Source organism: Amblyomma maculatum, chromosome 10 (genome assembly GCF_055883805.1).
Source record: "Amblyomma maculatum isolate TAMU_Amacu chromosome 10, ASM5588380v1, whole genome shotgun sequence".
NCBI classification, from domain to species: Eukaryota; Metazoa; Arthropoda; class Arachnida; order Ixodida; family Ixodidae; genus Amblyomma; species Amblyomma maculatum.
Genome location: NC_139353.1, coordinates 106,433,192 through 106,577,370, shown reverse-complemented (window position 1 = coordinate 106,577,370; position 144,179 = coordinate 106,433,192). Strand labels below are relative to the sequence as shown.

The window sequence follows — 144,179 nt, the reverse complement described above, 5'->3', positions numbered from 1 at the left end:
ATTTTCTCTTTGGTCTTTATTTTGCGCACCAGTTCTTGCGTAACCCACGGCTTCTTATGATTGCGTTTGCGCGGATGGACTAGTGCAATGCATTTATCATAGACAGTTTTAACCTTGAACAGAAAAGCATTATACGCCTCATTCACGTCTTTTAAAGACAGCACATCGTCCCAACTAGTTTCATATAACATTGTACGAAAACGGTCAAGTGTGGGGATATCAACGCGTCAAAAATGTGGAGAGGGCGCTGCAGGGATTCGATTAGGGCTTTAGGCTCGGACGAAGGCAAAAACAGGGAGATGGTCACTTAAATCGGCCAGTACAGTGCCAGCTATTGTTTCGCATTTTTCGGTGTTCATGATTCCAATATCGATAGCGGAAGATGTGGAGCACGTGATGCGTGTAGGTACTTCGATAAGATTGAGAAAACCATAGGCATCTAGTAGGCTCATGAATTCTCGCTGTTCTGCTGAATCACATCGCGTGTCAGTATTCAAATCACCCGATAAAAATAATACTTGCTGTTTTGTCGTTACATAATCAAGAAGGCTTTCGAGAACGCCCAGGCACCCCTCAAATTTCCATTACTAGGATGGTACAGAACAGCGAATACGTCATTCCCACTTTCAACTGTCAGGATTTCAATATTTACGGTAGAAACTGTGAATTTTATTTTTTTTTTTGCAGATAGTGTGTTCAATATCTGTAACGACATACCGCCACCCCAGCGCCCAGGTCTACTTAGAACAAAGTGTGTATAGTTACTTAGAACTAAATAGTTTGCGTCATCTTGATACCAGGTCGCGGTGAAAATAATTACATCAAAAGAAAATTGAAAAGCAGATAACAAGCCTTATATTTTATCAGCTTTGTTATTTATTGAACGGCAATTCAAGTGAAAAAGGTTTAAGGCATTTGAGCTAACTAGCTAATTTAACTGTGCAGGAGCAAGCAGGTGATAGGAATTCATGATGAAAGATAACTTCCTAAGTCATCTTGGCCACGTCACCGCTATTCTTTTAGCTTTTTCAGCGTGTTATTCTCAGATTTCCGTACATAGATCTGGCCTCCGCGCACCCAAACAAACTTTCAATTTGATTCACGCTTCTTATTGACAGCAAGCCCCAGCAAGCGCTTGCGATGTGGGCACAAGTGCTCGTTCTCGTACACAGAGTCCGTTTCCTGGAAACCAAGGTCTGTACATGTCAGCCTCGTTTTTCGTGCCTTTTCAAGAAAAGCGTCTCGTTTCCTTCGATGCACAAATTGTGCGACTATGTATATTTCTGTTTTGCCTCCATGAACGGCTACCCTATGACATACGTCAATGTCAGAAAGCGCAACACTTTCGCCCAATTTTTTACCAAGTCTTTCCAGATTGTCAAGGAAATTTTCTGTGCTCACAGGTATCACTTTGATTTCTACATTTGCATTCCGCGAATACTGTTCACAGTGTACCAGCCTTGCCTCACACTATTTGACCCGGTCAGCGAGAGAAACACAGCAATCGCTTAAAATTTCATTTTGTTCGCGCAATTCCTTATTTTCCTCGACTGTGCTCTTCAGGTCCTCCTTCATCTCGTCATATTTCTCACTGATGAATGACATACTGGTTTTTATTTCTCGGAGCTCATTGCGAACATCGCGTTCAAGGGATGCCCTGAAGACCTTAAATTCAGCCCTGATTTCTTTCTTCATTTCATCTATTGCTATCGCTAGCTCTTTGCTGATTTTGGACATGATAGTGCAAGGCAATCTGCAGCATTATCCCAACGGTAGCAGTTTACAAATGGCAGCAGTGGCGGCGCAGCTGGCAACCTACTGAAATATGTAAAGCAAAATGATCAACCTGCAGCAAAACCAAGTAGTCGGGTTAGCCTCTGTGTTGGTCGTTCCGCTCACGCCACTGCTTCCATGTAAAGAGCGGTCCACGTACGTCCTTCCCGAGCTTTTATAGCCGAAGCCCGCCGACGTCACAGTGCTTGGTCCAATCGGCGGCACGTAGATATCCTCAGGTACGATGCTCAGTTGCGGCTTCTCCGGAAAGATATGGGCGTCTGTCTGCGCGTGGATGGTACCGTCGTGGCAGCAGCAAAAGCAAATAGTCGGGTTAGCCTCTGTGTCGGTCGTGCCGCTCACGCCACTGCTTTCATGTGAAGAAGTTATTATTTCTGGTTTTTATTATGTGTTGGAGAGCATCCCTGTTTGTGAAGCATGCATTTGAACAGTATGTATTTTACAGACAAGCTTGACTCCGTTAATATGTTTGTGTACATTCAGTTTGAAATAAATTTTTCTTCGTTGCTATCGCCGCCGACGAGTTGCTTAGCTCTTTTCGGGCGCAAGTCAGCCCAATAAATATTTAATTTCAGTGCCATCAAGCCTGCGTGTTCTTTTGATGTCAACGGCCTTGTCATCACTGCCGTGACAACACTTTGTATACGCTGTTTCATTTCTAGAGGACACGGTGGTAGAGGATAATATTTATCATGACTATCGAATCTAATCGAACATAAGTTTACTTTTAAAATTGAGCACGCATTATCGTGTCACTTTCCTCAGTGGCTTAAGCATGATGTCCTGTTGTGGTCAATGTCTACGCCTCATTTGGTTTCGTTCCTTCCACTGTGATATCGAAATTGGTGATTGTGTACTTTTCTCCCACAAGCACAGCCTCCTGGCTCTCCAGTCTTCCTGTTTAGTCTACAAAAATGATATCAAGATACGAAGCAACCTGGAAAACTAATTTCTCACGTACACCCGTAATTGAAAAAGAATGAAAGATCTGTGTGAAAATGGATTCAATTTGAAAATTAGAGGTTAGCTTTCTGTGCAGAAGATTCCATCAGTAATACCACGGATAGCAGAGTTTTCAAAATCCACACTTCTTGTTTTCCAAAAAGACCGAATAAGAAGGCTCAGAAGAAAGACAGTACCCCCATAAGAAGTGCGTTCTCCTCACAAAGTGCCAGGGGATGAATACATGTGTAATCCTAGCAGGTTCTGCAACTGGATTGGACAGCGCAATTAAGTGTTTTCCAGCTTACTTTAGATAGCCTTCGCCCATGTCTAGGTAATTTTCAGGACATACTCGATTTTAGGATTCTTAATTTGATACTGCTGCACTCAAGGCTTTTGTTTGAGTACAATGTCATTATGGTTCTCATTCCTAAGTATTCTTGACCGGCTGCATACTGTTTCTTTAGGCGGTACATTACACGGGAGCACGTTCAGATAAATGCTGGGCGTATAGTTGTGTCACGTGGGAACTGTGTTTAGTCAGTAACGGGAATAAGTTCTTTTTTTTTTCGTTATTGAAACGTATTGAAAGCTCCAGTCTGCAGACAAGCAGGAAAGATAACTTATGCTCAAACTGTTTTTGGTTATATTTGCTACTGTTTGCCTTCCATCTTTTAAGAGCTGACGTAAATAATCACTTCAGATGATCTCTATCTACCGTAAAATAGCACTATCGCAAACACCCTATATAAAAGTTCATTTAAACCCTTCGTAGCCAGTTGTAATATATACTTGTTGCTGCTGACAACCACCGTCATGCGACCTTATCGCTCCGCCTGCACCGCATAGAATTAGTTTGCGCTCTTTCTGCGGCTTTACTATTTTAGCGGTCGCGCAAGATCCGCCGAGATGTACCACGAATTACTGTAGAATTCCGCCCGCCTATCGAAATCGGCGGCTGGCCGCACTTCATTATCTCACTGAAACCTAAGCCCAGTTACACACCCCAAAGACGGTGTACCCCTTTCTCCTAACCTCCGCTCTAATCTCATTGTATACCTCCAATCCCTAAAACCATGCACCCTGAGCGAGACCAGGGCCGCAGAATAGCCAGGGCTCATGCCCTTTACAGACAATATAGCGAGGACCAAGAAGAGGTGGTCTACGTGGACGCAGCAGAATATACGTCCGGCTCCCGTATGGTCCTGGCTGTAGCCGAAAATCACGCAAAGCTTCTTCAAGCTCTATAATCACCAATTCTACCGCAGAGGCTGTAGCCGACAATCACGCAAAGCTTCTTACTTCCAGCTCTATAATCACCAATTCTGCCACAGAGGCTGAGGAAGCAGCCATCGCGCTTGCTCTCATCTCTACATCTGCCACAAAAATTATCTCTGACTTCAAATCTGCGATTCTAAATTATGCCACTGGCTATATATCCCGCACCGCTGCTCGCATATTACGCTTCTGGCAGCCCCGGCACACTATAAGCCTCATTTGGACGCCAGCACATGCCGGCCTCCCTGGCAACGAAGAGGGTAATTCCCTAGCCCAAGGTCTTACATTCCGGGCTAGTGAAACGGAGCCCTCTCTACAGGCCGGGGAGCGCCTTCTCTCTTTCCGTGATATCCTCTTGTACTACCGGGACAAACGAAGGGAATATACACCCCCAGCCCCCTCTCTCACCATAGCGCAGGCCGTACGCTGGCGAAGCTTGCAGACTCGGACGGCTCCACACCCTACACTTCTACATGACCGACACCCAAACCAGTTTTCCTCATCATGCAGACTCTGTGACAAACCAGGGCAATTCATACACATCCTTCTTACATGCCCCACCTTTCCACATCCCCCATCACCGAACGTCGCAGAATCTTACAGGGAGTCTCTCATTAAAAGAACTTCAAGACAAGAAGAACGGAATATTATCTCCAGTGCTATGCGGAGGATTGCTCTTCAGGGACTTTCTTTTGCTTTATAAGGGTGTCTACCACATAGTAAGGGAGCACCCAAGTGCCATGCAGGGGGCTTCGCCCCACCGTCTGTTCAATGGCAATAAAATGTTTCGAACGACGAGCACGCTTGCTCCTATCTCTGCGACCGATTTCTTAATTTCTTTGTGGGCGAAAGCCGCCTCATTAAGAGTTTATGGCAGTACGCTCCACACTTTTGATTTGTTGCCATGGGCCTGGGCACCACCATATAACATATCTTCTTAGCTTACAACTCCCCTTCTCCCCGCATGCAGACCATGACAAACTAAAACTTCTGCCGATCGTGCGTACGTTCCTGGCGCTGTAACGCCCTTGGGTGTAGAAACTAATCTTTACGCTACTGCATACTAAAATGTCTAATTGCTTTCTGGTGAGAGAAATTTCGTTAGTCTTCGGTATATCAATTTTGTGCGGACGAGAAATAGTCTTCGCGGTCGCTACTCATAGTTTTTAGTATCGGGCTATATAAAATTGTGCGCATGCACAGATCGAAAAATTCTCAATAAAATTTTTCTGCAGCATTTCTGGCAAACCTGCTATGGAGTCGACCACTCAAGGTACTTTAATTAGTTCATAATTCGATGCAATAAAAAGCTGCGCTAACGAGACAAGGAGGAAGGAAAGGCTGAACGCACACAAACGCAGACTGACTTTATTTCGTGGCGAAAACAAAGACATCTATACGTGATCTCCGCTACTATCTAGTCATCAAAAGAAACTAGGACACGAACAAGTGGCATTCACTAATTCATCACAAAAGAGCAAATTTCTTCCTCAAAGAAGATAAAATTAACCAGGGCCGGCCCTCTAAATAAGATAAAACCATAAAGTCATCGAATCTGAAGCATGATCAGAAACAACCATCAAGATTGGAATGCTGTTAAGTACGATTACAAATCAGTAACGCAAGCAAGACCCTAAAAGTGACCAAAGTAAAAACAGAACATCTCCGGTTGCGTCAAGGAAAAAGAATAAAAAAATCATGTCACAGAAGCACAACCCCGTGCAGCTCAGACAAGCCTCGTCAGAAACAATAAATACAGTAAAAAAGGCATGCCACAATGAAATCAATGTTCAACAACAAAATCAGCAGCAAAAACAAACAAAAACGAAAAAATAACAAGACGCGAAGCTATGACATTCGACCGTATTTGAACCAAAGCAAAGCCGGAGCTAAAGGGCAGCTGACATCATATCAGCTCAAAAAACAAATGACGCATTTCCCATTCAAGGAAGGACCAAAAGCTTATGCAGACACATTATGCAAGACGACCAAAGCAGAACCTATACATGTCCTTCCAAAGACATACATTCTTTATCCAGCAAGGAAATATAAGGCTTGCTAACGCAAAAGCTTGTGGTGGCTATGTAAAAGGTTTCAATGAAGACGCGGTCCCATTTGTCTTTCGAACTTGCAAGAAACTTAGTCTCCTCAATGTAAGGTACGCTTTCCCGTTTGTTATCTTTCTGATAGTCAGCACAGTGCTAGGCCAAGAACCCTCTTTCATTTTTCTCCACATCATCCAACTGTGATCACTTGCTATTTCACTGAAGCATCTGCCGGTTACGCATATGTGAACTTTACCACAGCATAGACGAATGTGGTACACTACTCTATTAACACATTCTGTCATCTTCCTTTCATGTTTGATGATGCAGGGAAGCTTACTATTGCAATTCGTCATCACTCAGACCTTTGCCAGTTTGCAGAGGGCGCAGAAAACCATCTTGACGCCACATATCTTTGCAATTCTCTTGGAATTTCGTGACACCTTATGCATATATCGGGTGGGCCTTCTTTGTCTGCTCCTCTTTTTTACCTGTGCTGCATGTCTTCATTTTCTGCAACATTTTCTCACACGCGCTCGAAATTACATACGGAAGATATCCAGCAGCTGTGACGCGGATATCGGAAGCTTTTTTCAAACATATGGTCGCATGACTTATCCAGGGCCGACGTGAGGCACAACGAAATGATGCCTCTCTTGATTAACTTCGAGTGGGCGCTGCTATATGGAAACAGCGCTTTTTTCGACTTTGGTTTGAAGGAGGAACACAGACATTTTTCACCAAAATGCAAAACAAAGTCCAGGAACTGAGGCTGTCGCTCTAAAGGAAACTCATTGTTGAACCGGAGCCCACCGGAAGCACAAGAAAAGGTGGACAGGACCGTCACCGTCAAATCTTGAATGTTGCCGAACCCACTGCATTTCTGTGCGTTCAGCCTTTTCTTCGTACTTGTCTAGTTAACACAGCTTTTTTTATTCCAGTCTGGCTGATTAGCACCTACAAAAGAAAACGAACGGCTTCGCTGTGTAACTTGGTTGCTTACCATTGCGCAACTCTGGCAAAGCCTATATACTAACTCTCAAAAGCAGCGTTACAATCAGGGACCGGTGCGGTAATTTTCGGACTCAGCGCAGACAGAAATTAACCAACAGCCGCTGTGTTACGGGCTCAGTGCTTAATGAATGGCCTACTTACCTTGAGCACGCCTCGATCTCAATTCCCGCTCGTTCATAAGCGGTTACATTGTTGTCCGTAAAACGCATCAGCAGATTCAATTTTTTTCTTTTCTTTCGCAGCGCATCTTTCCACTGTTACTGTTAAGCATGCCCATGGCAGTGTATGTCCCACGCATGTGCTGCCGATTTCAGATGTGAACAGGCATCACTAAATAAAATGTTTTCCTTGTTCTGCTTTTTTCAAGCGTATGCTCAAGGTTCTATGTGCCTCTCGCATGTGCGCACGCTATAATGAGCTAGGATGTGGCGGTACATGCGAACTGAACACTCATATGAGTAAGCAGCTGGTCTTCCAAAGAATTCGTCGATTAGAATTCTTGCGTGCGAGTCATCTGCGTGCCTTAAAATTTCATCCATTTTCTTGACTTATAGTAAGACACTAAGAAAATTCCCTGCTGGAAGTTTGCTTCCCGTTACGCATCTCTTCCCATTTAAACGAAGATGGGTCCACAAGGAACGTGCGATTGAAAGTTCTTAAGATGACCTACCAAAGAGATAGTGTTCACAAGATGGAAAAGCGGGAGAAACCAACTCTGCGCGCAACAGGTGCGGTTGAGGGAGCTTCACACAGCGCACACAGAGGTCTGCAGGGCTACATCCTTGCGAATCTTGCAGGGTTAGATCCTTGCGAAGGACGAGTTCAGGCAATGTAGAAAATTCTGCTTGTAGACTCCGTCGATATCCAGGGCCCTATAAATACAGGAAAGCGTAAGAAAGCTTTCGTAAATAACCGCCATGAACAGCATGCTAGCCACACACGGGTAGAGTGGAAAACAAAAGACTTAGACAGACGCAGGATAACCCCGCCTGGGAAGCTGGCGCCATAAGCGAGCGACAAAAGAGCGCTGAATCGGCCGAGAGCGTCGCTCGCACTGCGTAGACGGCAGCAACGACGGCTTCAGTGCGAGAGACAGTAAGCCGAGATACCTCCACCAAGATATTTGAACAAGCAACGTAACATTGCTTGGACGAAATTGTTTCGCGCCTGTCACGAGAGAGAAAGTTCAGTGAGCAATGCTTCTAAATCCACTTTATTTTCAACCTACAAGTTGGGCATCCCCCAGGCAAAAAGCTGTCACACACAGCTTGACTGGGCCCTGGCGGTCTACAAAGAGCATCACCCAGTGGATATCACAACGCAATCAAAAACGGATATGAACATGAGAGCAAAAGCAGTGCCAATACTTCCTAAAAAACTATACACGTAGCAGATATAAAAAATTAATATGAACATGAAGCTTATACAAATAGCAAATGCAGTGTTACACTTCCTGAAGAGTTATACAATAATATTTCAATATAATATATTATATACTTCAAAAAACCCGTGCAAAAATGATGCAAAAAAGTTGAACGAATAAAAACCAATCAGTTGTACTTCGGTTGAGTAGTGGTGTCAGTTCATATTGGTCAGTGCCAATAATTTGCATCGCAGTATTAGTCATTGCCTGATCAAAACATTTGTCAATTTGTGTCTAAAAGCGGGGCAGTAAAGTCAATGTGAGTTTTAAGTTTATTATAAAGTGATGGTATGCGACAGCGAAGCGTGGACAGGCCATAATTTGTGTTATGCGGCACTGGTTTTATTTCCCTACGTAGGTGTAAGCATGCAAGGGACGCTGTGTATATTTGCAAGCTTATGTTTCTGCATATACAGAGTTTGTAATCATATGATTTAGTTGCTTTAAGCATATTATTTTTGGTAAACAAGGGACCGCCAGATAGCTAACTGGAGTTTCCGTAAAGGTTCTCAAGAATCCATAACACATTTTTTGTAGTCGCTCCTGTTTATTGTAGCTATGAATGGCTGTTACTCCCCAAACTAATATGCAATATTAAAGACGAGAATAGGAATAAGCAAAATATAATGATTTTTGAGCCTCCTTAGAAGTATTTCTCTCATCTTATAGAGACAGCCAACTGATTTATTTAATTCTATTGCCAGCTTGCTAAAGCTCATGTTCCACAACATGGTTTCTTCGAACCAGATACCCAAAAATCGCATGCTGCAAACTGTACCTTGAAAATGCAGGACTACCTCAATGTCACAGGATTTTTTATGGATCTTGAAAATAATATATTTAATGTTTTTGACGCCTAAAGTTATTTTTTTTTAGTCAGTCAATCTTCAAGTTAGGTCAAATAACTATATATGACAGTGTTCAATCGGGTTACGGTTTGTGAGGAGAAAAAAATATTTTTTTCATCAACGTACATCACCATTAGCGGTGAAAGAGGCAAGTTGCACATGTTAATATTATACAGAATGAACACCAAAGGTCCCAGGCTTGATTCTTGGCGTACACCATGTTTTACCGTTGTAATCGAAGACGTCATCTCACCGAGGTTTACACACTCTATGCTGTCTGAGAGATAACTTCTTATGAGATCAATAGCAACGCCACGTATGCCGTAATCTTTGAACTTTGAGAGTAATATATTACAGTTTACACAGTAAAATGCTGTGCTGAGGTCAAATAATAAGCTTACAGTGAATTGTTTGCTATCCCTGTCTTTAAGTATTTCGTCTTATACTTGAAGGAAGGCCCTTTCAAATTATTTTCTTTTATGAAAGCCGTACTGCGGATAGCTGATAGCAAGGTATTTAGTAAGCAATTTTGTAAGTTGAGCATTCATAACATTACCGAATATCTTACAAAATATGAGCAAAACGGATATTGGGCGATAGTTTGATACATACTAACACTTTCCAACTTTGTGAACCGGGGTTATACGCGCTTGTTTAAGGTTAGTCATGTCACGATAAGTAGAGCTATAAGTTACTTTCTTTTCGGCAATTGCTGTCGACAAACATGTAAAAACCGAGAGGTGATCACTGCTATCAAGGGAAAGATCACTTGATAAGCACTGGAGGTGCACAACATTCAGTTGCGTCTATTGCTATAGATCAACAACCACGTGTACGTTTCAGGGAGCCGTATATCAAAAATAATTTGTACCGCTATGGCCCATCGTAAACCGTAGAAAAGACACTGAAAAAAACGATGCGTAATCAACCTTTGACACGTGTCGCATGCTGAGGCCTCACGGCATTTTATTCCAAAACAATCCTCATTAAGTCTTTGAAGCGGATTTTGGATGGACGCCTAGGAGACATCTTGTAATAAAAGTTGGCGCCAGCTACAGTTTTGCTGCTGTACCCAGGCATCATTCGATTTTTCTGGCTACTTAGCAAACTGAAGTAAATGCGCAAGCGCATCGTCCCAAACCGCTCTAACAGTCTGTTCATAAGCATTGGGTATTCCGCGCAATCAACTACTGGAATCGGAACGGTTTGTTCGATAAGGCATTTATAGGATTTTACTCGACTCTTCAAATGGAAGATGTCGTTTTGTTCCGATACATTTGCACACGCAATTAAACAATGTCGGGACAGCCGTTGACTAGAGGAGTCACCGTCCATACACTGTTTGCCCTCGAACTGGCGCTGAAATGAGATAGGCGACGAGACAGTCATTTTGCGTATTTTGTAGTGTGCACGCAAATGAATGAAATAATAAAATCATTATGGAAACAATGCGATATTTACAATGTACGATCGCAAAATTTTACGATGAATGCCAAACAAGCGACAGCACTAATTCTGGTGTCAGTCGGTAAAATTTAGATTCACCTAAATTTGGCTTAACCTCATACAAGTTCTTGCGGGGACAAAAGGGTGTGAACATCGCCTCGCGATGCGGAATTAATTATACAGGGAAGGAAAAGCTGCATTCGGGATGAACTTTTGTACTGCGCAAGAACCTCGCTTCCTCACGACCGCTTTCACAAGATGATGCCGCCACACCTTCCAGCTCACGAGAGCAGTTTCTTTGAGACTTGTCGAGCTGCCAATCATATGCTTAAAATGACCTACTTTTCATGAGAACCCAACTTTTTATATTATTGCGAATCTCCAAACCCGTCCGTAAAACTGCTCCTGTGTATAAATAAAAAAAAAACAGCTTCGGAAGACCTGTTATCTCTGTTTCGCCAAATGTTGTAATAGCGATAAACCCACTTGCCAAATTCCAGCGCGACCAACTCACGGGGTGTTTTTTTTTTTTTTTTCTGCAACCAAAATAATTGTTACAAGCTGCGTTTCACTTCCTGATGACATGCCATCCGTTGCTTTCCATTGTATTATTTCCCAAGAAGGAGAGAGGGAATGTAATCTGCGTGAATCTGAAGCCTCGGCGGTTGCCACCAGCTTTCAAGATCGACTGTAAAGAGGAGCGATCGAAAGGGCACAATGGTGCATTCCTTTGACAAATACCAGGCTCGGCCTTCTCCGCATGTTCTTAGTGCGGCTATGACCACAGAAATGCAGATCCTCAACACGAGATATTATTGTGTGACATTACGCGAATGATACTAAAGTCGAGTGTCACTCACTGAAAGTTACTCTAAATTTCCCCGAGTGACTACAACATACCAAACGCAATTGTCCATAAATTTAGTTTACAAGCCCTCATGTACGCTGAAAATTCAAAAATTGCACTTAAAAAACACAGCGCGCTACTCCCGATGCCAGGCAATGCGATGCTTCGACCTGCTTCCGCGTTGAAGAAGGCAGCCCAAAATCTGTTGCGCACAATGCAAGATGGAGAAGCCAAAAGCCGCACAAATTTCGTGATTACAAGCAGATGAGTGAAGCGGCGTGAGATAATGTCATTCCAAACAGAAGTGCGTAACTGTGTTAGACGATTACAAAAATATCTTTTAAAACACTTTCGTATAAACAGATACAGACCGCAAGAAAGACGACACGCGCACATACGCAAGAGCTTGTGTGTGTCATCTTTCTAGTGGTCTGTGTCTGCGCTAGACCTTTTTACACGATTGAAATGTACTTATTCGCTCAAAAGAAATTTTATGGACGCATAAAAGCAGCGCAGGTATTGTGGCTTACTTCGCAGGTCTTCGCGTTGCTATTCGCCGTCCAGTCTTCACGCTTCACTTTCGCGTCCCATACATTTTTCCGTCTCTTATCCCATGGAAAACGAAAACATTTGGCTTCCTTTTTTGGCACACAATGGAACACAACAGCCTGGCATGCTAGTTTTCTTCAATCGCCCAGCACCTAGCGCACAGCGCAACCGCTTCGGACCCTCCGCAGCAACGGCACGAAGCGACTTGCCCCAAGATAGCGAGCGCGACTAAAACGGCGGCGCGGGGCATGCCAAAGGGTGTCACCACCCTGTACGGCGTTCGCTGGTATCGAGGCACCCTACTAGCGGTGACGTCATCGCTTCCCCTAGCGGTTTCTGCGAGATAACCTTTCGGCTCCAGTTCGCGCGTACAAGCGTTCCTTCGCTTACAGTGCGGCTGAGGCGTGCACTGAGAAGGGAGGCTCTGTTTCGAATTCCTACATAGAGCAACTTGCTATACTAATTTTTATTTATTACTCCTTTCGGGACGTAGAAGCGCTACCAGCCACCTTGCTGAAACGCGCAGGCTCAAGTTGCAGTCGTAGTTCATCGGCAACATCGTTGCCGATCCGAGCCGGCGCGATGAAGATCTCGGAGGCCATGCCCTGTCTATCATATTCCGTGCGCCACACGCATGATGGCGCTACGTGCACGGCAAGCGAAGAGGAAGTACAGCGGAAAAGGAATTTGTCACTCGCTTAACAGTGCGTTCTGTAATTCTGTAATTTACGTGCTCATAATTATTATTATTCATCACAATACACTTCTCTTAGGGACATTTTTGAGACAACACCGCAATCAATAGACGCGCCTTTGTCCATTTCAAACCATCTAGATGCGTGACAGATTGTCAGCAGATTTCTGTTCCTGCGTGACGTTCATGATTCATTTTTGTTCACTGTTTACCAAATTAGGCTGGGACGTGCACTGCCAGATTTTGTTGTGCCGACCGAATGTTACACGGGAGGTATTTTTGATTCCTTTAGAGAAGTTGTTCAAAGTGTGCGATTTCTTTCTGCAAGATTTTCAAAAGAATATTTATCAAAGAATATTTGTACAAAGTTTTGTGCGGCGTTGTTCTTCCGGAGCCCATCTATAGGGCCATATAGAGCGGAGGCCCTGGCAGGAATGTACTGAAGAGGGTAAAGAGAATGAGAGAGAGAGAGAAAAAAAAAGTTTTAGTGAGCATATAATCAGTAAATATTCGCAGAGCTGGGTGGTCGGTGCCCCTAGTCCAGGGCTCCGCTGGCAGCAGCTGACTTGCGGACTAGCTGGATAATCCAGGCTTGCTGGTCCAGGTTGTCGCTGGTCAGGGCCGCCTCCCACTGCTCGTGTGTCGGGCATGGCACTATTAACGTTGGGTCAGGTTTGTCCTGGCATTCCCAAGAGATGTGAAAGAGTGTGGGGCTTGCACCGCACCAAGGACAGTAACTCGTGTATTTTGTTGGGCTTATCTTATTTAAAATTTGAAGATTAGGGAATGTGTTTGTATTTTTCTCCAGTCTATAGCGTCCGAGGAAGGAAGGTGTTTGTGTGGTGGTGAGAAAATTCTTTCTAACCGTAGGTGTTCCAGCCTGTCGCCGTAGGGTCCTAGGAGAGGGGTGAGGTAGGGATGGGGATCCGCCCGGTTTGTGAGAGCTCGGGCTAGATCATTCGCTACCTCATTTCCTTCTAGGCCTTCGTGTCCAGGTGTCCATGTAATTGTGTGCGTCTGGGAGATGGAACGTAATATTGTACACGCTCTTTTGTGAGGTTTTCCGGCCAGGTAGTCCCTGCAGGCTGGTTGGGAGTCCGTCACTACGTGTGATGACTTATTTTGGTTGTCTTGTGTTTTTATGGTGATGGCTATTGCCAGTGATTCCGCTTCCGCAGGATCCTTGGCATAGATCGAAGCCTGAATAATTGGCCTCTTCTTGTGGTCAACTGCAGCTATTGTGAACTTGCCAGGTTCGCCGTAAGCCCCTATGTCCACGTAGACAACTTCCGCGTCTTTAGACAATTGTTTTTCCAATGAATTGACTCTGGCTTTCCTTCGACCCTTTTGTAACTCATGGTGCATGTGCTTGGGTATAGGGTTCACATAGATGTTGTTTCTTGTGGATGTCGGAATTTGTGATTTGATCTCAGAAGTTCTTAGTGCCTGCCATAGCCCTAGTTTTGACAGGATTTCCCTACCCGCCTGCGTTGTTGTTAGGCGTTGTTTCTGACTCTCTAGAACCACCTCCTTGAGCTCCTCGAAGTTGTTGTGCACTCCGAGTGCCCAAAGACGTTCCGTTGATGTTGTTGGCGGGAGGTTTAGGGCCGTTTTATAGGCTCCTCTTATGATAGTGTCAATGGCCCTTTTATCAGAGAATCTAATTTCGTGATATGGGAGCCCGTAGGTAATTCTGCTAACGACTAGGGCCTGTACAAGGCGTAGGGTGTCCTCCTCCCTCATCCCTTTCCGGTGCCAGGTCACCCTTCTAATCATTCTGGAAATTTGGTTGACTGTGGTTTTGAGTGTTTTGATTGTATAATCCACTCTCAAATTGCTTTGCAACCACAGCCCCAAAACTCTGATCTTGTCCTTCTCTTGAATTATCTGGTCTCCTAGAGAGAGCTGAATTTTTCCTGGGGACTTGTAATTTCTTCTGTGTAGCCTGATAAGTTCGGATTTTTCTGGGGAGCATTGAAGACCACTCTCCCCGGCAAATTCCTCGACTAGGTCTATAGCGGCTTGCAGAGCTTCTTCTTTTTGCGCCAAGGATCCCTGAATAGCCTAGAGAAGAGAATGAAAGTGCCGGCAGCGGCTGAAAGTTTTTTTTTTTTAAAGTTGCACATTGGATCTTTGCCAGCAAAAGTGTTTTTGCAAGAAAAAGGGTTATTTCTTCCGTGGGGTGCACATTGCTTAATTTGTAAACAGCCAGAAACGATAAATCATGTGTTTCTTCACTTTTGGGAAGGGGTTTATTTTTGGGACGTACTTCAAAGAACCATAAAGAAAGATTTACCTATTAATCTTTACGGAATACGGTACTTACCCACGCAAAATGAGGAGGGGGTTCCATATGATTCAATCATGCTAATGGGCTTCCACAGTATATGGCGTTCATGCATGGCAGGATATAACTGTGATCCTTATGCGCGTCCGGCACGAATTTTTTTCCCCGAGGCTCTCCATTGGTTTATCGAGATTGTGAAGTTTGACGATGATAATCCTGAGTGGTTGCCAAAGGTAGAACCTTTGATGGTTCTAAAAGAATTTTAGAAAAGCCAGCCCCTGGCAGACTTATATTGTCAGGCATGCGAACAGATGAGAACAAGGAAGTGCAAAAAGAGGCTCTCCGGAATAGAAGTGAAAGAAGAGGAAGCTCACTATATCTTGGTTAGCACATCAGGCTAAGGGGCAGAACCACTTTGTAAATAAACCTTAACAGTGTGGTGGAAGGTGCTGCAAAGATCACCACGGATTCCTCTCTATCTCGTTCGAGCCGACGACTCGCTGGGCTCCCCCCTTTGACACCCACAATGATCCAAGACTGCGATGCACGGCAGCCAGGCCCAGCGGCACCCGCATGGCAGCATTACCGTGAGCCGCGGACCTTTTCTGGCAAGGCTGGCGAAAACCTGGACGACTGGCTTACCAGTGACCAGCGGGTGAGCAAGTACAATCGCTGGGATGCCACTGTAATGCTTGCAAATGTTGTTTTTTCTTGGACTCCACAGCCCTGACATGGTTTGAGAACCATGAAGCATCCTTAACGAGCTGGGATTGCTTGGAAGAGGAGATTCGAAATTGTTTCGGGGATACCACGGCAAAACGGAAATGCGCTGAGCAGACTTTATTCCAGCGAGCCCAAGGGCCTGGTAAAACATGCACAATGTACATAGAAGAGGTCCTAAAACTCTGCAAAGCACTGAATCCGAGCATGTCTGAAGGAGGCAGCGTTGGCCACCTCTTAAAGGGCATCGCGGAGGACGTATATAACTTTTTAATTACAAAAGAAAACTTAGATTCTCCCACGGCCGTGATCAAGCACTGTCGTACGTTCGAAACTTTAAAGCTGCGTCGCATAACCCCGAAATTCGGCCGTCTGCCTAACGTGACCACTGTTGCAAGCATGGATTCTCACGAGCATTCACATGAGCCTCCGCATTTGGCCGACATGATTCGCCAAATTGTCCTTGATGAGCTCTCCCGGCATCAAGATGCGAACCCCAGTGCAATCCCCTGTGATAGCTGCTCCCTGCAGGCAGCTCCCATCCAGCGCTCTTCTTGGCGTTCTACCGCTCCTCCTCCCGTCCGTGACCACCGAAACGACTCATATGGCCCTGCTCTCCCAGCTCGTACCCACTACAGGGCGCCACCCGATTAGATAGACACCATACCGTATTTCACATCCAGAACGTAAGATAATTGACGAACAGGTCCGTGATATGATGCAAAGAGGAATCATTCAGGAATCATCTAACCCATGGGCCGTCCCTGTAATTCTCTAGAAAAAGAAAGATGGCACCTGGCGATTTTGTGTCGACTATCGCCGCCTCAATACTGTCGCCAAGAAGGATGTTTACCCGCTCCCGCGTGTTGATGATGCCATTGACTGCCTCCATTCAGTTTCCTACTTTTCTTCTGTTGATTTACGGTCCGGATACTGGCGGATACCGATACATCCGAAAGACAAAGAGAAGACGGCATTCGTGACTCCCGATGGGTTATATGAATTTAACGTGATGCCTTTCGGCCTATGCGACGCTCCGGCTACCTTTGAAAGATTCATGGACACTCTTTTGCGGGGACTGAAGTGGCAAATTTGCATGTGTTACCTAAATGACGTAGTGATTTTCGGGAGGACCTTCGCCGAGCATAACAGCCGTTTAGCTGTTGTCCTTAACTGCATGGAGAAAGCGGGTCTCGTGCTGAACTCTAAGAAGTGCCGCTTCAGTAAACGCGAGATCGTTGTGCTTGGGCATTTGGTTGACAAAGACGGTGTTAGGCCTGACCCACAGAAGATTGAAGCTGTCAGCTGCGTCAAAGAGCCCAAGTCTGTGAAAGAACTCAGGAGCTTCCTGGGACTTTGCTCTTACTTTCGACGCTTCATCCCTAAGTTTGCTAACGTAGCCTACCCCCTCACATGCCTCTTGCAGAAAGATATTCCTCTCAAATGGACTCCTGAATGTGATTCTGCGTTTCGCCAGCTCAAGTTTCTTCTTACCTCGCGGCCCATACTGCGTCATTTCAGCCCGACAGCTCCCACTGAACTCCACACTGACGCAAGTGGCATCGGCGTGGGTGCTGTGCTCATACAACGGCATGATGGAAACCAACACGTTGTCGCTTACGCAAGTCGCACCCTTAGCAAGTCTGAACGGAACTATACCGTGACGGAGCAAGAGTGCCTTGCCGTCGTTTTTGGCGTACAGTGGTTTCGCTCGTACCTTCATAGACGTTCCTTTACAGTCATCACCGATCATCATTCGCTTTGCTGGCTGGTGAATCTACGCGACCCCTGCGGTCGGTTGGCCCGCTGGGCATTACGCCTTCAGGAGTCCAACTTTACAGTGTCGTACAAAAGTGGCCGCCAACACGCTGACGCTGACTGCCTCTCGCGGCTGCCTCTCGCAACTACCCTCTGCGATAACAACTTTGACGACTATCTTGCCGGCGTTTCCGTAAAATTTCCGGATCTTGCCACTTTCCAGCGAGAACAACGAAAAGATCAAGACTTGGTATTCCTTTTTGAAAAAGCTCGTGATCCGGCATCTGCGAACCCTTTCTGCATTCGCGTAGGTTTGCTGTATCGAAACAATTACTCGTCTGGCGGTGCACGCTTTGTGCTAGTCGTTCCGGATAGCCTCTACGCCTCTGTTCTACACTCTATGCACGATGACGTTACAGCTGGGCACTTGGGGTTTGCCAGGACTCTTACGCGCATTAAGGAACGTTTCTACTGGCCAAATATGCGTCGAACGACTCAGCGTTACGTGAACTCCTGCGTGCAGTGCCAGCGGTTCAAGCTCCCCACGACTTCTCCGCTGGGCCACTTACATCCGGTGACAACACCGACCACACCATATGAGCAAATGGGTGTTGACCTCATAGGCCCGTTTCTCCGCTAGTCCAAAGGCAATCGCTGGGTCATCGTGTGCGTTGATCATCTCACGCGTTACTGTGAAACTGCCGTCATCCCTTCCGCCACCGCCGCTGACGTCTCATTATTTCTTCTTCGCGCTGTCGTCCTCCGTCATAGGCCTCCTCGTGTAATTATCAGTGACCGAGGCCGCCAGTTTACGACAGATGTTGTGGAGCAGCTTTTGCGCTATTGTACTTGCCAGTTGCGTCACTCCACGCCGTACCATCCCCAGACAAATGGCCTCGTCGAACGTACAAACCGGACACTGACGAACATGCTTGCAATGTAGGTTGACTCGCGGCACAAGAACTGGGATGACGTGCTTCCTTTCATTACTTACGCCTATAACACCTCGAAGCATGAGACAACTTCCTATAGTCCATTTTTCCTCCTCTACGCCAGTCCGCCTCGACGTTCTCTTGACACCATTTTGCCGTTCTCTCTCGACACCGAGCCGTCTGTTTCGAGCACCCTCTGTCGCGCTGAAGAGGCTCGTCGGATCGCCCGATTACGCACTCTGGCCTCGCAGGACCGCTTTAAGCAGCGCTACGATCGTCGGCATGTCTCCTACCTTCCCGGCGACTTAGTGTGGCTCTGGACTCCTCTCCGCAAGCGTGCTTTCTCCCAGAAGCTGTTGTCGTACTACACAGGCCCATCTATTGTGCTCAAATGCATTAATGAGTTGAACTACGTCGTGTGTCGCCAATGTTCCCAAGCTCGCCCCTCTCGGAAAACACAGGTAGCTCATGTCGCAAGTATGAAGCGGTGCCCACTCTCGCTCGGGACTCTGACTCACAGCCCAGGGGCTTCGTCTGCGAAGGGGGAAATGTCAGGCATGCGAACAGAAGAGAACAAGGAAGTGCAAAAAGAGGCTCTCCGGAATAAAAGTGAAAGAAGAGGAAGCTCACATATCTTGGTTAGCACATCAGGCTAAGGGGCAGAACCACTTTGTAAATAAACCTTAACAATATCAATGTCTTGTGTGTGTCTGTGTTGTCTTGCAAAGATCAGGCAATAACGAAAAAAAAAGCTGGCGTGGTGGAGTGGTTAGCGTGCTCGTCTCGCTCCCCGGAGGCCCAAGTTCGATTCCTCAGCTAGGCGAGTTTTCCTACTCGTTTTTATTTATTAATGCTTCTGGGATTTTTCGCTCGCGGCCAACACCGGACGACGCGGGACGGCGGCAGCCGACGACGACACCGACTTTTCTGCGACACGGGGCTGTTAACGCTACAGCGTTGATACCTCGTATCTGCTGGTCCTGACTCAAGCAGCAAAACGCAGCAGCGGGCATGAATGTCGCCCAAGAATCAGCACCGTCCATCGGGCGTCTGTTGCAATTCTGCACCACGACAGGTAACATGCCTATATAACTTTGGCGATTCGAGGCCTTCGCGAGAGTGAATTAGCTGGACGAGCAAATAAGACCGGCGTGCTTATCACTGTACTGAGTTACGGCGCATATACCACTTTGCCTAACTTGATGTTCCCGGACGCTGTCGAATGGAAGGCTTATCAAGGGATAAAACAGGCGCTTTTAAACCATCACGCGCAGAAACGTTTGGTAGTCACAGAGAGGTATAACTTCCATAAACGCACACAGGGACCCCGGGAGAAAGTTTATGACTTCATCGTAGAACTGAAGCGATTGGCGACAAACTGCTCGTTTGAAACGTTCTTGTCTGATGCATTCAGGGATCAGCTTTCCGTGGGTGTGCGCAGCTAGGCTATTCGGTACAAGCTTCTGGCCACTGAAGACAATGGCTTAACGTGGGATAAAGCGTGCGTCATTGCCACTTCTATGGAAGTCGCTGACAGCCACCAGATGGAGATGCTACCAGGACTCAGCGCGACACGAGAGCCGGATGACGAGGTCTGGTTACAACGTGGTGACAGTGCAGGGACTATGCAGTCGACCAGCCACAATCGGTGACGTGGGACGCCGGCCCAAGTAAAATGTCCGCTGACAAGGACAGGATACCGCCGTGCTTTCGTTGTGGGAGTCACCACCACCACTGGCAGGACTGTCGGCACATGAAGGCAAGGTGCTACAATATCTCTCTGACAAGACATTTAGCTAGCATGTTTGCTACAAGGCAAAGCAATTTCACTGAGGAGGAGGTGTCTGGTTTAGAATTGAACGCGCTAAGAGAAAGAATTCATTCGTACAAAGTTGACATGAACGTAAACGGCGAAACCATTGCTATGGAAATAGATACAACCTCAGCGGTATCTATTATTCCTGAGGTTGAATTTGTCAAACATTTTGGACATCTGCCGTATCAGTGTGTCATTTTGATTACGGACATACAACGCCTCAAATGTGCCATTGAAGGTTAGGGCGCTGTAACTGTAACTCATGACGGCACTGCTTTTAAACTGCCGCTAGTGGTAGCTGCAAATGAGCAAGGGCGCATGGTATAGACATTGCTTGGCCGATACTGGTTGAATCACATTCGCCTAAACTGGTCATAGGTCTTCGGAGTGAACGCAATCACAAAACAGGAAGGACTGCTAGACAAGTACAAGGACGTATTCACAGGTACAAGTAAAACTATGTAAGGTTTTGTGGGCTTTATTGTTTTGAAGCAGATAGCACAACCTGTATTCTGTAAAGCCAGGCAAGTGCCGTACGCCCTGGAAAACAAAGTTGAAAAAGAGTAGAAGGAATTGGATGCGGCAGCTTGTTGTAGAAGTTCTGAAGAGTGACGGAGAAGACGTCAAGCTATGTGGTGACTACCATGTGTCCGTAAACCCCTGTATAGCCGTATCTGATTACCCGCTGCCGTTGCCAGAAGATGTGTTTTCGTCATTGGCAGGGAGGACATGGTTTTGTGCATTGGAATTACCGAAATAGTACTTGCAACTTGAAATGGATAGCCCTTCGCAAGAGTTGCTAACGATAAACGCACACCACACCCTTTTTCGCTTCACGTGTTTACCGTTTGTTGTCGCGAGCGCCCCTGCCATTTTCCAATCGTTAATGGATCGCATATTTGATAGCTTTGTGGGCATAGTGTGCTATCTGGATGACGTTCTCATTACAGGAAAGACCGAACACCAGGACCTGAGATGTACTGAACAGGTGCTGAGAGATTGCGAACGCATGGCATAAGGGCCAACGCCAATAAATGTCAATTTATGAAGCACCGTGTCCGCTACCTAGGTCATGAAATGGACGCAGTGGATATTCATCCCACGAAAGATAAAGTAGAAGCAATATTGATGGCTCCAACCCCGACTAGCGTCCCCGAGCTAAAGGCTTTCCTAGGACTGGCGAATTTTTATGCTAGGTTCCTTTGTCAAAAAGCAACGACCTTAAAACCACTCTACAAGCTGCTCAGAAAAAACTGTTCGTGGGTGTGGACAAAGGAATGTGAGAGTAGCTTTCAGAAATGCAAGTTACTTCTAAGCGAGAAGTAAGTGCTAGCTTTGTACGATGGAAACAACCCGCTCCACCTGACATGTGATGCATCGGTGTATGGATTCGGAGCGGTGCTCGCACATACCGAGGGTCACGTCGAGAGACCAATCGCTTTCGCGTCCAGCACGCTTACAGCGACCGAAAGACGAATGCACGAATTGAGCGCGAATATTTAGCTATGATATTTGGAATTAAAAATTTCACAGGTACTTGCTCGATAGGCAGTTCGAAATAGTGACTGATCATCAGCCGCCGGCGCAGTTGTCTGATCCGAGGAGACACGGCAGTCGAGTAGCAATTCAAAAAGTTCAGCGATGGAAACTTTCTTGTCAGCATGTTGCCAAGTACAACAAGGGTAAACAAGTAGGCCACACAGACGGTTTATCAAGGCTTCCGTTCCTAACAACTGCTGGCGACGAACGAGAAATATAATTTTTCTCTCGCTATCGGAGGTTCCCTTCACAGCCTAGGAAGCAGCTTAAGAAACAAGCACGAATGAGGTTTTGAGAGCACTAGTTGACTTGACATGGCGGGGTTGGCCGCAAGAAACAGAACAGCAATACCACCCTTACTTTAATCGTCGACATGAGCCGTCGATGGAGCAGGGTTGTTTGTTAGGGAGCAATTGGGTTGTTATCTCGACAGCCCTCAGGCCAAGTGTTCTGTCTTTAATGCTTGAGAGCCACCCAGGAATGACAAAAATAAAAATGCTGGCCCGAAGTTGAATTTGTTGGCAAAATCTTGATACAGATTTAGAGGATATAGTAGCAACATGTTAGGTCTGCCAAAGTGTGCGGAATTTTGCGAAGTCAGTACCGATTCAACTTTGGCCAATAGCTTCAAATCCTTGGGAAAGGGTTCAATTGGATTTTGCGCAAGTAGAAGGGAAATCATTCATGCTGCTGGTGGTAGACGCCTATACTCTAAATGGCTCGAACTAAATGTAATACATGGCACATCAGCCTTGGCCATGGTGGAGGCGGTAAGGAGCCGTTTTGCGGCGTATGGCCTATCCAATGTTGTGCTGACAACGGCCCGTAATTAAGATCCAGTGAGTTTCAACACTTCTTAAAGCAATATCGTGTAAAGTCAGTTTTCACGCCACCATATCACCCTCTATCCAACGGTGCAGTGGTAAGACTTTTGCAGACCACAAAGAGGGGTATCTTTAAATTGCAGCTCGAAGAGGAGAGAGAGCCGGCCAAGGCGGTCCTTACAGCGCCGCATTGATAATTTGCTGTTTTCATACAAGACTACGCCTCATTCATTCAAAGAATTGTTTCTCGGACGAACAATTCGAACCAGACTGTCCATTCTGAAACCGTGCAAATTGACTGTGTGGAAAAACAGACATGAGAAAAATAAGCTCATGGCAGATGCGAGAAGTTAAAACAGCCGCGAGTTTACGCCAGGCGAAGAGGTATATGTCCGCACCATTCGCATGAAAGTGTGAACTGGTGGCTTAGAGAAATTGTTAAGAAGGTGTCAAAAGTGACTTTCCTGGTACGGGTAGGCGGAGGTCTCCGGTTTTGTCATGCAGATCACATAAGATGTACGTGGAATCCTCAAGTGTTCCCTGGTCCTAGATACGGCTGTCTGCAAAAGCAGGGCCTCAAAGCGAGACGGTACCCGAAATTTCACCGATTGGATGTACATTCGATACCGACATGCCCATGCAGCCGTCGGTGCAATTGGGAGAGGGACCAGTAAGCGAATAGACTTCAATACAGCAGCCAGTAGGACCAGGGCTCCTGCGGCGATCCACTAGAAGCCGGCGAGTGCCCAGAGGTATTGGTACCAATTATCGCTTGGTAATGATCCAAAATAAGGGGAGGAAAAGTGTTGCATATTATAACCAGCAGGCAGCCACGGTCATCTGTACCTCAGCGTCACCACAATGGTATAAATAGCCTGCCCAGGTAGGGAGACGCGTTCTTGATGCTCCGTGTGTGCACCGACAAGCCGTCGACAATAATCCCGTTCCCACCGGCCGTCTGGACTCTAACAATACTCTGGCATTCTCAGTGCACTATTAGATAATACAGCTTCAAATATATCCCATAGGTCATCGGAGAACATGCACAGAGCGTGCATTTTATTTTAATGCTTACAACACGTAGGTAAAATGTCCTGGCGTGGTGAGAGAGCACATTAAATGCTTTTTTTTTAATTGGGAGGTTCACAACATTTACACTCTGGTGCGATAGTCGTATGGCTCTTAGTGCGAACGTAAGTTTGAAAAAGCATTGCAAGTCCTACTAGTTCAGTTAGTTGAAATCTTATTGGCAGATTATTAATACCATATCTGATGAATCAGTCTTCCTAGGACAAATTTTCCGCCTTTTGTCCATACAAATTTCCATCCTGTCTTTTGTTTCTGTGCTAACACGGCTCCCCAAAGCTGCTTTACCTGCGTAGTCAGATGCTCATTAACAAATACAGAAACATCTGCTTTGAAAGCGATGTCTGTAGTGGAAAAACGTGCCTTCCTGGCTTTAGCAAAAGCATTTCGCTTGTCACGTGGCACAAAGCGTACGACAATGTTGTTTTCATCAGATCTGTCAGTTGGTACTCTCAGGTAAATGTCAACGTCTTCCCGGGTTACCGGCTCTCCTGCCTTCTCACAAACCTTCTGCATGGTGTCAAAAACATCTCGTCTATCAAGCATACCCTAATCTCAAGGTTATTGGCCTGTGAGTACTGTTCCAATACTGTGATTCGCATGTGCAGTTTCAGATTTTCTGCAGCGAGTTCTTCGCTGCAGTAGCGCGTTGCGGCGAGTTCCCCGCGTAGAATCTTTATTCTGCGGAGTGTGTTGACACTGTCGCAAGATTCACTACTATATTCTACACTCTGTTCGAAGAAGCGAAGTTCAGCACGAATGAGTGAGTGAACTTTATTAATTGCTCGGAGATCTTTTTCTTCTCCTCTTCAACCGAGGCTGACGAGCGGTTGGCGCCCCCAGTCCAGGGCACCACTGGCTTTCGCCAGTTTGCGAGCTCTTGTAACCAGGTAGAGCTGAGCCTCCGGGTCAGAGCTGGCCAGCAAAGCCTCCCACTGTCTTTCATTTGAGTTTTCAATTTCTTGCAGTTGATGTGAGCTGCATTTCCATGTTATGTGGTACAGGATAGGGGTCTTTCCGCACCACGGGCACTCGTCTCTGAATGTCGTGGGATGCATCATGTGTTAATGAAGGTGCCCGTCTGTAGCCGCCTCAGATCTATGGCCTCCTCGTTGCTGAGCTTTTTATGCGGCTCCGGATATACTTTCCGCAAGCCTCTGTAGTGTTGTAGTATTGTGGTGTAGTCAGGGTCAAGCGGAATCAGGTCCTCTGTCCCGAGACTGTTGGGCGCACGGTAGGTTGCATGTCCTCGTGCTACCCTGTCTGCGTACAAATTCCCCGTGATCCCTGGATGCCCCGGAATCTACACTAGTGTTTGAGTGTATTGTTTTGTTGGCTCGCTTGTGGAAGAAAGGATTTGGTGCGCTACCTTACATAATTTACCCCGTTGAAAATTTCTGCATGCGGATTGAGAGTCTGACAGTATCGTCAGACTCTCTCCCGTTTCTCTTTCTTGCCTAATGGCCAGTGCGATAGCCACCTCCTCTGCCCCCGTGACTGTACAGTTTTGGATCGAGGCGCTAACTACCTCCCGGCCTTCGCAGTCTGTGACCGTGGCTATCGCCCTCTTTGCGTCGGTTTCGTATAAGGCTGCGTCGGTGAACCTTGACGTGTCTTGTTGACCGAATGTTTTTTCATAATACTCTGCCCTTGCCTGCCTTCTTCCCGGGTGTAGGCGGGGGTCCATGTTTCTTGGTATGGGCCGAACTCGGAACCAATTTCTGACTTCCCGCGATACCTCTCTTGTCTTGTTATAAGCCTGTAGGTGTGTGCTATATCCCAGTCTTTCCAAAACCCGTCTTCCCGTCCTCGTTTGAAGAAGTCTGTTTGGCTGTGACTTGATTTGGACTTCTGCTAATTCTTGTATTGTATTGTGCAGACCCAGAGCTGCTAGTTTGTGGTTCGGTGTGTTCTTGGGGAGCTTGAGTGCGGTCTTGATAACCATTTTGATGATGGCGTCCGCTCTGTCTTCCTCTCCTTTGGTCATATTGAAGTAGGGTAGAGCATACGCTACTCTGCTAATAACGAGGCTCTGGTCACTCGTGCTATCATTCGGGCGACCTGCTGGGTCGAGGTCTTGAGCAGATTAAGTGTGTGTTGACACCTTTGATTCGATTGGAGCCACATCCCCAGGATCCTCACGGTTGTCTTCTCGGGTACTGTCTCCCCTTGCAGCCGGATCTCGAGCTTGTGGCCTTGATCTGTGGGAGCAGAGCGGTTGCCCTTCCCTCGCCAGAATCTGATCAGTTCTGATTTTCTTGATGAGCACTCCAAGTCCCTTTGCTTTAGATATTCTTCGATGACAGATGCTGCTTCTTGCAATTTCGCTTCATTCTCCCCGAGTGATCCTGTGGTTGTCCAGATGGTGACGTCATCAGCATACATAGCGTGCTGTATGTCCTCCACCTTCTCGAGGCGCCTGGCCAGGCCAATCATTGCCACGTTGAACAGCGTGGGCGAAATGACTGCTCCTTGAGGTGTCCCTTTGTTGGGCGGGGAGGTCTCTTTTTCTATATTGCCAATCTTGATTTCGGACGTACGGTTACTCAGAAAGCTCCTAACATACTCGTAGACTCTGGTTCCACAATTCGTGTCTGCCAGACCATCTAAGATCGCCTTGTGACTAACATTATCAAATGCACCTTTAATGTCCACTGCCAAAACTACGTGTTCTGCCGAGCGTCGGATACCTGTCAAGACCTCTTCTTTGATCTGCAGGAGAACGTCCTGGGCTGATAGCTTTTCTCTGAAGCCAAACATGGTGTCCGGCATCTGAGCGCTATCCTCTAAGTAATTTTTCAGTCTATTATTGACAACCCTGTCGAAAATCTTTCCCAGGCACGAAGTTAAAGAAATGGGCCGCAAATTCTCTATTGCCAACTTTTTCCCAGGTTTCTGGATCATGATGACCACCGAGTGTTTCCACTGCGCTGGCACCGTTCCTGCATCCCAATGCTTGTTCATGAAATGCGCCAGTGCCTTGATATTGCTGTTGCTCATGTTCCGAATTATGCCATTAGTGATCTTGTCGTCACCAGCCGCTGTGTTTCGAGTGGCACTTGCTATTGCCGTCCGGACGTCTTCCTCCGTGATCGGCTCGTCCAATTTCGGATTTGGGTCTCCTTTGTAATCTTCTGCGTATGGATATGGATCCTCTAGGTCTACTCCGTAGCATTTGTCGTGGACGGCCTTGATAACATCTTCCTTCGTGCCTGGGAATGTGTGTAGCAACCGCTCCAGCGACTTCTGCCCCTCTCGCTTGGTTTTGGTGTGGTCCATGATGGCTTTTAGAATGCGCCATGTGAAGTGCTGAGTGTCGCCTGCACAGAGTCGCAGAATTTGCCCCAGTTGGTTCTCGTCAGTTGTTCAGCGTACTCCGCCGCCTTCTTTGTGATCTCCACGATTTTCATCCTAAGCTTTCGATTGTGCCTCTGTTTCTTCCACCTTCTTAACAGTCCCCTCCTCGCTTCCCACAGGTGGATTAGATGGGCGTCTATTTCTGGTGTCTCATTTGTGCGTGTCAGTTCTGGCGTAAATCTCTGCTTGTTTTTCCGCAGCGCCCCGCACCAGCTATCAAGATCCTCAATCTCGCCTTGGTCCTCCTCCTGCGCTTCTCTGAACTTGTGCCAGTTTGTAATCCTGGCTGCGCCAACCTGACGCCTGATCTTGTAGGTGTGGATGGTCGTGCTCACTATATAGTGATCACAGCCCAGATCGTTAAGCGTGTTTATCCACTCAACATCGCCACAGTTCTTGACCATCGTAAGGTCCGGGGTAGTGTCCTTGCTCACACTGTTGCCCGTTCTCGTGGGCACTCCCGTGTCCGTTACCAGTGTTAATTCATGTCTCTCTATTAGCTCTCTAATAATGCGGCCTCTCTTGTCCTGTCGCGTGTATCCCCAGGCCAGGTCTTTTGCATTAAAGTCGCCTCATTTCCTGTTACCAAGTTTAATGTTTCTCCGAGAAGCCTGTCGAAGTCGATCTTTCGTTGGGAGGGGGGGGCTGTATACATTTAGGATAAAAGTGCCCTGTTTTTTGTCACTCTTTTGGACCACCTCCACAAGGATATGAGGTGTTTCAATCCCTTTAAATTGGCCATGCCGAATTGTTGTAATGGTCTTCTCCACCATTGTCGCCACCTTCCAGCTCTCGTCATCGGCAGCAAAGACCTCGCACCCGCTAATTGAAGGGGAACTGCCAACCTCCTGTAGGGCTATCACAGCCGGTGGTTCCGCTTGTGAGGCCAGCAGCTGTGACAGCATCCCTTTCTTGCGTCTGATGCTTCTACAATTCCAATGCCAAATCTCTAGGCGGTCTTGCTTCGCCTTCTGGTGTCTAGTCATGATCGGTCACAGATTGCAAGCTGGTCAGTCCGGGCCTGTGATATGGCTTCTCAGCCCTTTCTCTTACTGTGGTGGCTGTTGTTTGCTTCCTAATCAGTTTGGTCATCTCGATTTGCATCGCCTGAAACTTTTGCTCTATATAGCCTGTGACTTGTTCCATGGCTTTCTTTGTGATTTGCTCAATGATGTGTGGGAGCAGCTGTGCTAGCTTTTCCTCTACTTTTCTTCCCACGTCTTCGGCAGTCAAAGGAGGTGTCTGATTTACCGATGGTGTGGATTTTTCGAACTTTTTTTGTGTAATGTTAATTTGGTTGTGCATCTGATCTAATCGTTGCTTAATCATTGCGTTCTCCTTTCTTATTCCTTTTAGCTCGGCTAGAATTTCTGTTCTTTCCTCATCTAGCTGTTTTTGGGAGGGCAATGCTGGCCAGCTCACCTGATCAAGGTCTTTTTTCTTCTCTTCTTTCTTCTTCTCCCAGGCGCCTGGCTTGCTTTTCTTCGCTGGCTTCTTGGGTTCCGCGTTGGCCTCCGACCTGGACTGGGACCTGCATGCCCTGATAGACGGGTTCGGGCATACGTCTGTTCGGTGTCCTGGCTTTCGGCAGGTGTAGCAAAATTGCTTCGTTCGCTTGTACGGATCGCATGGGATCTCTCCCCCATAGTAGTACACCCACTTCGGTACGATTGGCCACTCAAAGACAATGAGGGCCGACTTGGACTTGCCCATTGCTCTGGCCGCGATAATTTTCACGCCCTGGGTCCTGACGAACAGGTTCTCCATTAATTCCTTCTCCGTTGCCCCGGGGTTGATGCCGTGGGCCACCCCTTTGAGGTACTCTTCCGGTGTAGTCATAAAAGCGTTGACCGGATGGTCTTTTCCCTCGAAATTCAAGCTTCGGATGCTCATCATGCGCTCCGCCATCTGTATGTCTGGGGTGCTGGTGACGATGATGTTGGATCCCGGTCGGAGGCGGACCAACAAGTCTTTCAGACGAAAATTCTGTGGATCTCCACAGGCTTGCGCTATAGCCTTGGCTGCTTGGGGTGTTGTCAAGTTCTTCACCACCAGACCCTGATGGGCTCTGAAGATCACCTTAGCGTCATTCATCGGCAGTGGTTTCGTGCGCCTGAGTCGCCACTCCGCCTCTCCGCCTTTAAAACGGTTCGAATTTCGCGCTCTCTCCTCCGCGCCGGGCCGGCGCCCTCTCGGAACAGGCGCGTCAGCTACGTCGTGACGTTGGCTGGAATCTTGCACGGTGGCGCTGCCTCCGCGGCCTCCCCGGCTGCTCTCCGCGCCGCTCGCCATCTTGGATTCATGTACCGCCGCAGCGGCCATCTTGGCTGGTGGCGCCGTCGTCGCCGTCTCGCCCACTTGAGTAATTGCTGTTGTATTCTCGGTAATCTTGGCCTGACGCTCCCGTTTTGTCGCTTTTTTCTGACATAGTCTCGAAACTACGGTTGTTCACTCGCCTTGAAAGGTGTTGTCCGTGGTATCCGTATCGGTGGCCTCGATGGTGTTGGCAGCCGGCGTTCCGCCTGTTTCCCCGTCGGGTGGAGGCAGGTTAGGGCACGGTGTGGTGTCCATCGATAGATCTTGGCCTTGGGTGCCGTCCACTCTCGAGCGAAATGTTGGCCCGGGTGGACCTCCTTTGTCTAGATCCTCGCCCCCGCGGTGGCTGCCGCCAGCCGCAGGGCGCTCTCGGTCCCACTCGCTCCTCCGCTGCCGCGCTAAGCCTAACTCCGGCGTAGTCGATGGAAGTGCTGCAATAATCGAAAAATCGGTGGTCCGCTCACCAAAAAGTTGGTACTGTCAGACTCCTGTCATCTTCCGATCTTCGATTGATAATTTGAAGGTGGTCCGATGGAAGTTGGCACCGCAATAGGCTCTTTTGTCGGGAGCCGAAGTGGACGCGTCCGCCCTGTCCGGCGTCAGTGCTTCCTCTCTCGAAACTCCCGTTTGAAATCCTCAAGCGTCTTACTAAGCTCCTTCACATTTGACGTCGCAAACAGCTAATTGAAAACACTAAACTGTTCTTTGGCATCAGTGGGCTCAACAACACTAAGATAACAAAAAAAGAGGAAGAAGGATGCTGACCTGTACGAAAAAGAACCTAAGTTAGCGTTGTGAAAACCGCACGCCTAGCTTCCAAACTTAGGAAGGCAGGCAAAAGCGATCCCAATATGTAGGCGCGGTCTCAGGATTGGTAGGACAGCGCATTCTCGACAGCATGCAAGTTCCTAATCCCAGAGAATAACGGGGCAGCGATGCTCGGCGCAATCGACGCTTTAACTTTGAAGACTGTCTTTCCCAGCGCAGCTTGTACCCATGCAGAAGCGAACGGATCGTGAAGAAGAAAGTATGAGCCCCGCACCTGTACGAGTAAGTACTTAGATGACGTTGTTAAAACCGCATGCACTGCCGACAACTTCTCTGCCATCCTACTGCCTGCTGCCATCCTCCTCTGACTCAGCGTTAGGTGGATACGCTGCATCCCAGGATCATCGTGCAAAATAAGAGCACCCCCTTTATTCATCTCCCTCGTCCGCTTCTCGGCCGCCACGTGGGATGGTTCCATGACCTTATTTTTGTTACTTTCTGCGCACGCTACCCGTGAGCGCGCTTATCGCTATCCTCCTCGCGAACGGTTGGCTTCGTCTGTGCTTAAGCTGTAGGAAGGTATGAGCTGTCTTTTTCTTTTTAGCTGTGTCTTCGTAGCGAGGTAAAGCCTTCTGATAATGATTTGCTTCATTAAGTGTCTTCATTGGTCCATTAGGTCAAGTTTATTCTTTATTTGCCTTCAGTGGTACAAAAGTTAAAATGCCCGATTTTTATTCTAGAAAGCGTGATTAAATTGTTACGAAAATGATGAATCCTTATTTCTTGTGTAGCTGCGTACGCTGCTTCTGCTGCTTCATATATAGGTCGACAACATCTGTGATGCTTCAACTTCACTGTAAATGCTTAATGTATGCATTAAAGAACGAAATGAAAACACTTTAGATATATCGATATGGAATAATAAAGCAATGGTTCCTGAAGTGCGTATTAAAACAGTTTATGCCGTTAGAAAAACCCCACCCAATGAGGATACGGATGCAAAGCACATCATTCATTATTTATCTATTTATATATAAATCTTATTGAACCCGGGCGAGCTTGTGGTAATGAAAGTCCATTAGACACGGTTGTCAGCCAAGGGGCATGGCAACCACGATATTTTACTGATGTACTTGTACCAATTCATGCAATAAAGAAAAAAAAAGCCGGGGTGGCGCAGTGGTTGCGGCGCTCGACTACTGTTCCCAAGGACGCAGGATCGAATTCCAGCCTCGGCGGCCTCTTTTCGATGGAGGCGGAAAGCAAGGCGCACGTGTGCTGTGCGATGTGAGTGCGCGTTGAAGAACCCCAGGTGGTCGAAATGTCCGGAGCCCTCCGCTACGGCGTCTCTCATAGCCGGTGTCGCTTTGGGACGCTAAACCCCAAAAACCAAACCACACCAAATCTTATTGATCTGCGTTGGATATTCTCTAATTTTTGTGTATATTGTTTTCCTATATGGGAACCAGGCGGTTCTGTTATATTCAAGTTACTGGATTGTTTACCTTTTTAAACACACTAAATTCTTCCAGTCTGTACCTCGAATGCTGGATTTGGCATTCGTCTATACTTATTCCAAAGAAGCAGATGTGTTCATCAACTTTTGTTCGTTTCTGTTTTTGTTATGATGCGCAGGACATTATACAGAATACCAGCATTCACGAATGCTTATGAATTACTTTGCTTACAAATAAAGATTGTCTCTGATGTGATTTGATTTAAAAAAAAGTGCCCTCTCAGCTAAGCATAATTTTTCATCCTGGTGTTGCAGTAGCCAACCCCCTCCTAAAACAATAGGCTAAATAACGCTGATTGTGTTAAAGTAGAAAATTATAGTGTTATGATAGTATTAAACGGAGTCTTCTGTCGGTCACAGATGTAATGGCTATTATGAGAAGTTAATTCCCATTACATCCTATACGTCGTTTCTACCGGGACGAGAACTTTGACAAGCCAGATTACTAGCGAGGTAGACGAGCCGAAGCCAGCTGCGGATTCCGGCCACTACGCCTCCTGACATGTTTCCTCTCGATTCTGACTCCGGATGTCTGTTTCTTATGCCTTGTTTTTGGGAGTTTGTTGGGCGTAGATATTCTAGCTACCCTATCGACTACTTCTATCCCCACGTTTTAGCGGTGAGCTTGAAAAACACGTTTATTCTTAACCTGCTGAGGGTCAAATTATCGCGCCGAAGAACGAGCGTCCCAATGTGCTGAATACCCATGAGCTTTGTCATATTTGTTGTGTGAAATGAAAATAAACAGCGTCATCCCAGAGATCTACTGGAAGGCAAAAGTTCTTATATTACTTAGAAGAGCACAGGAGCTTCCATAAGGTTACTTCTGAGGAATGCGGTATGCTAGGACGCCATCACTTTTCTTTCTTTCTTTCCTTCCTTCCTTCTTTCTATTTTCTTTTTTCCTTTATTTGCACTTTTCAATCTTTTTTCATTCCTTTTTCTTATTGGTTGGCATTTTGGCATTTTGCTACAAACCCCGACCACTGCGGAGTGTTCTCTGCGTTTCGATCGCTCTACGGCCATCCCGCTCGGCTGTCTTCGGCAACTGCGTATCGCCGTCGCATGAAGGCCCATTTCTAAGCGGAAATTATTTCTGCCTGACTTTGAGGCAAGCGCTTTACGGCCGCGGCTGATGCGCGTGCCAAGGAGGTCGATGGGCAGCTGTAGACATTGACGTCATGCAGAGAAAAGGGGGCTGGAGACAAAATCCATGCAGATGTCGGTTTGTAAATCGCAGTTACTTCTGTTACTTCAAAATGACTTTTGATTTGAATTTCGAAATATGGCGGCGATATTTTGCTCTTTTCTGAATACAAAACAGCTATGGCTCGTTGCCGAGAATTATGTCCACAAGCTGTCCATAAAGCACGGTGCTCTTCAAGGTCATGAACATTTCGAGATGATGTCTGAAGACAAACCTAAATGTAATTTAATACCATTTCTTTCGCCTTCCCGGGTACGGCAAAGCGCTGAACAGCTCGTCGCTATTCTTTCCACCATTGATTAGAGATTAGTTCTGCTCCACAAATAAGCTCAATATTGCTCTCGTTTTTTCGTGCTATCTCATCAAGAGTTCTGCTAGACCACGAAGCGCCAACACAATATAATAGGCGTATATCATGCTAGGAAGTATCTGTTGCCTTTGAAAATAAGAAATTACTCTTTCTTACAACGGTTTATATCTGTAACATTATGCTATGTTTTTTTCTGTTTTGTACCGTACATTTTACTACAAGGGATACCGAATACTGCATGAAATTATGCTGTCACAGGAACAATTTCTCTTGCTGCAATGTTAGATATAAAAACACATGAAAAAAAAACTCGGAGACATGCCAGAATATCTCGTGTTTCTGTTGAGGAATTTTCGTAGCGCTATAGAAGGCCAACAACAACATTTATATGAGGGTTTCATTTTTGACGTCGTGCGGATTCAAGCGCCACCTGTGCAAACGTGTAAATGATGCTATTCAAGAAAGTACGAGAGCTTCACACTCACCGGTGAAGGAAAATATCTCGCTTTCCTGTACCTATGTTGTCTGGCCTTTTACTCATATCCTTTTAAATTTGCGCTACAACCTAATGACATTTGGCGCTTGGGCCAGCTTCCAGCATGCATTTCATGTGCTTGAGCATTTGCAAAAGTAAGACAAAATAAAGCTAAGCCACATATGGTACTCGATTGTTGCCATACGTTCTCTTGAAGTTCATATCCCGTCGACAGCTGCAAAGCTGTTTTCTCGGGTCGCACAATCTTTCGATGCCCGTAGGGTGTAGTGCGCTTAAAGTTCATTGTAAGGGGCCGTCTGTCAAAGCATTCCTGACACCCGACCTGGGAGACGCATCTTTAACAGTTCCACACAATAGCTCTGGTCTTTGCAGAATGAATACACACTGCCGATATAGTTCTCCAAGCCAAAGGTAAAATGCTTTCTATAATGCAGCAGCTCTTTATTCTCATACTGCAATGCGTAATTTCTTCGCTCACTTGTGCATTTGTACATGTTTGTAATGTCTATTTGCATGTTTTTATGCGAGCTTTTGTATGAGTATAAAAGAGAGTGCCATGTTTTTTCTGATGATTGCTTATACTTTCGCCTAGTAGCAAAATGTGCTATTTTCCACAGGCAGCTGCTGACCGCGTGCAGAAATCATTAATCTCGCGTGCAATGTTAAGTTGCAAAAGAGATCCTTGAGACCCGAACGCATTATGGGAATGTAGCAGGACTGTGAATCATTTAATGTTATTTAAAGCATCGATGCCGTGCAACAATTTCGGGAATGTGCTAGTTGGACGTGTTATTTTGTATAAGATCTGCCCACGGAAACTCCTTTAGCCGTAATAATTCGTGGCAAGCGTATTTGTGGGCAACCCTAAATATTAGCAGAGTGCAATTTATTTTTAAGTACTTGTAAACACATCCTTGTTCTCTTTGGCATAACTTATAGGCACGAACGTTTATCCCAACTGCAGGTTTCCCTGCCTTGCAAAGACTGTTTCACTACATTGCCTGCAATTTGAGGGCGGGCTCAAACGAGCGCATGTCACATAACGGTTGCTGACCTACGCTCAAGCGGGATTGCATCCGACTACTGCTCGACCTTTTTTATCTTTTTATGCAACCATAGCCTCTTCTTAAGAAGTCATGAACGCGGTGCTGTATAAAAACAAAGGTGGAGGTCACATGTACTCAGTTGTTATAGACACCAGCCAGCATGGAAGACGTCCAGTTAGATTTCTACCGCCACATGCCAAACTATGATCGTTAGTGTACGAGTTACATTATAAGCAGTTCGTTTGATATTGCCATAGTCAGCGCAGCACCTTAGCGTTTACAATTTGAGCCCATGCGAAATGTACAGCTAGCATTTCTGTGAAGATAGAGGGTTATTCTTGTGTAGTCATAAAGTTTAGTCACTGCTATATATTTGACGCAAAATAAAAATTCCAACACATGCTTGAAGAGGTATGTAATTACGCTGTCCAGTTTTGTACTCCTACCCTTCTGGGTTATGCTAGCTATGTGATGATGTATTTTCTTTGACCACCCAAAAAACACTAAGAGGTGCTGTTCAAGCGTTAGAGAATCTTTAATATGTAGAGATGTTATCAGTGCAGTTTGATAACGTGTTGTGCCAAATGTTTATTTTTTTTCCTTGTTTTTTTTCTCCTTTATTTATTTTTGTTTGCCTCTGGTGGAGTACGGATGTAACGCGTACATTGCCGCGGCTGCCAGTTGTCGCTGCACAAGCCCACTTGTGGCTTCGGCGCTTCCGTTTCTGTATCCTGTTTTCAATATACTAAATAAGGATTATTATTATTATTATTATTATTATTATTATTATTATTATTATTATTATTATTATTATTATTATTATTATTATTATTATTATTATTATTATTATTATTATTATTATTATTATTATTATTATTATTACGTATTCATATGTTGTAACTTTCGCCTTCTTCGTCCTTAAGCTCAAAAAAAAGCTCGCAGGCCTCAGGATTCGATCATGTTTCTGCAATAGGCCAGACATACTCAAGTACGGCACATTTCACTACAAGCATTGCACTTCAAACGGTGTTGCACATTTTGTCACTTCCTACCTTAATTTTATAAATGCTCTGTGGTGCCCCGCAGCAAAACGTTCAATAATTTTCCTTGCAGAGAAAGCTCTACACACAAAAGGCAATCTATTCGCGTCACGCATGTCAATGCTACGCACAGCAGCGATATTGCGGTTCCATAATCGAAGCGAAGCTAGGTAGACAAAGTAGACGTGAGTAGACAATGTTGCGAAGGACTATTGCATGTAGTTAGCCGTAAAACGTGATTTTATTTGTTCTAAATTTTTCTTTCAAGTATATAATTTTACTGCCAGTAAATTCAAAGACGTGGACAAGTGGAGACAACACCTGTAGAGAAAACTTGACAAGATCATATGAGCTGCTTAAATGAAATCGAAGTCTAGCTAAGAGGCGCATTTTCGCTCGATATATGGACTACCCATGCCTGAACGTACCGCATTTGCTTGAAATAAAGATTGCTGGGTGATGCGATAGTTAAATATCTTAAAAACTTGACACACTTTCAGCGAGCATAGTACCGTGGAAACGCGCCCGAATCTTGGATGTCGATTCATTTTTAAGGACCCTCCGATTCATATTTTAGGTGTGTGCCACCCAAACTCTGGTGTGGGCCATGCCAATATCAAGGGTTGGCAGTTTCTATTTTGAGAGTGGGTGAGCTCAAGTTTCAAATTTGAATTTTTTTATGCTGCAATATATTTGGGGTCACCCACACAAATTAATAGAGTGGGCCAATAAATTTAGGCAATAAAACATGGCGATGCGCTAGTTGGTTAATCATGCTTGGTGAGAAGACAGCGCAAAAAAGACAACCGCCGGAGAGGACACTACACAGAAGAACGCTTCTATCAACTGATTTCATTTTGTCTGCGAGTCAAAGTTTTGCCTGCAAGTCACAGAAACAACTGAAGAGGAGATAAACCTATTGATATCTGTTACCTTAGTCAAAGATAGCTGATTCCGTCCTAGTTTGACATGTAATGTGACTGCTTATATAAATTTGACTTGCAGACAAAATAAAAGCAGTTTATAGTAGTGTTCTTTTGTGTCGTGTCCTCTCCTGTGGTCGTCTTTTTTGCACTGTCTTCTTACCAAGTCCAATTTAGGCACACCGTTATTCACATTTAACACATCTTAAGAAGGCGTTCCGACAACGATGTGTTTTATTTCATTGTGCATGGTGGAAATTGATGAAGAGGACAAATGGAGGGCACAGCATGAGCAAGCGGCAGTAAAACAGTAACTTTGACTAGCTGCAGTTATAGTTCAGAGGTGACATAATTAAAGAATCGCTTAGAACTTTGAGGTTCCTTACTACTCCGAAATATGAATAGCCTCGAATCCGCTCCTTCCTAATTTCTGAGCGTTTTCTCTACTGCTTTGATGAAAAAGGTTTGCGCTATTCCTCGTTGTTCCTGAACATAGTGCCTCATACGTCCTATATACGGCGCTACGTATATGTGCGCCGTATGCTGCTTCATCCCGCACTGTGCAATAAACATCGTCATTTTTATCGTCGTGCCCAAGCTCAAGAGGGCTATGCTATCGCTACCGCCGACCACGCCTCGTGAAAAATTGCAACACTCTCGCGCTGTGCGGATTCATCAAGATGCAACTGCAAAACACTCGCGCTATGCATTAAATGCCATCGTCTTCATAAAGTTCCATCCGCAACGCTTTTTCATTTGATCTCAGTAAATACGCCATATAAACACGCGATCACGCCAAGGACGGAGACTTCAATGTTGCCGACAGGCTACGTAGATCGAACGACAAGAAGTCAGAGTAGACCATCACCGAAAACTTCGCCTAGTGCAGAAGGAAGCAAATATCAGAGGCAGCATCATGTGCGGCTGCGGTCGATGGATAACGCACATGCAACTTAAATTTAGGATTGTTGGACTTCTACAATTCTCTTGGTTAACTTTTCTGTGCTATTGTTAGGTTAAGCTGTCAAAACAGCTTTAAGTAAAAGCACCGCACAAACCTTAGTTCAGATTTAGCACTTAGTGCAGTGGTATTTTGGCGAAATTAAACTGTTACAAGCACTGGAAAACGCCTGTTTACTGACCAAAGCATCTGCAACCCTTGTAGAACCTCACACCACTTGGCGATGTTTCGACAGTATTTGTCAAGAAAAAGCCTCGATAACAAAACATTGACTAGCACTCATAGGCTTGCTCTCCACCTGTTCACGTTTTCTTCTTTTTTTTTTTCTCTTTAAATCGCACTTTCATTTCTTCTGGAAATTTTGGATTTAGACAAGGAAATGCTTCCTAGAAATGAAATTTGGTTCAGACTCTTTAAGCAATTTTTCGTAAGCGTGCATTCTGAATACCACACTTTAAATACTTGCTAGCTTTTTGACAGAAGCGAGAAGATAGACACTATTGGGCTGTGCGATATTAGTGCACGTTAGACACCTAGATGGTCGACAATGCTGGAGGGGTTCACTACGACTTTCTCATAGCGTGAGTCGCTTTGGACGTTAAACGTTATAAACCAAACGAAACCACTAATCATCACCGCCTATTCCCTATCGACCAGGTCTTGTTTCTTCCGCTTTTGTTAACTTTATTCCATCCGTCGTTTTTTTTTCACCAACACGCTTTTGAAGTACAAATAGCCTTTGTCGTGTTGCACATATATCCATATATGCGTACGAGGACATTTTAATGTGTTGTTTGTTTAACGCTGCAGAATCAAAGGTACTTAGTTTTTTTAGCAGGATTGAAGCCCCTGAATTACAGTGGTGGTCAGCATTTTATTTATTTTTATTGACGATAGCATCGCTTCCAGGCTGACCTGGCGGGCAATTCACTGGTTCGCGTGGATTGCCGTTTCCACATACGCAATGTGGGTCTACGCTACCTGTGAAGTGAGTAAGTCTACGAAATACTTCTAATCATGTCATACAACCGAAAGGTTCGAGCAAAAATTCAGCAAGTGGAAGTAGTGTTAAAGAGCATCGCGACATTTTGGCAGCCAAAACACGGCATTTTTTCACACAAGATCCGAGCGTAGCACTCACAACCTTACGTCTTGACTACATTACCAGCTGTGATGGCATTTTCTAACAATACATTTTGTACTAATTTCATATGATCGCGATGTAAAGATAGCACGATATCTGCAAGAGTCAGTGAAGCAGGCAGCGGATCACCTGCATGGGTAATCACATCACGCAACCTGATCGAGCTAGCCTACTGCGTTGTGTTGACTTCTATTCTCATTCGCTCATTCGTTAATTAATCTAGTCTATTTTACTACATGTATAGCGCCAATTATGATCATATATTTATTACAATAAAAAGGTTTCACCATCTTGGAGACAAAACGATGCTAAGCACATACCTCCCTTCATACTTTGCAGTGGAGAATTTTTTCAAAATATTACATACTTAGACAACCAATCGGTCATTGACAGCGTTAGTTTCCAACTACTACCTATCAGACCTGCTACCAACCGGGTCATGTCAACTCTTCTCGAGGTGTAACGCCACCCTTCAAAAATTTCGTCACTCGGGAATGTGACATGGCACATGCAGTATGTGCTGCCAATACGGCTTTGCAACATCCTGGTTGCACAGCACGTTGACCGCGCCGTGTACTCCAGTGTCGCCGCACACTTGTAATGACAAATAGATGCTTGACGATCAGGTCATGTGACGTTTTAACCTGATCGCTAAGCCCTGGCTGATCGAATAGTTGATCGCGACACAAGTATAGATGACCTGGTGTCCAATCAGACCAATCAGAATATCCTCAACGCACATCGGTGATGTTTTGTTGTGAGGAGAGATGTACGGTTTTTGCAAAAATATTACGTTCCGTGATATTGCCACCTTCTGCAGCGAATGGTGTTAGATGCCTGTGCATCTAGAGCAGCTAGAGCATCACTGCTGCAGCTTTATGAGACACGGGGGCTATTTATTGCCTAATCTTTCCCAGAAAGTGTGTTTTAGATTCCAAACATTTCTTCATAGTCTCATACCGGCCTAAGAAATCGGAATATATTGAATTATTTAAATCTCTCGTGACACATTCAGGATGTCATTTCCCACGCCGAAATGGAAATCTGCGTACGCGGGATATTCATGGCGTCTTTATCATAAAAGAAACGAGTCGTAAGTATTCGACTTTTTTAAGCGGTATGAATAAACGTTCCAACTAATTCTATTCAGTTGCACATAATAATGATTATATGTGAAATAATATTACAGACGTTTAGTATCTGTGAACTGGCCCGTGCCATCACAAGAAGTGCTTTAATTTGGGGTGTTTAGAGGGACATGACTGCACTGGAACATGATTCGATAAGTTCATGATTAGACGATTCCAGTGAGTATAAAGCAAGCTTTAGTTTGGTTCACTATTTATAAAGATGTCATTATTGAAAGTACTGTGGTTTCCTCAAACTTCGTGGTTGCTATTTATATGGCAATGCTTCAGTGAACCTATACAGAAAACCGTTTTTACTAGTAACGCGACTGCAAAGCTCAGGGGAATTGCAGTGTTTGCAAACAAAAAAAAAAGAGTAAAGTACATAAGCATAACGACAAGTTGGCCACAATGTGGCTGCAAGACTTCAAGGGTACGAAATACTTTGTACCTTAGACCGGCACAACAGTTCCTCTGACATTTTCCTAATGCATAAATTGGGCAACTAGATTAGGCATCCGTGAAAACAAACTGTTGCAGTGTCCTTCCGAAAGACTAAAAAATATTACTGAAAACGCATGCTTCCTTTCCTGAGAAGAATCAGCTGTTATTATGTGAAGCATTACAGATAACCAACAATATATTAGTATTGCTCAACCAGGATCATAAAACGACAATCAGATGGAAGGTCCCCACGGTACATAAGTGATGACGTGGTAGAATGCGAGTGATGCCTGTCACAAGTTCGATTTGTAGCATAGATTTGTAGCCTATATATAAATGTTAGTCTCTCTTTGCATTAACCGGAGTTTTAAACAGGAACCGGAACTGAACCTAAATCCGGAACCGACCCTCATATTTCACCCGGAAGTGAAACCGAACCGAACCCGAATTTTGTCCGCCATTGGATACTGAAGCCAAACCTGAATAAGTTGGGGGAACCATTCCTACCTGCTTTACTTTGCGGATCTGACCCACGTTTTCTGGCAACTTCGTTATTTTTCTGTTACCGCTGCTTGTAAAGCGCTCTCCTAGCTTATTTCTAAAGCTCCACAGCACACCTCAAATATCATATCTGTAATAAAAAGTTGTAAAAACGACAACATATGCAATTATTGCCACCCGCCTCTCTTCGAGCAAAGAAAACCGCGGATGAAGTGGAGTATAGTGGGGGTGCCAGACAGATCCCTGCACTGTCTTCTACCTTGTTTTGGTTACATTTTATTACGGATCCACCGGGTGCGATTCCCCTCTTGCTCATTTCCAACCCTCAAGGGCAGCCGAGGGTCAACACGAATTTGACCCCGGTGCATTGCAGTTCAAGCCGCTGCCTTCAAAATAAGTCGCCTGAGTTCTGGTCCTTGTCCTACACACTAGTGGCCACCGTCCACAGATACCAACACGACCACTGTGGCCACCGGAGAGAGCTCACCCCACCAGTTCGTCGCTCTCCACTCCCGAACGCCATTCTTCCTTATTGAGCTTCATGAGGACGCTGAAAACTGGCTGGACCAATTGAACATTCCACCGACTTCAACGGCTGGGATGAGCAAAGGAAACTGCATAATGTGGACATTGCTTGCGAAGTTTCGGCGCAGACATGCTTCGTGAACGATGAAACGACGCTAACATCACGATACCTCTTTCGTCGCCAGGTATTGGCGCCCTAAATTGCCAGCGACCGCAGGGAGCGGGAGTAGTACGCTCTGCAATCTCGCTATCCAGCCCCAGAACGAGAGTGTCGCAATGTATTACGAGAATATGATACGTCGTTTTACGACAACTAATCAAAGTGTGGCTGAGAAGGAAGTGCGCAACCTAATGCGTGAGCTGAAAAAGGAAATATTCGCTGGGCTTGTGCTCAATCCCTCTGGAACAAGATCAAAGTTTCTCGCGGAGACCGCCATGAAGGAACAGACGCTTTAACACAGGGCTCAGTATTATAACCGTGACGTGTCCGCCATGTACGGCTTCAGCGATTGTGTGATGCTTTAAAAGAGAGCTAGTCCTGTCTGTGGTCAGAGAAGAGCTGACACATTCGGCTGAAGGGTCTGACGTCATCGTCAAGGCTTCCGACAGTCGCGGAGGTCATTCTTGGGGAAGTAAAGCAAGTCGTCCCATTGCCGGCTATGCCTGGTACGCAGCCACCGCCAGAGAGTGCGCCGACGTACGCGTCCGGGCTTCAGCAGCATAACGGATTCGATTGCCTAAGAGCGAAGGCCACGGTGCCTCATGCAAGCAAGCAGTATAATGGATACGACTCTCCAAGATCCAGAGTGAACACCCCTACGCTTGATCCAAGGCCGCGCCATCGCGCTCTTCTAGCCGAGGTAAGATTTCGAAAACCTGACATCTGGCGTGCCCCTGACCACCGGCCCCTTTGTTACTGCTGTGATGAGGTCGGCCACGTGTTGCGGTTCTGTCCATACCGCCGCTTCGGACAGCGTGGCTTTCATCCGCGTGCGCCATGTGCTCGTGGTGGTGAAGGACCACGCGAAATCAAGAAGTACCTCTCGGAGGAAGCGAATCTCACAGCCGTTCCACACTACGAGTTCCGCGTGATTACCTCTACCCGCTATCATTCTCCGAGTCCCCGTCCCTCTACAAACTGCACTGCCCGCTCTACGAGCCCACGTTCCCCGAGCCATCACGAAAACTAGGAACAGCGGCCTGAGGAGGTGAGGCCGCTATCAAGCGTAGTGCCAAATATCCTCCATCACCCTTCTTACGAGATAACGCCTATCAGACGGAGCCATGTAACGATGAAATTGGGTGCACAGCTTCGTACATACCAGTTGCTATCGCCGATTTTGTCATTACGGCGTTAGTTGATACGAGAGCGGACTACTCAGTCATGATCAGTGGTCTAGCAATGAAAGTGAAGAAAGTTTTAACTGTGTGCACTGAGCTTCAGGTTCGCACAGCTAGGGGTACCTTATTACCCATCCTGGTAAATACGCTGCGAGAGCTGCAATTAATGGATTGGTTTACGTTAGCGACTTTGCTGTTCTTCCCGAGTGTTCGCGAGACACCGTACTTGGCTCAGACTTCTTACAAGCTAACGGTGCGATAACTGACTTCCAAGAATTCCTTGTGACGTTTTCGCCGAACCAAGTCATTGCGAGATTCGACACTTACGGTTCATTAATGCATGCTTTGCGTATTACAACTACTGCCGTTATGATTCTGCCAAGGTGAGCATGCAATCGCGACGTAATAGTAGAGGACCATGAGCCTGCTCCTTGAAAAAAGGACCCACGCTGCAGGAGGTTTGCAGCGTGAGGTCTTGTTCACTTGCGGGACGGTTATGCGAAATCTTGATTACGAACTTCAGGACCGAGTTTCAGCACATTGCGAAAGAATGGTCATCGCAAAAGTAACATACTTTATTAATCCCGCAAACATTTGTACTCGTTCACACGAGCACAGAGCTCGTTCAGGATTTTGCTGGATACTTTGCAATGTTTTCGAAAGGTGGGCTCACCCCAGGAGGGAAAGACTGCATTGTGGCCGACGCAGAGACCAAGCCTATACCCCAACACCCATATTCGTGTCGTCAACAGAATGAAAGTCAGTTGTAAGAAATGCTTACCGACGGCATGGTGCAACCGTCTACCGGTCCTTAAGCTTCGCCAGTAGTGTTGGTGAAGAAAATTTAAAATCTTGTGCTCCTGCGTCGATTTCAGAAATCAGGTGAGAAATCGCGGCTTAATTTGCTCGCGCCCATCCACGACGAGGTGTACCGGTTACGCAATGGGAAATATTCTTCACTTTAGCCTGAGTTGCTTTGGGACGTTAAACCCCAAAAACCAAACCAAACCATCAAGAATGGCTACTGGCAGAAAACGTGGACGAACAGGACATAAAAAAACAGCATTTACCCCCCCCCCCCCCCCCCAACTGCCTTTATGAATTGAAAGTGCTTCCCCTCGAGTTCTTTTTCTGCTACAGCAACTCTCCAGCGAATGTTGAACACCGCTCTCTCTGTGGACTGAAGTGGCCAGACCTACACGTAGTCGCCTGGGCTGTAGGTAACTAGGCGGCGTCGAAGCTTTTAGCTGTCAGAATCGATCTGCTGCTGGCGGTAAATACTTCTTCAGGCCAGTTGACACGCTTGTGCGCGATCATGGGGGTAGCATAGCATCCAGCGGAGTGGTAACCTGGCTGCGACGGATCTCGGGCGAACACTCAGGCCGAAAGCATGAACTAGACGCCAGCCGTACCCACACTGACGCACATTTAATACACAGATACACAGACGCTAACACTCAAACAAAAACATTAACAAAAACTAACACAACCTACAAAGACTACTGATAAACACGATGCTTCAGACTAAGAAACAGCGTTCCACTTTTACATTGACAGCGTTCGCGCTTAAAGTTCGAAGCGGGCAACGCGTCTCATGGGTCGAGGCAATGGCGTCGGCGTCATGGTGGCGTGCGGCTTGCAATGAGCTGGTCTTGTTTGCCGCAACGGACGACGTCCCGTTGAAGCGTGGGCTAAAGAAATGTTGGCGTTCGTGGCGGCGTTGAGGTGAACCTCCTGGGCGATGCAGGTGGACGGTGGTACGAGCTTTGGAGGTGCCCCCTGGACGTAGCAGGCGGCTGAGTAGTCGCTCAATCCTCTGAACCGGTTTGAGAACAGCCGGGAGTCTACGGTGCAGTGCCGTAGAACTTAAGGAGACCGGTACATCAGCCGGCGTTGCTCATTCCAAGCCGAGGCGTCCCTCACCTCCCGGAGCCTCCGCTTCTCTGGCTTCCACCTCCTTGCCTCTTCATATCGCGCTCTTTTATGACCTCCACGTTCATACACGTTAGCCTTATCATCGTCTTCATAGTCTTCTGTTCACCACTCAGCGCTTGCAATGTCACCGACTACTTCTTCTTAATCCTTCGTTAGTCCACGTAATTCTTTTGCCGTCGTCGTCTTCTTTGCTTTCGCAAAACGTCTCTGTATTTGGCCTGTTATATATGATACTGGCAACCGTAGACTAATTCGAACGTAGTGAACCGCATCGTTTCTTGCTACGCTGTGTTAAACGCGAATGCTGCGTATGGAAGAATTCGGCACCATGTTTTGTGCACGATATTAATATACATAGAATGCATGTCAGTCAAGGTCCTGTTGAGGCATTGCTTCAAGCCATTTGTCGGCGGCTGGTAAGCCATTGTATGTCTATGGCTGCTGTGCATGAGATTCAGCAGAGGCTGAGTGAAGCGGGCAGTAAATGCAGCTCCATTGTCGGTAAAGATAGCTGCAGGGGCGTTGTGGCGCATGATGATGTCGTGGACGAAGAATTCGGCGAATTCAGCAGCAGTACCATCTCCAAATGACGTGTTCTCAACGTGCCATGTCAAGTAATCCGTCGGGACCACAGTCCACCGTTTTCCTGTGGACAACTTCGGAAAAAGGGCCGAGGAGGTCCATGCCACTTTTTCGAAAAGGTTCTTTGGTGGTGTTCTGGGCAGCAAAAAACAGACTTGTTTCAGGGGAGGAGATCGGCGTCGTTGGTGATCACGGCATGTTTTTACAAATTTGCGCACAGATAGTAGTAAAATGGGCTAACACTTCAGCCGAATTTTCGCAAGCGTACGACTGACCCCTAAGTGACCGGCGGAAGGTTCATAATGACAAGCACTCAAGGTTTCGGAGCGTAACTGCGATGGAACAACAAGAAACGTCTTGTTACTTTAAAAGTTGCGCTTTAGAGGTCTCCACGTCGCAGAATGAAGGACTGCCGCCCCGGCGAAACACACGAAGTACACTGGAATTAAATCCCTCCAAGTGCTCAGTGAGTGGAGCAAATTGAAATCGGTCCATGTATTGTTTGTCATACGGGCGACGCTAATTGCACAGATAATGGGGCAATTTTCTACAATGTCTTGCAGAAAGTAGACCCCAGGATCAAATCCCACGAAAACTTGCACAAAACGACAATTTCACCGATGTAGACGAAACCGCAGATACATTTTTGAGCTGTGCAGCTTCTGGTCGGGCTAATGAGCTGACCTCCATTCCTTGAATGCTAGAACTCCAACATGGCGTCAAAACATTATTCAATTCCTAAGCAAGGGCCTGTCGCATCACTGACTAGTCTGCGCCTGTATCAAGCTAAGCGATCACGACAGTTCCGTTAATTATCACAACCAAATCAGAGGTAGCGCGTTAGATGCTGCCGCTACCCTGCCACTGTGAGAAATCAGCGCATTGCCCTATCGGCGGCGGGGATCTTCAGTTTTCTTCACAGCAGCGCCCTTGCCGCCGGAGACCGCTGAAATTAGTTTTCCCGACCTGGACTGGGAGAACGCTGCTAAGGTTAGGTGGCATCTCGGCAAAAGCTTTTGGTAAAGTAATGGAGAGGACGGGATCTAAAGTCATAGCCGTATTTCACAGGCCTCTGACGGGGCGACAGGTGGGCTTCGATTTCGAGTGGTCGTTCGCCCTTCCGTGGGCAAGGGTCGTCGGGCGCGAAACCGCGCAGACCCACTCGGCGGTACGGGTAGGCCCTGTGAAGATGCCCCGCCTCACCACCACAGTGGTAGCAGAGATTCCGACGTTTCGGGGCACGCCACACTTCACATTTCCATGGTCGCCGATACACTGTTCGAGCAGGCACAGAGGCAACACTAGACTGCATCACTACTTGAGCCGTGGTATTCACGTCGTAGACTGGTGCTGGTGCCTGGCAGAGGAGCGATGAATATGTAGGCCTCGCCTAATCCTGCCTATAACAAACTCAGAGTTGCTGCTGCGCTTCAGGGGCCCCTCATCTCGGATGACTTCAGACAGCGATGCTAAAGAAGGAGCGCTGAAAGGCACCTGGAGGGCTTCTAATTCCTTCCTGACGATCGACCTTATTAGGTCATTTAAAAGGGTCAAATCGCTCCCTAGCGGCATAAAAGAAACAGTGGGCCCAAGCATCTTCACATCTCGATTTGCCGGGCTCAGTGCAGGAGCGTCGTGTCTATGGTGGTCGCATCAGTTAGGAATTCGGCAACAGGACTCGGAGGATTGCGCATACGACCAGCGAAAGACTCCTGTTTGACCCCACGCATGGGGTGTTGAAGCTTCTTCCTTCCACCATAGAGGGGTGAGCACAATTGAATAGGTGCGTCATGTCATGTCCTCCACATACGTCCGCTGGATACGGGAGTGAAGCGCAGCTTCAGTTTTCTCCCGGCCGTCTGTGTTGGAGAATGTAGCTAGGAGGTTTCGGCGAAATGTTTCCAAGGTGGACAGGGTGTTCTCGTCGTTCTTGAACCATGTCTAAGCGGTGTCGCTAAGCGCAGAAAAGCACGTTTGAAGCTTAAGGTCGTTGGTCCAATCGTTGTAGCGGGCGTCCCGCTCGAAGGTGTCCAGCCAGTCTTCAGTATCTTCGTACACGTTGCCTTGAAAGATGGTGGTGTTCTCGGCGTGTGGTAGAGGATGGGTGCCGGGCACATGCTGTCTGTGGTCATTGTTGGTGGGATAGTCGGTCGGGGCTGCGCCGTCATCGTCGGAGTGCAAGAGGCCCGAATTCAGGTGACTCATCGCGGAGCCGACGGCTTGGGCTCTGATGGACCTGAGTGAGATCCGCGTTTTTATTTCGTGGGCGTACGCAGGTCGGGAAGAGTAACCGCAGAAGGCTCCACCAGATGTGCCACAGTTGGTACACATAACTACTGCAGCGGCTGAAGGAGGGCACCGAGAGAGCTGAACAAGGGAACTAGCGACGATGGCACGAGGTCCGGATCTACAATTTATTGCCACATGCATAGCACCCATATCTCGTGTAGGGAATTTGTTTCGTCCCTAACACGTGTGGCCGCTGCACTGCGCAATGTTGCCGCTTATGAAGAAAGTTGGCGTATTCGGGAGCATTCTTAGGCAATGAAATAGTAGCAGATAATACATAGGTTGAGTTACATATTTAGATAAATAAAGTTCAGTTCCGTTCAGTCGTTCAGTCGTGGCCGACTCTTCGTGACCCTATGGACCGTATCAAGCCACGCTTCCCGGCCTCTCACTATCTTTCTAACATCCCATAACTTCATCTGCAGCGCCTCGAGGATGCCATCTAACCACCGCGTTCGCGGCCTATCCTTTCTCCGGTAACCCTCAATCTTTCCAACATCAGATCTTTCTCCAGCGACTTCTCTCTTCTCATCAGATGACCAAATTATCTGAGCATCAACTTTAGAATTTGATCCTCCAATGAGCTGTCTGGGTTTATGGTCGACAATATCGGCTGATTAGATCTTCTGGACGTACAAGGAACTCTCAAGAGTCTCCGCCAACACCACAATTCAAACGCGTCAATTCTTAGGCGGTCAGCCTTCTTCAAAGTCAAACTCTCTCATATATACATCACATCTGGAAAGACCATAGCACGAGTTATACGGATCTTGGTTGGCAGTGTAATGTCTCTGCTCTTTACTAGGTGGTCAAGGCTAGCCATGGCTCTCTTTCCCAAAGCAGGCATCTCCTAATTTCATGGCTGCAGTCTCCTTCCGAGGTAATCTTGGAGCCCAAGAGAAAATCTGTCACAGCTTCCACTTCGTGTCCCTTGATGCTCCAGGACTCGATAGGGCAAGACGCCATGATCTTTGTCTTTTTAATGTTCAGTTTAATCGACGGCTTCTCATTCACTTCTTGTACGAGCATCGGAAGTCTCTTGAGTTCCACTTCACTTTCTGCCATTAAAGTGGTATCACCCGCATATCTAATGTTGTTGATACGTTTTCCACCAATCTTCATTAAGCTGAAGGATCGTCCAGACAGGCCTTTCTCATGATGATGCACTCTGCATATAGGTTAAACACGCAAGGCGACAGTATGCAGCGTTGCCTCACTCCTTTCTCAATCGGAAACCAATCAGTGAGACCATCCCCAGTGGGGACTTTGGCCTCTTGCCCTTCTCACAGGTTCCTGAAGAAACAAATGAGGTGAATTGGAACTCCCATCTCTTGGAGAGCTCGCCACAATCTGCTGGGATCTACGCAGTCAAAAGCTTTCGCATAATCAATAAAGCAGAAGTAGATGGCTTTCAGGATCTTTCTTGCTTTTTCCATGATCCAGCGAAGGTTGGGAATTTGGTCTCTAGTTCCTCTGCAATTGCGAAATCCAGCTTGCGCGTCCGGAAGCTCCCGATCCACATACTGCGGCAGCCTACCTTGGAAGATTTTCAACATCACCTTGCTAGCATGCGAAACAGGCGCGATTGTACGGCAGTTGGAACAATCTGGCACTGCCTTTCTCTGGAATGGCGATGTAAACTGACCTCCTCCAATGCTGTGGCCACTGCAGGGTTGTCCAAATTTGCTAAAATATATACAGAACGTTAACAGCGTCATGGTTCAGGTTTCGAAGCAACTCAGCTGGAATGCCATCCATTCCCCTAACTTTGTTCTTAGCAAGGCTGGCTAAGCCCCAATTAACTTCACTCTTCAGGATGCCCGTTTCGAGGTCAGTAATCAAAACCGTCTTATGTTGGGTTTGCATATTGCACATCCGGGTCCTTCTTGTATAGTTATTCTGTGTATTCCTGCCACCTGTTCTTTATCTCTGAGGCTTCAGTGAGGTCTCTGCATCAATTGTCCTTTGTCACGCCCAGCTTAGTACAAAAACTTCCTTTGATATCTTTGATTGTCTTATGCAAAGTTCTTGAATTCCTAATTGGATGTTGTTTTCAAATCTTTACACTGAATGTTCAGGAAGGCATTCTTATCTCTCTTTGCTATTTTCTGAAAATCCGCATTGAGAACCTCGTATTTTTCTCTTTCCTCCCTAACCTTTGCCATCCTCCTTTCCTAAGCAATTTGCAAAGCCTCTTCAGATAACCGGTTTGCTTTTTTGCATTTCTTTTTCCTCGGCTCTCGTCTTCTAGATCTAATTCTTGAAATCAATTCCTCATTTACACAGCATATTCTGATTGAATTTGGTCCAGATTATACCCTAAGGGCCTTCTAGGTTTCTGCATTTTTCTCAATCCAAGCTTAAATTTGGCAACAAGAAGCTGATGAGCGGTGCCACAATCGGCCGCAGGCCTTACTTTTACTGCTTGTATAGCGCTTTTCCATCTCTGCCGGCAAAGAATATAATCAATCTGATTCCTGTATAGACAGTCCGGTGAAGTCCATGTGCACAGGCGCCTCTTGTTGTGTTGAAAATGAGTATTCGCTATGATCAGGTTGTTTTCTTGACAAAACTCTACTAGCCTCTGCCCAGCTTCATTTCGCTCACCAAGACCGAACTTTCCTGTAATTCCGGATATTTCTTCTCTACCCACCTTAGCATTCCAGTCTCCTATGAGAAAAAGGACGTCTGATGATGAAGTGCGGTCTAAAACGCAGTGCAGGTCAGCATAAAATCTCTCAACATCAGCTTCTTGAGCAGTAGTGGTTGGTGCATAGACTTGGATAGCTATTATGTTGAAAGGGTGACCTTGGATCCGAAGTGAAATGATTCGGTAAGTTTTCGGGGTTGTACCCTAACAATGGTTTGCCCATTCTTCTGTTTACTATGAGAGCGACCCCGTTCCTTCTCCTGGATTCGTGCCCACAATAAAAGACATAATGGTCGCCGGAATTAAATTCTCCCATTTCGGTCCATTTGAACTCGCTTATACCCAAGATATCAATCTCCAATCTGGCCATTTCTCGCTTGACGATATCCAGTTTACCTTGCGTCATAGATCCTACATTCCATGTTGCTATGGGATATATTTCCTTGCAACATCGGACTTTCCAGTCGCTTCCCGACACACCCACAACTGAGCGTCCTTTTGGCTTTAGCCCAGCCACTTCATTCGTCCTAAAGCTACTAGGAATCGCTCTTGGTTATCTCCACTAACATGTGAAACGCCTTCCTACCTGGGGGGCTCATCTTCCGGCGCCCTATCAATAAGGCTATTGTCACTGGCCATAGGCCTTATTTTGTCAGAACTCTCTTCCGTGACCTGCCTATCTTGGGTGGCTCTACACAGCAGAGCTCACGACTTCATCGAGTTTCGCAAGCCTTCCGCCCCGACAAGGCAGTGATCCATGAAGGGGATCACCGCCTTGTAATTGCCCCAGCCCTTGACCATTCGTCGCAGCATTCCCACGTGCCGATTGTCATCTCGCTATAACCTATCGCCCTAACCAGCTGGGTCTCCCAATGCTAATTCTTATTTCCACACATACTTTCCTCACCCTCAAGGTGGCAGGGCTTGCCCTTAAATCCGCGTCCAGAATCACCCAAAACCTTTTCTCGCACAATAGTCTGTGAGACGTGAACTGCATCCGAAGCTACGTGGACTGTAATGGATAAGCATGCACTGCACCTAATTATTGTCCCTGTATCATGTTCTGTCACCACTGTGCATGAATTTTAGCCTCACAGGGAAACTGGCTTGTAGGCTTTACAACTGGCCCATTTACCGGTCTGTGCTTGAGTTGTATTCTAACTCTGCACAAATATGAATCCATAATTCGATTTCCCCTTTAGGTTTTCTTTCTTTTGCCGTAACCTTAGCCACTTGTGTTATTTCCCGTGACATGTTAAGTTATGCCAGGTATTGATTGGTAGTGGTATTCATAAGGTCTGTTTGATGTGCTGTCTTTTTGGCCCGCATAGACTCATAGCAGCACTGTTTGCGGATCTGAAAAGCGTAGCTGGAAATATTTTCTTTTAACATTTGGCGCGTGAGAGCTATAGTTGGTTATGGGCCACTGAAAATATTAATTATTTTCCCCCTCCTGCTCTAATTTTCGGTCACTCATTATAAACATTTTGCTGAGGTCCGTGCAATCATTTGTAGTCCGTCACTTTTGACGTCAGAAACAATAGATGGACTAATAGATGAATTTTTGCGTGTAATATATATTTCAAAATAAGAGAAAGCTCAGTGTAACAAAAGTGAAGTAAAAATGCATGCAGCTTTTGTTTTTCTGAAGCCATGATAACAGGTTCGGGCAGGGGCGAACCGATTCGAACGGGGACGTGACGTGCCACCTGACCCAAAACAACCCGAACTGGAATGCCGTGAACCTAAACCTAAACCGAAAAAGTGCGGTTCGACACCTTGGCGATAACTGTAAAAATGTAGCATGCTGTGAACTCGATGCACCTTATGAAATGCACATTGAAGAGTATTGTGCAAAAAAAGGCCCTATTCATAATTGACCAAAACAACATCGAAAATACAGGAATTCATCTCACTCCTAAAAAACTTCGTTAACGACTTAAGTATAACGATTTTAAGCAGGTGGGGTAAAGTTACTTTAGTAGCTTTTTCAGACGCACACACTCATGTGAAAGACCTCAAGATATCCCCTATAATTCAACTACGTTTTTCTAGATGCTACGCATGACATATATTCTGCTTGTAATATGCAGAGCGGATGACTCGCCATTGACAGCAGGTCTGAAATTTACGTTCGATCCCGACTGCGGTGCGTTGACCTCCGTCCTGGTGGGGAGGCCCGTACGGCTAGGTGAAAGCGGGGATTTATATCTTTTGGATGGTCTGTCAATCATTCTTTGAAATTCTGAGATTAGTTGAAATTGGACGCAAATAGTTTGACGGCTTGACCTACGACAGAGATGGAACACACGGTGCCCGCATTATCCGCTATGATGGTCGTAGTTATGCAACGGAGTCAGTTTTGGTGTTTTAGGTGAATACCTTCGGTCCATGACTAGCTTATCGAAGCGAATCTTAAATTAGGCGTTGGTTTCTTGGCCATAAGTGAAAACCTTTTTTCTAGCTTCCCGGATTTATGCCGAGTAATCCTCAAGGACAGAGAAAGCTGTTTCTTTAAGTATATGTTCTGCAACACGAATTCTTGACTTATCTTGAAAGTGAGCAAGTTTAACTATGATTGCGCAATTTTTGCCTTATTGGAAACGACCCAGTTGATGTGCACGTTCGATGTCTTGAGAGCCAATTGCTATATCTAAGTGTTCATGGCAGAAGAAAATAATGTGAGTCTCAGTCTGGTCCCAACTTCCACAGAGATCATCCTGAAGTCCGAGGAACATGTTTCAGCGGCGCAAGTGGTTTTCTGCATCATACTTGTTTGACACTGCTCTAACCTCTGAAGGAAGTTTCATCAAGTCGGCGTTCGTTGTGAGTGCCGCTTCAATTTTTGGGTGATTTTCGGCCATTTTTTCCATAAATTTCTACGCACGCTGAAATACTGAGCACTGAGTCCTTAATGTTTGTTTGTGCGGACCGGATAAAGGCAAGCTGTGGAAGTACAGCGCTCTGGGAGGATTCGCTGCGTGTAATGGCTTCAGCAAGAGAGTTTTAATTACGGTGGTGCATTGTTTTCGTTAGGGCCTGGATTTGGTTCAACATCTCCGGATAAGACGACGAAAGACAATTGAAGTGGGCGTTGATGCAGCAGAAAAAAGCAATGCATAGCATCCTTTTACAGCAGTCAATGGCGTCTTTAGGTCACGACACCGCCAGCAAGATTGGGGTTCTAGATCGGAAGTGCGCGGCACAGTGCATGTAACTCCCGCGCAGCAGATGAAAAAAGGGCGTCTCTATGACGAGGTGCGATGCGGTGGTGTACCCCAAATAATTCCATCAGTACAGCGTCTTATAAAGGTGATCGGTTCCCGCCCATGTGCCTGGTTGCCAGATGAGGGACCAGTCAACCACTGGGAGCAGGGGATGCAGGTCAATGTGGCCGTAGTCAACGTAGCTGTCTACTGGCAGCCAAAGCGGCTTCGTTCACGTCGTGGGTCACAAAAAAGCCCGAGCTTTCAGCACTGAAGCACGAAGTGGCATTACCAGATAACAGGATAACCAGCAGCAGATGAAAAAAGGGCTTCTGCATGACGAGGTGTGATGCGGTGGCGTGCCGGGCAAAGTATTATTATAAATATATAAACCCTAGAAAGCGCAATAGTAATCATTCTTGCAGGTGCAAAAAATGGCGAACGCGTACCATGGAGGCCACTTCAATTACGCAAAGCATCTCGGCTTTGGCGCGATTAATTCTCTGCAACACAAGCAGCAGGGGAATCTTGCGTGGATATAAAAATACGAGCGAAACGCATTACCGACAGCGCATTACCAGCAGCGCTCGGCTGTGGGCCCCTAAGCATTGTTCAGGGGCGATTCTCAGTTGAATTGCTGACAGCGTTTATGTCCGTGGTTTCCTTCTTACTCACAGTGTTTTTTTTTTCAATTACACTGCTTAGTATGGAATGCAAACACTGGACGACTGGAAGGAAGAAACACTTAATTATGCCATCTTAGTTTCTCAAAAACATCGCACGCCTGCCGCTTAAACCGTACATGGAAAAGGAAACAACGCAAAAACAAAGAAATTCGCGCAGCACACAGAGGCGCAACCGTTTACCTAGCTCCCTCAATAATCATGTATACTCGACAATCATTTTGTAAAACTCGTATCAACGGCGTTTCGCTAGAAAATGAACAGAGTGCATCGAGCACAATGTGCGTGTAGAGGACTAGATGTCCTCTCCTATTACGTAATGAACCTCATAACCGAGTGTGCTTGTATTCTAGTCCAGGAATCTAGATAGAGGAGAAAACATTTTGTTAAGACTTTTCGTATTTGTAAACACACAGAAACTCTAATAACACCCTTTCTAATCATGTTCTCTACTTCCAGACACCACCCTCCCACAGAAATTGCCCTACCAGTTCCGATACAGCGATGGGAGAAGCCCGTACTTCGGCAAAACGAGAAAGTGGGTAAGAAATTCTATAGTGAGGGCTATCATAGAGCAGCTATTTAGGGCTTTCCACTTCCAGTGGTTGAGCACCTGAAATAAGGGTATATTATAGAATGTGAAGAACTCAAGTGACTTCACTATACAGTGACATTAGGCGGTGAGTTGCTATGATATTGTTGCGAATTTTAGAGTCACAGCGGAGCCCCAGAGCGATATGACCAGCGTGGCAGGCTTCTCCTTCTGAACATCTCGTGCCGTGCTTGCGCTCCGAGCACGCGCTGTACATCTTTGTTTTCCTCTAACATGGGCTGGTAGCGCTGATCTCAGCGCCTCCGCTTTATAGCGTCGGCGGGCGCTACAGGGCCCCCCACCTGGACGGACCGGTGAAATGTACGAGCCGACGGGGCAGAGATGGGGGTGCTATGGCGGCAAGCAGGTCTGCAGATAAGCCGGAAACATCTGATTGGAGTTTATGGTGAGGTGTCTCGAGGTACGCGGGTTTGAGGCGATCTAGAGAGACGACCCCTTCACGACCATCCAGCAGGATTGTCGCTGACTTTGTCGTCCTGTTCAGGATGCGGTACGGGCAGTCGTATGGGGGGGTAAGAGGCGCCTTTACAGCGTCTCGCCTGAGAAAGACATGCTTCGAGGAAGCAAGGTCTGGGTGCAGAACTTGATGGGCAGGTGAGCGAGGCGGCACTGGGCGCAGATGCTGAAGACAGTCTTGTAGGCGATGAAGGTATTGTAGGGGCTGGGACGAGGGAGCCGAAGGTAGGAACAAGTCTCCGGGAAGCCGCAGGGATGTACCGAAGATGATTTCGGTAGCCGAACAGCCAAGGTCACAACGCAGGAGGGCAAGTAGGCCTAGGAGCACCATAGGGAGGTGGTCGACCCAGTGCTCGCGGTCCAAGCGCGCAGTGAGGGCAGCCTTCAGCTGGCGATGGAGCCGCTCGACCATGCTGTTGGCGCAGGGATGGTATGATGTGGTGCGGCAGTGTTTAGTGCCGACTAGCTGTGTGAGCGAAGTGAAGAGGGCACATTCGAACTGGCGGCTGCGATCTGTGGTAAAAATGCCGGGGCAGCCGAAGCGGGAAACCCACGCCGAAACGAAAACTCTGGCGACTGTTTTCGCAGTAATGTCCGGAATTGGCACGGCTTCGGGCCAACGGGTGAAGCGGTCAACCATCGTCAGAATATACTTGTAGCCCTGAGAGCGGAGAAGCGGTCCAACCAGGTCAAGATGAATATGCTCAAAGCGAGATCCAGGCGGCAGGAAAGACTGAGGAGGAGTCCTGCTATGGCGTGTCACTTTGGCGGACTGGCAAGCAAAGCACGAGCGGGCCCACTGGCGAACGTCGGTCTTAATGATCGCAAGGGTGTACCGTTGGATAACGAGGCGCTGCGTGGTTCGAATGCTAGCAGATGTCATGGAGGGAATGAATAATGTCACGACGAACGACCTCCAGGGTGAACGGTTGCGGTAGATCCGAAGATATATTGTACCAGAGCGTTCCGGGCACCAACGGATGAGGCACGAGCTGCAGACGGAGGGCTCGGGGGTGGGCACGCAGGGCTTGCAGCTCAGGGTCTTAAAGCTGCGCCCGGGCCAGAGATTGCCAGTGCACAGCAGGTGAAGACACGCCGATGGTGGTAATGCGTAAAAGTGCGTCAGCTGCCTCGTTGTCGGTGCCTTTGATATATCGAATATCGGTTGTGAACTCCGATATGTAGGCCAGTCGACGAAGTTCACGGGCGATGTACTTCGAAGAGCTCACACGGAACACATACACTAGAGGCTTATGGTCCGTGAGAACGTAAAATGGCTGGCCCTCCAAGAAGTGCCGATAGTGCTGGATGGTGGAGTAGATGGCAAACAGCTCACGGCCAAATGCGCTGTAGTAAGTCTCGGCAGGCTGGATCTTCCGAGAGAAGAAACCCAGTGGGTGCCACTCGGGAGATGATCTGCTGCTGGAGAACCGCACCAATGGTCACGCTAGAAGAATCCACCATGATGCGAGTGAGCGCGGAAGTCCTAGGGTGGATGTGGACGACTGAATCGGCGAGGGCTTGTTTTGCAGCCGCGAAAGCGGCGTGAGCTTCGGGAGACCAGGAAATCACGGAGGATGAGGACTTTGTGGTGCACAGAAGGTCACTCAGGGGTGAAGAAGCTCGGCGCAGTGCGGAATAAAGCGCCGTGAAAAATTTACTAGGCCCAGGAACTGACGCAGCTTGCGAAGGGTAGTTGGTGCTGGAACGTCCTTAACAACCTGGACGTGAGAAGGCAATGGACGAATTCCCAGCGCCGAGATTTGGTGGCCTAAGATCTCGAGCTCAGAAGAGCCGAACAGACATTTCTGGGCATTGACGACCAAGCCAAATTCTTGGAGGCGTTCAAAGAGTTCTCCGAGGTGACGCTCGTGATCCTGTGGAGAACGAATCGCGACGAGGATGTCGCCGACGTAGGCAAATACCGTCGGGAGTCGTCCACGCGTCACTTCAACAATGAATCTTTGGAAAGTTTGAGCTGCGTTGCGTAGCCCAAATGGAATGCGCACATACTCAAACAGCCCGAAGGGTGTAGTGATGGCTATCTTCGGAATATCAGCCGACTCAACAGGGATTTGGTGGTACGCCTTGACAAGGTTCATTTTACTAAAGATTTTGCAGCTTTTCAGATGTAGAGTGAAGTCTTGGATGTGTGGAAGGGGATATCTGTCGTGGACCGTGTGGGCATTGAGAGCCTGGTAGTCGCCGCACGGACGCCAGTCACCCGGTTCTTACTTCGGCACCACATGGAGTGGTGAGACCCAAGCGCTGGATGAAGGGCGAATAATACCAAGCTGGAGCATGCGGTCAAATTCCCGTTTTGAAATAGCCAGACGCGCACCGAAGAGGCGGCGCGGACGAGTTGCGACAGGTGGACCACGCGTGACAATGTGGTGGGTTATACCGTGCTTGGGTGGCTGATGGAGATTACAAGGCGTCATGACCTCTCGAAAGTCTGCGAGGACTTGGGCGTACGGGCATGACGGAATCAGAGTTCGAATGCCAGTGGAAGCGTCAGCCGATATAACGCCATTGATGAAAAGGCGCGTCTTGCTGTTGATGAGACGGTGGCGACGCATGCTGATGTCCAGATCAAAATGCGTCAGGAATTCGGATCCAAGGATGGGGTGATGTACATCAGCGACGATGAAGACCCATCGAAATGTGCGCCGCGGGCCAATGTCCAGAGTGGGGTATCACGAGACCATACGTTGCGATGGAGGTTGAGTTGGCCGCATGTAGAATAGGTCCATGTGGAAGCACAGTCGGCCTTGAAGGACGGCAGTACGCTGACTTCGGCACCAGTGTCGACGAGGACGCGAAGGCCAGAAATGCGGTCCATGATGACGAAAAAGCGGCCAGGGTGAAGAGCAAGGTCACACGCCGCTGCCAGTGATCTCGATCCGCGTTTCTCGACCAGTTGCATGGTGGAGTGCACTGGCGGGCGCGGTGCTGGAAAGTTCGGTGATACCAGCAGAGACGCGGACTGCGAGGACTGGACGAGTGCGGACCGCTCGGCGAAGACGAACGGCGGCAAGGTTTTGAGGAGAAACCGTGTTGGGCATGAGAGAACGTCCGAAGGGATAGAAGCGGCCAGCTGATCGATCCGGGTCTCTAACCGTGAAATGACGGAGGCCTCCGGTGGAGAAGAGAGGGCAGCGACGGAAGGAGAAGTCGCGTCGTGGACTCGATCAGCGAGCTGGGCGAGGCGGGTGGACTGCGGCAAGCGTTGAAGGAAGAGTTGCCTCAAGAGTGCGCCATTCGAGTCGGCGTTGCTTTCGCCAAAGAGCTGCCGCATGCTAGTGAGTAGCTTGGAGGGGCGGCGGTCTCCAATCTCCTCGTATGTGAGCAGCCGCTGTAGGCGCGCACTCTCGGACGCCGTGTTGCGGTCCAGAAGGCCCTGCTCAAGTCGCTGTTATGGGGCATCGCCCAAGGGTCCAGCGATAATGTCCGCCGCTTCTTGAGCCACTTCAGGAGGCATGTCGGAAAGTAAATAACGAAACCGGGATGCCTCCGAGGTGATGTGGTGCAGATGAAAGATGGCTTCCACTTGGGCGAACCAGATCTGCAGACACTTGGGTCAGAATGTTGGTAGGCGGAGCTGGAGAGCTGCGACGTCCCGTAGGCGCAAAGTAGCGTCAGGCGGAAGGTCTCCTGATGGCGGCAGGATGCTGGGGTCGGTCATTTCTTATGCCGGACTCACCACTGTTACGAATTTGCAGGGTCGCAGCGGAGCATCAGAGCAAGGTTACCAGCGTGGCAGGCTTCTCATTCTGAACAGCTCGTGCCGTGCTTGCGCTCCGAGCATGCGCTATACATATTTAGTTTCGTCTAACACGGGCTGGTAGCGCTGATCTCAGTGTCTCCGCTTTACAGCGTCGGCGGGCGCTATGATATATTTTTATTGTCTACTTCGACGCATTTTTCATGAGGCGACAATTCTGATCGAATTCAAATTATCTCATATGATTGTTAGATTAGCAGCACGATAGGTTAACAACTTACAGCTCTAGAAAATTAGAGCAGAGCACAAAGAAAGCTCTTTACTGGCAAAAAAAAAGAAATTCGTGCTCCATACCCCGTACTTTCCTTCACTACTCTTACTGTCTCGGTCGGTGCTACTAAGTACTGCCAAACACACAAAAATTTCAAGCTATCGATGAGGGTCTTTTTCTTTTCCTACAATTTAATGAACGTAAAAGTTCCAAGAAGGCTGTTCTGAAAATAGCAATTTTTGATTACGTGCCTAGATACGAACTCCGTGTGGCTATCAGTATTACTCCTAGACTTCCTAGCTAGGTGCTGTGCAACCCGGGAAGGTTCATGACAGATTGGGAGGCCCTTTCCAATGTCGGAACAAAGAATTCACATGAAGTGGTTTCGCATATTAACAATTAAAAGCAATAACAGACTACTGCACACGTGCTGCCTACATGCAGGACCTTTCCGACAGAGAGTGGAGAAACGCACGGCACTTCATAGTAACGACCTGGCCCTGGCTGGTGCTGCACTCCGTCGTAGGCAGAGCTGTCGCCCATGCTGTGCCCTCAGTGAGTGCTCTAAGTTTTCGGACGATAATTCGTTAGTAATTACCTATTGCTTCATTTTGTAGCCACGTGTCAGCAATGATCTTAGGAACCGACTCTAGCATTGCTTGTTGCTGTCAGCAATTCACGAAAGCAGAATAATTCAAAAACGATCAATAATACCCATGTCGCATAAATGTAAGAGCGTTAGTCATTGTAACAATAATGTTCATTTCGGAATAAATGTATTGGTACTGTCGCAATTTTTTAGGAAATGTCCGACTAATCTTTGATCAGCCATAATACCTGCCAAATACTGCTTATTCCTCGTCATGTTTCGAGTTTGCGAACCTCCAAACGAAGACTGCAGGGCTCCAGGCATTTCACCTCGTCCTCCCATATGACCGGAAGTAATCGACTGGGCAATGCATTCAATTCCTCCGTATTATCTTGTGCTGTACAGCGCACGTCACGTCGACCAGTCATTGCTTTGCCATCATCTGCCTACTTCCATCTGTTAAAGGCATGCTTTTGATTTCTCGAGGCTTTAGGGGGTCTTACGGTATTTGCAGATGTCGCCGGTATATTTTTTTCTATTGTAGTAGTAATAACGCCCTCGCTTTCCTGTCAGGTGTAAATATTTAATTTTCAAGAAAAGCTTCAAACAGACAGCGACGCTGATGCTAACGCCTACGAGTACAGACTAGTTGTTTCCGTTGGAGCCACTAACACTTTCGCTTTATTAAAGTTGCTTCGCGGTAAGAGAGAAGCAAAGAAACAGAAGAACGGAAAGACATAACAGTCAAGTATTTATTGCCCAGTAGCCTATCCTACATTTGGGAGGGGAACAAAGGTGAAGAAGGGCAACAAAAAGCGGCAACGAAATGAATTTTTCACGTGACCATAGACTATTATGACAAGTTTATTGTCTAGAGCGCAGCCCCTAGTCTTAATAACTCAAGGAGCGCCTTCGCCGCTATTATTTCTGATGACGCCTTTGTCCAAGTCTCTAGGACATTTCCTTTATTGAGATGGCAAGAGTTCAGGCGGAGGAATATAGCAGCCAGGAAGGTGCACTCTACCTAAAAGCGAGGCCAGTCGCAAGTGATGTGCCCAGTCGTTTCATCACGCCCGCACTGATCACGCGTTTCAGAGTCTGCCATATAGAGGAGATGGGAATATGCGTATGTAAATGCCACTCTCCGTCAGAGGCGGCACAACAGCGTAATATCAAAACGAGGGAGGCCGGTTGGTATATGCGGTTCAGGTAAGAGGTGGTAGCGACATACATTGCGCATATGTGCGCGCAGCCTCCGATTTGTTATCATCCGTCCCAGCGTAACACGGCCACACGCTGGACTGCCTTATCGATAAAACACAGTGCCCCCGCAGCGTCACTCGAGCCTTGAGTCACCGACGGCGGCTACAAAAACAGTCTGCCCAGTTGGACAGCACGGCTTTTTCATCCCGCTTCGGAGACGAGTGTGGCGTTAGTACGCTCGTCCGCTAACACTATTAATCGAATAAAATAGTCGTCACGTTTTTATGTTGGGAATGGTTGTTCGGCACAAACGACATCCCACATCTGGTGAGCCGGACAACGAACAACACGCATCGCCATGGACGAGCAAGAGCAACAGCTTCCCGAACGACACGGCCAACTCGACGCTTCCGTGCAGCAGCATCCTGCCGAGGACGCCGAGGACGTCAGAACCCCTGCAGACGGCCTCCGGCACGCTTCCCGACATGACGTATGCCGTGTCGCTGTCAAGTTTCAGCCGTTTTGGCCCTACTCGCCCGAGGTGTGGTTCGCAAAAGTCGAGGCCCAATTCTCCCTTGCACACATGACACAAGACCGGACTAGGTACGATTATGTCGTCTCCCACCTCGATGCCCGCTACTCCAACTAGGTTCACGATATTCTTGTGAACCCATCAAGAGCCAGCCTTTACGAACACCTCAAGACTGAACTCACCCGCCGCCTGTCCCTCTCCGAAGATCAGAAGGTGCGACAACTAAAGTCCGCAGAACTTAACGAGTGCCAGACTTCGCAGCTCCTTCGCCATATGCCTGCTCTCGCGGTAAACTTGGAAGTCCAGGATTCCTTACTGCCAGCAGTTTGGCTTCAACGACTTTAACGGCACGCCCAGACAATTATGCAGGCTCAGCTTACGCTGCCTCTCGACCAACTTGCCGGAATCGCTGATCGCTTCATCAAGGCCTCTTTGCCGCATCTGCCTCCCGCCGTCCAGGCTGTCGCCGCACCACTAAACACCACAGAGTTTAGCGCGCCGTGTCGACGATATCAGTATACAGCTTAACTCTCATCAACGCCGCCTGGATCAACACTTTCCGACGCGTCACTGTCAAAGTCTTGACCGTAACACCACACCGTCGCAGCCGCCTGGTGAGGAAAACCGATGCTACTAACATCAAAGCAGTCAAAGCAGTAAGCTGGGCTAGTTGGTGTTTCATCAGAAATAAAAAGACTAGCAAAAATAACACAGACAAGACAAAGACATTTCTATGTCTGTGTCTGTGTTATTTGCGCTAGTCTTTTTATTTACTCTACTACCATCGACGCTTCGGGGACAGAGCAAGACAATGTCGACCACCCTGCTCCGCTGGACATAGGGGCAGATCGCAGACGCGGCTGCGAGCTGCCAACCTTGAGGCTGTCGCATCTTCGTCAGCGAGCAAATTACAAAGCAGCGGTTCCTTCATTGTCGTCAGTGGTTCCGACATCTGCTGCTACCCACGAGCCTACCTTCAAGGTACCCGTCCTCCTACGTCGTTCGAGCTGAACGCGGCAAACCGGTCCACAATCAAGACTTACGGCTCGCTCCGCATGCACGTCCGGTTTAAGAACCTACGCCATGGCCTTCATTGTAATCTTTGTATCACTGACGTCATCGAGCCAATCACCGGTTAAGAATTTTTGGCACACTACAACCTCCTTCCAAACTGCCACCTCGATCGTCCCATTGACGTGACGACGGGGCTTCCTTCGCAACGACAGCGAACGGCTACCCGCCAGCCTAGCGTCAATTTACTCGGTGTTGAAAATCATTCACCGTACCATGCCATCCTTGGTGAATTTCTCGGTCTAGCGTGCTCTAGCGGGTTTCCACGTGAAGTGCAGCCTACCACTGTGCACTACATCCGGACCTCCTTTAGCCCCCCCCCCCCCCCCCCGGTTTTCTGCCGCACCCATCACCTTGCCTCAGACCACATGCACATAGCCAATGCAGAGTTGCAGGCCATGCTCCGCGAGGGAATTTCCCGAAACCTCCGACAGTCCATGGGCCTCGCCACTTCACCTTGTCCCGAAGACCGAAGGCTGGCGGTCCTGTGGGGACTACCGTACCCTTGACGCCCTCACCATTCCAGAAAGATACCCCGTTCACCACATAGAGGACTTCGCCCATCGCATTTATGACTGCCACGTTTTCTCCGTGCAAAACTTCTGAAGGCATACACGCAGATACCCGTCAACTCGGGTGATGTCCCGAAAACTGCAATCATTACCCCTTTCTGCTTGCTTGAGTTTCCCCTCATGCGCTTTGGCCTGAGTAACGCTGGACAAACCTTGCAATGCTTCATCGACGAAGTCGTCTGCGACCTCGACTTCTGCTTCAACTACCTTGAGGACATATTGATCTTTTTCTGGAATGCCAACGAACACAACACGCACCTTCGTCTGCTTTTTCAATGCCTCGATGACCACGGTATACTTGTCAACGTTCCAAAAAGCACGCTCAGCGCTTCAGTCGTCAAATTTCTTGGCCATGAAGTTTCATCTGAGGGAACTAGACCTTTGCCTCAATGCATCTCGGACCTGCAAAGTTCCCACCAACCCTCCACCGCTGAAGACCATCGCCGTTTCTTCGTCATGCTGAGCTTTTACAGGTGGTTCTTACCACACGCAGAGGGCTGCCAGGCTCCCCTCCATGATACCTTGTCTGGTCAGTGAGGAAACCAAACCATCACGTGGACACCGGCTTTACACAACTTTTCAAAGAATGCAAAGCTGCTCTCTGCACCGCCACACTTCTCTCCCATCCTCTGCCATACGCTCCCTTGGGGCTCTTCACGAATGCCTCTAACTTCACCGTGGGCGCCGCCCTTATGCAACGCGTAGACAACAACTGGTATCCCTTAGGGTTCTTCTCGAAAAAACTCCAAGCTCGGAAAACGACCCCTTCTGCGGCCAGTCCCAAGAACGTAACCACGGTTCCCGCCCCCTCGAGTTCGCCAGCTTACTACAGAGAACTTCTGGCGATATACGGAGCAGTTCAACACTTTCGCCACATTCTCGAAGCACAGCACTGCACTATGTACACCGACCATAAATCTCTGACCTATGCCTTCTCTCAAAATTACTCGGAGGCTTAGTGCGGAACAGAGGAGGACAAAAGAGGCACACAGGGCGCTAGCTTACAACTGGAATTGGAAGGGGATAATGTACGAACTTGGAGAAAAATATGCGCGCATGCTCTATAAAGTGCTATATTTGCATGACTGCAAAGATAATCCACACTGAACCAAAATTAACTGGGGCCACCCAAAGACAGATAAAGCAGAAAAAAATAGAAAAACAATACCGGAAGCATAAAAAGGAGCTTACAGTGCATTTAAAAATGAAGATTCATTTTTCAACAGAACCAGCGATATTTTGCATACGCACTTATCGGCTCCTCATCTATGGATAAATGACGCCTCAAGAAGCTCTCTTGCTAATTTCACTTTAGACCGCTCAAGATATTTTGTTATATTAAGAATAGTAATTGAGTTATGTGTGCTTCTAGCATCTAGCATGCTATGGTAAGCTGCTGCATTGTGTGAAAGACCCTCAAACTCCCGCTTTAATTAAGCCTTACGAACGTCCCCGCACGGCCTGACTCGAGACCAAAGGGTGGCAGATCGAGTGTACCCTCCCATCCCAAAGTAGCTACCATATTTAGCAGTTCCTACCTAGTCGGCTACGTTTGCTACGTTTTCTATCTTGTGTGGTCAACAACCCGAAGATCAATCAGAGGCTGGCTTTAACAATTGCAGTAGTATGGCCGAGTCACTACCGCATGCCTTGACTACAGTCACACAAACGCTCCCCAACCTCTCTCTAGCTTTTGTTGCACCAGATATTTGAGCCCCTTTGAGGCACCGAACTACTGCACCGGTCCCACGACGGCCTGAAAAGGTGTGTCTGTGTTGCGCCATCACAAGGGGAATATTCGCAAGAGCGGCCAACTTTCCTACTCATCCTTAGCCCAATCAGACGCGTTGCGAGGAATGCTGAAGGTTTTTAGCTGTTACATACATCGCCTTTATTCGAGGATTGAGCGGATAATTTCTAAAGGCTTCCGCCAGGTGCCAGAGTAACTGCGAGTGTGGCTGAATGGACGGGCTAGTTGTTTAATAATGACTGGTAAGTACCGCGTTACATTATGACGCGGACCAATCAATAAACTACCAACATCTTTTTTCCCCCAATTGTTGTCTATATTTTAGGTTTAAATATTCATCTTGCCTAAATTTGGCTATGGTTTCACATGCCCACTGGTTTTGGTAATATCGGCGCCTCCGCATAAACACGCCATTTCACTGGCTTTAGCTTTTATTTTTTTGAGATGCGTAGTGTTCCGCGAACTGATCAAGCTCACATATGAAATATTTTCGCAGCAAACTTCGCGGTGTCATTCGAATCCGGAAAAGAAAATGAACGTTTTTACTACTTCATATGTCCCAAGGTGCCGCCGTTGCTGTTAGTGGCAGACCTGTTTTCCTTGTTTTACAAATCACGAGATGAGATAGGTGCTTGAAATATGTCATTTATTTACACATCACTTCCAAATGAAAAAAGGAAATAAAACATGTTATATCTCCCGAAAGAAGAAAGTATGATGCCTGGGTTGGATGTTTGCGAGTAATGCGCTAAACCTGCCATAATATTGACTCAGTGCGTGAAAGCCTTATTCTCTTACGTATAAAATATGAAGACCGAAACGCTTTCTGATATAGAGTTATAATATCTGATGGGAGTAATTGTCGGTTGCTCTTGCGCACTCACTCGATGCAGGATTCCAAAGCAGGAGCTTTGGCTTGCACACATATGTTCCCCGCATATATGCCAAAGCAAAAAGGCATATTATCATTCAATACGATAGATTAATTTTGCATCAACATGTAGCTCGAACAGAACGCATTTCATTCATTCTTATTCTGCTTCGGCATAAAAACATTCAGTGCAACGTCGATGGAGAGTTTAGCGATGCCCTAACAAAAGTGTGCGCCGGTTCCAGCATCTTCTCCAAATGAACTATTGGTCGGAAAAAAGGACTAAGTGAGTGCATGCTATGACTGGACGCTGCTTGCTCTAGCTATTCGGCTGCGTTTTTTACGATTGTCTTTTGCTGTAGCATACCTATAATATATAGTGGGTGCCCTAGTTAAGTAGTCAGTTGTTGAGCCAAGTGCTGACAAAAATATTACCGGAGGCAAGCGATGGAAACCAAATCCGTACAGGAGCCAGCCGTCTTGAGGACCATAGGAGTTTTTCTTTTGGTAATAATAATTTGAAAATATCCTAATTCGCCTAAGTTACTACACATTCATATTAGACGATGAATGGTATCTGAAAAGTTGGAGAGGACCTATATAAACCCATTTTTTCTGCTTGCGCTAGAAAAAAATTTAACGTGTATAGCTTTTCCGAGCTCACAAGACAGCCCGCACCAGACAAATAAAAAAAATAAAGTATTCGTGCGTAACAATTCCGGTGCTCTGAACTCTGGTTTCAACGAACGAAACTAAATTCAGGCGCGACTCTACAACCTCGTTGCAGCGGCAGGCTATGTTGGCGGCGCGCTCAATGTATCTTTCTTCTCCACGTCAACGAACTGGATGACACGGACAAAGGAACCATTGCCAGAGAAGCCCAAGCTCCGAGCACTTGCTTCCCACCGTAAATATTGGATCCGAGAGCAAACCGCTTTTTCATCTTCAAACCTAATACGGATATACAGTCGCTGCCCTTTCAAAATGAATTGCTCTGGTACATTCTGATGGCCGCAGTTCTTCGAAGGTATCAGGGAACCGTCATCAAATGATAAGCGAACAGCACACACCACGGGGTAAATCAGCTTTCTTATCACGTCTGACACACAACGTCAGACGCCATAATAACACTGTTCTTTTTTTACCCTCGGTACATGCACTATTAACGTCATATCTGTCCCTTCGGGCAGCAATTCATGGCAAAATAAAATATCAATAGAATAACAGTTTAGAATCCTACAGAATCCTGACCTTTGCTCTACGAAAAAACATTGCTCCGAGTCATCGGCAGCATCTTTTATGGAACAGAATAGCCTCACATAGTGCAAAACAGGAGAGTGTAAAAGAAAATGGGGAATGGAAATCAAGATTTTTTTTTAATTATTTTTACGCCTCCATCACCCGCCATGCTGATATATTTTCTCGTGCTTGCTTCCGTTGAGCCACAGTGGCAACTGCCGCTACGGTCTCCCTTTCAGATGACGTATTGACGACAATATACTTGCAAATATTTCTTTAAGGTCGTGTGTGAAAATTCTGAGGCGACATTTGCAAAGCGTGCAGCCCAAAGTTTGACTGCGCAGCACTCCAAATAATGCTGCCATAGTGAGTCGCGCTTCCACCGCGTAGTTCCTTCACATTGACGGGCAAGCGGTCAGGAAATATAAAAACACGAATCACTCCTTCTAATCATTAATTTTAAACAATGTTGAGCAATATTGCGTGCGGTAGCTTTTTTGGCTAGTTTGCCTGAAATAGCAACGAGATAGAGCGTTGGAGGTACGGGACTCCGTGCGAGACACAGATTAGCGTTTTATCTATGTCCTTTTTCCTCCTCGATTCTCATCTTGGCTATAGCCTTGTATAACTTAGGCAGATGCTAGCGGCTTGAGTCCCTTTCATGGATTACTGCCTTGTCGTGGCGGAGGGGCTTGCGAAACTCGATGAAGTCGTGAGCTCTGCTGTGTAGGGCCACCCAAGATATACAGGTCACAGCAGAGAGTTCTGACAAAATGTGATTCACTGGAGAAGGTAATGACAACCCATTCCAGTATTGCCTGCCAAGAAAACCCTATGGCCAGTCACAATACCATTAAAGATATGGCGCCGGAAGATGAGCCCCCCAGGTTGGAAGGCGTCCCACATGTTACTGGGGATGAACAAAGGGCGATTCCTAGTAGCTCCAGGACGAATGAAGCGGCTGAGCTAAAGCCAAAAGGACGCTCAGTTGTGGATGTATCGGGAAGCGACCGGAAAGTCCGATGTTGCCAGGAGATATATCAAATAGCAACATGGAATGTAAGATCTATGACGCAAGGTAAACTGGATGTCGTCAAGCGAGAAATGGACAGATTGAACATTGATATCCTGGGTATCAGAAAGCGCAAGTGGACCGGAATGGGAGAATTTAACTCCGGCGACCATTATGTCTTTTATTGTTGGCACGAATCCAAGAGAAGGAATGGGGTCGCTCTCATAGTAAACAGAAGAATGGGCAAAGCAGTGCTAGGGTACAACCCCAAAAATGACCGAATGATTTCACTTCGGATCCAAGGTCACCCTTTCAACATAACAGTTATCCAAGACTATGCACCGACCACTACTGCTGAAGAAGCTGAAGTTGAGAGATTTTATGCGGACCTACAATGCCTTTTAGACCACACCCCATCATCAGACGTCGTTTTTCTCATAGGAGACTGGAATGCTAAGGTCGGGAGTGAAGAAATATCCGGAATTATAGGCAAGTTCGGTCTTGGCGAGCCAAATGAAGATGGGCAGAGGCTAGTAGAGTTTTGCCAAGAAAACAACCTGACCATAGCGAATACTCATTTTCAACAGCACAAGAGGCGCCTGTATACATGGACTTCACCGGACGGTCTGTACAGGAATCAGATCGATTATATTCTTTGCCGGCAGAGATGGAGAAGCGCTATACAAACAGTAAAAACAAGGCCTGGGGCCGATTGTGGCACCGATCATCAGCTTCTTGTTGCCAAAATTAAGCTTCGATTGAGGAAAACGCAGAAAACTAGAAGGCCTTTCAGGTATGATCTGGATCAAATTCCATTAGAATATGCTGTGGAAGTGAGGAATCGATTTCAAGAATTAGATCTTGAAGACAGAGAGCCCGAAGAGATGTGGACCGATGTTCGTGATATAATACAAGAAGTTGCTACTAAGGTAGTTCCAAAGCAAAAGAAATGCAAGAAAGCAAACTGGTTATCTGAAGAGGCTCTGCGAATAGCTGAGGAAAGGAGGATGGCAAAAGTTATGGGGGAAAGAGAAAGGTACAAGGTTCTCAATGCGGATTTTCAAAAAATAGCAAGGAGAGATAAGAATGCCTTCCTGAACATACAGTGCCAAGCAGTTGAGGACAACAGCCAATTAAGGACCAGAAGAGCTTTGTATAAGACAATCAAAAATATCAAAGGGAGCTTCTGTGCTAAGCTGTGCGTGATAAAGGACAAACGAGGCAAGGACCCCCTGAAGCCTCAGAAAAAAAGAAGAGGTGGCAGGAATACACAGAAGAACTGTACAAGAAGGACCCGAATGTTCACACCCAAAATAAGACAGTTGTGATTACTGATCTCGAGTCGGGCTTCATGAAGAGTGAAGTTGAATGGGCCTTAGCCAGCCTTCCTAAGAACAAAGCTAGCGGAATTGATGGCATTCCAGCTAAGTTGCTTCAAAACCTCAACCATGACGCTGTTAACATTCTGCATACATAATGTCAGAAGATTTGGACAACCCTGCAGTGGCCACAGGATTGGAGGAGGTCAGTTTACATCCCCATTCCAAAAAAAGGCAGTGCCAAAGATTGTTTCAACTACCGCACGATCGCGCTTAATTCGAATGCTAGCAAGGTGAGGTTGAAAATCCTCCAAGGTAGGCTGCAGCAGTATGTGGATCGGGAGCTTCCGGACGTGCAAGCTGGATTTCGCAATTGCAGAGGAACTAGAGACCAAATTGCCAACCTTCGCTGGATCATGGAAAAAGCAAGAGAGTTCCGGAAACCCATCTACATCTGCTTTATTGATTATGCGAAAGCGTTTGACTGCGTAGATCACAGTAGATTGTGGCAAGCTCTCCAAGAGATGAGAGTTCCAATTCACCTCATCTGTCTCCCCAGGAACCTGTATGAAGGGCAAGAGGCCACAGTCAGAACTGGGCATGGTCTTACTGATTGGTTTGCGATCTTGAAAGGAGTGAGGCAAGGCTGCCTACTGTCGCCCTGCCTATTTAACCTATATGCAGAGTGCATCGTGAGGAAGGCCGGTCTGGACGAGTCTTCAGCTGGAGCGAAGATTGCTGGAAAACGTGTCAACAACCTTAGATATGCGGAAGATACCATTTTAATGCAGAAAATGAAGTGGAACTCAAGAGACTTGTGATGCGCGTACAAAAAGAGAGTGAGAAGTGTGGGCTTAAACTGAACAATAGAAAGACAAAGATCATGGCGTCTTGCCCTATCAAGTCCTGGAGCATCAATGGACAAGAAGTTGATGCTGTGACAGATTTTCTCTTCTTGGGCTCCAAGATTACCTCGGAAGGAGACTGCAGCCATGAAATTAGGAGACGCCTGCTTCTGGGAAAGAGAGAAATGGTTAGCCTTGACCGCCTAGTAAAGAGCTGAGACATTAGTCTGCCAACAAAGATCCGTATAACTCGTGCTATGGTCTTTCCAGTTGTGATATATGGATGCGAGAGTTGGACTGTGAAAAAGGCTGACCGCCGAAGAATTGACGAATTTGAATTGTGGTGTTGGCGGAGACTCTTGAGAGTTCCTTGGACTACCAGAAGATCAAATCAGTCGATATTGTCGACCATAAACCCTGACTGCTCATTGGAGGGTCAAATTCTAAAGTGAAAGCTCAGCTACTTTGGTCATCTGATAAGAAGAGAGGAGTCGCTGCAGAAAGATTTGATGTTGGGAAAGGTTGAGGATCGCCGGAGAAGGGGTAGGCAGTGAACGCGATGGTTAGATGGCATTCTCGAGGCATTGCAGATAAAGTTATGTGATGTTAGGAAGATAGTGAGAGACCGGAAAGCGTGGCGTGACATGGTCCATAGGGTCACGAAGAGTCGGACACGACTGAACGACTGAACTGAACTGAGCGGCTTGAGTCATGGGGAGCCGGTTTTAGGGCTAAGGCAGCCCGACCCATCCGGGTTTAGATGGAATCGTTTCTGTCGCGACGAGATCGCAGCTATGCATTGCGTAGTTCAAGCAAACAGCGCGGAGGTGGTAGAGCATGCAAAAGAGGAATGCGCAGACCTTACCTTACGGTCCCTTCATCTGTTGCTGTGACAAGAGAGGAGGCGCTGACCCGACGTGACAGCTTATACATTTCCCTCGCACATCAGGTGAGGTCGAGCAAACCTTGCCCCTCGGCGTCAGACTGCCTATGCCGTCTAGACAGTCGTTTTGCTGGACATCCTACTGTATACATGAACCCGATAGCCGGTCTTCAGCCGAACAAGACGAATCGACCCGACTCCGCGTAAAATGTCTGAATGTTTGATCACCTTGTAGTCGGTATATACCGGAACCAATCAGAAATAGCTCTCTATCATTCTCTGAACCATTTTATGCTGCGAACGCATACAACAAATAGAAATGGTGAGCCAAAGCAACGTGTTTAAATCTCAACTCCAAACAAAAAGAATGAAGGGCACATAAGCTGAACCCTTAAGGGCATGACGCAACAGAGTTAATAGGTTCGTTTGCCAGCTTCGTGCGGATCCTGTTTAGAATCTATCCACTTCTCTGGTCACTTGTCAGTAGTACTTTATTTGTGCATCTAGATTGTGCCACATATACCCCAAAGAATACAACCGTAAGCTATCCCGTTATATGAAAGACCGCCCGGCATAGATGAAATTCCGCGCTTTAACCAAGGCGCAGGAAAGTACCTGCGTGGACCAGGAGCACCGTTTCTCACTAGATATTCAATCCTCCGGGACGGATGGATTTTAATTCACATTCCGTTCTCAATGAAGAAGCGCTAGTTGGCCGTGCTTTTGGTTCGGCGAGTTCATTGGTCTGTGTGTTGGCTGACACATGGAGACGGTAAGCTATTACGCACATTAGCCCAATTATAAGGCATCAATTTCTATGCTCAACACGCACGCTCAGTCCAATATCAGACTTCACCGCTTCCTCGTCTTTTGCAGCTTTCGTTATCAAGTACAGTTTCGCTCTCCAATGAGAAAACAAGCCGAGTGCTAACAGTCACTACATCAACAGATAATCGGGGCTCGCGGTGTCTTCTTCCTTATTCGACGCCTGTTTACTTCTTAGTTGCTTTCCCTTTATCACGTGGTAGGAAAAGAAAGATAGGCAGTCTCTACGACTACTTACAATCAAGCCTGAACTGCTTCGCTCACAGCGGCCCACCCACTGCAACCATCCGCTGCTTAGCGTCTTGTGTAATTCCCTACGTTTATATTAAGCGCTATAGCCTCTCTCCAAAAATTTAAATGCCTGCCCTGATCCGTTCCTTCTCCTTCGGTTCAAACAAGATATGATTACGTTGTTTGCAGTCTGACTCACGCTTTCTCCTGCTGTCATAATGGTCTGCACAGCACTTCACACGTTAGGCCAGTTCTCAATTTAGGTGAAGGCTTTCCTATAGCTCTCTGCGTTGGTGTTACTTTATTTCGTATCTGGTCAGAGTGTAAATTTCCTCTTCGCTTGTCAAGACGAGCAATTGTGTTCTTTGCTCTAGTGCAAAGGTAGGCAGTTATGCAGGTGTTCGCATTTGTAAACTGTAGGATACATTACCTCCGCTTGTCTCAGATTACTGAGGTGCCTTAACCTGCTCTGTAATATCACAGCAAAAGGGGTTTCTGCAACTGACTGCTTTTTAATGTGGCCGCCTTAGCTATAGCAAAAGCTGCGACTTTGGCATCACTTGTCGAGTACGAAAACCATGAATCCACCATAGCAGGCCGTTATAAAGAATCCCCTTCGAAATGAATTTTTTTAGCGATATTTATTGCCCTAGGATCTTAGAGGAGTATGCAAGGGAGGATGAAGAAATAATAAATTAATGGGAATAGATTTGTTGATTTTGTCAAGCCTATGCGTAAGCGTTGATGTATCCCTGCACACGGGCAATATATACAGCAGGATTTCACGCTGACAGACCCGCTAACGTCAGCTGCCTAATTTTCTCTCTCTAAACGCTGTGCAGATCCACAACAAGTGGGAAATGTCAGCTTTAATGCTTTCACATTTCCATACCGGGCATCCTGGGCGTGGTTATAAAGCTAAAAAAAATAATTGGTGTGGTTTATGGGGGTTAAGGTCCCAAGGCGACTCGGCTATGAGAGACGCGTCAGGACGAATTACCACGTTGCCCGCAGGAAGCATAATTGTTGCGGCTACGGAGCAGAGTGCCACGTGAACTGCAAAGAAATCAACAAAAATGATTCAGATGGTTCCGTAAATTGAAATCTGTAGGTCTGATGGTGGTGCGGTCTGCGCGTTAAGTACACTGCTGTTCTAGCTTCGCAACCTTGGATGATCAAGTTATACAATGGACACTTGAGGCAGGTGAACCTCTTGCTCTTCCAATCTCGGCGCAGATACCTGTTGAATGGTTTTCGCTTAGTTGTGAAACTTCCAAGAAGAAAGAACTAGCGCTAACAATGGTTCATCTCATGCTTACTACGTCTTTTACGTAGGCCCATTATCCAGAATATTTGCCGTCAAAGTTGGCAATATCAACGTAAGATACTATCGTCCCCCTTTAGCCTCAAGGCCGGGCAGTAAATGCTCGGTGTGTTGTATGAACTCATAACAGCACAGGTGAGTGGTCATGAAGGGTAATAAATTGGATTCCAATGAAGAAAGCGCACTAGAGGGTGTCAGAAGATTAGTTGGGCGGGTGAGGTTAAGAAATCCGCAGTGTGAAGTGGGTGCAGCTGGCACATAACCTGATTAGTTGAAGTAATAAACGAGAGACATTCGCCCTGATGCGAGTACAATTCAGCTAATGATGATGATGACAATATTACTACAGAAACAACTAGGGCTATTGGTTACTCCCGTGTAATGGGAATCTAACCGTCCATATTCTTTGGATACCAAGCTAAACGACCTGCTCCTACGTCGCGCAGGCACATTCTCATAGCTTCTTTCGAGTGGAACTACACATATAATGCATGTGGTCATAATTCCCTGAAACTTCCTAATCTCATCCACCTACCTAGTTTTCTACCGCCCTGTGTACTACGCTTACCTGCCATTCGGATCAAATTTCTTACCCTTCGCAACGATCAGTTTTATTCGTCTCACCACAAAGGTCCTGCTCATGTCCATTTCTTCTTCATTTTGAAGACAATGTGAATAGCATAGCTGTGTTCACTCACACTCTGCATACTTCCTCTCTATTTACCTTGCACCTATGTTTCCGTTTCACAGCTCTTTCCGTTGTCTTCAATTTAATGGAATCTTTTTTGTTAGCGTCCTTGTTTATCCATAGATAAGGAAATATTAGCGTCCTTCTGCGATTTCATAATTTCTGCATAATCCCTCTACTGCCTTTGAACAAATTCGCAATTACCTCATCCTTCTTAGCTGATCCGGCCTTTTTCATTGTTTCGAATGTTTCTTCTTCGTTCCTCGGTATCAGCGGAATATTCGATTGCTCTGCGCTACTGTTATTCTCATAATCGTCCTGGTTACTTTGGCTACTGTAAACATTAGCATAGAACTCTAAAGCTACTCTGAATATGATATCCATATTGGTAATAACATTGCTACTTTGTGACATACATATGATTTGTACCTACGCGTTGTTTCCTCCTGATGGTTTTCAGGCTGTTCCCTGTCTCTACAGCATGCTGAATTCTGTGAATGTTTTGTTTCTTTATATCGGACAATTTCTTCTAATTGAGTAGCACTGATATCTTTGCCAGTTGTACCCTTACTGCTGGCTTGTAAGTGTTCATGCTTTGACATTTGTTAATCGGGTCGCTCGTTTACTTGGATTACCGCTATCTTATCCACCTATCCCACCTCCTACTTCTACCACACAGTCAGTATTGATATCTACAAACTTATGGTTCGTTTCTTCTACACATGTCTTCTTCGTCGCTTAAAGCTTAATATCTATTCTGCAGCAAAACCATACTGGCCCTACAAAACGTCCTTAACCACGGAGTAATGCTGACAGTGCTGACTCCACTGATTAAAGACGCTGGTGAGCACTCTCTTTTAACCCGCGTCAGCTGCAATGGGTCAGTGTAGTGGTTCTTCCTCTTCGTGGCGCACATTGTAATTGGCGCCTGCTTCTTTCTGCTCAGCACCGGAGCGCTTCGATCGTACCGGCAGGAAGGCTGCGCTAGATGAAGTGACTTGTTTTACCTCGCATTCTTCATTTGTTTGGGGATGATGGCATCCTTCAGAAGCGATTAATTAAACTATCTCTATTTGTCATCTTGCTTTTTCAAAGTGAATGTCTTTTTCCTCGTTACCTCTTAACTTGTTCTTTCGGGGTTTTAACTATCCCCACTGCGAACTTCATAGAGCCGATGCAACACCCTCGTTTCCAATCTGCCTATGCCACTACTTCATCACAACTGGTAGTGGTGAAGAGCCATCAGATGAAAGTGCGAGTTCAGGTAATTATTCAAGTCGTCAACGGCACCTTTTGATTCTATTGAAATACATGCACGTTGCCTCATTTGCTCCCGTTTGACATTTGATACCGTCATCGAGACGTAGGCTGGTTGGATGCGCTGATCCTTTCATGTTCTCTGCGGGATCGGTTTAATGCGACGGCGTCTGAAGCCCAGTTCTTCATAAATACCGGCGACGGCATTATCTACTTATACATGTTGAGCAAAAAAGCAATGGGCAACACCTGCCACGGGTATCTTCGAAGGTGGTAATCGGCAGGTGAGGAGGCCGCGTATAGTTTGGTAACCGGATTGTGCAATGTCACAAGACCACATCACATGCGGCTTGCAGAGGCTGCCAATAAAATATTCTTCGTCGTGATACGATTTTATCTGTACAGGACACTTGAATTCATACACACAAATGCTAGGTCGGGCTGACCGTCTTCAATCGGCCACCTTCACTGCAGATTTTGAAGCGAAAGCTTCACTATGCCATATATCAGCTGAAGTCAACATGGCGGACCGCTCGAACTTCAACAGGCCAGAAGTCAACAGTATGGGTATATAGTTTAACCATGTTACCATCCATGGTGTGCCACCACTAGTCCTTTCATCTCGACCTTAGATGGAGCATACAGCATCATGCGTTACCTCTTGTAGTTGATGGCGCCTTGGGCTCCTTAGTCGGTGCAGTTTAATCGATGCAAAAACATGTCTGCCCGTATCTAATCATAACCAAAGCAAAACTAAGCCATACGACACTTTCGCTTCGCCTAATTAGGAATGGCAGGATTAAACGGCAGCCTCGTATGAAATTACATCCTTATACGTTTGGCTAGACGCGTTTATGTGGGTCTAAGGCCTATCGCCGTAGGGTTCTCGGCTCTTAAAACGTTCCACATTTGAAATGATGTCTTACGCCTTCAAATCCGTTTTAGGATATTCGTGGTTGCGGTTGCCCTCCCTCCTCCCCCCATTATCCCGTTGATTGGTGAATCACAAAAAAGTACTGCTCAGAAAACCTTCATTGTACGTATGTATGTACAACTAAATGCGCTAAAATTACTTTCTAGCTCTATCGCCTGAGGCTTTCACGATAGCCTATTTCATTTGAAAACATGTCGTTCATCTCCATTCGCGTGCCGCCCTGACCGGCTTCATTCTTCTCTGTTCTCAGTTTTCTTTTTTCAGTGTTAATACTGCACCAGGAAAACAGCAAATGTTGACTGGTTTCACTACTGGTATCCGCTCACGGCCTAATCTTGATATCATAACACAGGGCGGTTGCTTAATTTCGGCTCAGTGAGCTGTTTTATGTAACTTGATACCGCATAGCACCCACGTAACGTACATATTTAAATATTTCTGCAACTGTTTTTTCACGTAACGTACATATTTAATATTTCTGCAACTGTTTTTTCGGCGACTGCGCAGGTGTGTTATGCAGAATCGAAAAAATAATTTCACAGATATGATCAACAAATAATCTACTTCTCGTAAGGCAAACTACATCCGTAAAACATCTGCCCATTAAACAAAGCCTTCACCAGTTGAGACTTTGGTTTAAGAAGTATCTACAAGGGAATGTGAAGCGGCTGCAACGGGATCTAAAGAGTTAGCAATACTACAAATACTACAAACGAAAGGACACTTTACAACCTGTCCCGTAATTTGAAATTAAAATGATTCAAGAAAACTATATCCAATATTTCTTATTGCAAGTCGATTACTGAAGATTGCAGTGCAGTATTAGCGCGGAAGAAACGAAAAAAGTGCAAGCACAAGTGTTCACCAACATCTCTCTTTTATTATCCTGAATCAGATAAATAGGCGATAGGCCCAAACCTACCGAAACGATGAATTACTCTATTACATCACGCATCCATGCAGAATTATCGCCATATTCTCCCGTTCCTTCAGACTATCATATAATCATTGGTCTACAGAAATGACACTTATCCTTCGCTAAGGCGTGTGGAGGCTTGCTGTCACATTTCTCCGCGAATTTCGAGATCCCCAAAGCCTGTACTATCACCCTTATGGTAGTTTCCCGACACTTGCGAAGGATAGCTGTATATTTTTCAAGGTCAGAGATGCAGCCCTCGCAGAGGCTAAAATATAAGGAAAGTGACCCTGAATTTGGGTTCCTTAAATTTCTTTTCCGTTCTTTCAAACTTGTGTTCATTCACCTCCACGTTTCGCCTACGTAGATGTTTTGTTGTTTTGGAACTAGCGGCAAAATAACCTGGTTCAAGACAGTAAAATACTGTTTTTATTCAGCGCTTGTGTCGGCATTCTTTTGGTATCGTCGGTGCTGTATTCTGCTCTGCAATTTCCAGTATGCAAAAGCAAGTAACTAGAAAGTCACCTTCTCTAACAAAATCGATTCTGTTGAATCTCGTGCTTGTGATTTGCCTTCTTAAATTGCTCCTTAACTGCACATAATTTCAAGTAAAGAAAGGAACCTAAATACATTCTACTCAGACATGCAACGTGTGCGCCACAAAGGATAATTATGTCACCATGTTTAAGTTGATGTTCAATCAGCCTATCCCTTCAGACCAGCGCTGAAAATCTTGGTTGACACACAGACCTCATGTTTCAAATTTCGTGCTAGTGACATGCAAGCTCAATTTTTAACGCGTGAACGTTAGAACGCCATGTAGAAAAAATTGTCTGTCGCTGGCTAGCAGACCGTTTGAAGCATCACAGCCTCAAATGATTATGACAGTGCCTCTGGAAGATGGTAGATGGTAGGTGCCACAGCCGGTCTCTGCTTGATTGGCAAGATATGTGACACTACCGGACTACATGAAATGGACTCTCCTTGTGACTGTATTATCTCCAGATGCTCTTTTGAGGTGGAAGGACAAGTTGGCAATAGAACGCCGGTACCTTAGCCATCAGGTCAGACACGTTCCTCCTAGGAAACGAAGACAGCTCGAACAGCTCGATTGAAGCTGGCGTTTATATCTTTGACAAGAGGACCTTCACGTAGTATGGTCTTTTAGGCCGATGTGCTCCCGACTTTGAGAAAAGAGAGGCAAAATCTAAAGAAATAGTAATCAATGGAGAAGCGTGTAATCGAACCACAGTCCGTAAAGATAACAACAGAGTGGAATCATTACTGTAGCCGGACCATCTATTAAAGACGAGGCTTACATGGCACAAAATCCTGTGGAACTCCAGGGGACCTGTTTCAACCCAGCGAATAAACTTTATACAGATCTCCTTCCCACCTCTAACAAACCCTCAAAGATGTCTGGTTCATTAGTGTCCACATCACGATTATAAGGCTGCGTCTCTCATTTAATTACATGGGATAACATAATAGTTAAAAATCAATAAGCAGATGACTAAGGTAATGTTCAGCAGCCTCGGAAAGGAACCGCAGTTTACGTCAGGTAGCGGAGCACTGAAAGTAGTAGGCGAATATTTCTACTTAGTACAGGCAATAACTGCAGATCCGGACCATGAAAAGGAAATAGCAAGAAAAAAAAGATTGGGATGGAGCGCATTTGGCAAGCACTCTCAGAATATGACTAGCAGCTTACCGGTATTTGCTCAAGAGGAAATTATACAGCAGTTGTATCTGACCTGTAGTCACCTATGGGGCAGAAACGTGGAGGCTAACTAAAAGGGCTCTACTTAAGTTGAGGACAACGCAGAATGCTATGGAACGAAAAATGGTAGGGGTAACATTAGAACATAGCAAGCTTGCAAAGTGGGTCAGAGTAATAACTCAAGTTACTGAAATTCTAGTGGAAATCAAGAAGAAATGTGCATGGGCAGGAGATGTAGTGCGAAGAAAGGACAACCGATGGTCGCTTAGGGTAACAAACTAGATTCCAAGGGAAGAAAAGCGTAGCAGAGGCCGGCAGAAAGTTAGGTGGGCGGATGAGGCTATGAAGTTCGCAGGGGTCAAGGGGATGCAGTCAGCACAGGACCGGATAAATGGAGGAATATGGGAGAGGCCTTCGCCCTGCAGTGGGTATAGTCAGGCTGATTGTGATGATGATGATAACATAATCGCGTATGATGCTGTACAAGCAGGGCGCTCAGGCGCTGGGGCCATGCGCATCTCAATGAGCGCCTGCGATTTTTTTTTCTCACTTTGCCAGTCTAGCTGCCTTTTGGGGGACATCCATATAATAGCGCTAAAATAGAATATCATGGCGGTACGGAGCAACATATTTGCTGCACTCAGCGTCCCTAAGGGACGTATTCATACGACTTCACGGACCGGTTTACTTGCGAACCTGATGTCATGTTAGTGATATCATAACAGCGGTGGCTAGCAGCATGGTAAACGTACGTGCGTGTGTGTATCACTTATTACTACTATGCGAAATCTGCACCTTTACGGCAATCTATATGTGGTAGCGGGTAATTACTTCTGGACATTTTTTCTTTCAAGCACGGCCAGGAGGTAAATCACGGAGCTCAATTGGAACATCACATGACGCCATATTTGCGAGCTGAAAGTATCCACGGTCCGCCGTTTGAATTCACCTGTAAGGAGCATGGTCTTGTAGAGCGTTTGCACGTTTTCATGCGCACATACAAAATTCGTGAAGGACAACATGAACAGCTAGATGACTTTAGTCTTGGAGCTCTAAATTCGGCGGTAAACGCCATATACCTGTAAAATTCTATGCTCCAATACATGGAATTTGTTTTCCCGTACTAAGCCAGTCATGCGGATTATTTCCTAGTCTAAACTTTCGGACAAAATAGAGAAAACATTCGTGTGGTGAACGTTATATATAATTATTTGCAACTCCTAGAACGTTGACATCTTTGCTCCAGTATATACTACCTTCAGTCCTGTACCAAGACGCCCATAGCAGATTTTTTGGACAGCATTGGGACTAAGTATAAAAAATGTCAGGCTGATGAATTTTGAAGTTGGCTTATTGCTAGCAAACTAAATTCGAGATATCCTTCTTGTGAAGACTCATATGTGTTTATTTTCGTAGGTCTTATGTGTTTACTCTGATTTTTATTTAATTGTTTCATTTAATTAGTTTGCAACAACAGCAAATGTTTACAATTTTCTAATTAAAAACGTCAGTGTCAACCAGTGCTTGTTACAAGGCACCAATGGGAAGCACGTGGTGCTTAAAAGTTGCTATTCATCCAAATAATTCTAAAATTTCCTTTCGCGCAAAATAAAATTTATTAACTCTGTATTCGATCACTTCTGTTGCACTCAGCTGCTGCCCCACTACCACGCCGCCTTCTCGGTGGCCTTCGTGTCACTAAAGTTGACCTGGTTCAGCGCCGCCTGCTATCTCGCCCAGCACGCCGTGTTCTTCGCACTCGCCTGGATGAAGGTTCCTGCACTCTGCTACGGAGTGGCGTTAATTCTGGTGTCACTTTACGATTTATTTCAGCTGGACCTGCTTAACGTAAGTTATTCGATAAATGATCATGCATGTGGCTCCCATGCTGTTATTTAAGACGCGGTAAAGTTCGAGTGTGGATTTTGTTCGAACATTTTGCCTCGCCTTTTGAGGATTTCAGTTTGATGGACAATTTTGCCCATAGTTTTAGTCTGGTTAAACAGATGTTTAAAACGTTTCTTCCAGTTCCAATTTTTAACTGTATTTTCCTCGTACCACTTAGGTTCTAGTTATAAGAGGAACTCTTTAAATGTTCGACATATGAAGCAAAGTATTTCTTTTGAAACATATGGGGAACAGGGTTGGGGATGCAGTGTCTCAAGAAATGATAGCCAACAGCTGCTAGGCCAAAATGTATGTGATGAAATTTATTATCTCTACAGTTGTATGGCAGATCGATATTTCTCGAAAATAGAGCTCTTGATGTTTCACTCACACGGCTAGGCCAAATCGGCATCTTTAAAAAATTCGAGGACATTTTGGCGACTAAACTGATGAAAGACGAAAGCTTGAGTGCTGCATTCTGCTACGTGATTTTACCCCTTGCGAGGCATAATTAGTATTTATTAGATAATTATGCAACTGTCACTGATTAGTAAGTACTAATTATCAAATCATTATTTAGTGATTATTCAGTCAGACATTTATTAATTAGTCATTATTTATTAAGTGGTTATTGAAAGCCATCTGGCCGTTTAAGGCGGCATTATTTATCAATAATGAAAATAAATTTTTATTTACCCAATTGTCGCTAATTAGTAATGTCATTATTCAGCAGTAATTAGTTAACAATTAGTTAGTGAACAATCATTAATTGGTTCTTGCTCGCCATATCGAAGTATAAGGTGGCATTAATTATTAAGAAATGATTGGGCAACTGTCAATAAACAATGATTGATGTCATAAATTAGTATTTACGTGATTATGACCTAGTTATAATTATAATTATTAGGAATTAGCACTTACTTAGTATTTATGCTAAGAAATCATTTAAATAATAAGCATTAATTATTATTTAAGCATTCATTGCCATATGGCCTTACAAGGAACGCATTCGGGCATACTGTAGTCCGTAGTGCGAGGCATTAATAAATAATTAGCTCACTACGCAACCCACTCTTTAGTAATTAGTAAATGATTAGTAATCAGTATTCAGTAAATATGAAATTATTTGTGATTTATTGCGCCGCTACCACTAATTAGTAATTATTAATTAACTAGTCAATAATTAGTACTTAATAATTGATGGGCATATGGCTATATAAGGCACGCATTCACGCATACTGTGGTGGGGCTCTGTGATTGGTCGATACCTCCATGACGTCATCTCGTCTCGACCAAACAGAACCCTCGCAAAAGCGTGACACTTTCACTGACGACAACGATAAGGCTAAAAGGATTTCGTCTTATACACATTGTGACGAGAGCGCATGCTTTCCGCGGCGTAGCACAATCCACCTTTTGCTCAGAAACGTGGCGCCATCATTACAGAAGGCACTAACACGAGGCCTAGCAGACGGTCATGGCAGCACCTCGTGAATGTGCCTCTTACGCAAACAGTGCGGAGCAAGGCCATAGAGACTGGCTTCATGATGTGCTGCTAGCGTTTTGAGCATGCGCGGATCAATCGAGCAAAAGGAGGATTGTAAGCCGTTGAAAATGAAGCGCTGAAAATACTAACTTCGTTTTTAGAAGTACAGAGGGAAAAATGCATGTCTAGAACGACCGAACTGCGTGCTCCGGGCCGCTCGGAGCTACGTGCGCGACATCTAGCGATAACGCCTGGTTCGAGACGGGCGGAGTGTCGGCATGCGCTGCCAAGCTGATAACACTGTCTGTCTTTTCGGGGCTCGCAGGCTGCTGCGGCTTTGCCTTCTGCTTCAGTCGTCTGCGAAAGCGCATACGCGGCGGAGCGCACGCCACTGGCTTCTCTTTTTTTTTTTACTTTCTTTTTGTGCACTATCAAAGCTCTGGCAGGGAGCATTTCACCGCATCATTCACGCGCCGGTGTACTGCATCGTCATCCTAGTTCCCAGCCTTATATCAGTGATCGAGGTTTGGCAGGCTGCATTTGCCGGAAAATAATGCCAAAATCGGCATGCTATTACTGAAAGCATACTTGGACCTTAAGTGTGGCGTATACACAAGATCAGATATGCGATAACCTGAATAAAGTTTTCATCCCTACAAGTGAACAGACGAGATGCGTAAAGGCATCGACGATGGCGCCGCGACTCACAGTATACCAAAGGAAAGCCATCACAGAGATGGGCCGGACAATGACCCAAAGCTACTGGGCGCCCTTTAGCCACAGTCAGCAGAGTACTGCAGGCATTCCACAAAGAAGGCCGACTTAAGGATGCTGCGCGCGGCCGGCCACCAAGGGCGACGACGGAAGAAGAAGACAGGCTTGTTGTCGCAGGAGCAGCAGATGATCCGTACCTCAGCGCCAGGGAGCTTCGTGACATGTTCGCTTTGAACGCATCCACTCAGACAATCAGGAGCAGGCTTCATGCAGCAGGTGTGAAAAGTAGAATAGCTGCGCAGAAAACACAACTGAGACAAGCGGATCGGGACACGCGCCTGGAATTCACGTCTGTGGTGGAAGACTGGACCCCAGACAATTGGAGAGCAGTCGTCTTCAGCGACGAAGCCACTTTTTGCACGCGCTGGGACCAGCAGAAGCGGGTGTGGCGGCCGGAAAAAGCACGGTAGGACTGTAGTCTGTTTCAATGTGCTCGCACGTCTGAGAATATACCCGGAGTTTTCTTTTAGGCTGTCAAATTTATATTTTAAAACCAGTGAGGTGAGTGCAGTCTGAGTTGTTAAACTGTATAGCACGGTGGGCATTATGTAGGCAATAGAGATGAAACACGCATAAAGAACTTAAATTAGTATATTTTATTTTCGGCTTCAGGGCGAAACAATAAATCGCAAAATTAAAGGTCGTGAATGCATAATGCGAGCTCAGTTCTTACGTTTTCGGAATCGGCAATGTTTTTTGAAGTATAGAACATCAAGATCACACTTTTAAATGTTCGTTAAGTTACCTTTTCTGCATGGCACACCCACAAAATTGTATCCTTAAGCTAAGATGTGGGGAATTTTAAAACAGCGTGTGTATTTTATCATATAAAAGATGTGTGATTGATTTCGGGTATTATGCTGTGCGCTGCGACGCCATATTAAAAATCTACAATGCTGGAAAGCCAGCTTAACGAGCTCGCGAACGGACATTTTGACGCTCCATATTTTGAACCATAATGGGCTTCAATCTCTTTAATGCGTTGCACTCTCGTCGTTCCCAGTCCTTAACTGCTACCACATCAGGTATCATTAGCTCTGATGGCAATTTGATTCCTGTAAGAAAACCTGATTTCCCTACCACCACGCAGGGACGAAGAAAAATACATTTGGAATGTGCGCAGCAGCGGCCCTGTTTCAGTCAGCGTGTGGGGAGCCATCAGCTACGATGGACTAGGACCCCTGTACCGCATTCCTGGGCGTATGACTGCAGACGTCTACGCGGAGGTGGCAGAAACGGTCCTCTTGCCTTATGTGCTTGATGGGCCGTTTCCGGATGGGCTCTATCACTTTCAACAAGATGGAGCTTCTGTGCACTCAGCCAAGACTCTCCGAGACCTTTTTGAAAGGCTTGGCGTTATGACCCTTCCATGGCCTGCAAGAAGCCCTGACCTTAACTTTGTAGAAAACGTGTGGGGACTGATGAAGAAAAGCCTATCCAAGAAATCGGGACTCTCCAATTGCAATCCGGACGGGCTATGGGAAGCCATTGAAAATGAGTGGGGACGCCTCAGCAATGACCGCGCTCTCGTCGACTCCCTCTACGAGTCACAGCCGAAGAGGATTGAGATCCTAAAGAAATCTGGGGGAGCCCCTATTTGCACTAGTTTGTCCTCTCCATCCCCTAATAAACAGTAAACTTGCGGAAAAAATAAAAGAACGTGAAATGAGAAGCCGGCAATCTGTTTTCTTTAATGACCAAAGAAGAACAGTGAAATAAAGACATACCCGCCGCTTACACTTACTTCGCGGCACCTTTAATACTAATTTGCCTTCCTGCAATTGCCGAAGAACGAAAACTGCCAAACCTCGATCACTGATATAAGGCTCGCGGCTAGAGTGACGATGCAGTACACCGGCGCGTGAATGATGCGGTGAAATGCTCCCTGCCAGAGCTTTGATAGTGCACAAAAAGAAAGTAAAAAAAAAAGAGAAGCCAGTGGCGTGCGCTCCGCCGCGTATGCGCTTTCGCAGACTGGCAGCGCACATCAGCGCTTCTGACGACTGAAGCAGAAGGTAAAGCCGCGGCGTTACCAGGCGTTACAGCTAGATGTCGCGCACGTAGCTCCGAGCGGCCCGGAGCACGCAGTTCGGTCGTTCTAGACATGCATTTTACCCTCTGTACTCTTCGAAGAGCCTTACCCACTGAGAACATTTGTGAGCTAAATTACACAATCAATGGTCTGGTGCCCTAGGGTGGCCACCTCTTCGTTCATCGTGTGCGTTTCCTTAACTGTCCTTAGCCTTTGCCAAATATAAAAGACCAATGGCATGTTATAACGCCCCTACTTTGTTAGCGGGCGCGAAAGAAAAAAATCAGTATTTAGCGCGTAGAACGTTTGACCAAGAGACAACTGTACTGAGGCTGCCCTTTTCTGTTCAGTTTTCCTATTCTTGTATTGCAATTTCGATGTGCTTATTTGGTCAATATTTGCTGTGTAACACTCGGAAGGACACTCGCGGTATTTGAAATGAGCGCATAAGTGCGACTAGGAGCGTCCTCGTCACTTACGCGGTATCGTTAAGCTGCTAGTGCATAATGTTCGAGTTGGCTTATCACCTCTATTATACATCTCTAATTAGACTCTATGTGTTTTCCCATATCGGCTTAGAAACTGGTATTGCGAATTGCGCTTTGAGGAGAGGCCGAAGAGACTAATAATTATTAATAATACTTGGTGCTCAGGAGAGCAAAAGGCGCAGGATCTGTCACATTTGTTCTGTGGACACTTGTACCGAGCCGTAGGAAAAGGGAGGTGGGATAAAAAGTGGAAAGAGAGAAGTGGCACAGTTCAATAACGCTACTTATCCTGACAAAAAAAAAAAAAGGACTTCTTCATTTGGATTGGTTTGTGGGGTTTAACGTCTCAAAGCGACTAAGGCTATGAGAGACGCCGTAGTAGAGGACTCCGGAAATTTCGACCACCTGGTAGATAGATAGATGTATTTATTGAAAGGAAAAGGCAGATAGGTTGGCCGGAATAATTCAAATCTGGCCTGCTACTCTGCACTGGGGAAGGGGAAGGAGAGAAGAAAGAAGATCATGATGGGTGACGATGTGGGAGAATGCATATGAAATACATATACAGACACAGTAGCTTGTTTTACAAGCGCGAATCAAGTCCGCTGGCGCACAAAAAAACGGCAAAGAGCACGCACTGCCTGGGCACCCTTCCCCTTGTCCTGCCAAGCGCCCAGCAGCAGGTCCTCCGACAGAGGCCTCTTGTCTAAACGCTTCAAGGAAGCCGCTAGCACACTTCTTTCGTGCGCATACGCTGGGCACACCAATAATATATGGTCCACAGTCTCCGGGATGCCACAAGTTCAACATTCCGGTGAGTCCATCCGTCCAATTAAATGTAAGTACTTGTGCGTGAAAGCCACGTTTAAACGAAGTCTATGTAGTAAGCATACCTGATGACGCGGAATATCACGCGTAACATAAAATTCTAATGTTTGATCGAGCCTTCTTAAACGAATGCGGGGTTCTTTAACGTGCGCTTACATCGCACACCACACGGGCGCCGCTTCGTTTCGCCTTCATCGAAACGCAGCCTCCGAGGCCGGGATTCGATCCCGCGTCCTTGGGAACAGTAGTTGAACGCCTTAACCGCTGCGCTACCCCGGCGGGTGATTTTTTTTTTCATTCAGTGGTCTTTAATTTACATGGCTTAACATCCCGAAACGACTCACACTATGCGGTATTCCTTAGTGAAGGGTTCCGGAAATGACTACCGGCTCGTGTTCCCCAAAGGGCAATGACATCGCACAGTACACGCGCGCCTGAGGTCAGCACAATGAAAAGCGCCTGTCCTATCAGCGCGCAGTGTCACGTTTTATGCTTGAACTGACTATCCTAACGGCATTTTTGTAGATCCAGTATAGCGCCAGTCTTTAAATACCTGCCGGCCAGGAGCCGGCTTCCATAAGAGGCAGGAATGCAGGAAAGGAATATGAACTCACAATTTTTTCTTGCAAGAAACACACGTTATATATAACCTTCGTTTTTTATAATACACAAGCAAAATTAATAATGGCAATCTAATCCAAAAGCGATGTGCCAAGGAATACCTTGGATCAAGACGCGCAAGAAAGCAAACACCGAATCAGACAGAAGAAAAAATTTCGATATCAGTATCACCATTGCCGCCTTGCTTACACATTCTCTCACACGACGTGGGCCCTACGAGGGAAGAAAGGCTGTCGTTGTGAGACGGATCTTGGAATGCTGAGGTTGTATCGCGGCAAGACTTTAGCTATTCTACAGAACAAATTCTTCTGAGGCTGTGAGGGAAAACACTTTCAAATTGCAACGTGTTGTAAACACTGCCGCCATGTGGCTTGTTTTGAATAATACTGGCGGCTTTTTAACACTTCTGAACTGGCAATGTGTTCTTCGGCCCTTAAATCTGGCATTGGTAATTTTTTGTCATCATATTTCAGGAAACAACACAGAACTGCAGAGTAGGCCACGGAGCAACCCCTGTTTGTTTTCACTCTGTTTTACCAGTCTGCGACGCTGCATTCTGTGAAGCTTCTTGCCTCTAGTTCTCGATCTGCCAAACCTCCTTTATATATCCTGTACTAAAATATAGGGATAAATTGAAAGCTATCAAGCTGTGATTAAAGAATACAGGGTTTAAGGTCAAATTCAACATTGCATATATGAAAGACGCTGTAGTGGAGGCAAGAAGAATAATGCCTACCAACTTTTGTTTAATGCGCACTCGCATTACATAGTACAAGGCTGCCTTGCATCTACCCTCCATCGGAACGCAGCCGTCGTAATTCCTGATTGAAGTCTCGTCGTTTGGCTCAGCGATCGAGCGGCTTAACCATTGCACTGCGCGGAGTGTCCATGAACTGAATAAAGAAGTTTCACTTTAAATTTAGGCCAGCCCGCGAGATCTAGACATGAATTTTTGCTCAGTGAACAAACACGAAATTATACCGTTATAGCCGAGTGGTGGTGGTGAATTCTTTTATTGTGCCCAAAAACCGGAGAGTAGTCAAAGGACCGGGTGCGGTGGCTTAGAGGAGGTCGGCGGCGATCCCTAGGGATTTCGCGGCCTCCACCGCGCGCTGGATAAGCCAGCGTTGATCTGCTGGCTCGGAAGTACGCAGGAGAGACTCCCACGTTTCTGGGGTGTTTGAGTTGTCTGTGTTGTAGTGTGTACAGGTTCACGCCATGTGTATGAGAGTGGCCGGAGTTGAGCGGTGTTTACACATGGGGGCTATCTGTTCTGGAAAGATCCTGCTGTATAAGAGGTGGTGTTGGAAGCTGCCAGTTTGTAGTTTACGCCATTGGACGGCCTCACGTCTTTTTATAGTGCCTTGTGCGAGAGGATATGTGCATCTTCGTAGTCGGTAGTGCTGGAGTTTGTCCGTGTAAGTGGTGAGTACAGAAGGACGTGATATATTAGTGTCAGCGGAAGCAAGGTGGCTGACCATACTCTCGGCTCGGCAGCTGAGCTCTCGAGCGAGAGTATGCGTCTGGGCGTTTCCGCTGGGCGACTCGTGGGCTGGAACCCAAAGTAGTAAGCCAGATGTGACAGAGCCTACGTCTTTAGCCGTGCTTAAGACGTAGAAATATCCATGGCAGGGCATGTAATATGCACGGATCACTGTTTATTTATTTTATTTTGTTAACTCCATACATAACGGACCAGTCTCGAAATCGCAGGTAGGCCGTCGCCTGGTGTTGCCTTCAGACGACGAGAGTGCAGGCATACTTGGGAGGGCCAAACGTTCTGCTCTGCAAAGAATATTAGCAAACCTTTGCGGATAAGAGGGCCGCAGGACAATCGGGCGAGGTTCGATTGGAAGTTTACAAGAGAAGACTATGCTGCAGTGGACACAGGTTAAATTATTTGTTCCCTTGCTCGTCCAAAATCATCCTCTTGTGCTCACGACGCCATGATGAAGGAGGGCGTTACAAGTGCGCTAAAATTTGGGTCCAACTATAGGGAGATGAAAGCCAACGAAACTTGCAGATATTGCACCGCCTATTACCGTCCCGAAACATGGTTAATGTCGTGTCTTTTTCACGGCATCCGTGTTACCCTCTGACCTTCCACACTGGTGCGAGAAAAGCAAAGATAAGCCCGATCCGGCTCGTTCTGCTTGTTTTGTTTTTGGCTCTCGATCTCTCTTCGCAGCTAAACAGCTAAATGAAGGGTGGAAAGAGAGACACACCGCGGTCTCCTGCAGCCCGCCCGATCGCCTCACTTTTTTTTCTCCGTGACGCGTGCGAATCAGTGATGGTTTTCTAGTGCTCCACGTCACATGTGCTAGTTGATGTAATGGGCGGGAACTCGGGAGGATGCCCGGCTAGGCGGGTCGCTGCGCGAAAGCGAAATCGACAATCTTTAAATATGTTGTATATAAACAGCTCTCTTTTATGGACTTCTCCTCAGCGGGCATACAGAAGCGCATCTCCTCTTTTGCACGCAATTAATAAGGAGTTTTTGGAACCTCTTTCAAGGTCATTTAAATATCATTGTTACGCATAGGCTGCAAACCACAACATAATTAGCTAACGCGACTTAAACGATTGCAACACGCTTATGCTTCAATTTAAGGTAATTATTGTAATATCATATATATAGCCCTCTAGCTCCTTCTTACGTTGGCCATTCTGTATTATGAAAATAGGGCAGTATTCTTAGTGGGGCCTTTACGTATGACACAGGGACATGGCATTGATGAGCGATATGCGAAACTATTGGGAGATGTCAAGCCACCATCGTCCTCCAACAGAAAGTAATAAAATCCATCTAAGGAAGGGCTTTAAATAACAAGACACTGTCTCCCCATGGGTGTTCACTGCTTGTTTAGCGAATGCACTCAAGGGCCTTGATTAATGCGTACGTTGTTAATTGAGTATGTCTCCAGGTTGATGTCCTCACGAGTTTGTCCGCATGATTAGTTCGAACGAAATGAGATATAAAAGAATGGATGCATTATTATATAAAGGAATAAAAGAACTCGGCAAGGAAAACATTGGGGCTTGTTGGAAAAATTAGAGCCAGGTAAGTCAATCAGACTTCGAAATAGTCGGGAAGAGTAATGGCGACGTCCAAATCTGATTACGTTGTAATCATCTACCGGCGCCGTAGGCCAAAATTCCTCTGTCGGGAAATTTGAAATTATTGAACGTGAGCGAGTGGAAAAGGGGGCGATATGCATGCACAAATGAGGGAGAATGGTTAGAGAGTGTGTAAAGAGAGATAATCAAACAACTGCTGTCTGGAAATTTTGAGAACTGCAGAATCTGCAGGGGTGAAATGCGAGAGCCTGAGCGTTGCTCCTCCACGCGGTACATTGCGCGCCTTTGTGGCTCGCAACCAGCATTTCATTGAAAGCATCAATGTTCACCGGCGTTATATAATTGGTGTACAGGAACGGAAAGGCGCAGTATCTGTCATTCGCGGATTCCTGCTGACACATCTCGCTGATAACACAGCAACACTCAGGCTTACGAATTTCTTTACTGCACATTCCTGTAGTAATCTTGGAAATGATTCTAACAGTTAAAGACCAGTTGTAATGAAGACTTCCTATTGACCAGCGACTCGCTCATAACATTGCCTTGTTAGTAACGAAGGGGACTCATGGCAAAGAATGATCAATGACATAATAAATGGAAATGAATGAATGAATGAAGCCTTTATTGAAGGGAAAGGATGGCTCTCGGCCGCTGTTTGGGTTCTTGGGGAGTTAGGAGAGTGTAACTTCGTCTTAACGGTTCTTTAAGCTGTTGCTTGTTGCTTGCCATGCGGCCGATCTTCGCGCTGTAAGTCGACCTCTCTCACACTACTCGAAGCAGGCCGCTCTCACTGCCGTATGTAGCAATGGAGTGTTGTATTTCGGTGCTTGATATAACCTGACCTGCTAATGTGGGCATGTCGTCGTGGGGAATATGCGTAATTTTGTTTCTTCCTCGTGTAAACGATGGACATTGCCATATAAGATGTTCTAGGTCTGCTGTACACTGTTCCTTACAGTGCGTGCATATGTTGTGTTGAGTGTTTTGTGTCTTCCGAGAAACCACGCGTGATGTACGTGAGGTGTGTAAGCTGCATTTGTTATTACTTTGTTGAGAAATATCTCTTGTGGTCGAGTGAGCCCTTTCGTGTCCTCAAACACCGGCGTTGGTGTCGCTTCATGTAATCTAAGCTTACTGTCGTGTTTTATTTTGATGCGTACATAGTGAATTATCGATCTGCCAGGGGAGCCTTTAGTGAGCATTGTTTGGTAAGGATTTAAGTCTATCCGTTTAGGCATGGAGTTGGGGTGTGGGGCATTCTACGTTTCAGCAAGCCCACCCGCTTGCGCGGCGGCCGCTTGCGCGGCTGCGTTTCCCCCGTCCGTGCCAGTATGTCCCGGTGTCCATATAATTTGAATTTCTATTCCAACTTCCCGCATTCCCTTCAGCCTCTTTCTGATGTCCTTGGCCACTGCGTCGTCTGTAGTTGGTGCCGTCAGCTGTGCAATCGCTGCATATGATTTGGTTAAAATTCGATATCCATTGAAGTTATCTTTTCTGGCTGCAGCGGTCGTAATGGTATTTATGGCTCCCCATATGGCAAGCAGCTCGGAGTGTAAAATTGTTCCTCCAGGTAGGTGGCACGTGTGCTGTCCGTTGTGCTGAGGCGCTGGCACACACACCCATGCCACACTCACCCTTTCATTTCTAATTGCAGCGTCAGTGTAGATGTCTATTGTATTGAGTGGTCTTGTGAGGGCAGTTCTCTGGGCTAAAAGTTCCCTAGCTACCACATTCCGTCTACTAATAGGTCGTTGTGGCCTTAGTGTGATTACCGGCGCCTCCCACGGGGGTGAAGTGTCTGTCCCCAGGGGCCTCGGAGCAGTGTTGATTCGGTTGTCCCATGCCATGATCTGCTGCCCTTGGGTCGTGTTTTCCAGTAGGGATCGCATTCTTATTTTTGCTTCTCTTATAATGTCTTGTCTGGGTGGTATGCTGACCAGCTTAAGCAGCTCTTCATTCCTCGTGTGCTTAGGAAGCCCAGTAATGGTGCGAAGAGTGGCCCTGTGTAGCTTTTCGATGTCTTTAACGTCGCGATTAGAAAACTCATAGACAGGTGCCCCGTACAGAATCCTGCCGACAGCAACCGCTCTAGACAGTGTTTGGCACGATTTTTGCCGGGCTCCGCCGTATTTGTTTGAAATCCGGCGAATCATAAGCAACATCGGGGTCCAGTTACGTTGCATTGTACGAATCCATTTACGAGGACTGTTGCAACTAGAAATCTGTGCCCCCAAGATTTTTGTCTGCCCGTTCGCAGACGTGATGTTGTAAAAAAAAGCTGTTACGCATGAAGCTAAAGTTTTTCTAATCAGCCCTGGAAATAGCAGCAGCTTACTACAGGTAGCAAGGGGCTGCATGAAGCGACACGTCTAATTTCGACAGGTGGTAACCACTGATTAGTACCACAGGAAAGAAATCACTATAGTATAACATAGGAGTGGAAAGCATTGCACAAGCAATCTACCATCAAGAATTGTTTCTTACAAGTATTCCACTGGAGAAACATATATAGCGGCGCTACCTGACCGCTACTCACCTATGCGATTGAGAAATGGGGGCTAACAAAAACGGTTGAACTTAAGTAGAGAACAATGCACAGCGCTCCAGATGTAAAAATAATATACACGAAGTCACCGGAGTGTGGAGGGTTAGGTCAGGTAACTTGATTTGCTTACTTCCTGGCGAACTCAAGAAGAAACGGGGATGGGAGAAGAACTGATAATTGGTTATGGTAACTTATTCCAACTGAATGCAAATATATCGGGGTGGGAGAATATTCGGCGGGACGTCAGAATGCTTGCGGAGATTCGATGCCGGCAGCTAGCATCGGACTGGGTCAATTGTAGAAATATGGGAGATGCATTTCTCTGCAGCCAGTCCTCCTCAGGCTGCTCGTGATGATAATGACAGCATTTATACTTACAGGTAAACTTAGGCTATGATTCAAAGCTGTGCATCTTCCGCAACCGGATACTCGTTTCCTTCCTTCAAGTTTGATGAGGAGCGCGGAAAAGGCTTACTTGGCCTTGCCGAAATCCTGTTTCATCCGTTCACAGTCGATCGGTTCGACAATGACATTTTCTGCTCCGCGTGAAATTGCGGGTCATCATGTGCTCCGGGTGCATAAGCCTGCGTTTAGAAGTGGCTTTCACGCGTTAGCTATGTTGCGCAGGCGGGCAGCTTCAGAATGATCCAATTGTGTCAACAATTTGAAACAAGGCTAACACACACAACCACAAAAGAAGACGAACGACGAGACACAAGGCTGACTGTCAACTGAATTTTATAATAAAAATCAATAGACAGTCACCGCTTGTGTCCCGTCGTGTGTCTTCGTTCTTCTTTTGTGGTTGTGTGCGTTAGCGCTGTTTCAAATTTTCCTATAACCAAAATGAACCAACTCGCCCAGAAAGAAGTCTTAATGTGTCTGCAATACGTCGGCGGAAGATGTACAGTCAGTGACAAAAGTTTGCGGGACGTGACTTCTTTGAAAACTATTTACTTCTGTGTTGCTGGGCTAACATGGTGAATTAAAAGTTCTGAATCACAAGAGGACATGCACGCCCCAATCAGAGAAACTATATCTCAGAAAAAAACTAGCGAGGCAACACTGGCAACACTGGCAACTATTGGGCAGCATCTTGGCGCTCTGTCCCGTTCTTTTCTTGTGTGTGTGTGCGTGTTGTTTTGGCGGCTTTAACTTATAATGAACACAGAAAGAAATGTTTTTCCCAAAATCCACATCCCGCAAACTTTTGTCCTTCACTTTACGATTGGTGTTAACAGTATTTGCGCGCGAAAGGCTAATGCTAGACACTTCGTTCGGTAGTTGCGACAGAAGGCCTTTGTCACAAGACCTGCTACCAGGCGCTTGAACGGAGGAGTGCAAATCATTATTAGCGATATAGACTTTTTCCCGAATCTGTAGAGATACGGAACTTGACTCGCCTGTGTGATGCAAGTGATGCCTCACATATTTTCAATCTACCTTTCCCCACACTGTCACTCATCACGAGAATACTACTTCTCCTCTTCCCGTGCCCATTGTAGCAGGGCACATAATTAACTTTGCTACCGAATTGTCTGCCTTTGTATGCAATAAACGCCTGTCTCTATTTACTGTAAGAAGCACGCCCACTAAATATTTTCTTGCTTGCGGCCTTCAAGTCATAGTGCCTTTTCAGTTGTCTCCTTAACGCCATCTTTTTACTGTTGCTCGTAACATAATAACAGAGTGCCTTTTCCCCCATCACCACTTTATCTCTCTAAAAAGAGAGCTTGCGCTATCGATGTAATGCACCGAAATTTATAATGCTTTGCAGATGGCTATGCAAAATATCCGGTGTAGGTTGTAACCCCTTATATTGATCTGAGTGGACAGCATCTTGCCCCTTTCAGGTTGTCTATGAAAGCCACGGTGACTACTGCTATTTCATGAGCGTGGTGGCCTTCTATTGGACGGTACTCCGCTGCTTCAGCTTCTGCATGGATTACATGTCATGTGACAAAGAGAACGCCAGCTCTACGGGCTGGCCCGAGTATTGGAAGACACTGGCGTATGTAGTCTACCTGCCTCTCCTCTTCTTGGGACCGCTACAGAACTACGATGACTTCATCAAGTCGGTGCGATGCCTTTCAGTATTTTAGTATTAGTGTTTGCTGATCCATGAAAAAATGCCGATTTGTGAGGATAGATTTAAATCAATATTGCACACACATTACCCAGATATAATTGCGTAGAAGAATTTCCAGGGCATGTGTTTCAATATTTTGAACTACAGAATGCCTAAGACGAGGTACTTGAAAGAAGCACAAATGACATGGAATATTTCAGCGCTAATTTCCACCTGCTTTTTCTACGGCGTACAGTTTTCACGCCCTTGCTGAGTGATGGTTTATTACGTTTAAATAATCGGTGTTCATTGCGTGAAAAATAGCTCAGCTGCTCCAGCAAAGACTTAAGAACAACATTCGGCCTTAGACATGAAGACGCTTTGGTTTCAGAATTTTGTTCACCAATTCTCTGATGAAGTCTCGCGAGTATAAATTAGTATATATTGTCCTGCCACGTCTGATAGCCAGAACAAGGACTTGGTAGGCCGCTTTAGGTATGCGGTGAAACACAGAAGGACACTCTGTTCTCCGACAAGTTAGAAAGGACACTAGCATAAAAAATGAAAGTTGATCACAGTGGGAGCTTTGTACGCGATATTATTGCGAGAGCTCCAAGTTGCGGTCAAGTGAAGTCATCGCGATTCAATATGCATGCCTGTCTAAAGTTCTTGAATATTATAAATAGATAAAATTATTGCATATTTCTTTTTTTTTCCTTTACTAGTAAGATGCAGGACAAGGGTCACATTTTTGAGCAGCATCTGTGATATCAGAGCAAAGAGTTATCTTGGGCATGACATAAAAATAAAAATGATGAGAGCAGGCTTCATTACACTTCCTATGACTTCTCAGTAGCTCCTTGTCAACTTTCTACAAGATTACTTGAAATAGCTAACACAGATATGAATTCGAAACCAAGAGATGTGCGCATGCATATCTCTGTTGCTACTTAATTTAAATAGAATAGAAATTCGCTAATCGCAATTATTTACTTATATAGTATTTATTCAGTTCCCACAGCACCCATAGGCATTACAGCAGGGAGGGTGGGGGATGGAAGTCGACAAAGTTAGACGCAGACCAAAGACACATGAGCTTCTGCTATAAGGCTAATGAATTACGCATTATGCATGCACAATGCTCAAAACCAATGAATATCAAAAATTGGATACTCAGAGCTACAGGCAACCCTCAACTCAACATCGAAAACATCATCGCTGACAACATCACGAGAGAACTGGTTCCACTCTGAAACTGCTTGGGGAAAAATGACGCCTTAAATATGCTTGTACGGCAAGGGGTTTCACGTACTTTTAAACGAGTCTGTACGCTCAGAGACATAGTAGGGACGTCTAATATACTTATCTCTTTCTATATTTACCAAAGAATGGTATATACTATGAAATTGTTTTAACCGTAATTTTTGCCGTCTAGCGTGAAGGAGCTCCCAATTTAATTCTTGCTTTGCCCTTGCAGCACCGAGCTGCCGTTTGCAACTTCCAATGGCAAAGTGTGCAGCCATGTCCTGCATATGCACAAATATTCGTTTATAATGTATATTAGCGGAAGCATGCAATGAAACATGCTTCATGCATATCTTCTAAAGAATTGTACGCGATTATTTGTTCTTGAAATGAGGACGATATACAGTGTTTCTTGTACGTTTGTGCCCCTTTTTGTGCATACATGCATGCATGCTTCAAAACTGAAAGCATTCAGTGTCTACGAATTGGGTATGTGCCTTCGATGCCACCATAGGATATGGTTTCTTGGTAGAAATGAAGTACCTATGCCAATATAAAGGAACACAAACTCGATTGGGGCGTTTTTCTTTTTTTTTTCTTCATGTTATTCTACCGTCAATGCCATCTGAAACGGATTGTAGAAATCAGGCAGTTTGGATAGCTGGGTCCAGTGAAATTGATCATTCTTACCTGTCTGGAAGCGGTTAGGTTTCTCATTCGTGCCATAAAATGCAAAACATTAAAGTAGCGGTTCAAGAAGCATAGCTTGCATATTAACTAGTATACCTCTTCGAGGGAGCGCTGCTGAGTCGACTTTGCCTGGTACGCACCATCGGCGTGACGATCTTTAACAATGAAAGTTAGTTAAACATGCCCTTCAGTTTATTCAGCGGTGCCTGTCACGAGAAAGCACGATACAAATTAACGGCCCTAATTCTCATCTTCATGTAACGTTACGCCTTTGTAAGCTCGGTTAAGCTGCTTCCACAAAGTGAATTCCACAAATCAGAATTTCGTGCAGAGCTTTAGCCTGAAAATACCCGCCTGTATGCCCAAATCCTAATTTAGCGTACATCTGGACATTATATATTTCAAACCACATACCTGATGATTGGTTGGTTTGTGGGGTTTAACGTCCCAAAGAAACCACATACCTGAATGCAGTAAGATGTTTCAGTAGTCCACAACAGGCAAAATGCACTGTAGATTGCATAATAATTCGTAAAAGTGAAGCCTCTTCCCAATAAGGATGAATTAGGAAGGGTTCAGAATTTGTTTTGTCAATAAACAGTCGAGAGGCTAGAATATAATATCCGAACCCAATTTGAATGCATATAAATAAATATTCAGTCATGGTTGGCAATTTGGTTGTTCGGAAGAGGAAAACAAGACTATGTAACAAATATATTTTAGCTTCAACCAAATAGCCACGGTCGTTGGTTTAACATGGCTATTTATATTATTTGTCACATTTTTAGTCTCTCCACCCAGTGCTGTGTGAGAAAATGGCATATGAGTTTATATACAAAATGGATGTAACATGTATACTCAAGATATCTACCCAATGTTTAACTCTGATACAACCAGCATATATTTTTACGTTTCTTGGCATATTTCGTAGCCAGACCTTTCATAACTACCCTAAAGTCTGGCAGGCAATTTTTGGAAGCCATTTTCAAAGTCTCAGCCAACCTTGTAACCTCTAAAATGTACGCTTTTCAGCAATTGTTACATTTTATGCTAAGGAAAGGTATACGTAGTGTCTTCAAGTTCGCCGGGTACCTTTAAGAGGTTTCCATGGCAAACAGTTCAGCAATTATAGGAATGCTACTTAAATGCTTGCTTAGCATTTTTACACGTTCCGATGGCGTAGGCATAGTTCGTGCGGCACTTTGTCGTCCCGAAGTACGTCAGAATTGTTCAGACTGCAATCAAATTAAAATACTTTGTAGCCTTGGTGATATAAATTTGTATACGTGCAACACTTTCAGATGGAAAGACCGAAGCCTCCGATCACGGTGCGTGAGATTATCAACTACGCTGCCGGACTTTTGCGCTCGGCTGCCCACATCCTGCTCATAGACATCATGTGCCACTACTTTTACAGGTGATATTATACTTGCTAGGCTTCAAAAACGAGGTGATCTGAGTGGTCGTAAAGCATCGCGCTTCTAACTCTGATGAATACTGAAACTTTATACTGACTAGATATATCCAAAAGTATCCTGACAGGCATTCACATAAGATCAATAAAGATCACTCTGGTTTTCTTATAAATATCGCAGATGTACTCAAAAACATTTTCAGTGTCACAGACGGATGACTGCGAAGCTGTTTTCTCAATTGAACATGAAGCTAGCTGTAGTTTGAGGAGGCACTGAGGGTATAGAAGATGAATATGCGAACCAGGGTAACTGAAATTTATTAGCAACAATGGTGCGGCAAAATTATGTACATACGGCTAACGTGCCGTTAACTAAAAAATGGCTTGATGATCTCCCGTTGTAGAAAGCAAAATACACATTTAATAATGGGCGTCGCTGTTTTTGTCAAGAACAGAAACTCCTTACTTAAAAGAGCGGCAGAAGGCCTACTTCCGGAGACGTCAAGCAGATGCTTATTCCATGCATTCATGCCTGTGTATATGTGTGCTCTAATGTATGGTAATTCTGAAAGAATAAACTGAAATGATATCTCCAGTTGTGATGTTCAACTGCCAATAACTTTGGGTTGAACTCGGAGCAAAACATTCGTATTTCATGCAATGTTTCCGAAGATTGACGCCGTCACTATGCATCGAAAGCTAAAAGTACAATCGCATCATGTCGTTGAAGCATTTTCTACTGACTGCTGTCAGATCTCAGGTTTTGGAAGTGGCTATGGTAAACTTATTTTTGATGTTTCTTGAAGTTCTTTTTTTTCTTCTTGTTGTTGTTTACGGTCCCGTCTCCTTGCTTCGACCAAAGAATTTCAATGGGCCGAATTAAATTAACAAACTGATTTAATTAAGATAATGGGTTGGTTAAATAAACAGGCACAGCACAGTTGAAATAAAGAACAGAAGAGACACTGAGTTGGGTCGCCCTCCGGCTTAGGACCGTCCGTCGTCCCAAGCGAGCGTACCGGGAGAACGTCCGTCTTCTCCGTCGCTCGGGCCGCAACTCCCCGGGCCACCCATCGCACCTCGTCGTTTTCGCACTGCCCCACGTTTCCGTGAAAACGTCCTTGGTGTCCCCCCCCCCCCCCCCGTTCACACAGATTCGTGAAAAATCGTAGCCGAGGTCCAGTTCGCCGAAGCGTCCCAACCCCGGCCCTTCCACCACTAGCATTCCACTCTCGAGGACGCGCACGAAATTTACGGCTGCCTGTTACAAATACCAAAGAAAAAAAAAACACCCAACGGGCACTCGACGGATTCCGCCGACGGCGTTCGGAGCCTCGCGCGCTAACCACCAGGCCAAACAAAGAACAGCCGAGCGCCTTTCAATGCGCGAGACCACCCGCGCACAACGCGCACATGAAGGGACACTTCACACTGTACACAAAAACAAGAAAAAAGTCCCTCCTCCTTGGGTACGGGCGCCGCTCCACCCGCGCGCCTCGCGGGCCGGCTCTCCGAAACGGGAGGAAACACACACACACAAAAGGAAAACCCGAGTAAACATGCACTATTGACGACCTTACACGCCCCTCCTAAGATCGTTACCACAACCTCACTAGTTGTTGCACAGGATAAATAACACAAAGGTCGTCACAACTTCATTACAACGCACAAAAAAACGTAACGTCACTTTCAACAATTAGGTACTGAGACACAAGGCAACCGCCGCATGCGAGGCATCTAGCATGGCACCATGCGAACGCATCCGACACGAAAACATTTTTCAGAGTGGTCCCCGTGCCTGCCCTCGGAAACCACAGTGGGCTTCAACAGCTCTGGTGGCCTGTTGCGCCATGATAGAGGTGCCGATGATTGCTATGCGCATGTTTGATTTTGCCGCAGCCTACCCCTAGTTCCTATGCTACTCTCAGTTTTGCGCCACGTCTTCCTTCTGCGTCTCCAATAACCTCCTCCGCTCTGCGGTCCCTCTCGGCGTTTTCCAACGAGCGAGGTTCTACCTCTCTCGCCGCTACCTGCCTCCAAGGTGACAGCCGCCCGTCCTCTCATATCGGGCACCTCGCAACCGCTGTTGCGTGCTTGTTGTTCAAGCGTGTGCCAAGCGTCTGCAGAAAGCAGGCAGTCTGCCTCCCTGGAAGCCGGTTCCCCTGTTACGGCGCAGAGCAGTGACGCGCTTTTCCCGACATGCTGACTCTGGCCTGCCTCTAAGCTGAGTGGAACTCGAGCTAGTTTTGCTAGCACTCTATTACCAAAGGCGCCAACAAGTGTGACATCGCCCACCTTCTCTGTCCCATTGTTAGGTAGCGCGCCCTCTGTTACGACAGTTATTTCGGTGCCACTGTCAACTAGCGCTCGCAGAACCGCGTCACCACATCTCAGGTTGACGTATTCCCGTGAGACTTCTTTCCTTAATAATGATACTGTGCAAGTCTGAACATCAACGGTACCTCCCCGTCCGACCTCAACCATGGATCCGCCGCCGCCGCTGCCAGCATCTCCACAACTCTCCTGCCCTACAATGTTTTCTCCATTCCCCAGCATGTTGCCGGCTCCCCTGTTGGTGCGGTTTTCAGGGCAAGACCTTGCAAAATGTGGGCCATTACAAATGAAGCACGCAGGAGATTTGGAAGACCCTGGGTGCGCCGGCGGAGAAAGAGTTGATTTTTGCAAAGTTGGTTGTTGTTTGCCAGAGGGGCGTCGGCCTGCAATTATGTGTTTCCTTCCTGACCCATTTCCTTCGAAATCCTCGAAAGCCTCCATCAAATTTGCTATCTCGTGTGGCTTCACCCAGCTGTCCCCTTCCTCTCGTTTGACATACTTGTGAGCCTCAGTGCTCAGTGCCTGCTTCATCTGATCTGCCACATTAAGATCAATCACGTCCTCGAGCGTCTTGATTCCCCTCGCCGCCGTATAAAAAGCATGGTAGCTTTCGATTCGCGACGCAAAATGTTGCCAGGTCTCGTTCTCAGCCGGCAGCGCATTTTGGAACTGCCTTAGATAATCACCTGGAGACAGTCGCAGCTCAGATAAAATGGTCTTTTTGACCCTGTCGTAATTATCTAGCTCTTCGGTAGAAAGCTTTGAGAACAGGTGCGGGATTCTCTTGGTCATAAGGGGCAAAACTAAATGGCTCTTAACATTGTCGGGCACCTGATAGGAGCGGAATATGCCCTCGAGTCCCTCCAGCCATACCGGCACTTCTGGGTCTGTCGGAATCGGTGTGAGCAAACTATTTAGGCGGTTAGCAAAATACGCCAGCCTCTCTTCGCGCATTTGCCTCCCGCCTGAGTGCGAGCACTTCAGTAAACCGCTGTGCAGCTCCAACTTCGGCGTTTTCTCTCGCTCGATGAGCAGCGTGGTTTTGCTCAGCTCCAGCTCCATTTCCAGCCGTCGCATAGCTGAATCGAGGGTTTCCCCAGCGCCCCCATCTGCTCCCGCAGGCCCTTTTGTTCCCATTCTCTCATCTGCCCCTGTCACCTCCTCTGCTCTGGAATCTCCGCTATCGCTCCCGCTCTCCTCCGCACTCATTATCGCAACCCTTGCACTGCTACGTAGTATCATGCACAATTCCTGTTACACGCTACAAAACGCACGGCACCAGTGGGTTCTGAGGACCAGCATAAGGGCCACTCACCTTTCCGCTGGCGTAGCCACCCTGCTTTCCCCGACTACCGCGTCGTCTGCCGTTCCTGCGCCCGGGCTTTGCTCCTCTGCGCTGCCAGTGCGCGATGTAAACCTTCGAAAACACACGAGCAGTCCAGCGCTAGTCCATCAGTAACTGATGTCACTTTCGCTGCCTGATCACTTGGCTGGCGCGCTTGATTTCAGTTCCTTGATGCGCTGAGCACCGCTAGCTCGGTCCGTTGGCCGTGATGCGCGGGGCGTCTTTCGCTGCCTGCGCGGCTCGCACCTTACGCGCACTGATGGCTCAGTCCGTTGGCCACCATTCTGGGCGTCTTTCGATGCTGCGCCGCTAGCTCCTTCAGCTTCAGTGTCGGTCCATCGATCTGAAATGATGGCTCAGTCCGTCGGCCACAATGTTGCTGTCTTCTCGTGCTGCCTTCTTTCAACGGAGACCTCCTCCTCAGGCGCTGTCCATCGGCCCGGAAGTCTTCCTGCTGAACAAGTTGTTTTGTGATCGCCGAAGGCTGACGGGAGACTGTGATCCTGTCTTCGGCTGCGCCAGTAAACTTCTTTTTGATGTTTCTTGAAGTTCTTTTTTTTTCTTCTTGTTGTTTAAGGTCCCGTCTCCTTGCTTCGCCGAAAGAATTTCAATGGGCTGAATTAAATTAACAAGCTGGTTTAATTAAGGTAATTCGTTGGTTAGATAAACAAGCACAGCAAAGTCGAAATAAAAAACTGAAGAGACACTGAGTTGGGTCGCCCTCCGGCTTAGGACCGTCCGTCGTCCCAAGCGAGCGTACCAGGAGAACGTCCGTCTTCTCCGTCGCTCGGGCCACAACTCCCCGGGTCACCCATCGCGCCTCGTCGTTTTCGCGCGGCCCCACATTTTCGTGAAAACGTCCTTGGTGTCCCCTCCCCGTTCACACAGATTCGTGGAAAATCGTAGCCGAGGTCCAGTTCGCCGAAGCGTCCCAACCCCGGCCTTTCCACCACTGGCATTCCACTCTCGAGGACACGCACGAAATTTACGGCTGCCTGTTACACATACCAAAGAAAACAAACACCCAACGTGCACTCGACGGGGTCCGCCGACGGCGTTCGGAGCCTCGCGCGCTAACCACCAGGACAAACACAGAACGGCCGAGCGCCTTTCAATGCGCGAGACCCCCCGCCCCTCAAGAAAGACATAAAACAGACAACGCGAACACGAAGGGACACTTCACACTGTGAACAAAAACAAAAAGAAAGGTCCCCCCCCCCCCTGGGTACGGGCGCCTAGGGCGCCGCTCCACCCGCGCGCCTCGCGGGCCGGCTCTCCGAAACGGGAGGAAACACACAAACACACACAAAAGGAAAACCCAAGTAAACATTCACTATTCGCGACCTTACAGCTATCATGCGTAAACACGGACTTAACAAACGTAAACATGGACTTAACAAACATGTAATTGTCACTTCTGTTGCTATTCAGACAACGAGACACGGTTTTTTGGTTAATCAGAGAATGCACTTTTTGGGTATTGTGTTGTTTATTTTGGCAATAATTTTCATATCTGAGCCCAACGTGCGAACGTCTTGTCATTTTTCTCTAAACTGTACACTAAGAAGAAGTGCAGATTTTCCAGTCACCATGTCCTGTGTAAAAGCCTTGCTTGATGATTACCGCTTATCCTCTCCACTTCCCAGTCCTAAGCTTTGAAGCGATAAGCTTCACTACGAAGGTCGGAGTCAAGCTTTGCGTGGGCAGTATGCTGCCAAAGCCATATTGTGCGCATGCGCGAAACCGAGCGACGTCACGCGCAGTGCAGGTGGCCGCCGTCCCCACAGCCGTCGCCTCACCTTTCGCCGCAGGCGCACGGTACTGCCCATGTGCGCCGCCGCTACTACTGCACGCTTGTCTCCTCGCCACCATTTCACCTTTCTAAGAGAAAAGCTTCACTAGGAGGGTCGGAGCCGAGCTTCGCGCGCGTATACCGTATGCCGTAGCGTCACAGCCTAGGCCAGCTGCTCAGCCCCATCGCCAAGCTCCTCCAGCGTTTGCCTAGCAAAGCTTAAGAGGTGTGTGACTCATCCTCATTAAACAAACAACAACAAAAATTTGTTTCCATCCGGGAATCCAACCTCCATCTAGTGGATCCCCAGCCGAGCGCTTCACCTCTGTACCACGTGAAACGGTCGTGACACGTTTTTTTTTTGTTTTCTTCATTGCCGGTCAACAAAGTGCATACAAGCATAGAAATCATTAGCCTACCTTTGACTTAAGCGATGTCTTATAACTTTTTCATTGTGATCAATGCGTCAATCGCATCCATTCATTGAGACTGCTCAGGCTGACTGCGGAGAACATCTTTGAGAAATGTGACACTTTCAATGACGTTGTCCCTGACCGATCGTACATTCTCTTCGGCGTGCCTAAATGACATCCGCGTATCCCAAATGCTGTGGATTAATCATGTCACTTTGTACGGGTAGAAACCGGATGCCGTAAGGATTATTGGGTGGTGCTTGTTTTTAAAGTCCTTTACAATATATGCCAGTGAAAAACGGGATCCCAGCTCAAAATGGGAGCCAACTAGGCGCACTAATTCCTTTTTTCCCATGAAAAGGGGTGGCCTTGGTCTTTTGAACTTGTTTCAGCGACAACTTGTATCAAGATTTCCTTTTTTTTTGCGCGATCAAACAGACCCTTTTTTGCGCGCAATGAAGCAGATGCGCTTAGGTAACGTGATGCTGGACTTTGTTGTGTCTAGTTATCCGGCCAGACTGGATATTTAAGAGAAGCTGTTTTAGCGTTACAAATTTTGCGTGTCCAATTTTCGGTTGAGTATCTTAGTAGTGTATCTAGGAAACAATTGTACAAAAGCTTGCTCAACATTTTTTTACCCGTACCCCTATACCGAAACAGATATTGTGGAGGCTCAGGACAAGATGTCCTAAAAAAAGATTGGAAGCTGCCGGTAAAATCGACCGTCAAATTGTTTTTTTTTTTGAAGCTTCACACTGGTACCCTTCCCGTAAAAATGTCGCCTAATGATAAAGTTATATTTGTACCTTAAACCCTCAACAGCAAAATATGTAAAACACCAAGGTCATGAAACGCTTTTCATAATTCCGCTTGTCTACCCTGAGGATGATAGCGGGATTCCGTAAGAGATATTGCGTTTGAAAGCACCAAAGACTAAAATAGCTAAGTCACTCAATTAGGTTGATGTCAAGGATGTGACGTCACTCATCTGTCGTCAGCTATGAGGACCAAGCGAGAACGAGTGTGCTCCAAAGCCGCCAGGCGACGCTTCTTGCCTTCCGCGAGTGACAAATGCTGCGCCTTACCTTTCCTGTATACGAATTATAGAACGCCAGTCAAGTTAGACGCGCTCGACATGGAAGACGAGGAGAGTTTACCCACTGTCGGATCATGAAACGCTCTTCATAATTCCGCTTGACCACCTTGAGGATCCCCTTCATGGATCACTGCCATGTCGTGGAGGAGGGGCTTGCGAAACTCGATGAAGTCGTGAGTTCTGCTTTGTAGGGCCACTCAAGATAGACAGGTCACGGCAGAGAGTTCTGACAAAATGTGATTCACTGGACAACGTAATGGCAACCCACTCCAGTATTTCCTGTCAACAAAACCCTATGGCCAGTCACAATAGAATTAATGATAGGGTGCCGGAAGATGAGCCCCCCAGGTTGGACGGCGTCCCACATGCTACTGGGGCTAAACAAAGGGCGATTCCTAGTAGCTCAAGGACGAATGAAGCGGCTGGGCTAAAGCCAAAAGGACGCTCAGTTGTGGATGTGTCGGGAAGCGACCGGAAAGTCCGATGTTGCAAGGAGATATATCACATAGCAACATGGAATGTAAGATCTATGACGCAAGGTAAACTGGATGTCGTCATGCGAGAAATGAACAAGTTGAACATTGATATTTTGGGTATCAGCGGGCTCAAGTGGACCGGAATGGGAAAATGTATTCCGGTGACCATTATGTATTTTATTGTGGGAACGAATCTAGGAGAAGGAATGGGGTCACTGTTATAGTAAACAGAAGAATGGGCAAAGCAGTGCTAGGGTACAACTACAAATACAACCGAATGATTTCACTTCGGATCCAAGGTCACCCTTTCAACAAGACAGTTATCCAAGTCTATGCACCAACCACTACTGCTGAAGAAGCTGACGTTGAGAGATTTTATGCTGACCCGCAATGCCTTTTAGACCGCACTCCATTCAGACGTCCTTTTTCTCATAAGAGACTGGAATGCTAAGGTGGGGAGTGGAAAAATTTCCGGAATTACAGGCAAGTTCGGTCTTGGTGAGCGCAATGAAGCTTGGCAGAGGCTAGTAGAGTTCTGTCCGGAAAAGAACCTCACCATAGCGAATACTTCTTTTCAACAGCACAAGAGTACACATAGAATTCACCGGACGGTCTGTACAGGAATCAGATTGATTACATTCTTTTCCGGCAGAGATGGAGAAGTGTTATACAAGCAGCAAAAACAAGGCCTGGGGCCAATTGCGGCACCGATCATCAGCTTCTTTTTGCCAAATTTAAGCTTAGATTGAGGAAAACGCAGAAAACTAGAAGGACTTTCAGGTATGATCTGGATCAAATTTCATTAGAATATGCTGTGGAAGTGATGAATCGATTTCAAGAATTAGATCTAGAAGACAGAGAACCTGAAGAGATATGGACTGATGTTCGTGATATAATACAGGAAGTGGCTACTAAAGTAGTTCCAAAGCAAAAGAAATTCAAGAAAATAAACTAGTTATCTGAAGAGGCTTTTCAAATAGCTGAGGAAAGGAGGAATGCAAAAGTTATGAGGGAAAGAGAAAGATACAAGGTTCTCAATGCGGATTTTCAGAAAATAGCAAAGAGAGATAAGAATGCCTTCCTAGACATACAGTGCCAAGCAGTTGAAAAGAACAGCCAATTGAGGAACACAAGAGCTCTGTATAAGACAATCAAACACATCAAAGGAAGCTTCTGTGCTACGCTGGGCGTGGTAAAGGACAAACGAGGCAGGGACCTCACTGAAGCCTCAGATATAAAGAAGAGGTGGTAGGAATACACAGAAGAACTGTACAAGAAGGACCCGGATGTGTAAACCCAACATTAGGCGGTTGTGATTACTGATCTCGAGCCGAGCATCCTGAAGAGTGAAGTTGAATGGGCCTTACGCAGCCTTGCGAAGAGAAAAAAGCTAGCGGAATTGATGGCATTCCAGCGGAGTTGCTTCAAAACCTCAACCATGATGCTGTAACATTCTGCATACATTAAATCAGAAGATTTGGACAATCCTGCAGTGGCCACAGGTTTGGTGGAGGTCAGTTTACATCCCCATTACAAAGAAAGGCAGTGCCAAAGATTGTTCCAACTACCGCACGTCGCGCTTATTTCGCAAGCTAGCAAGGTGATGTTGAAAATCCTGCAAGGTAGACTGCAGCAATATGTGGATCGGAAGTTTCCGGATGTGCAAGCTGGATTTCGCAAGGGCAGAGGATCTAGAGACCAGATTGCCAACCTTCGCTGGAGTATGGAAAAAGCAAGAGAGTTCCAGAGACCCATCTAATTCTGCTTTATTGATTATGCGAAAGTATTTGACTGCGTAGATCACAACAGTTCGTGGCAAGCTCTCCAAGAGATGGGAGTTCCAATTCACCTCATCTGTCTCCTCAGGAACCTGTATAAAGGGGAAGAGGTCACAGTCAGAACTGGGCATGGTCTTACTGATTGGATTCTGATTGAGAAAGGAGTGAGACAAGGCTGCATTCTGTCACCCCGCCTATTTAATCTATATTCTGAGTGCATCATGAGGATGGCCGGTCCGGACGTGTCTTCAGCTGGAGTGAAGATTGCTGGGAAACGTATCAACAACCTACCTAGATATGCGGATGATAGCACTTTATTGGCTGAAAACGAAGTGGAACTCAAGAGATTTCTGATGCGCGTACAAGAAGAGAGTGAGACGTCTGGGCTTAAACTGAACATTAAAAAAGACAAAGATCATGGCGTCTTGCCTTGGAGTCTTTGAGCATCAAGGGACAAGAAGTGGAAGCTGGGACAGATTTTTTCTTCTTCAGCTCCAAGATTACCCAGGAAGGAGACTGCAGCCATTAAATTAGAGACGCCTGCTTCTGGGAAAGAGAGCTATGGCTAGCCTTGACCGCCTAGTAAAGAGCAGAGACATTAGACTGGCAACCAAGATCCGTATAACTCGTGCTATGGTCTTTCCGGTTGTGATGTATGGATGCGAGAGTTGGACTGTGAAGAAGGCTGACCGCCGAAGAATTGACGTGTTTGAATTGTGGTGCTGGAGGAGACTCTTGAGTGTTCCTTGGACTGCAACTGCCGGAAGATCTAATCAGTCGATATTGTCGACCATAAACCCTGACTGCTCATTGGAGGGTCAAATTCTAAAGTTAAAGCTCAGCTACTTTGGTCATCTGATGAGAAGAGAGGAGTCGCTGGAGAAAGATTTGATGTTGGGAAAGGTTGAGGGTCACCGGAGAAGGGGTAGGCAGCGAACGCGATGGTTAGATGGCATCCTGGAGGTGCTGAAGATGAAGTTATGTGATGACGAAAAATAAGCGACACCGACCAAAAGAAAAACGATGGAATGACAAGGCTCCCGTGTGGGAGCCGAAACGTCATTCCATCTTTCATCTTTTGGTCGGTGTCGTTTATTTTTCGTCATGTCCCATCCCGACCAGACGGGCTTCCGTCAAATTCTTGACTCCAAGTTATGTGATGTTAGGAAACTAGTGAGAGACCGGAAAGCGTGGCGTAAAATAGTTCATAGGGTCGCGAAGAGTCGGACACGACTGAACGGAACTGAACCTTGAGGATGACAGTGGGATTCCGCGAGTCACTGATACTGCGATCGGCGCGCGATTTGAAAGTACCAAAAACTAAAATAGTTAGGTCACTCAATTATGGTTACATTAAGGATGTGACGTCACCCATCTGCCATCAGGTGTGACTCATTTATTCATTCACAAACCGTTATTCATGAGGCTGACCTGAGGCCTAGAGGGGAAGGGGGTGGGTGGCCCAAGCGAGAGCCATTGCGCTCCAAGGCCTCCGGGCGTTGGATCCTTCCGCAAGTGACAGATGCTGCACCTTTCCTTTCCTGAAACGAATTACAGAACGCCGGTGAAGTTAGATGCGCAAAGAGAGTTTAGCTGTTGGCGAACGGCACAGAAGACTGGAGAAATTATTGCTTTTCGCTACATATATCCAGCATTGCAGAGCTAAGCTATCTTTAATTGTTTTTACGATCGTGGTTGTTTTCTACCTAAACATTTCGGACTGGTAGGCTTATATATTACCGTAATTTAGTTGTGTTTTCTTTCAAGTAATTTTTAAATGAAACTATCTCGAAGCATGCATAACAGTGGTAGGTGTGTTTTTCTTGTCTATTTGTCTTAATAGTGCATTCGTTGCACGCGCATTAATAAGAGCAGGCGGAACAAGGCTCCTAGTGAAGGTGAAAATGACTAGTAGCAAAGCTACTGGATACCTTCACTGTTGAGTATCAGTATTTCATAGCTATCGCTACAACACATGAGGCGGCAGAACTATTTTTGTCTGGGCGTGATTATTTTAAGACCACATATTTGGAACCTGCACTCCATATAATAGAGAGAAATCTTCTTTGATCAAGCTGCTTTTAAAAGCTTGGTTTTGCGTCCTACGTATTACCGAACTTTTTACGCGTCTTGCCGCCGCTAGCCAACATGTTCAAGCTAATTTGGAATTCCGTATTGTTGATGCTATGAACCATCGTTGTACCACCTACTTATCCTGAAGCAGCAATAGACCGGCGTACCAAGAGGCCAGACAGTATAAGCACTTTTGGACGGTAGGCAAACCATTGCGAGTCTCTTTAATAGATATTGTTTTTAAAACCAAGACAAGAGTTTTCGGTTGTTCAGATACAAAGCAATATCACGCTACGGTCCAGGATGTCAAGGCTCCTTTCGCTAACCGCAACGGCCACGGAGACTCCGCCACGTCTGCTCCAGGCGAGCAGCACTGCACTCGACGACGCTCACGAAGGTCTCGCCCGACAAACGCCAGTGTCTTCTTTATAGGAAACGAAAGCTGTTGACATCTGAATTGTCCTCTCCGGAGGCAGGAATTTTCGATTGTTCGAAAGCGCCAACGGCCAGTGCACTGGGATTCCGCGGCGCGAGGGGAGGGGGGGGGGGAGAGCACGTCTATATGGTGCCGGCAGTCGTTGAGGCGCCAGGGTGTCTGGCAACTGCTCTGACGAATGCAGACAAGCTTGATGTTGAGGCTTCTCCTCACTACACTGAATTCATGCGGCGCAGCACCTTGTACCAGGCGCTCGCCGGCACCCGCTTGGCTCCAGTCCTCGAACGCTGCAAGAGCCTCGGGAACCGAGGCGGTATTGAAAGGGGCCACACATTCTCGCTGTCCTCTGAATAGGCCTTATCAGCTTGGCTGGTTTCCGATCCTGCACACAAGGGAGATGTCTGCTGTCTCAGGTATGGCATCTGCGATGACAACAAAAATAGCGTAGGAACAAAATAGGGACACAGTGAGCGCTATAGCGCTAGTGCGTGCCCTTACTTGCCCTTCTTCTGTCCCTGTGCTATTTTTGTGCACATGTGTTACCAACAAGCCCGAACCGCCAGTGTAATCAATGATGAGATCTGCAAAATACCCCCCCCCCCCCCCCCCCCCCCGGCAAGGAAAGAGCGCGACCTCTTTCTGCGCATATCAGGCAAATACACAAGTCTTAGTTCTACAAGAATGTCAAAGTAGCTTGCTCCTACGGCATTCCGAAACGTAGCAAAACACTACCCTGAATGTGAATCAAAGGTGACAGGTTTCCTCTCTATTAGGCGTGGCCTTCGGGGTTGCAACCTGCCTCTCGTGCTTCCCTTTCACGACAACGCGGTGCTGCTCCGTTCGCTGCATTGTAGGTTGCTCCCGCGCGCTTTCTCGCACGTTATTTGTCGCCCTTTCTTCACCGGCAGGACACCTCAAAGCTCAGACAGATTGTCATTGCTGGCGTCATGTGCCGCTATCACATCCCCGTCTGCCTTCGTCAGTTCGAGGAAGCCGCCTGATTGGAAAGACGGTAGACTGGTTTCAGATCCCTCACTCGGCGGGGCAGAAGGCGCCTCATTCCCCGAAGCAGCTGTCGCACTGTCTACATGAGCATTTCACTAGCAGGAAGCATGCTCACATGAACGTTCTGACTGGTCCGCGATTGATTTACTCAGCGGGGCAGAACGCATCTAGTTCTCGAAAGCAGCTGTCGTTGCTTGAGCATTACATTCGCAGGGAGCATGCATCTTCAGATTCAACTGCATGTAGCGACTGGTCCACGATTTTGCGGGCTTCTAAACTCGTCGTGCGTGTACAGAGTGTTCAACGTAGCCCAATCCCCTTTTTTCCACATGAACCTCAGACGGTTAGAAAAAAGGAAAGGCAACTGCTCTGAAAAGGCGACCGACACAGCCACCTCTGTGTGCAGTACGCCAAACGAACCCTCTATTGTGACGCGCGTGCACATCAGAGAAACGATGTCGCTCCGTGCCACTTGCCTGATCCGCACGCACTCGCCGATCAAGACAAGTGCAGGGGCACCACATTCCCCGAGGCGGCGGAGTCACGTAAAACCTGACACTGCTTCCCATTCACAATCAGTTCGCGCGTGTACAGTTCCTGGAAGTTCACGTTCTCCGCGTCTATGTTGGCGAGCGAAAAGCAACCCTTTCCCTTTGACAGCCCCTCGAGATCTGCCCAGGGTCGTTACACCGGAAACAGGCTGTCGACTTCCTCTTTCAAATGCTATAGTACGTTCCTTCTTCCTTTTTGCTTCTGTAGTGTAGTCTATTAAGGGTGCGCCGTTTTCTCAGTCCTCCTCACCAGTTTCTTTCTTCACACACGGAGCGGTGTACGTTTCTTATCCCGCGATGGGCGCTTCACAAAATTCCTGTGGGGCTCCGCGACTGCCCACAAACTTTATGCAGCTGCGTCGCGCCTAACCCACAATTGTTCTGTGAGCTCAGCGAGGTGATCCAAGCTTTTTCTTTCGGACTTGTCTTGCACCCACATACGCATTACCTCATTCAGACTGTTGTAAAACTGTACTAGACAGATTTCTTCAACAACGTTGTCCCGATCATCATAGATATCAGCGGATTTGAGCCATTAGATCAAATTTGCATTCAGACACTGAGCGAACTCCGGAAAAGACTCACCGGCTTTTTCCTTGCTTTCCTGAACCGTTCACGGAAGACGTCCGCCGAGAGGTGGTACTTTCTAAGCAAAGTTGCCTGTATTTCTCATGATCGTCCGCCTTCTCTTGGATAAGCCTAGCAAGCACGTAGGCCGCTTCGCAATGTAAAACTGTTAAGAGGTGCAGGAGCCAGATGAGATTGAAAATCTCGTTTTTCTCACAAATGTGCTCAAAATCAAAAAGAAACAGATCGATATCCTCGCTCATTGTGAAAAATGACTGGTGGTCATTCATATTAGGCCACTTGAAAGTTTAAGGGCTCGCAACAGCGGAACCGTTAGCATTCGCCCAATCTGCCTGCGCTTTCCCTAACCTAATTTCCAATCGCTTGCTTTCTAGCGTTCCTCAATTCTTCTTTTCTTCTTTGCTCTATTTCCTCTTTATTTTCCAGCTCCTCCACTACTGCTTTCCGATTTATCTCTTCCATTTGCACAATATTCCACAATATCTTCATCTCCAAAGCCGTCGCCTTCGATCGATTTGATAGTCTGCTCCTTTTAATTCTATTCGCCACAATCAAGCCATTCCTCACATGCCAAGGTTAGGTCCGTGATTCACAGCTTTATCCAGTCGCTGCGAGTATCTCAGGAGTAGGTTGGTGCAAAGCAAGTTTCAAATTCAAACAGGCTTCTACAACAAACTTTCCCTACAACGAAGAAGCCCTTAATTTAATCCTGGCAATACTCAAGGAGAGAAGACGATAGCCACAGCAAACCGGAGCAAGAACACTATACCGACCATCCCAGCGCTGTCGTCCAGCTGCCATGCCTCGGTACGAGATGTGAAGGCTCCTTTCGCTGACCGCGAGTGCCAGGGAGATTCCGCCACGTCCGCTCCAGGCGAGAAGCGGTGCACTTGACGATGATCATGAAGGTTTCTCCCCACAAACAGCAGCGTCTTCTTTTATAGGCCCCGAATGTCCTTGGCGTTTGAATTGTCTTCTCCGCGGGGGGGGGGGGGGGGGGGGGGGGGCACAAATCGGCGGCACTCTACAGAAGCACGAAGGGGGGGAAGGTTAGAGGAAGGCGCGCCTTCATGGCGCCGGCCATCGTTGAGGTGGAAGGCTGCCTGGCGACTGCTCTGACGAGTCCAAACAAGCCCGACCGAAGCTGAGGCTTCTCCTCAGTGCGTGGAAGCTATGCTGCGCAGCACCTTTGCTTGCAAAGTGCACCAGACGATCGCTGGCAGCCACTTGACTCCAGTCGTCGACCGCTGCAGGAGCTGCTGGAACAGCGGCTAGAAACTCAATCAGAACACCAGGGGCCATGGCGATATGCGTGTTGTTTTGTAAATCTTGTCCCTGTAGTAATGAAATTTGTGTGATGCAAAGAGCAAACTTGGCAAAACCTATGGAATACATTGCACGAGTTACGGAACAGTGCATTTTCTACACATGATCTCACCAATTGCGTGTCTCTTTTTTTCTGAAAACTCATTTTTTTTGTTATTTTTGCAGTTCCGCGCTGATTACGGCGCCGCACTTGGTAAAAAGGCTGGACAATACGAGCCTCCTGGGCTATGGAGTCATAATCAACATAATGTTCTTCCTCAAGTACCTCATCCAGTATGGCTTCTCTGGAAACTGTGCCCGAATAGAAGGCCTTCGCCTTCCAAGTCCTCCCAAATGCGTCGCTAGGTCGCACCTGTGTTCGCACTTCTGGAGGTAAGTTCTCAATGAGGAGACGTTATTTTCACTCCTGCTCAATGGGGGGACGTTTGTTGGCCATCGTCAGATGCACAGTTTTGGCCGAGCTGTTATCATTGGTCTAACAGAACACTTAAAGATGAACGCTTTCAGACAATTCAAAAGCTTGTTTTGTCTTAAGCGCACTTTTTTCGTATAAAAACATTCAGCAGTAACAAGGAATACTATTTCTATTGTTCATGGTTGAATTCCTAGTTGAAAGTATACTCAGATGAGATGCATACCGGTCAATCGCGAAGTAGGGGCGTTACTTCTTTAAAAAACACCAAAATTCTTCAAATGTGTTATAAGAGCGCCTTTCTTGCGAATAAACTGATGCAAGTAATGAATGATACATTTTGTTGAATTATTAAATGGCACGAAGTCTTCTGCTTGTTTGTACTCTTTGACAGTGATGGACGCACAAAGCACACTAAAGTCACAAAATATTTACAAAATTCTGGCATTGTTGTGGGGCAAAATTCGTTGGGTGAACGCCTGACGAAGTGTCGTCTCTGAATACATTGCACTTCTGAATACGCAATCTACTACTAGCGTTATGATCAAAAAGCCATAACACTCAAGTGATCACTTCCTCTAGCCACACAAACGAATCAGCAATGTACATCTAGACCCGTGTTGTAAAGCACCTATACAGCAACAAAAACAGAGACAGTGCATGCATACAGGAGAAACAGATTGTATACAAACAGCACATACACAGCAGCCGAAAGAGATCAAAGAGGTCACAGCCCGAGTTAGGCAGTAGCCTTGCGCCCGCGGAATCATCGTCGAAACATTTTTTTCGTGTGTTTTCCAAGCTAGAGTTTTTAAAAGCAAAAGACAATGTATCATAGCATTCATCTGATAAGGTAAATATTACGTTTTACCGAACAAGAATTCTTCGACTCGTCTTTTATATCCGCTTATGGAATTAGTGCCACAAGCAATTCAACTAACTATTGAAACAAGTTTCTTATGGCGGGAATGGGACAGTTTATTGGCGGCCTGCCATTGGATGTTCTAACCCGTCTTGTAGCATCCGCTACATTTCTGAAATTGTAGCCACAAGGTCCGACTCTGGCCATGTGAAAGGAGCTGCCCAAGTTGGCAGGTGCTGCCGACTCGACCATTTGATTTAGTCTCGTTCCTTTACACAACTTCCCGACATGTCACTGTCCGAAATGGCACCTACTAACTACCACCTAACTACCGCTACTGCCGCATAACTAGCATGTTTGTGAGTTTTGCTTGCAGCGCCGACGTCTGATTTATTGGGTAAAATGGCTAGTATCTCTTGGTCCTTATAAAGAACCACACCCAATGAAACCTCCACATAGTCAATATTCCCATCACTATTTGCCTTTTGAAACAAGGCACATTCTATTGAGTGGCGTTTGATTAAAGGACTCTGCCCCCACGAAGTTTCCTTTTACAAAGCTTCTCTTAGCCATTGTGACGAAATCAACGCACGATGCTCAAATACAGAGGTAGCAGGCGCGTTAAAAGATGAAATGCTTTTTTCACCTGGAGATCATGTGACAATAGTCTCATAAAAAATGAACACTCAGAGCCACTGGCAACTGATACAGTGTATTGCGAGCCCTAAGAATATTACTTAAGTTGTAATGCAGCTTCAATTGAGCTTCTTTGCAGGGCAGCAGCAACTCAGCGATGTGACGTGTGTGTATGTGTGTGTGTAAAAAAATCCAGCACTCAAAAATAGAAGGAAAGCAGTGAAAATTGTCTCACCGTGCCAGTTGTATAAGACCCCTTCTCCAGAAAATCGGACGTCAACTGAGTAAGCGTTGTGAGCGAATAATTATGGACATGCTGTGGCAGGTGGCATAGCGGGGAACGAATCCAATGGAGTGTAAAAATTCGGGACCATACATGGAGCACTTGGCTGCCCATGACAATTTAGATTTGCTAAATTCGTTGTGAGAATCAGATGTGAATCGGGCCCTCTGTGCTTTTGGGGGACGACAGGTGCGAATTTCGAGGACACGCATTGATATTCGTACATATTGCTATGCTGGGAGCTAACTCCATATACGCGAACTATGATTTCAAGGAGAGCCGCAAACGGTAGCCATTAACGTGGGCACGTCATGCCTTTAAAGGCGGAGCTTCCTGGTATACTAATTAGAAACTAAGGATACCGTGTATTAATAGCACTCCACCTCCTAAGAATAAATATAATGTGCTATTCGGAGAGCTGTTGCGACGGTAGGTACGAGGTAGGGAAAATGCTCGGGCTTGCCAGCTGGCTCTAGATGAGCTGTCACCGCTGTCTTGTGCCTACAATGAATTGAACATTTAAAGCGGACAACTGGGCTAGTTGGTGACCTTTAGATTCAAGGTAACTAGCGCTAAAGACAAGGAAAGAAGAGAGACGGTCACCACGAACACTAGACATCAACTTGCTTTTATTACAGACAGACACATTCAATATATAGGCAAGCCATGTATAAAGAATCATACCCTAAAATGCATGTACAATGGCACCTTCCGATTCAAGAATTGTAATCCTTTGCATAATAAAGATAAGGATGACTTGCTTACGCACTTGGCGTGCTTAATCACTGAAATATCCTTATCTTTACCATCCAAAGAATTGCATTTTCTTGAACCGGAAGTTGTCGTTACAAATATGGTTGTGATTTTTTGTACATGGTTTGTCTATATATTGAATGTGGCTTTCAGGAATAGAATCAAGTTGATGTCATGCGTTCGTGGTGTCCGTCTCTCTTCTGTCCATGTCTTTACCGCTAGTCATCATATGCCTTGAACATGAAGAACTGAGGGACGAGACAAAAAGAGAGAGACGCGCTTCGCAACAGTCATCGTCCGCCACCGAAACAGTGGCTACTGCTATGACGACATGTACAAGGATTCAGATACACAGGCGTAAATGGTCTTCACCGCAAAGGGCGAAGGGCCTGAGGTTCCAAGACCTGTAGCCTGAAAGCAGCCACGCCACCGCTCTCCCAGGTCACGCTTCGCCTTCAGAGTAGACGCGAAGCGTCTTAACACCGCATTTTATTTCCACGAATATTTTATATTATCGCTTTAATTAGGTTTTTTCAGGAAAGAATACAGAGTATCGGTCTCAACGCCTTTAATACTATATTTTTATTTCCTGGATGCTTTATTTTTGATTAAGACAATTACTGAGCAAGGGAAGAGAGTGGACAGCTACACTTTTCAGAGACGCATGTGTCATTGGATGGAATTCCTACCGCAACTAGCCTCCAACATTGATAAGATGGATGCTAAAAAGAAAACGAAATTATATGGCACTACTCTGAACGCTGTCCAAAGTGCGACAGTGTTACAAGCTTGATACGAATTTGCCTGTGCATTTCCTCCAAACGAAAAAAATGCAGCATAGGTGTCACCACCAAAGCCCATTCTCCAAGCATCTTCACGATGAAGCCAAATAAAACGTCTAAATGATCAACTACGCTTTTTTTTTGTCAATGCTAAAGCGCGTTCAATACCCAAATATTCACTAATAAAGGCAGTCTAAACGCAACAATTATAACCATATCTACATTTCGCTGAGCCATCCACGGCCACTTCCATTTCAACATGTTTCAGGTTTCGCGCATAGCGGCTATACGCTTCGCCTGTCCGGATGATTTAGTTGTTCACGTTCTTCTGTTTACAAATCTAGGGCAACAGAAAAAGTCTAAGGCCCCATCGGGCTCCACGTAAGCCATTTAATAAATCCTAGAAAGCCACCTGGAGACTGCTACAGAACGGCCTTTCGCCGATCCCTTTAAATATTCGCGTATATTCAGGGTTTTCTTCCCCTAAATTCAAAGCTGGAATGCTCCAAAAGAAGACCCAAAAGAAGAAGAATATATTACTAGGAATGATGTACCCTTCCGATGTATTCTTGCATTTTGCTGTCAAGTTTATACGGAACTGATAATGAGCACATTAGGCTGCCATTAGAAACAAATGGGATGGTTTATTTATCTGAGCAATAAAAGCAGACAACTGCAAATGTCGCAATTTATGTTCTGCGGAAGCCTTTATTGCAACGGCATAATCCTATATTACGCAAAATATTGCTTTGTATGCACATCACTGGGAGGAAAGCGCGGCCCACTTCCGTCTTGGCTGATTTGACGAACCTCCTCAGCCTTGGAAGCCGAGCAGTAGGCGCGAGGAGAAACTCCTTCTCTTCTTTTCATTTGATTTGTCTCTTTTACGTCGCTTCTGTCTGACTTTCGAACTTTCGACTACCCCACCGCCGCTACCCTACGACCGTTGCACTGCCCGTCGCTGGCGTAATTTGAATGTTGTGTGTTTGTTTCGGGAGCTCTGCCAGCCGATTTCCCGATGTTGCCTTTGGTGCGTATACTTTGTGTATCCGGTCACTTTGTCTCGTTGTTACTTCACGTGCTCGTAATTTCATCATGTCAGTGTGACGACAGCTGCAGCAGTGTTTGTCTTTGCGCACATGATGTTCGAAATCTGTCCCTATCTCTTGACACTGCCCCAGTTCGGTTTATATTGTGCGACTCGCACCGACCATCTAGCACCGTGAATCCTTTGTGTGTCGACTTATTACATTCGCCAGGGTGATTACAAATTGTTCGGATACAACTCGCATGGACACGCAGAAGAGTCGGTACGTTCTTAAAGACATTGGACAAGCACATCAAGGCGAGAGCACACAATCGACATTTCGCCCGTACGTGATGTATGTGTGTGTTTTATGTAAGCTGCGTTCTCACGAACGTCACCCCAATTTTAGAACAGATTCAGTTCACGTGCAAATTTTGAACACAAACGTGCAGTCGTGTATTTTCGCTCTTCTCGCTTCGGTGAACGCCAGCTGTCCACGAGCGAGGTCGCATGCATTGCGCGCGTAGGCTCGAGAGCTCCCTCAAGTTCCCTTTATTGCACTTTAATTCCTAATTTCTCACCGCTGTTGCAAGCAGATCACGTTAGACGTGGTATTTGGCTGAATTGTGCTGTCCGGAGATCGCACTCCGAACCCGCGTATGTCCGCGAGCGAAATGCATTTATTGTACTTCGCCTACTTTGCCTTTGCTGCTGCGAGCTGGTCGCGCTAGACGTGACACTGAGACCAGATTCCACCAGCAATGCAAAAGTTGGCGAAAACGTGCATTAAAGGCTTACCCGCATATGCTTGTAAGTCGTGTGATCTGCGGAGAGCAGACATCATCTACCCCCCCCCCCCCTCTTGCGTTTGTAGGCGCCCGGCTGTGCGAACGACCCCTCCCTGCGTGCCAAAAATGGTTCGATCTATAGTTGGCCTCCAAACTGTAGGACGTAACTTAAGGAGCAATAGGCGCTAGCGCAGTAATTCGTGGCCGCTGGAAGGTATAAAATTTTCCGTCCGTGTGCATAACACGTTGAAAATTGCGGTTTTTTTAGAATCGTTTCTTATGTTCCCCTTTACGGGATGTTTATGTTGATTTCAAAACCAGTTTGCTCATTTCATTTGTTGACGATGACCAGCAGCTCCTCACCTACCGTCCTCTTGATATTAGCAGAAATGAGTACCTGATTCCCGCATTTCTGATACATCAGGTAGAAAAAGGCAGTTCTTGCACAGTTGGCGCTCGCACCCTTCAATCACATTCCAAGTGACGGTTTCGGTAAACCAGAACCATAGATGTCCGGCGCTATGGACGATGGTGGCTCTGGAGAACATCCATTTCAAGATACTTGAGCGCAGTAAACAACTTACCACTACCTTATATTAGCATAAGAGTATATACTACATGAATGCATATATTTAGTGTGCCTTCGGAACGCATTTGTTATTCACTATTTGGCTTTAATGCGTATGGTAGAGTAACAACGCGAATAGACAAGGAACCCATCGAAGAGAAAGTGCTATAGTTACAGACCCTTCTTCTAAGCATTTCACACCTGAAAACAGAGCACCGCGACCGGAGGACCTTGCGCCCATCAGAAACCCAGTATGTTGGCACCAAGTCGCTATGGTAAAAAATTGTAGCATTTCATCCGAGAGGGATACTCGAACTTCTAGACAGCCAATGCAATCCAGTGTGAGCTATAGTTTTATAATGCTCTTGGAGGCAAACACAGGCGATCAAAGTGACTCTCGAAAATGCTCTTTTTCAGGTATTTCGACCATGGCCTCCACCTATGGATCAAAAAGTACGTGTTAAGCTTGTGTTAATTCAACGAATAAATAGTTACGTTTTCGGGTTACTATACTAGGCCAACTAAAGTAATTAGACAACAAAGCTATGAGTATATATAATTTTGTTATTGGGGTTATAGGCAGCCTGTTTTAAAAGGATTACTTCTTTACCCTTACCACTGGGAGGACGGAACATAGGATGCAAGTAGAGACAGAGAAAAATCTGCTTCTTCAGTGCTGTACAAGTCTCACGAATTGCTAAAATATTTCTTGCAGTTGACACTTCTGCCAGAACATATCGCTAACAGTGCTGATTGGCAACTCTAAACCACGCCTTATAACTTGGAGAAAAAGTGATAATATTTTCTTAACCACAGAACGGTCTTTGTGAACGGTGCCAAGAAGCCAATGAATTAATATATTCTTCAAGGTAGTAAAATGCCTGTCTTTAAATATATCTAGGGCGCTCAAGCTGCAGAAAAAAGAGTCTGGTAGTGTCACATCTTGCTGGTTCTGTTAGCGAAATGCAATAGCAACCCTCGAAACGTCTACAATTGCTGTAATCATGTTTAGTCGTGCAAGTGTAGCTCTGAAAATGTGATCTGTAAAGGTCTACGTAGTCAAATTTTTTTGAACAGCTGTGCTCCCAACAGACCATCCATGCAAAGGTCAATTGGAGAAAGGCTATAAAAAATTCCGTCTTTCATTCATTGTGATGCGATAAGAAACTTCTGTGGCAGTCAACGCAGTCTTCTAACGGCGTGTTAAGCAACGAAATGTCAGACCGGAAAATACGCACGTCTTAGATGCCGAAAACCCTGGAAAACCGACGCCGGGTTTTATCCAGCAACTCCAACCAGCGAACACTTGTGGCACTGACGAGCGACATTTCGCCTTCGCTGCGTTCGTCTGATTCTTCATCGAGCGTCTCGCTACGAAGTCTTATTTTTCCATCTATGTGGTAAGAACCAGAACTGTTGGCGCGATGCCTGCGCAGAACGCTGAACTGAAACTCAAAGGCACTTTTGCCTTTAGAGCTTCGATGTGCATAACAGTGACAATCTACCGCATATGCTACATTACATAGGCAAACGTATCGGACACTCGCTTCGATCGCGAATGCAGTGTCTTCGTATGAGGAAGCCAGATATGGGATTCTGCCATATTATTTCGAGCCGAGAATGTTTACACGATGCTTGCGACTGTATTTAGTAAGGCCATTCGTGGAAGTGTAATAATGTAAATGTAGACATATGTACCCACATGTACCCATGTTCTTTCCTCCCCTCCTTTTTTTGCCAAGTCCCACTCCCCTCTATAATGCCCACCGGGCCAAGAGGGTACCTGAAATAAATAAATAAGTGCAACAATCTTCGTATAGTCATACAACGTATCCTTGTCGGTGTGTTCGTGTAATTGCTGTCATTTAAATGCAGCATCGAACGACGATACAACGCTGAGAGACAGGGCGGGAGTTAAAAACACACTGTCGTTCCGTTAAACATGAGCCACCAGCCCGACTCAACGTACTGCTTATATGTAAATTTAAAAATGTAATGTGTAGCCATTATAATGGAGCCATGAATGTGCAGTCATGTAGCTGTAGTCATTTAGTAATGCCATCTAGAGTGTAACCACGGTATTTTGGGGTTTCTGTGCAAGTGGTGCTCCCTCATATATAGAGGCCCGAAACAGCTCAGGCTACACGTCCGCAGATTTACTGTGAAAGTGCCCAACAAACCTAAAATGAAAACAGCTCAATTATTTGCTCGAATTGCGCTCCGACGGAAGAATACTCAAAAACAACTACTCAGTAACAGCAAGCAGAGAGCAATGAGTAGAGGGACGGGTACAAATAGAACAGTAAATAGCATACCATATGCGCCACATGTAAAAAAAATTACAGATGGGCTGAATGCTAGGCGCAAACGCCATTGGAATCCATCCATTGAGTAATTATAGGTACGTACATATGCTGTTGTGCCCTCTAAAGAAATGGACCATTACCCTGGACAAGGATTGGCCCGGCTCAGTACCTGTTATGGTTGGCTATCGTCGCGTGCAGGTATCCATCTCCGTATTCTTAGAAACTCGCATAAACAATATGATTAGCGTGCACTCTTGCATGTGCAACAATTTATATATATATATATATATATGGCGTGGAAGGCTCAGAGTTCTCTCTTCAACAGAAGTCTGATCAAGCCGAAAGTACCTTCAAGTCTTCATAAGAACCTGAAGTCACTTCACATGCATCGGCCATTATCCCAGGCGTGGTGGAACATTACATCCACCATGGCGGGTTTCCCTACTCATATTTACAATGCCGCATATGCAGTTGACATATCGCACACTCCCAAGTAGCCGTTGTCTGTGTGGTCCTCCTTGTTAGAGATAGATAGGGGTCTACATTAATAATCACCGACTGGCAGGCTATTTTTGTGACTTCGTTACACCAGGTGTCACGGCAGTAGTTGCTGCAGCATTCAAACTTAGCAACCCATTTTAGAGGGGAAACAAAAGATCCCGGGAACCATGGGTCTCGATGCAAGCAAGCCGCTCCTAGGCCATGCAGGCGCATTCATACGTCAAAGCAAAGACGCGGCTTGGTTGTATGTCACTCCTAGGAACCTAACCAGCATGCATTGCGGTCCTCATGAAGAGAATTCGTGTGACAGGTGTTAGTTGGCAGCTGTCGGGCACTGACTGCTCGGTTAAAGGAGGCGTGACGCACGGCATGCAATTCGGCGGCGTTTGGGACACATAATTTGGGATGAAGTCGCCACGCCTATTTGCGATACCAAAGCGTATGTAATGGTACGTGTATAGACGTGGCTGAGGAATCGTAGCGTTTCATATACTCCTGACTTAGGTACACTCCGCAATAGAGCATTACTCAGCACTTTTCTAGCAACGTACTGCAGGTTGTGTTCACTATGGTATGCATAGAAATTGCGCATAGTAATCATTTGTACTCATGAAAATATTTTCACGCTCTTACACGTAAAAGTTTTAAAGTTCTATGACAAATTTTTTTTATCCCACAAATCTAAGCAGTGGTTTAGTTTTGATTTGTTGGGTTTAACGTCCCCAAACAACCAAGGCTATGAGAGACGCCGTAGTGGAGGGCTCCTGAAATTTGGACCAGCTGGGGTTCTTTAATGCGCACCGACATCGCGCAGCACAAGGGTTCCTAGCTTTTTGGCCTTCATCGCAAAGTGGCCACCGAGGCCGGGATTCAATACCGTTTCCTAGGGCACAGTGTTCAAGCGCCCTACCACTGCGCCACCCCGGAGGGGTACAGCTAGACAATGTTCATGGTTGTTGCGACATTAACTTCTTGTTTGATTGGTTGTCCCTCCATCTGCAATACAATGGCGGCGCGAGTTGGAGCCTTCCTTCTTCTGCTTTGTTTACATTTATCATAGCACATTACAGCTCCTAATTCAAACAAATAGAGGGCACGGTATAGGTCGCATAGCAAAGCCGCCACAAACTTTTAGGCGCAACTAGACAATACATATTTGCTTATGCCTTTTATGTACTCAAGCGGGAAGTTAAGAACTATAAAAACACTACGGATATAAATTTCTCTCCTTAGTGCTTTGCAAACGTGAAAAGCAATTTTTATTCGCCGCTCGGATTCATGAACAGTGCAATAGAGATTGCTGAGCGGTCAAGCCTTTTCCAGCTGGTTGTTGCTTATAATATTCTGTATAGGGAAGAAAAGCGGATCCTCCTTTGCGAACCTACTGCCATGTTAAGCTTTCTGTTTTGTAAAGTTCCACTATATCCAAACGAGATTTATGCTTTTACATGTACTTATCTAAAACCCACAAAATCACCGCAGATATATCTACATGCCCATTGTTGGTCCAGAAAGGAAAGCCGGCTGGAGGATGATAGCAGTGGCTACGTCCTTCGGGTGCGTCTGGGTCTGGCACAGTATGACCACCGCCGTCACTTTCTGGGCGACGCTGAGCTTCGCTGGCATCGCATTAGAGGTGGTACTGGACGAAGTCAGGAGGCTCAACTGCTGCAAGAGACTAGAGGTACGTAAAAAGGGAGGGAGGGGGAGTCGTGACGTGTGTTACACAGAAAATCGCGGGGGCATCTAACCTGTCAAGGAAGGTATAGTTGGCAAAGGACATCTTGGCTGCTCGAGACTGTCCTCTGTTGCGAAGCAGTGTTGTTTTATGTGAACGAATGGTCGGCATTCTTGTCAGGGAGAATTTAATATCTCCCAGAGCTCACTAAACACAAGTACCTTTGTGCATAGCAATGACAGATACTTGCTTCCCTAAAAATGTACCTCCTTACAACTTTCAACTTACCTACGTCCTCAGTACTAAACATTCTATTTGCATCAAAACGAGCAAAGAAACCTTTTCAGAGGCTTGTCTGCAGTTTTTGGTTATCAGTCAAAAGGTGTTCAGTACGATTCTATAGTTTTCAAGAGATATAATACGCTTTAATAACCTATTCGCACGTTGCCGCTGGGATCATACGATTTCAAACACTATTCAATGTACTAATGTTACGCTTTCAAGCCCTTAAAAAACGTTCAAAGCTATCCTTTTGTATGCGATATCACTGTGCGACCCTATTTCGGACTGGGGTAGAATGAGAGAAAGAGAATGGCTACATAGACTGAATGAGCACTGAACCAGGGTAAATGGAGAGCCTCAGTTCCCAAGCCGAGCGAACGCTTTGACAAGTGGACTTGTCTTCGTGTAATTTTCGGCACTCGGAAAGGGTTCCGTCTACCTTATTTTAAACATTTTATAAAAACTGCAACCCAAGAAGTACAGTTTAAAATTTCACACACAAAATAACAAAAATATAACTCACATTGTTCTTATAACATTAACACATTACGCTAACATCTCTTGAAAAATTATACAGTAATTATCTGTTCTGAATGAGTTTCAATAGATGGTGTGGTTACCTCTAAGGTTGGTGCAATTTGTTCTGTATTAAAGTAATCGAATTTCAAAATCGTTTTTGTGGAAGATAACGGTTGCCGTCGACAAGCTGGCATCTTCTTGCCTTACATGTATGATATGGTGAGTTACGTTGTGTGCTTGTGACGTTTTATTAAATCTATGTGCAAGAGAAAGTTGTAGTGTTATCTGGCAATATTATTAGAGCCAGATGACACTGCAGTTGCCTCTTGGACGCTGTGTGGTTATCGTAACTGAAACATTGATGTATAGTTTATAATTCCTTTCCGGATTAGATTTCGAACTATGAGAACAAAGCTAGCGACACAAGATAGAACCGCGGAGTTTCGGCTAATCAGTTGAGGTTCGCAAGTTAAAAGCGCCTGTTCACATGATTCCTTATTTTTCGTCTTGATGTCCATTTGGCCCCATTTTAACCATGCACAAAGAAGGGGCAATAAATCATGCCTTCACAATTAACAGGACATTTCAGTACTCTCTGCACCGTGTAGAATTCTGCAAAACGTAATTATAAATATAGTTATACATTAACTGTTTGATCGCCTATTTGCAAACAAAGCGTCCTCGAAATATTAAACAGTCGGTATAGGTGCGATAACTATACAACCGCTGAGTTAATCGAATCTACATATGTAGATGAAGAATCAATAAATGAAATAATACAGATAGAACTTTCAAGAAGCGCTCTTGAGTTATCCGAAAACTTTCGAATAAGGCTCAAACAATAAATCAGTTCAAGTTGGTGATATTGCCGCGAAACCTGCAAAACAGTATTTGTTGTTTTTTAACAGCCGCCGGCATACAGGCTTATCACTCTGATTCTGGACAGCGTATCAGTTCTGTAATCTTTGTTTGTTACTGCTCGATGTCGCGAGTCACACCTTTATCAGTTTTGTCGTAGCGCAAGACGCACCGAGATCTGTCTGGAAGGTTCCGGCCACTCGGCTGTCTTTCCACAATGTTCCAGCCCGTGCTGGTAGCTGTTTGCGACGTTATCTAGATTGTTCTGTACAGCCTTTAAATTGAGCGTTGCCGAGTGTGACGAGCATTCTTTGTTCGACGATCGACGATCGACGAGCACGTTTGTTTCTATCGCCGCCGCCGAGTTGCTTAGTTCTTTTGCGGGCGCAAGTCAGCCCAAATAAAGAGTTTCTTTAGTGCAATTATCGACCCCTTCATTTGTGTCGTCGACCTCGTCACTACTACGTGACATCTGGTGGAGGTGCTGCCTTTGATCCTTCAAGCGAAGACCCAAGCCGTGTTCCTGTCGCCCTGGAAAACCATCCTACAGGTCAACGAGCCAGCCGCCGACTTCAAGGCCTACAACCCGAACACGGTCTGCTGCCTGACCCTACTCGATCTCGGAAGACATCGACGCTCACAATGGCCCAGCCTACAGCACCGGTTGTTTTCGTTCAACCCCGTGAGCCCCCCTGCTTCCATGGACGACCGGATGAAGATGCAGAAGACTGGGTGGACCTTTTCGACCGTGTGGCAGAATTCAATGGCTGGAACGACGCCACGAAACTCAGGCAAGTCTACTTCGTTCTTCAAGGACATGCCCGAGTTTGGTTCGAAAATCATGAGGCAGCTATGAAGGACTGGGACATTTTTAAGGAAGCGTTTTTGACTGCCTTTTCAAGCGTCGTCCGAAAAGAAAGAGCCCAGGATCTCCTTCAGTCAAGACTTCAACTTCCTAACGAGCCTGTGCTGGCGTACGTTGAAGAGATGAAGCGCCTCTTTCGCCGCGCTAACCCTAACATGACTGAAGCTGAGAAAGTCAAATTTTTAATGCGAGGCGTCAAAGAATCGCTTTTTGCAAATCTTGTCCGAAATCCGCCAACAACAGTGGCGGAATTTGAAACGGAAGCGTCTGCCATCGAGAAGACGTTGTACACCCGGATGCGCCACTACGAGCGACCACTTCAACCAGACTACTCATGCCACTACCCCAGCGCATCTGCAAGCGGAGAGAACCTTCGGGACATGATCCGGGAGATCGTGCGAGAAGAGCTCCGCAGAATGCAGCCATCATCGCAACAACCCCAGGTGGCGACACTCGCGGACGTCGTCCGTGAAGAAGTCCAGCAGGCGCTGGGCGTTCCTGAAGCGACGGCTGCGACTTTTCCAGCACAAGAGGCAACAGCGATGAACTACGCTGGTGCATTACGTCGCCCTCCGCCCTGACGTGATGACTTTCCGAGCCCTCGCCGCTACCGGCCTGTTCCTGAAAACCGTCCCTTGGCTCCCGCCCGCCAAGCCTACCAACGACCAACAAGCCCCAGGAAGTGCGACGCATGGAGGACAGCGAACAACCGCCCATTATGCTTCCACTGCGGTGAGGCCGGCCACATTCTGCGGCACTGCCCGTACCGACGAATCGGTCTCCGCGGATTTGCAGTCGACGCTCCACGACCACGCCCAGGTGAACGACCGCAAGAAATCGACAACTATCTGTGTAGCGGTGAGATTGCGCCACCAAGCCGTCGATTCAGGTCTCCATCGCCGTACAGGGCCCGCTTTGCGTCGCCAGGACGTAACTATGATGGTAGTGTGCGCGGAAGGTCCCCAAGCCCCCGTAGGGGAAACTGAAGGCAGCAACCTTTGGAGGTAAGGTTGCTCAACGGCGAAAAGAAGAAGATCCTCCGCCGCCGACGACCACTAACGACGACGCAACCATTTCATCGCCGCTCCACACGACGACATCGCTGACAACACGACCAGAGTGCAAGCAGACACCGCCGCCCAGCGAAGTAACAACGGTATGCCCCGGCCATGACCTGAAGAAACGACGAAGCCGAGATCGGACACTAAGGCCCACGTGCAATGCGAGGACGCGAACAAGTGACCTTGAAGTTGATATCGACGGTCGCAGAGTCACTGCCCTAGTAGACACCGGAGCTGACTATTCAGTCATTAGTGGACCGTTAGCCTCTCAGCTCAGAAAAGTTACCACCGCTTGGAATGGCCCGCTGATTCGCACCGCAGGTGGCAACCTGATTACTCCATCGGGACGATGCACTGCAAGAATAACCGTAAATGGGCGTACTTACCCCACCAGCTTTGTGGTCTTGCAGCAGTGCTCCCGCGACGTGATTTTAGGTATAGACTTCCTAAATGAACATAGGGCTATCATCGACCTTCGATCCAAGCTCATCAAGCTCTCTGCAGACAAAGCCATTCCTGCTACGACGACGTCGATGCAACACATCGCTCTAAACGTCCTCGATGAAGAATTGACCGTCCCGCCCCGATCAAGCATCGCAGTCTGCGTAGGTAGCGCAAACATTGAAACCGCTGAAGGCATCGTCGAAGGAAATATCCAATTGCTCTTAGAACGAGGTGTCGGCATCGCAAGAGGCATCGCGAAATTCCGGAGAGGTCAAGCTCAGGTGCTGGTAACAAACTTCACCGAAGAATACCGGCATCTCAACAAGGGCACGACGATCGCTTTTCTCGACGAATTAGCCGACCTCAAAGATGTGTTCTCCCTCCACGACCAAACGCTGGAAGACGCACCGGGCCTATTCCGTCAGCCCACATTTGACATCAACCCGGCATTGACCCACAACAGGAAAGACCAGATTCTCAGTCTGCTTCGAAGCTACGGGGAGTGCTTCTCATCGTCATCGAAGGTACGACAAACACCACTGGCCAAGCATCGCATAATCACGGACGAACACGCCCGACCTCTGCGCCAAAGCCCTTATCGTGTATCGCCGCGAGAACGCCAGGCCATTCGCGATCAAGTTGAGGAAATGCTGCGTGATGACGTAATCCAGCCATCGAACAGCCCCTGGGCGGCACCAGTCGTTTTGGTCAAGAAGAAAGACAGCACACTTCGCTTCTGCGTTGATTATCGCCGCTTGAATAGCATAACGAAGAAGGATGTCTACCCGCTTCCCCGCATCGACGACACTCTCGACCGGCTCTGAAATGCAAGGTACTTCTCATCGATGGACCTGAAGAGCGGATATTGGCAAATTGAGGTCGACGAAAGAGATCGCGAAAAGACCGCATTCATCACACCGGACGGCCTTTATGAGTTCAAGGTGATGCCATTTGGGCTCTGCTCCGCACCAGCCACGTTTCAACGAGTAATGGACACAGTCCTGGCAGGCTTGAAGTGGCAAATTTGTTTGGTGTATTTGGACGACGTTGTTGTCTTCTCGTCAAACTTTGAAGACCACCTAAAACGACTACAGACAGTGCTGGAAGCCATCAAGTCATCGGGACTAACGCTAAAAGCAGAGAAGTGTCACTTCGCCTACGAAGAACTCCGGTTCCTAGGTCACATCGTTAGCAAGGACGGTATTCGCCCAGACCCGGAGAAAACAGCTGCAATCGCACAATTCCCACCGCCTGCCGACAAGAAAGCTGTGCGCCGATTCCTTGGGCTGTGCGCTTATTATCGACGATTTGTCAGAAACTTTTCGCGGATCGCCGAACCGTTGACGCAGCTTACAAAGGCTGACGTACCTTTTAAATGGGAAGCGCCGCAAGGAGAAGCCTTCAACGAACTTAAGCGCCGCCTGCAATGCCCTCCTGTACTTGGCCACTTTGATGAAAACGCCGAGACCGAAATTCACACCGACGCGAGCAGTGTAGGCCTAGGAGCCATTCTCGTCCAGAAGACTGCCGGACAGGAAAAAGTAATCGCCTACGCTAGCAGGTCTCTCACAAAAGCCGAAGTCAATTACTCGACGACCGAGAAGGAGTGCCTTGCGATCATCTGGGCTACTTCTAAGTTTCGTCCATACCTATACGGCCGACCATTCAAGGTGGTAAGCGACCATCACGCGCTCTGCTGGCTGGCTAATTTGAAAGATCCTTCCGGCCGCCTTGCCAGATGGAGCCTACGACTTCAAGAATTTGACATGACTGTAGTCTATAAGTCGGGCCGGAAGCATTCCGACGCAGACTGCTTATCCCGCGCTCCCGTCGATTCTCCCCCGAAGGACGATGACGATGACGCCTTTTTGGGACCGGTAAGCGCCAACAGTTTCGCAGAACAACAGCGATCAGACCCTGAGCTGAAAGCGCTAGCCGATTACTTGGAAGGAAAGACCGCTTCCCCTCCTGGTGTGTTCAGACGACATTTATCATCCTTCACGTTAAGCAATGGCCTCCTCGTGAAGAAGAACTTCGCACCTAACAAGACCGCGCAGCTTCTCGTAGTGCCTAAAACCCTTCGGCAAGAAATTCTGCAGGCGTTGCACGATGAGCCAACAGCAGTGTACCTCGGATTTGCGCGCACGTTGCGTCGAATCCAGGAGAAGTATTACTGGCCGCGACTGCCTGCCGAAGTTGCCCACTACATGAAGACGTGTCGTGAGTGCCAACGACGCAAGACGCCGCCGAACAGACCAGCAGGACTACTAAACCCGATTCCGCCCCCAATCCTGCCCTTTCAACAAATTGGGATGGATCTCCTCGGCCCCTTTCCATCTTCGTCTATGGGTAAAAAGTGGATCATCGTGGCCACTGACTACCTTACCCGTTACGCCGAAGCAAGAGCGCTACCAAATGGTACCGCGGCAGAAGTCGCCAAATTTTTTGTCGAACAAATTCTCTTGCGACACGGCGCCCCAGAAGTGCTCATCACGGACAGGGGAACGGCGTTTACGGCAGAGTTGACGCAAGCCGTCCTGGAATACAGTCACACAAGCCATCGACGAACAACTGCGTACCATCCCCAGACCAATGGCCTTACGGAGCGCCTGAACAAAACGATCGCGGACATGATCGCTATGTACGTCGACGCTGAACACAAGACCTGGGACGCCATCTTGCCGTACGTGATCTTCGCGTATAACACGGCAGTCCAGGAGACGACCAGAGCGACCCCGTTTAAGCTTGTGTACGGCAGGGAGCCCACGACGACGCTCGACGCAATGCTGCCGCACGTAACCAGCGAGGACAACCTTGACGTCGCCGCCTACCTGCAGCGTGCAGAGGAAGCCCGACGACTCGCACGGCTGCGTATTAAAGACCAACAGCGCACCGACAGCCGACGATACAATTTACGACGACGCCACGCCGAGTACAATCCAGGAGACCAAGTGTGGGTTTAGACACCAATTCGCCGTCGCGGATTAAGTGAAAAGTTGTTGCGTCGATACTTTGGGCCATATAAAATCCTTCGCCGCGTCGGACCCCTGGACTATGAAGTCATTCCCGACGGAACATCAGCATCACAACGGCGACGCGCACGCCCAGAAATTGTACATGTTGTACGACTGAAGCCATATTACGCGCGTTAAAGAATCTGTGGTGTTTATACTTTGCAGTGTTTATGTTTAAGTTTCTTTGTTTTGAAACATCGAGGCGATGTTTTTTTAAGGGGGGAGTAATGCCGCGAAACCTGCAAAACAGCATTTGTTGTTTTTTAACAGCCGCCGGCATACAGGCTTATCACTCTGATTCTGGACAGCGTATCAGTTCTGTAATCTTTGTTTGTTACTGCTCGATGTCGCGAGTCACACCTTTATCAGTTTTGTCGTAGCGCAAGACGCACCGAGATCTGTCTGGAAGGTTCCGGCCACTCGGGTGTCTTTCCACAATGTTCCAGCCCGTGCTGGTAGCTGTTTGCGACGTTATCTAGATTGTTCTGTACAGCCTTTAAATTGAGCGTTGCCGAGTGTGACGAGCATTCTTTGTTCGACGATCGACGATCGACGAGCACGTTTGTTTCTATCGCCGCCGCCGTGTTGCTTAGTTTTTTTGCGGGCGCAAGTCAGCCCAAATAAAGAGTTTCTTTAGTGCAATTATCGACCCCTTCATTTGTGTCGTCGACCTCGTCACTACTACGTGACAATATGAAATATATAACAACGTAATGTGGCTTTCTGAACAGACCAGAAACCGTTTGTTAGATTAATTGGTACTCCTGAGGCCATACCTGTTACATCTATAGTTCCGAAGTGGTGCGTATTAGGTCCCCTTCTCTTCTTTCTGTTTAATAAGCATATCGCTTACAATCTTTCCTTTCTTGGGATATACATGCACCGTATACTCTGTGGCCTAGAAAATGTTAATACTATACTAATGACGAAATTAGAATATATAATTTCTCAATGGTCACAGAACTGTGTGAGTGGTGACAAAGCGTAACTTAAGAACAGTGCTTGTGAGAATCATTTACATGTTTTTTCCTATATTTGTATAGAGCTGACATCAATTTTTATGCAATATTAAAAGTAAGCTTCGCGATCACAATCTATTATTCACGCAACACATCCATACTGCATCATGTAGCGCCCCTAGCTGTGCAAATTTTTGTGGAGCTTGAGCCCTTTCTTCCTATAGCTTCCTTGTGATTCCACTGCGCATTTCCGTGCGTCGGGGAATGGAAAAGGGAAGAACAGTAAATTTTTGAAGCAGTTTTCGGGAAGAAAATATAAAAAAAAAGAATAAGGTGAGAGGTGAAAGAAGACATTGGGAGTTAACCTCGGCTGCAGAATTTGTTCTCGAAACTGGCCGCCGCACAAAGAGGTATGCATGCACCCCCCCCCCCCCTCAACCCCCTCCAGCGCCCGGCTTCCTTAGGGGTGCAGACTGGAAGTCAGCCTCCGTAAACCCCGCTTCTTTCATTCGGGGGAGAGCTTAGTGAGGGGAGTAGCATGTTGAAAGTTATGCGTCCGCGCTCTAAGAGCCACCACCGTCTGAACGATGCCAGCGCACCGGTGCAGAGGCAAAATGCAAGTTTCGCGGGGCCTAATACAAATTAAACAAACCAAAAAGAAAGCAGCGCTACAATGGTGACAAGAGAGAAGACGGCACCAGCACTGATCCCGTCATCTCTCTTGTCTTCGTTGTTGCACTGTTTTCTGTTTAATTATGTATCAACTCGCTCAACTCGCCGTTCTACTGAAACCTAATATAATTTCAAAACCTGCAGAAGCGTGGGCTACAATACATTCATGTTCGCAGGTTAATTTCGAAGCGAGCTACATGCAGTTGAAAGTATTTAGCTGCGAAAAATTTATCTTTCCACGTGACATACATCCCCCCCCCCCCCTTATCCATTTGAATCGTACGAGGAGAGTGCAGCGGCAGGCGCGGACAGCCGCCGTTAAGAATGCTTTTGAAAGTGGAAGTGAACAGAAGCAACATGTTGGGCTAGTTCTATGTAAATAATCTCTGCGACAGTACCGGCTACTAACGATTGTGCGAGCTCTACAGTCCCCGCTTATCAGATGTATTTTTCCCACTTGATCTAAATCGGCAGCGAAACCATTGGAACCATAGCGACACTGTTAGTCATCTTAGGTCGGTGACAGCTCTTACTTGAAGCCGCTATGTTTATTATGCTTTTGTTAGGTGACTGTTTTGATTGATTCTCTAATGAATATGTTAGCACGATTACAGTGAAAATGCGGTCGCGTTGTACTTTCTTCATGTCAAGTGTCGTCATTGTGAATGCACGTAAGTTTAGCAACTGTCGTCATTACCGGCAAGCGTGAACACGTCATTTTTGTACGTAAAATATCCAGGCTGATGTTTTGTTTGGGTAAAGTATGCAATTCATGCCGAATATTTTGTGGTGCAGTCTGCGTAGCACGCGAGCGCTTTCGCGTGCACGCTGCACGCCAAGAGACGTTCTGCTACAGATTTACTGACGCGCTCGAGGTGTTACAAGAGTACAATTAATACACACGAAATGTGGGTGCTAGACAAAAAATGCGGAAGCAGTGGGTGAAACCCGCACGCCCATAAAACGTTTTAAAAAGCAAGCAGCTGCGGTGTAAGTGTGGTATGCGCTCCCAACGCGCTCGCGGCCATAACGAATTGGGTTGGCTTGTTGCGGCAAGATTGGCTTGCGCAATATTGAAGTGAACATCAATGCTTTTAAATTATCAGTAAAATCTGAGTTATCTACCGGTCGTACAGATTACTAATATTTTTTTCAGTGCTAGTAATGCCAAAATACAGCTATTTAATGCACTATATTGTTACGGACGACATCAAGGCAGAAGAAGCGGGCAGTGGCGCGGAGAGGAGCGCTCGCGCTAGGCCCGGCAACATTTTCATTAAACGTCATCTCACTGTCATCGACCATATCTCTGTCCTCTGTTCTCCTGTTTTCATCGGCTTGCCGTATCGTAACATTTGGTGGAGGTGCTGGGTACTTCATCATCGCCCCCCCATCCTGGTCCGGAGCATCAGCGCCCTGCGACTTCTTGCGCCGTCGGCGAAAGGTTAGGAGGCACTGCATGGCTGTTCCCCAGCCTGCCGGACCCAGCAAGACCTTGCCGTTCCTCCGCCCTGTCCCCCCCCCCCCCCGCCCCGACCACAAGACACGACGAAGGAGAGACTGGCCCGAGACGCCACACATGACCACAAGACACAAGGAGAGACCCGAATGACCTAATGTGACCCCACTGATGTGCCGACCAAGGACCCTACGACCCAAGACACCGCTACACTTCAAGACATTCTCCCCTGCCTATGCCATGCGGTGCGCGCCTTGGCCTCCGCCATCGAGTCGTAGCAACGTGTGGTCCGAGAGTGTCCTGCCAAGGTTCATCGCGAATCATCGTGACGGCAAGCCATTCTATTCTTCCTTCTTCCTCCTCTTTTTCAAGCATCTGGACACGCCCATCATCATTGCATGGAATCATCAACATCGTGCATTTCCTCGTCCACGATCGGGACGATCGCTTGGTGGCCCCGGGTCATGTTACGGACGACATCAAGGCAGAAGAAGCGGGCAGTGGCGCGGACAGGAGCGCTCGCGCTAGGCCCGGCAACATTTTCATTAAACGTTATCTCACTGTCATCGACCATCTCTCTGTCCTCTGTTCTCCTGTTTTCATCGGCTTGCCGTATCGTAACAATATAACTTGTTCTACTTGTGTGTACGAATGCATTTTAACAATCGGAGTGTTCACTGCCAAAAAACAGGAGCCGCTAGAGTGGCCAGCGATTTTTCTGCCGCATTGCTTGTATGGGATTGTCACCACACTGGCCTAGTTTTGAGCTCTTTTGCTTCAAAAGGCGCTTCAGGCTACCGTGTTCACGCGAGGCGTGTCTTTAATAAATTTTACCCGGCCTTTCTAAAGACAGATATGAACGTACATGTTAAACTAAGACCGGTGCAGGCGATCTCTGGAAACAAGTTCACTTGACAGCATCAATACAGGTCAGAGAAAAAACCGGAGGCACCTTAATTTTACTAATATTAAAAATAAAACAATACGTGACAGAAATTACTTGTTTTCGTACCTGAATATGCCCTCAAATATCACGTTGAACCCTTGCAACCGTTCCTCGAGATTTCTCTCAAACGGTCAAAAATTTAGCGCAGCGTCCATTTAGGCGCTGTAGAATAATGGAATAGAGGAGCAGTATGTGAGACGCTTGGAGGATACTGTCACGTATTGCTGAAGAGGCCAAATGCAATCAACGATGGCATTTTAATTGAGCCTAATCAACTCTTTTTATGGCTGATTGGCGCCCAGAGAATTAAGCACCTTGGGGACATCAATAACAGGAAATGTGCACATCAGTCGTCGTTCTGCGAATGCCGGTTGAACTCGTCAGCGCTGAATTTGAATTCGGTCAGGAAGCAACTAGATAAAGATGCGAAGCATGACCAGAGCAACCTAGCACACTGCGGCAACAGGAGTGAGTGTCTGGAATCATTCGAGGTCATCCAGGCGCATCTTGCGCGACAACAAAACTGATGAAGCCACGTTTCGCGGCAACGACTGTGAACTAATAATTCGTTCCCTGCTTTAGAATCACGGTGATGCGGGCGCATGCTAGAGGCTATTGGAAAGCAACAAATAATAATTTGAATGGTTAGAGGGAATGTTCATAGTGCCTGCACACCAACCGTACGGATCTTTGAAGACACTGATAATTTAGAATAACAATGTGTAGCGCATTCTCCAAGAAGACACAAAATTTCCTATGCTGCTCACCACTAGGTTACAGGAAATAATGAAAAGTATTAGTTCCTGACAGTAATGAATAACCACGCATGACCCCTATCTCACTAATAAGCTAATATCTGACGCAGTTGCCTCACTAAGTAACTCAAGGGAGGAATTTCAAAGGATCGCTGGCGACCTTGACAGGTAAAGCGGGACAGTAGCTCTTTAAATTATTATGCAGAACACTAGACGATGTGCAAAATCCTCAGAAGAGAAGAGTAGTTTAGGATACGCAGCTAAGCAGTGAAAATTGTAAGGAAATACGCCTAGTTGGGACAGGTAATGATCGCAGATCTGTACGACGACTCTGAAGTACAAGAGGATTGAAGCTTGAAAGCTAGGAGAATAAGAATAGGATGGTGCTCATTTGGCCGGCATTTTTACCATTTTACCGTCAACGCTTAAGAGGAAAGTATATAACAGTGGCATGTTACCAGTACTTACCTATGGCGCTAAAACGTGGAGCTAACGAAAAAGGCTCTGCTTAAGTTGATGACAACGCAAAGAATTACGAAGTTTAAAGCATGTAACGTTGACATAGGCAGCGTGCATAGTGGTTGGTAAAGAAACCATGAGGTAATAGCACTCTAAATAAAAGAAATGCGCATGAAGAAATCGACATGTGCAGGGCATCTAACGAGAAACCAATATAACCGACTATTGCCACCAGAAAGTGACAGAATTCCAAAAAAAAAAAGGCAAGTGTAGGAGGTGGCGGCAGAAATTTGTGCGGCTGTAAAAGATTAGGAAGATAGTGGGGATTAGATTTGTGCAGTTGACAGAGGACCAGGCTAGTTCGAGTAATAAGGGAGAGGTATTTACCTTCCAGTGGGTGCTAACGTCGATGTTGAAAATCAGCTAAGCAACTTGTTCATCGATTCACTAGTACCGCTATAATTCATACATCACTTGAATCTGCCTTATTGTGTGTGAATTGTCCCTGTATCGAATAACAAGAAACTGGAATTCTTATAGCGAAAGACAGCGTTTATTGTTAGCTAATATTGCACGAATTCTGCAAATAAAAAAAGCTTGTAACGATGTCTTTCCGACAATAAGGAAGAATACTTGAGTACACTTATGTTTCGTCGTTACGGGCATATTGCGTCACGATAATAAGTCCAGTTCTATCGGTCGCGCCGAAACGAACACACTTCCCTTTTTCACAATCATGCGAAAAACCGCACGGCGTACAGATAAGTGCTACAGCAAAGTACATCTATACAACACTTACTTGGTGGCCTCTGTCCACTGCGCGTGGAGAGTCTGCATATGGCTTCATGTTCACGGAGTGCTTTTCATGCTTGCATACTGGCCAGCACAGTGACCGAAAAGCAGCGGCCGCCACCGCCCTATGCGATGTTGCGCTTCTCGCTCGTGGCATGCGACGTCTCACCCTCCGCGGTTTGTCTCGACCGATCCGGATTTTAACACTGTGATTTTTATGCTTTTTTAAAATAATTCGGTTTGTGCAATTTTTAAATTCGGCTCGAAAATAATGTAAAGAGATTGAATATCGTTTCCTCGTTCATAGGAAGATTGCCATGAAGCATCTGGATAAAGCTGCGAAGCATGATCAGTGCAACCTCGCACACTGCGGAAACATAAGCGAGTGCCTGGAATCATTCGAAGTCATCCAACTTTCCTGTCAACCTAATCAAATATACAATGACAGGATAGAGCAATATTACCACCTAATTCCAGAAAATGTATCTTCTGAAATATCTTGATTTCATGCGAGCAACATTTCAATATTATAGCCTCACTTTCTCATACCGCAGAGGTTTCTCGGCGCTTTGAATACAAACTGTGCATTCCACAGATGCATGGCTCCCTGCTCATAGTACCACTTATTTCGTTTTCGTGATATACCGCGCGCAAGCTTCTTTCCAGTCTGATGCATGACTTTTCTATACGAGGTAGAATTCATGAGAGCTGGTCTTAAGCTCCGTGACTAATTGCACCATGATGGGGTGCTATTTGGAATGAGGTGGTATTGCGTCATTAAAAGTTATTCTCAATGGTCTTGCCAACACCGCTGTTACATAAAACTCGTTAACAATATCACAAAAGCATCCCAATTATTCTGTGCTTGTTCTGCCCACATGCATGTGTATATCTGTACATGAGCCGAAATTTCATGGTATTCGGCATTGCCGCAGTAGGTGTAATATTATAATGCTTTGTTTCTACATCTCATGATACCTGCTGGGACGTCATGCATTCAGCAAGAGAGTTTATGTGTATTTTTATTTCTATATTTCGCATCAGTGTGACAATGCATCGCGTAATAACATTATAAACATGCATTTACTTCATAAACTTGTCAAATAAAAATTACTGATGATTCGATATTGTTATGTCAAAATTCGCTGGTGGAGTTGCCTTAAAGGATCCATTATTGTTGCAGAGCAAGTATATGAACACCGCCTCCAGCAGATTTCTGAAGGCAGCAATTGGATCACCGCATTACCTGCTCACTATATTCGCCTGCATGTTCTACCTGACTACTATAGAAGTCACCACTATATTCTTCAAAAGGGTCATCCTTGGTAAGCTATGTTTCAAAATTTGTAAGCGAACACCTAAATTTGAACAAAAAGAACAAAACATTGGACTAGTAGTATTAATAAGTTCCTAGACCGCGCAAACTTGCATACGCAGACATTAAACCTTCATTCGAAATAAGTTTGCTGAACTTGGTAGTGAGTAGTAGCATAATCTTTGAACAGCAAAAGAAACAAATTATTAATTACGTAAGCTAAGTAAGTAAGTAAGTTTGTAAGTTAAGTAGGAACATTCAGCTTTTACTAAACACTACTGTTTGCACCGTGACAGTCGCATTTTAAGTCCGAGTACTAGTAAACCCTTGCGAAGTAAAAGCACAAAATTTTACATGAAGACAAAATTTCACAGTCTTCACGTCATATGTTTAATATGGGGCGCACAGAGATCTACACTCATCATCTTTTAACAACAACGACTCAGATAACGCATTTATTTTAGAAATCAGTTGATAGTGCAGGTTTACTAAGACCGACGGGTAGATGTTTGGGGTGGTTGGTACGCGATTTAAAGGAACAAAATCTAGCGCACCATAACAAGGGCGAAGAAAGGAGACACACAAAACGCTAATTTCCAATTAATATGTTCTCCAGCAAGAAATAATGGTTTTTACACCACCGAATAACACATACCCCTAAAGAACATGCGCTGACAAAACGTATCAGGCAGATACGCAATCTTCTTTGGCCACAACGCGAGAGAAGGGCTACTTATACATTCATCTTTCAAAAGGGCATTCCATTCAGCTTCAACTATTTCTCACTATAACCAGTTTCTGTGCACTTTTTAAACCAAGCTTTTTTTGTGAAGGGGATTGCAATTGAAAACTCGGCAATGAGCCGACAGACCCTTCCAACACTCGTTACTAACATCTCGGCCATGTCCATGAAGCCTATAATTGAGGCATCTGCCCCTTTGACCAATATTTTGGTGGCCACAGGATAGATATATCTGATAGAATACATTTTGGATGCAATTAAAGAATTGTTGCTTGTATTTCTTTGCGCAGCCGACCACCTTTTTGGCTTCTGACGAAGTTTTAGAGCATAGAGAAATAAACTTATTCGGAGCCAAAAACGTCACTCTAGCTCTCGATCGCTGAGCTATCTTCTTTAGATTGTGAAAAAACCTATGAATGTAAGGGATGCTGGCAATGTTTTCCTTCTTGCGCGCGGCCTCTTCTTTGAAATCCGCTTTTTTTGCATACTTTCTTGAGAACACCTTTCTCCACGGCCACCTTCCAAGGAAATAGGAAGGATACCCAGCGCATTCCAGTCGCTTACGCTGTTGTGAAAGACTGTCATGCATGAGGTGCGGGCAAGACTTCTTGAGAGAATTAAGAAATCAAAGACTAGCAATGAAACGTTTCACAGGTTTAGAGTGCGATGAATTCAAAGGTAACAATGGTATTTCGCCACGAGGTTTGAACATCCAGCACGTCCGATTATGATGCAGTATTGAGGTAATATCTATGAATTGAATAACATCTGTTTTAAGTGACTCAAACGTTATTTCTAGAGGCTTGGTCACAAAACAGCGCGAGGACATACGACCGTCATCCATGACGGAACCGTCATTCCTGTTATGTACAGTGAGACAGCCGTCGACATACCCATAACTCCTAATAACATCAGTTACTGTATGCGCAAGACACCCATCAAGCCGGGCTAAATATAAATCGTTTAGGATAGAGCTATGCTATGGTAGGCTGCGCAGAGAAACACAAGGAAAAATTTCTAATTGCATTCGAAATGTAGTCTATCAGATACTTACATCCTGTCGTAAGAAATATATTTGTAAAAGGGCAGATCCTCAGGGATACGCTTTGTGAGCATAGCCAGGATGTTAGTAGCAAGTGTGGGAAAGATATGCCTGCTCATCGCCGTGTTTGGAATTGCATTTCCCTTCTCAATAAAAGCTTGGTTTTAAAAGTGCACAAAAACCGGTTAGTGCAGGAAATAACTGAAGCTGAATGGATTGCTCTTTTGAAAGATGAATGTATAAGTTGCCCTTGTGTTGCTTTGTTGCCAAAGGAAATTGCGTATATGGCTGATACGTTTTGCAAGCTCATGTTCTTTAGGCGCATGTTATATGCGATCGCATAAAAACCATCCTTCCTTTCGAGAAAAACTATTAGTTGTAAGTTCGCGCTGTGTGTGTCTTTTTTGTCCGTCCTTGTTTTGTGCTCTACATTTTGTTCCCTTTAATGTTGACGGTTCAGTGAATTCGAAAACTTGCGCGGTGCTTGAAACGGCGCAAACTAGGCGAATAAAATTTGCTTGTTGGGCGAGTTGGTTGGACATTGTGGTAAAACAGCGCTAGAGACACTGACAGATAAATGACAGCTATGTGTGTTTGTATTTCTATCTGCCCGTGTTTCTAGCGCTGTTTTAACATAATAGGCGAGGAAAGAACGATGTGCATAAAAAGGTGGTGAACAAAGATTTTGAATTTTTTTTTTGGAAGAGGGTTGTACACGTCTTCAGAAGTAGCACGTACACGAAATTATTAGTGTGCATAAACGCTCTTAAAATCTTAATGTGTCAACAGTACAGGAAAATAAAGACGTGGCAAAATATCTACCAGCCTCAGAACAGGTACGGTTTCATCCGCAGCTGAGCTTAGCATGAAAATTCTCATAGCACGCAGAACATTATCAGTATCTCAAGTTCATGTAATTAAACTTAATCATTAAATTCGTAATCTTAGGTACGGACTTCGCAACGCCTCAACAAATTGATGCAGTGTGAAAGACTGGTTGAAATTGAATTGCCTTTAATTACCAATGAATGGAGACGGAATAAGGCAGTTGGTAAAGAGGCTGTGCTCCTTAAGTCTGGTAATAGCTCAAGGCCCATTTAGCCCTATGCCCGTTTTTTTTTTCGTTGTACATTATTCTTCATCATCTCATACACTGGAGCTTCTGGCCATCCTGTTTGTTCATTTGTAGAGGGACTTTTCGTGCACTGCAATCGGATTAGAACTCATACCAGGAATGGAGTTTCTCTAAAAACTATAAAACTTTTCCAATAAAGCCGTATTTTCTCCCTTTTCAGAAAATCTGAGCCACATTTGGGTGTTTCCCTAGGCATAACAAAGCGCTTCTACTCTTTTTCAGGAAATAAAATATCAAGTCAATGTTTTTAACCTTGCAACATTTCTTTCTGTCGATGAGAGTGCAAATTCCTGCCTTTCTCTTTTGTTTACCGAATTTAGCCTACAAACTAAATACCTGAACGCCAGTTTTACAACCTTCCATGCTGCTTTTGAACGCCCTTGTTTTAAAGCTCAGTAGTACTTGCGAGCGGGCTAGGTGCCTAGAGTGTCATACTGTATTCAGTGTGTCTATTTCCCGCGTAACAGCAGTTCCTGAGCTTATTGCGTAAGCGCCAGAGTGCAGAGGTTGAGAAAAGCCACCTTCTTATTTCTTAAATGAGTCTTTAAAGAGCAAGGACAAAGGAAAATGGCTGCCTAGTCCCAATGAAATCAACCTGAGAGCGACTCAACATGAAAAGCTTTTTTTATTTAGATATTGGTACTACAGCATATCGCACTCCTGTTCTTACTTGGCGAACCTTCCTGTCTTCTTCCTTCTCTTGATTGCCGCTTTGTTGGTGTAACTGAAGACCATCTACATCTCCTTATGACGTATTCTAAATTATAATTTTATTGTTTCTTTGCTTCAGGATTCCCGATCCCGCTAATTCCAGTATTGGTCACTTTATACTTTGGAGCCTATTCGTCGCAAGATGTCATGGAGTGGGAAGCATCAACAGCTTCGAAAAGCAAAATGCTATAGAGGACTTGCTACAATGCACTTGTTAAGGCACACCACACCGACATTCACTAAGAGGATTTCCGACCAATGCGGTCATGGTTTAGGGCAGAGCAACGTAATAAAGTTTATAAAAACTCGCATGGTGATAATGCACAGCTGTCGTCTTTTTTTCTTAAGACGGTGGCTATTTATGAGTTACTTAGCGAGAACTGTGCAATTTGAATAAAGTGATGGGCACTGTTCTTCCAGGCTTTTTCTTTTCGGGCGTAAAACTTGTGGCTGGCAGCTTCTTGGCCGTAAAGCCTGCGAAAAAAGCGCCTTGAAGATTTGTACTTCGTTAAGCAAGCCCGACTAGCTAGAGGCAGCAATGCCTTTGTTTTTTGCAGGATGCATTCGAAAAACGGAGGAAAGAAGAGAACAGCCAAACACTGGCTGCATGTGCAGTGCCTTGTGTAAAATATTTCTAGAAGGTAGCGCAGGAAGGTAACGCAACGTGGGCCTATTGGGTTGTTTGTTCTAAAATTAACAGTCAAGTACATAGACAGAGACATGGGATCACGACACAAGAGTCACACTTTTTAACATGGCGTCTCTATAGCTAAGAACAATCAACTGGGCCAGTTAAATGTTGTTCGAATTTTATTGTTATGTCTGTCCATTACTCTCTTACACAGTACATTTTTTGCTGTGACATGTGGACATGTGCTCTGCCTTCATTTGCAAAGGTCCAGGAGCCTCTGTTTCCCTTATTCGTTGTTTAACACAATGGTGATTCTACTTGGCAACATAAGCACTAGTTTTCTTTAAAGTACAAAGAATTGTTAAAATTTGTTTCTCTTTCGCAGTTTTATAAGACGTCCTCGGTCATATTAATATATTTTGTTTGGACTTGTCTGGGTATTGTTTTGTTTTCATCATGAAGGTAAAAGAAACCTTTTTGTCCCTCAGATAAGGACGCAAAGTGGCTACCAGTCATACTGCGTTTCACAAAATATGTATCTGATGTTAACACGCTGCAAAAAACATGAAATGGCCGCGAACAATTCAACCTTCATTTTTGTTTTCGACAGCCGCCTATAAAAATGCTTGTAGTATACCTTGCTTGTAGCGCGCGGATCGATTATGTATTCTTTGTTCGTGCTCGTTATCTCGAGACGCGTCTTTATTATTTTCTTTGTCACGCAAGGTGCTTCCAAAGTATTTCGAAGGGTTCCAACCACGCGCTTGCGTTTCTGCCATGTTCCAAGTTATGCTAGGCACTGTTGACGGTTTTTATCTAGATGTTTCTTCCCCGTACTTAAATTGAGCGCTGACGAGTGAAGCGAGCGTTCTCTCTTCAACTACCAGTGAGCATGTTTGCTTTAATCGCGGCCACTGAATCGCTTCGTTTTTTTTTTTGTTTTGGCGCAAGTCAGCCCAATGAAGTTTCTTAGTTCGCTTCAAAATTCTTCATTTGTTTTCAGTGGCCTTGTCACCACCACATGATATCTCTTGAAGGTGCTGAATTCCGTCAACGTGTGATATTCTCTAAAATGCCCAAGCAACAAAAACCACCTCTGGTGTTCGCGCAGCCCCGAGAGACCCCATAATCCAAGCATACCCCAGTGAAGATGCGGAAGACTGGATGGAATGTTTTGTCCGCGTGGTGAGATTCAATAGCTGGAACGACGTTGCAAAACTGAGGTGTCTAATTTGCTCGTCAAGTATCTGCCCAAATCAGGTTCGAAAATTATCAAATTTTTTGTAAGGACAGGGAGACATTCAAGGCGAAATTTTTGATGGCCTTTGCCAGTTCTGTCCTAACTTCCTCCCCCTTTTCGTTCAAGAATTCACTTTTAAAATCAATCTTTCCCAGCTTACGTTGAGGAGATGAAGTGTCTCTTCCATCACGCCGATACCGGCATGAGAGGGGAGACCAAGATGAACCTTTCGATGAGCGGTGTGAAAGATCAGCTA

The 144,179-nt window shown here is 46.3% G+C and overlaps 1 protein-coding gene and 1 pseudogene across 3 annotated transcripts; both read left to right on the top strand.

Annotated features, from left to right (window-relative positions):
• The first annotated feature begins 24,493 nt into the window (after positions 1-24,493).
• LOC146177198 (protein-cysteine N-palmitoyltransferase Rasp-like) lies at positions 24,494-142,465 on the top strand. 3 transcript variants are annotated; one of them, XM_084583112.1, is made up of 12 exons: positions 24,494-24,605; positions 38,692-38,774; positions 54,669-54,751; positions 59,718-59,828; positions 80,708-80,902; positions 94,650-94,874; positions 98,101-98,216; positions 113,592-113,798; positions 119,955-119,990; positions 123,827-124,028; positions 138,291-138,432; positions 142,132-142,465. In XM_084583112.1, the coding sequence occupies exons 2-12, from the start codon at positions 38,747-38,749 to the stop codon at positions 142,242-142,244; spliced, it is 1,458 nt and encodes a 485-aa protein (XP_084439238.1). In that variant the 5' UTR covers positions 24,494-24,605; positions 38,692-38,746; the 3' UTR covers positions 142,245-142,465. The 3 variants fall into 3 exon arrangements, with proteins under 3 accessions (XP_084439238.1, XP_084439236.1, XP_084439237.1); XM_084583110.1 differs by lacking the exon at positions 24,494-24,605 and adding an exon at positions 34,076-34,223 and having other exon boundaries at positions 38,680-38,774; XM_084583111.1 differs by lacking the exon at positions 24,494-24,605 and adding an exon at positions 34,077-34,223.
• Positions 61,275-62,236, top strand: LOC146177199 (uncharacterized; annotated as a pseudogene).
• Positions 142,466-144,179: the final 1,714 nt, after the last annotated feature.

Excerpts from the sequence above, each read along its gene's own strand:
- LOC146177198 (XM_084583110.1), top strand. The coding sequence starts at position 34,186 with ATGAATACACACTGCCGATATAGTTCTCCAAGCCAAAG. Across the intron at positions 59,829-80,707 it reads TCGCCCATGCTGTGCCCTCA|CTGCTGCCCCACTACCACGC; the intron begins GTGAGTGCTCTA and ends TGTTGCACTCAG. Across the intron at positions 98,217-113,591 it reads ATGTGCCACTACTTTTACAG|TTCCGCGCTGATTACGGCGC; the intron begins GTGATATTATAC and ends TTATTTTTGCAG.